This window comes from Melopsittacus undulatus, chromosome 4 (assembly GCF_012275295.1).
Source record: "Melopsittacus undulatus isolate bMelUnd1 chromosome 4, bMelUnd1.mat.Z, whole genome shotgun sequence".
Classification (NCBI taxonomy): domain Eukaryota; kingdom Metazoa; phylum Chordata; class Aves; order Psittaciformes; family Psittaculidae; genus Melopsittacus; species Melopsittacus undulatus.
In genome coordinates, this window is record NC_047530.1 from 68,047,891 (window position 1) to 68,164,399 (window position 116,509).

Below are 116,509 nucleotides of genomic sequence, written 5' to 3' on the forward strand. Positions count from 1 at the left end.
TCATGGGACTGTTTTTAGAAGTATCCCTAGATGTCAGTGTTCTTTTTGATACCAAAGGGAGCAAACAGACCTGTTACTAACCCACTGTCACTCTCACAAAGTAGTCTTCTTCCCGTGTGCTTGCAAGAAAGCGTCTATTTGAGACAACCCCCAGTGAGCCATCTTTTCCAATTGGAAAACCTCTGCAACAAGCACTGAGGTCCCCAGACTTCCAGAAAAAAGTTGCTATTTGGAAAATATCCTAAATATTTATGTCTAAGTAATATTTTCCTCTCAAGTGTGTGAAAGGAAATCTTGTTTGTTCCTTCAACCCTGAAAAAAACCTCTTACGATAACTCATTTCAAGTCTTGCTAATCTTCACACACACCTTCACATAATGCCAGGAAACAGAGAGCTTGGTTTGTTTAATATCTCTAAAAGCATAGGTAGAAGGGAATACTGTATCTCACTATAAATACATGGGTGGTGGAGGAAGAGACACGAAGGAGAGAGAGAAGCCGTTTGAGTGAAAGGACAATAATGGCACAAGAACAAATGGATGCAGGTTGGCCCTGAACCCATTTAAGCTCAGAACTATAAGAGGGTTTGTAGCCGTGAGAACTGAGGTTCTGCAACAGCCTTTCCATTACAGTAATAACTTGAAAGCTTCAAAAGATAGAGCTACTTCCTTAAAGCATATTACAAAGGACAACAGCTTCTTCATATCTTTACATCAGAGTTAAGAACCTATCTTGAAACTGGGAGACTTACTCCACAGAGATTAGGTTTTCCATATTCATTTAAATGAAGGTTTCCATTTTCCTCTGGTCCATCACACATCCCAGGTAGAAACGGTTCTTGCCACTATTCAGAACAAAACCATGAAAGTAACTTATCTTCTCTTCACGGGTGGCAGGATTAGTGTGGCCATGCTAAAGCAGTTGCTCTCGCACAGAGAAAGGAGTCGCCCGAGATCCTGGCCCTGGTCTTCCATGTCTGTTGCTGCTGGCCCCCGAGAAGGGCTGGGAAGAGGATCCTGAGGCTGAGGAACAGGACAGCCAGGTCACTTGCATGGCCTGAGCTGGTCTCGTGCAGACTAAGGCCAAGAGCATAGGTTTGCTGGAGGACGGTCACCCTTAGCACTTGTAGCCTCCTAGGAATGCCAAGAGGACCTCTCCCACAGAGCTGCAGTCTGGACACTTCCATTCTGCCAACCAAGGTGCCTGCCAGCATTGCCCAGACTAAAACAGAGCTCTCATACCCTTCTTTAAATGCTGCCTTGGAAAAGGGGCTGGAGAGAGTTAAAAACCAACCTCAAATGAGTCCTTGTTTTCCAATGCCAGCAGGGCTGTTAGCATTATATTTTGTGGGGGTATTACAGGTTACATATTTATAAGGGATGTCATTGAGACCAATCCAGCAGCACCAATCAGTTCAAGGGCTGATGCAAAAGTCAAGTCTGAAAGCAGCTGAGTATGAAGAAAAATTAGTGCTTTTTCTTCCTTCCACAAAGTAATGTGAAGAGGGGATTATAGTGACTTTCTAAATGGGAAAAAAACCCTCTTTTTTCCCCTCAGCCACAGCTTTGCCTGCTCACTCCTTCAAGCCAGCAGCAATCAGTTGGCTGGGAGGGACAGGACAAAAGAAGCTGCAAGCTTCTGAGAGGAGCAATCACCTCTCTGTTCAGCTGTCAGCAGCACCCTGTCTTTAACTTGCATTGATGAGACACCCACACAAGGCACAAGGAAAAGCACAGATTTAAATTTGCGTGATGATTTTAAAAGGACACTGCATTCTTGATGTAGTTTAAGGTAACAACAGCTCTACCTATTCAACCCCATTTTCCTTAGATCTGGCAATCTTAAAGAAAAAGTATGGGCTAACCTTTAAAAGATGGGGAGAAGTAATGGGATTTGATGTAGATTTAAGGTTCTTGATCTACCATCCAATCAGGTCTTCTTTTAGAGACTGAATTACTTATTCTATAGGACTTATGATCATTCATATTTGTCATTTACAAGCAGTTTAACTTTGCCACCTAAGCATATCACCAACACCACAGTAAGAAATAAATCAATAAGTAAGCCATTAGCAAGCCTCCAGCTGTAATTCTCAGCCATAAAGGAAAGTGCAATAAGCCTGTGCTCCAACAAGAAGTACTGCTCCCTACTTCAGCAACAACCAGGAATTACAATCTGTGCTCCAGCCAGCCATGTCTTGTAAGAGATGGAAATGAGAAACACATTGGCTTCCTAGAATAGATCACGATGTGCACATGGTGTCTCACCCCAGACTCATTTCCTTTCCATGCATGCCCTGCTGATTGACTGAAGACCACAATATGCAGTGCTAGGAAGCGGGTAGCAGCTGCCAGCCACACCAAGAGAACCAAGTAGCTGTCAAGTCAGCAGATCTGAACCTCCAAATGTTCCTCCACCCCACTGTACTGACTAAACCCTCTGTGCTTCACAGCCAGGAATCCAGAGCATGCAACTGAGAAAACCACACAGCCTAGGACCCAACCCTGCCGGAAAGGACTGTAAACAAGTTCACATGAGGATCTGAAGTTCACAGTTGCACAGCAGGAGCATGGAGCTGCTGTTTTGTTTGGTTTCAAGAGAACATGCCTCTGAAGCATAAAAGCAGTGTCAATAGAATTAGTCACCTGCTTATGTTATCTGAGGTTTAAATTGTGATATAGTCTACTGACCACTTTTTCCATTGCTTGTTTGGAGGACGTGAAAGACCCGGGAAGGAGATACCACCTGTACTGGTTTCCTCCATCCTTTCCCCCCTGCCTGATCAACAAAGAGGGCAGTATCACTTGGACTAGTTATGCACCACAAAAGTGTGCATAACTAGTACAGAGCACATGCAGTCTGTACTCATCAGCAATGCAGGTAATCTCACAACCCTGGTGATGTAGTGAATCAAATAATTAAGAATCTGGCCATTATTTAGGAGCCAAAAGTAGAAGCAGCAAAACTAAATAAATGTAGTGTTTCCCACAAGTGATTTGTGAGAATCAAGACCCATCCTTCTGTCAGAATGTTATCATTCACAATGTTAACATAGCCCAAATTACACTTCTCCTGTCATTTAGTTGGTTTTGTTAGTGTGGTTCTGTACAAGTCCAGGAAAGCAGAGGATAAGATAGATTTGATGGTAAAGAGGAAAATTTTCTCCCCATTTCCCTTCCACTATTCCATGGCTCACAACAGTCAAATGGCCACAGCATGCGCAAACCCTGATTGATCAGCCAAGTGGCTGCTGGGGCACAACCCGTCATATAAGATCCCAATTCATGTACTCATTGATCAGCTTTTGCAAACAAGAACTATCATTATTTTGCAAAGACTGAGTGGGATGTGCTGCAGCAAAGCATGCTCTGATCTGACTACCCACATCCATATTACATGGGACACTAACTCAACTGCAAGACATTGTTATAAGAACAGCCCAGATGTAGGTTGTTTACAACCCCAGACTGCCCCAGGGAAAACTGCATCAGTGCCCCTGTAATATTTGTTTGCCATGTTGCATGCAACGTCAATACACACATGGGTGCAATGTGTTGCAAAGGCTGAGCCTTACTGCTCCATGGAAATGTGGTTATTTAGACTTCCGTCAACAGGAGCTTCCTTCCCCCCTGAAGATATAGAGGCAAGTCTCGTCTTGAACAGACGCTCTAAGCCTTAACTCAAAGTACTGTACAAGCTTAATAAAATTTACAGTGCATAAAATTAAACACATGAATGCACCTTTGAGGGATGAGGACTGGAAGAAAACTCATACCAATCAGAGGAACAGACTTTTAAAAGGCAACATAAAAATAAATGAGCTCAAAGGACTCCCACAATGAAAGCATAACGTGGGTGTGCATAAAAAAGCATTATGTCTGGTTAACTTGGAATTTTCCAGTCTGTTTGATTTATAACTAAACAGATCAAGAACAGTAGCTATTTTCTACACTAACAAAGTTCTTTCCTGTTATCGTCACTGATGCAATTTTAAATTGTGCACATATGGGCTCAGTTCCTGAATCAACTGTACACTATTCCTATTTGGCAGGCAGCATTGGTTCCCATCTTCAGAAAATTACACTAAAATGTGGAATTAAAAGGAACCCTAGTTTTTTCTTGTTTCCAAGTTGTTCAGGACAGAAGCTACTCAAAATGCTGAAATAAGAGCTCTTGGGAAAATAATATTTATGTTATGCATTTTGTGTATGTATTAAGAAACACAAAGCTCTGGGTTTACATAAACTCTACAGAAGTTAAAGAACACAGAAACTTAGGAAATTAGTTTAGTGACTGCGCCACAAGATTGGGAAATAGCAACTCAGACAAAGAAGTGCAGTTTTCAAGAAATAAAAAAATAAAAAATAAAAGAACAAAACAACTGGATAAGGGGTTATTTCTCCCCCTTTCCTGTCCAGTTGTACAGCACCACCTGTAGGTCCCCAATAGAAATCTTTGTTGCCTTTCCAAAAAACAAACAAAACAAATCCTATCAAGTGCAGAGCCATAAGCATTAGACACCGCCTACCACAGGCTGAAAACAGAAAATATGCAACTCCTTGAATAACCCAAGAGCAGATTGCAACATACATTTTCTGGACAGCCTGAGGGTTTCTTGCAAGAGCTGACCCCAGCACTCCCAGCCCAGACACTTCCAACAATATTTATAGCAAGAGCATTTCAGGTTTTGCTTTCCAAAGGACAGTCCTGCTGGAAAGACACCTGCCCCAATTGGCACCCAAGGGTGACATGTTTGGGATCAGCTGGGAGGCAGCACCTCCTAGCAGCCCTCAAGGCACATCCTAGTGCCATCCTCCGCTGCTCTCCAGCCTGTCCCTCCCTTTACCATTATTGCTCTGGGACTCTGACCTTGTTCATGTTCTGATTTTATGTCTGCTTTTGCATCCCTCTGATCTCTATAGGTCTGACAGTTGCTCTGCTCAAGACACACACTTATTTCCAAAGGCACTGGATTTATTAAAGATCAGTGTCATAAAGGACAAAACAGACCAAACAACAAAAGCACTATCTTCTACTGCATTTGCATGCGATTTTACTATAAATCCCTTTCCTGCTGATCCAAGAAAGCCTCTAAACATGCACTGAGAGATACCAAAAAAATTAAAGTCTTTATTGCTGCTAGGAGGCAGGCCCATCAATTCTCAGATGCCCTTACGTATCACATAGTTGCTCTCCCTATTAAGGATGCTCTAGGTGCAAAAGCTGAAAGAGCTATCACCGAAAGCAGGAGGGTTGTTTTTCTGCGTAACTACTTTATTAGTGCCACACTTTCAAAGCAGCAACAGGACCTGAAACACCCACAGAACAAAAAATGGCATCTGGAAACGTTACCTAACAAATCCCTTCTCCTCTCTTGGCTCCCTGCTGGTCCTCAGGTCTCAGTGTGGAGCTGGTTAGAGGCACCCAGGAGCTGGCAGAGCTCAGGTTATGACCCTAGGCTTTCTTCCACAGCTGCAAGAGTTCAGAGGTCCGAGTTATTTGTGAGATGCTTCCCAGCACTATGTCCTTCAAACAGTTTGAGGAATCACTGTATCACATTCTGGTTCAATTGCCTAGTACAGGCTATATGCAAGACACATCAGACAAGGTTTGGGAGAGATCCTCATGCTCCCAGCTGCCTTAATAGTTGGTGCTTACACAAGCACTTTGACACTTCACGACCCTGAGCACCAGGCTCCAGCCCAGTTTGGAGCAATTCCACAAATAACCATACCCTGCTGTACACTGGCTTTGGTCAGCTATCCAAGCATTTGTAGTATCATCTCAGAAAATTTGGTTGGTTTTTTTCTTTTCAATAAAAGAGAGAGAGAGAGAACTGCAAAATAAACTTTAAAAGTAAACCAGACTTGTAAAATCAAGAAGATGACAATTCCCAGTGTAATGGCGACAGTGTTACCACCAGATTGAATTAGTCCAATAGATATTACAATATTTGGATACAAACACCTTCCCACTCATTGGCAGAGTAAGTTCAGTCCAGGCTGGAAAGCAATACAGGCTGTTACTGGACAATTAGACCACAATGAGGCAGCTTCTAACACTTTTCCAGCAGCAGCTGTTTGAATTTGGAGAAAACCCTGCTTGCCAAGGACTAGGCAGAGGCACTGCTTCCTGCCAGAGGCACCTTTCCAACCAGATTTGGATTACTGCAACAAGTACCTTGTGGTCCTGGCTTCATGGTGCTGCAACAAGTACCTTCACGGTGGCTGTAGTAACATTTGCGATTTCAGCTTGCTCTTTTTGTGCTGCAATTCTTTTTACCAATTTCTTCATAGCTTCTTGTTAACAAAACAAAGCAAAAAAAAAAATAAACCCACCACCCAACTTTCTAGCTTCACTGTGGAGGCAAGGGAGAAAGAAGCAATGACCTCTGCCATGAACACAGAAACCCCAGCATTTTGTAAGGCACGCAAACAGAAATTAAAAGCCATGCTTTTCCCAAACACAGCCAAAATTCTCTCACATCATGTATATGCCAGGATTTCCACATTTGTTACTCTGCTCTCACATGCTGACACCAAACATACTCAGTAACAGGGAAATAAAATGTTGACTGTTCCGTACTGCACAGAAAATTGAGCCTCAACATGGTGAAACCCCCACAAAACAGCATAGAGCAAGATGGGTACCTGGAAGTCAGCTACCAGCCCCATATTTATAACAGTGGGCCCTATTTTGGAAAACTGCATTCTATCACCTGCATGCACTTATGCATATTTTTTTATCTCCAAGTTTCATAGGGGACCCACTCCTATGCCTCAATCACTGCTGCAACCACTGTATTTGGTCCGTAAACATGTAATAGCACTTACAGTCCCCTTCCAAAGTCTAATGACAGCAAAATACTCTCACAGCCCCATGGTGGGAATTAGCCTGAGAAGACTGTACAATTGCTCCTTGCTATACCACAGCCTGGATTTATCCCGCTTCACTGAAGTGTCCGAATAGGAGCAGTATTATCTGCAGCTGATGGAGAAGATTCAGCAGTAGGATCTTCCCAATAATGAATAAGCTGTGCTGCTTTCCAAGGCATCACTTCCTCTCCTGCTCACAACAGAGCAGCTCAGAGGTGATCAAGCTCCTGAGTATTTTAATTCAAGCCTCCAAAACAATGAAGAAGTAACTGCTGCCCACATAATGATAAACAGTCCTGCTAAGAAGCATCCAAATCCATGCTTGCTCAGCAGCTGGGGATGTAAACCCAAAATCCTATCTCCATATCCCTCTGCAATTCTTTAAGGGGTCCGTTTAAGTCTGGTAAATCACAGCCTCATAACTGCAGCAAATCCACACAGGCTCCTGGGTGTACTTAAAGTTCCTCTGCATTAGCCTCATCCCACCTGCAGCAGCTCGTACTCAGGCTGCAGACAAGAGTGCCTAACATGGTTGAGTACCTCCATTTCTTGCCAGATTTTCAGTGCAATACAAAAGCATTTCATGATCTCTTGTCTTTTAAGGCAGAACACTGTTTCCATACCAGTCCTCATCGTTGTTCATTCATTTGCAAACACTTTTTGCACTCTAGTCACATCACAGCAGCTGTATTGGCCCAAGGGCAGGATTCAGTTCTGATCCCATAGAGCTGAGAGACTTGCCACCTTGACAGGGATTTAGACCACAATTTTAGGAAGAGACAAGACTTCAGCTACTGAACAGGGAACACTCAACTCGAGGAGCATTGTAAGGAAAGGCCTCACGAAGGAAGGTGTATCTCCCTCTTTTGACCGTAGAGGGAGCTGATTCTCCGAGTGTTAACCTCTTAACAAGAAAAGAGGAATCACTCGACCTCCAAGTCCCAGTATGCAGCCCAGAAAGTTTATTGGCCCCACTCTCCGCCACAATAGAGGAAGAAATGCGGATTAAATAACTAATGCTCCTGGATACTGTTTCCCCTCAAACTACAGGTGATTACAGAGAAAAAAAAAACACTTCCTTAAATATGATTGATTGCCCTTGCTGGCACAAGGGGAGAAATCAGACAGGAGTATTCTCCATCCTTCCACTGGGGCTTCATCAAACACAAATGCTCCTGCATTTCAATGAATGATAAATTGCTTTTAAGAAGCAACTTTCATGTCAGTGAGCATGTTATTATTGATTACCCTCATCTTACACTGGAAAACAGCCTTCATAGGCTACTGTTCTTTAAATCACTCAAAGAGTTTAGAGGTTGCTGTCTAACAAGCTCTTAAGTCGTATCTCCCTTGTCAATCTTATCAACCCCTTGTTTAATTCTAAGAATGTAAATAAAATGCAGCAAGCATTGGCCTAGTGCCTCATGGCTCACATCCCTCTTCCAGAGAGAGAAACAACAGAATTTTCAGCTGCATATGAGGCTTGTCAAGCACCATTTTAATTCTAAGCAAGTTCTGGCTTTCTCAGAGCAAACATCCAACACCAGAGCACAGCAGTGGTTTGATGGGTAACAAGATATACACAAGAGAGTCAGGAAAACCTCCATGATTTCTTTATGTCTGAGAAAAGTCAGTTTAAACACCAGTTAAAGAGCAAGACCCCCTGGGACCAACCATTACTTTCTTCACTATCCTCACTTATGCAAGACATGGATGCTCTTGGTAGCACTGGAAGATGACCCCAGCACTGGCTTTTCTAGCCACTTTGTCTTTGTTAGTGGAGCCTGCTCTTATCCAGCCAGCTTCAATTACCCTGGTAAGTAGAATACCTGGCTTTCGATATCAGGGTGCTCAAAGTAATCTGATACCAGCACAAAGAGGAGCCTGGTAGTTACATCTCAGCACATAAACAAAGACATTGTTGATGGTACCAGGTACATTGAAAAATTAATGGCCACATAGGACTTGAATACATAGTGACATGAAGCTTTTTTGCCCTCTGGATACTCCTACTTCTGCAAGCCCAACACCAGCATCTCCTTATCAGGTCACAGGGACTACATGTAATGAAGTGACCTCCAGCATTTGCAGAAAGGCATACACAGAGCAAAGGAGCTCCCAGCAGATCTCACTCCAGAGCAATCTGCTCCCCTCATGTCAAAGCAAGAAGTGACCACACCATTGTGCTGGAAAGGTACACAATGTTCTAAAGATTTTCAATAAAGCTATTGCTATGTCATCAAAAAAGCCTCAATTTCTCTCAAAGCAAGGCTTCTGACCTTCTGAAAGCTTGAGCCTTTCAAAGGACCTCAGTTCAGGAAACCATCTGATGACAAGGAAGAATAAAGAATGCAAACTAAGAAAACTGTTGAACAGGGGAAGCAGCAGCCAGATTGTCAGGTTTTTTCTACAGTGTTTATTCCAAAACACTGTGGTGAAAAGTTACATTGGATACATAGTTTTACTAGAAACAGGAACACTAAAATACCAATTACTGTGCCAGTGATGCTCCAATCTTTCTGTTCTCTTCTTTCACTTGAGGCACCTCTAAGATTTTTTTTCTCTTTTTACACTGAATTTAAGCAGAACCAGAAGTGATCTGGCTGCACCACCCAACCAGCAGTAAGGGAACTCATCCCCTCCATAGTCTGCAGCTGGATCCGAAAGAGCTGAACATCAGACACACCAGTGGGATTTCATGTGTACAGCACACCACCTTGTACAGCTTCTGCCTTTCCTCTACATTGCTGGGGTTAGCTCAAAACAATTATTTCTTGGGGGGAGTAGCCCTGCATTGATAAAAGGACATGTTTGCCATCCACATCAGGTGAACAGCATCTGTCCACAGTTCACTGGGTGGATCTATCCTAAATGGACCATTTTCCCAAATAATTCAAGTGCCTTAGTTTCACAGAATGCAAGTTACACAAAACAACTTTTAAAGAAACATAGCTTAATACACTACATTTATAAACAACTACTGAGCAGCACTTCTTCCCTCTCTGTAAATATTATTCTTTGACCCTTGGAGAAAAGCATTAAAGAAGCATAGCAAAGATCTTGTTAAGCAGCAGCTTACTAAATCAAGAACTCAAATCAATAACATAGGCATAGCGTGACTTAAAAACCTATTTTAAAACTAAATTAAAAAGCAGTTGCATTGCCGATTGACAAGATTAGAAAGGTTTCCCTAGCAATTGTTGAGATTGCAAACTAATGAACCATGCAGAAAGATGGAATACAAGGGGCCAGGAGGGGAAAATGTACGTGCCTTTGCACTGTTGGTTTTTAACAAATATGGTCATGACGCAAGGGCTTGTAGAAAGTATTATAACCTTAAAAAAGGAAAAGTTTCCTGGATATTTTTCATTTCAGCAGGTGCTTTGCACTAACCTAAGGAATCCCATCAGTGCCAAAGTCCAAAACCAGAGTTACAGAAGGAGACAAAAAAACCCTGCAAGGCCAGTTGCTTGAGCAAAAGGAGCAGGATGGGCTCCTCAAAGTCAGATCTTCATATACAGCTCTCAGAAATCAGAAAAGCAAGCATACACAAGAGACTTCACTGGGAAACAGGACCCTTGAGTTCAGTTGATTACTGAGGGTTATAGGAAAAGAGCAAGGTTCTGGAAAACAGGATCTGGGAGATGAGAAAGGAAGAAAATACGGTTGCAGCTGAGGTATCTTCAAATTTCTTTCAAATAAACAACTTTCCATACCAGCTAGGGTTAGAAGCAGTAGGGTAAAATTGCAGCAAAAGCAGACATCTCTATAGCAGTAAAGTACTGTGATAAATTCACTAAAGAAACGGAGAAATCTCTATCAACAGAAGCTCTTTACAAAAAGATCAGATGTTTGTTTGTCATGGTATAGTCAACCACAGGGAAATGGGCCAGGGACCTCTTGAAGTTGATGCCAGTCCTGTTTTCCCATAGCTGCACAAGATACCACTTTTGTGTATTAACACAGAAAAGTCTTTTCTTCAGCTGATCAGGCTTTGGCAGATCTCAGATTGAGATGTAAAAACAGCTCATACCCCTTTGCTATGCTGAGGTTCTCCCACCACTACTCCATCTATTGAGGTGTGTGTATCCATCCCACAACATAGCCATGGTAAGCAAGCAGCAACTTAAAAAGGCAAGCACAGGGGTTATTTCACAGCCAGTTTCAGGGAGCAAGAAGGAGAAACAAGGGACACAAAACCAGGCAGGCTTTGCTGCTGTGCTGAGAAATGCAGCCTAGCAACTGCCATATAATAAAGCACAAAGTGCACAGACAAGCACCATGCGAATGGGGGACTGGGTTGGTGGAGAGTAGGTTTTCTTTTCTGTCTCATAACAGACTCATCACTGGTGTTAACTGCTTTCCTCCACAAAAGCAGCACAATCTCAGTCTCTTCCTAAGAAGCAACTGGGAAAAAAACAGGCTGGGAAGAGAGCACTTCTGGCTGCCAGACCCAATCTGTGTGAACTGTTTTTAAAAGGGCTGGGCCAAGAGCAGAGGTATATAAGAAAGTAAGACAAATTCACAAAAAAAATAGCTTCAAACATTTCAAAGCCAAATATTTAGTGTTGCTACCTGAGCACGAGTTTTTCCACTTGATTTTGAGTCTTGTTTGCTTTTTAAACAGGTAAAACTAGATACTTTCCAGCCCTTCCTCACAGGACATGCAACAGGCTGCTCTGCAAGGATTTACATCACCTCCTGAACAGTTTGTCTTCTAAAAAAAAAAACAAAACCCCCAAAAAACCCCAAAACCTAAAAAACAAAACAACACCCCCCCCCCAGACTCATAATATCTCATTATCTCATTGCATTGAGATGATGAACTTGAGGAGTAGAGTGAGACTTCAGCTGGCCCAACAAAAAATTATTACACAACAAAGAGTCACAGGATACATCCCACCTACCTTAGAGACCTGTGAAAGGGGAAGCAGGAGGAAAAGGCAGACATTTTGGGAACAACAGCAACTTGTTGGAGAATACCTGGCCCATACAATGCAGGGGGATGCTCTAGGGTGACCCAGTACGTATAGTACCCTCACCAACAAGGTCTGTCTAGAAGCATCTGAGGCTAGGTCCTCACAAAAAGCTTCATCAGCACTCCCCAACACAGCAAGCACATGAAGCAGGTTCAGGTCCTGTCCAAAAGCAGCAAACACAGGACAAAGAACAAATGCCAACACCAACTCACAGTCTGAAAAACCTACCCCACCTGGAGGCTGAGTTTAAATATGCCCATGGGTGTGTGTGGAGGCACCAGGTGAGGCTCCTTAAAGCCATTAAGGCCCTCAGCTTTACATTGGACACACTTGGTTTTATGGGTGGATTCTCCTGACCAGTATGTCTCATATAATCCCAGAGTACGTGGGCCATACCTCCTTCTCCCCGTCTAATAGACACTACAGGAAAGGTTTGTTCTGCTTTGTATTAAAGCATGGCTTTTAGCAAGAAGAGAGTCCACACAGATTTATAAGCACTAGAATTAGAAAAGCACTAAGGAAAGCACCCATCAGGCACACCTGCATGACTACTTAGAAACAGCAATATGCATCTCTTTGTCATGTACAAACTTTTCATCTCTGAAGCCCTGAGAACCCTTTCCCTTTGGCATTGGAAACCTGCCTTCACTGCTCAAAGCCAATGCCTCTAGCAACAAAAATGGAGGGGCTTGAGCCAAACCAAGAACTGGTTTGATGCAGTCATTTCTGCCTTGAATCATGAGCCCAGCACACAGCAGCATCCAAAAGAACTCCAGAGAGTGGACCAGGAGTTATCAGCAGCTGCAGATGAAAGGCAAGGAGGACCACAGAGCATGGGAAAGCTGACATAGAGTAAGAGTGAATCAGAAGCTGGGAGACCTTTGAAAGCGAGGACCAAAGCATGACATGACATTTGGTGGAGGCCAAACTGTCCTCCCTTTCTAGCAGCAAGAGTGTGTGGTAAGGAAAAGAGACTGGAAGGGCTCAAAAAGAACTGGAGCTGAGGTGGCTGTGACAGGCAGGCAGACACCAGGATCTGCTTTCACAAGCTTCTGGTCCATAGTAGAAAAATGAACGGCACCAAATGGGGTGTGTAGTCATTACAGGTTATTCTAACATATCATCTGCTGTGTTTTAGCAGAGCTGAAGAATTTTGCCTAGTTGTTCTTGCATTGCTGAACATCTTCCAACAAAGCCATCCTTCTGGCTTTGAGGCTACAGAGAAATGGAGCATCCGATAGCTCCCTCTACAGTTTGCTCTCCGATGAATCATTCTCACTGCTAAGGAGTCCTGCTGTGGGATGTCTTGGTTAGCAGCCGCTGCGGTGTCCCTCAGGAGAATGACTCTTCCCCTGTGCTGGAAGTGCAGCCTGCATTCTCTTCTCTTTGCTCTTTTCTGCTGAGTCACCCTGTAAAGATTTGCCCCTGAGGCCTGTTGTGTACTCTTTGTTATCTCCTGCTTCCCCCTCTGGGCTATCTGCATATTTTATCAGTAGGTTGGTTTTTTTTTCCTACTTGCTTCCAGGTCCCTCCTAAAAACTCCTGAATAAGAGGCTGGAGTGGGTGTGCAACTAAAGATCACATGCAAAAAATGGGAAAGGAACAGAGCCCTTAGGAAGTCTTTCCTTCCACCTTCCCATCTGCCCCAGGATGATCAAGAGCTGGAAACTTTCCAGTTAGACAACAGCTGTGCTTGGGAAACCCTCAGATGGTAGAGTGGCCTCCCCAGTTCAGACCCCAGTACAGTCTGCAAGCCTGGAGACTGGCCACCTGTACGGGTATTCCCCTGGGTAAGGACTGTTTGGGTCTCATTATTTCCACTAGACATTTTTTATGAGAATCTACACCTGAAAGTCCCCTGGAAACAGGCATAGGTTGAGGCTTTGATGCAAGATGTAGCAGTCCTCATTGGCTCCATCCCACTTTCATCTAAGCGAGTGCAGCCTCTGTGCAAGCTGACTACCTTTTGCCAAAGTCCATCCTGATATCACATCTTGGTGGCAAGGTCTCCCCATGTGTCTCTGACCCTGGGGCACAGTGACCTGGTTACAATGGGTGTACCTGCTCTGCAATGGGTTTTGGAGCTGCAACATCAGGTCCTGCAGCCAGCCTCCCCATGGTAATTTAGCAGACAGCTACTGACAGACATGAGGTTTGAGGACCTGCATGGGGGGATCATCATCTCACTTCTATCTGTAGGGCTTATCACCATGTCATTTCCAAGGGAATTAGCAGCACAGTGTCCAAACAAGAAACTGAAATGAAGAAGTAATATCCTTGACCATACTACATTAATTTAGTTTATCAGAAGAGAATCTGCACTGGCAGGTTGCATCTGGATTGAAATAGATCATGTTTCCCTTGGGTGATATGCAAGGGGCTGGAGAAGCACTCAAGATATCAGTAACTCTCTTTTTAAGACCATACACCTCACCATAGGTTTGCAAAGTTTCATAAGGCATCTTTGCAAGAGCATGACAGCCCCAGATGTGAAGAACTGTTAGCAAGTTGGGGGTCTTATAAGAATTGGTTAAATTTGAAGTGAGTGGAAAGTAAAAGTGAAGGTTCAGAAAAGAGGATCAGCTGTGACACTATCAAAGCTTCTAATGCAACAGTGAAAACACACTCACTTCTGCTTACTCTGCCCTCCTCTTAGTGAAAATAGCATCATTCTGGGGTTGCTGGAGACTGTAGGTGCCAACCTCCAGCCTGAGCCACAGGCAGTGGGGCAGAGACTGGGGAGCACAGGGGATCTGACCTCCAGGGGCTGGCACAGGAGCATTGACCAGCCCAGCAGGTACCTGCAGAGCAGGTTCAGGGAGCCAAGCAGAGGCCTATGGAGGCTGCTCCATGATCCCCATGCAGGGAGAAAGGACCAGAGTGTGAGAGGAGATGCATCAAAGAATGCTGATTTGTCTTGCACAAGTACGGATTCAAAGCTCACTGTCATTTGTCCCATCACTTGAGCAGTACATGAATGAAAGCACAGTGTATGGGTAGACATGCAGTAATGCTGGGAAACAGTGCCTTTGCCTAGACACATAGCCATGGTGTCCTATAGTCATAGAATGATAGAATCATAGAATAGTTAGGGTTGGAAAGGACCTTCAGATCATCCAGTTCCAACCCCCCTGCCATGGGCAGGGACACCTCACACTAAACCATGTCACCCAAGGCTTCATCCAGCCTGGCCTTGAACACTGCCAGGGATAGAGCATTCACAACCTCCCTGGGCAACCCATTCCAGTACCTCACCACCCTAACAGTAAAGAATTTCTTCTGTATGTCCAATCTAAACTTCCCCTGTTTAAGTTTCAACCCATTACCCCTTGTCCTATCACTACAGTCCCTAATGAAAAGTCCCTCCCCAGCATCCTTGTAGGCCCCCTTCAGATACTGGAAGGCTGCTATGAGGTCTCCACGCAGCCTTCTCTTCTCTAGGCTGAACAGCCCCAACTTTCTCATCATGTCTTCATACAGGAGGTGCTCCAGGCCCCTGATCAATCCTCGTGGCCTCCTCTGGACTTGTTCTAACAGTTCCATGTCCTTTTTAAGTTGAGGGCACCAGAACTGCACACAATGCTCCAGGTGAGGTCTCATGAGAGCAGAGTAGAGGGGCAGGATCACCTCCTTTGACCTGCTGGTCACGCTTCTTTTGATGCAGCCCAGAATACTAGTCATTATGGAGTGGACAAATGCGGCAACACTGAGCAATAGGGAAAGCTATCTGCCCTTCATTTTCTTGACAAGCACCAGGAATTTAAAACATCTGATTTCTTCTGTTTTACAATTTCACATATTCTCCCAGAGGCAGAAGCAAGAACTGGGTCTGGAGGAAGAGAAACCAGGTGAAAACTGGCACTGAAACTCCCCGTTCATCCCAGCCTCCCCTCCCTCTCTGACAAACCTGGGGAGTTTTCTCTCCAGGCAGAGAAACTGACACAGTGACTGGCAAAGCTGCACATCAGAAGGCAGGATTCATTTCAAAGTCACACATCAAAGTCTGAGCTAGGTATTAAATTTCCTACATAATTGATGGAGTTAAATAAATACCATCAGAGGGAGATTAATGTCACAGTAAGGCAGTGTCCAAGATAAGCAGCACATGGTATCCTCCGAAGACACCTCTTTCTTTCCTCTGCCTATGGAAGGCATCTGGAATGGCTGGTTCAGCCTAGAGACCAGATTTAGGAACCTAGAGATAAAACCCATCCCTTGTGACTGTTCAGCTGTATGACTACTTTCTCTGCCCATTGCTATCTTGTCATGAGGATGAGATTATAACCAGAGATCACAAAATGACAGCAAGACACTTCCCATGCAGTTTTCAAGGGGGAGCTCAGCACCTCATCACCAGTAGTACAGGCAGGGGATAAACTCTCTTCTTTGGAACTGCTAGAAAAGCTCTGCTGAGTGACTATCACATGGTTTTGCCTCTCCAACTTCCCAGCAGGTAGCAGTCGGCAGTCCGGAGCTGCCTATGAGAAAGCAGGTTGCAGCTTGTCCCCTTCCCTGGTCCTGGAAGGACTCAGCACCCCCAAGTTTAAATTAACAAACCTGCTGAAGTCCAGTTCCTGTTTGAGGCCCCCTTTTCAGCAGGGTCTTTTCCACAAGCTATCTCTGTTTCCTTTCCTCTTCAGGTAGCGTGTTTAGGTTACAACCACTCTGCAACCTTATTTTCAGGACTTAAACGCTCAACAGCCACTTTGTTCTTTGAAATATTTCATTTTTCCCCACCCTGGCTAAAGGGCTGAGCTTTCTGTGGTCAGCAGGACTCCCATCATCCCCAGTGTGCTTTGCTCTCTCAGTGCATCCCAGGAAGTGAAGCTGATGCAGGCAGACCCTCACAAATAATGGTCTCATAGCCTGTGGATACATCTTGAACAGCCGGCTCAAGGATAGCCCTGATGGTCATCACTCAAAAGGAAACTTGAATGAAAAGCTGACAGACCAGCAAGAAAGACAGTAATAAAGAGAAGAAAATGCTTCAATCTAAATATGAGATATTTATCCATAAAGACCTTCAGAGGACCAAGTAGAGACACCATGTTTGGGAAACCTATAGGTGCACTGTCCCCAGGTAGCTCACATCTGGATCCGTCCCGCTTTTCAGATCACATTAGTGGCCCAAAACTCCAGTAGTGATGCAGAGCTGGAGGACTGCCCTAAAAAATTATGTAACACCAAACCCATAGGGTTTTGGTCCTACTATACAATGCAGATTGCTTCCACAATGACAGTACTACCTCTCAGATCCACGTACAAGGAGGATGCAACGTGCCCCACTCTCTCCCACATGCCCATTATTTTTGGTAAACAGAATTCACAGAACCCTAAGCCACCTCATATGGACTTTGGCCCTTTGCAGCCTGTAGTGTCTTTAGGAAACAAACTCAGCACTTGAAAAGTTCCTGCACAGAAAAAGCCCCACGGTTAGTGGGCAAAGGGGTTAGCAGGCTATGTGGAGCACAACGAGCAAAGCACCCACTTCCTAAGCCCTTTCCCACGCTGTTCTGGGGGGATTACAGGGATGGATAATGGTGTTCATAGTCCAGCCCATCAGCGGGATCTCCCCATCCCCCTCCAGCCTGTCCCTTTAAGTAATTTGAGCCTCCAGGCTGCAAATCCCAGTCTCTGACTAAAAGGATGGAAAAGCAGTTTTCCCCCTTCCCCTTCCAGGTCTTTTCTTTCAAAAGTAACCATTTCTTCCCCTTCCCCTTTTGGCAGGAAGAGATGGTTCACCGAGGAACGGAGCAGCTTTCTGAGCATCCCTGTCCTGTATCAAGGCAAATTGGCAATTTCTCCACCCTACAATGCTCCTGGCAGCTTTCCTCCCCACCCGCCAGCCTTTGGCAACCCTTAGCTGATTTCCAAACCCTTCGTGGCTGCTGGGGGTTGGTGAAAAGGTTTAATTATTTGCTTTTCTTTGGGTGCATAAGGCGTGGATAGGGAGAAGGTTGGGCCCCATCGCCTGACCGCTGCAGATTGTTCCCACTTTTGTTGTATAGTCCCTCTCCCACCCCCCTTCCTTCCCTGTCTCTCCTGCCCAGCTCCCAGAACCCACCATGAATCTGCAAGCAGGTTTGGGATACATTTGCCTGCTTTGCTTTTCCTTCGTGAGCACAGCAAAAGGTAAGAGACTTTGGGCTTCTTCGGGTCAGGGACACAACAGGGTATGGGTGCCCCGAGAGGCAGGACGCTTATCCCAGTGCACAAAAAGCCTCCCGGAGCTCGCCATAACGCAACAGTTCCCTAGTCTCCAGACAGGGAGGGAAGAGTTATTGCCAAAACTGCAAATGAACTGAGCATCTCCCAAGGCAACAGGATCTTCTGGGACTGTGGAAGTCCTCTGTGGGGAGTGAGGAAATTTGTAGAGCTGGAGCTTTTTAAACTGTGCATAGCACAGAAATATAGAAACTCTTCAGCCTGAGTCACAGGGCAAAGCCCCAGGGAGCCGGCTGGACTTCCATCAGTTCCTTTCATTTGGTATTACAGCAAAAGTAGTAGAACTATAAAACATTTCAGAAGCCCAGCAAGATTTGCAGGAGAATTTCTAGTGACTTAAGAAAATAGATTAGACTGGTTATATCATGGCAAAGGCAGTCCTCCTCCCTACAGTTATATTTGCATAGGAACAAGAGAAGGCGCTCCGAATAATTCTAGACAGATGAGATTAAGGCAAGGAGTTTGATCTAAAGCTGCCGCACCAAATTCATTTTGCCCTATCACAAAGTCAGTGGTTTAATTAAGAATTAGCAGGTCTGTTGGGAAACACAAAATATGAAGAATATGGCCTCTCTTCTGCTCTTAATAAAAATGTCAACATTGCCCCAGTTAATGTACAATGCTGAAAATGCTCTTTGAGATATCCCTCCTGTCTGGATAAGTTTCCTGCTCAGGATACTTTACTTCAGGATCAAAGTTCATTCCCAGGCACTTTCAAAAAGTCCTGAAATCCCCAAGCAGAGCCAACAATCTGTACAGCATTTTAAGGAGGGACTGGAAACACAAGCAGGAATCAGCTGCCATCCCAAGAACACACAAATATCCAAATTGCAGGCACAAATAATTTCCCATTAAAACCTCCCTATGTTCTCCCTCAAACATGTCAGTTATACCTACTACTTGGCGTAAAAATGACACTTCCAGGAGGCAAAGTGATACAGGTTGTAAGCATCTGTGCAAGTCCAGGTTCTTGCTACAAGGGAGGATGCTGGCTGCAGCATGTGGAAGGACTGACATCTGCAACCTCATACTTTCAGCATTTGCATCTTTCCTCAGGGGATTTGCAGCTGCTTTCTTTCCAGCCCAAGGCCCTATATCAGTACAACTATACCCTGGATGTCCAGCTGGATCACACATCCACACCGTCACTGCGGGGAGCCTGGTTGCGGGCTGAGGCGTTGGTCCAGCTGTGCAGGCTCTGGAGGGACCAAGACAGGGAAGAGCTGCTCCAGGTGCAGGTCTGTGAGTTGGCAAAGCCATTGTGGATGAGTACTCCTCCTGGGACTAGTGATGCTGTCTTTAGCTCCTTCCCTCTCTAGACCAAGCCACCTGAAAAATTACCTCTCTGATCAAGAGGCCATCACCTGCAGGTAAAACACATAACAATTTTAGGACAGATGTCCTTGGTCACTGTTTTCTGCCATCTTATGCCATCATAGGTCCGTGACCTGAAAGCCCAGCATGAGCCAGAAGAGGAGAGCCAGGACGGCACTAGAGGTCCCCCTGCAGAGATTACACTGAGCCAGGAATCACAGGCAGAGCTCCAGCAGCCAGTGTTCATCTCCTGGAGCAGTGGGAAGGTCAGCTGGATACCTCCTGGGCTTGCTCATGTGCTTGCAGAGCACTCCTACCCACATCCCAGATTTTCCCAGCTATGAAGCCCATACAAACATCTGCTTCACCTCCGATTTCCTATCAGAACACAAGGGACCAGAGTGGCAAATGTAGGAATATACAGTCTCCCACAGGGTCCAGCAAGACCATAGGTGGAGCCTCATCCTCCAAATGGCCTGCAGGCTCAGCTGGAGATGCAACTTCCCATGTTAAAAGGGCTTCAGTCCTAACCGTGGGATACATATTCCTTTCTGACCTTCTCCTCTAAGTCTTTGGAAAAAACAGGGCAGTGGGATTTCATAGGCATGCACCCACAAAGATCATGCTATTGAGGGATACAGTCCTCCTTGAGAAAAATCTTCAGATATCTAGAGGGTGTTACTTCGGCTACAGGGAGATGCCTTTCAGCAGAGAAGGCAGCAGAGAGCCTGCAGAGCCTCCAGAGCTGTTCCTGCAGTCAGCACCTCTTTGTCCCCTTCCAGGTCAAAGCTGCCTATGGGAATGAAGCAGAAAGCATCCTGATCTCAAACCTGAAGCGGGGCATCATCAGTCTGCTCCAGCTCCAGCCTCATGCTGGCACTGCAGTGGAGGTAGGTGCAAAGCTGGGGCCGAATCCTGCCCGAAAGCCAGGGACCATGCCACAGCAGGAGAGCCAGCCCCAAAGCACAGCCAGCATAGGTGCTTCAGTAAAGGAGGAAAAATTCAGCATAAACATCATGGACTTTGCTGTTCCACCAAAATAAGTAGGTGATTTTCAGGATGGGCACACTTACAAAATCATCATTTTTCCCTGGACCATAGAAATAGCAGAGAAAAAACTCCATTGGAATTCCTACCAAGCAAGATGTGTTTTGCCTAACCTAGCCTAGCCAGCAAAAAGCAAGGAAATCTCTTCCTCCAGAGCTCAGCTGGAGTGGCCTGTGAACAACATGAAATAACTTCAAAACCCAAAATAGAGGCACAAAGATGCTGGTGGTGGTGTTAGCCTGAATTTTCAAAAGCAGATTTCCCACCCAGATGGACTTGGAGCTATCCACCATCCTCAGTTAAGGCCCATTTTCTAGGTTTTTGATGATTTTTCTATAAATTAATTTGTCCTCTGTGTGTGTTCTCTACATAGATCATTTTATTCAGGGTCAATCAAAGCCAATGGTCACTTACATTTATGTTTCAGGAGGATGTCTCTGGGAGCTGCCAAGTCACATACACTGTGTCCAACCATTCCATCACAAAGACAAAAGATCTCCTCAGCTGTGTAAAGCCGAACTCCGGATTCGCCTCCATAAACAAAGCAAGTCCATTTCTCTTGTGGTGGTGGGCTCAACTTATATCAAGTACGACAGGGCTGGCCCCAAAATCTTCCTGTAGGTGGTCTTTGAGTCCCAGTCACAGCTGGCTTCAGTCTTTTGTACCAGTCTGAGATGGGACTCTAGCTCTTAGACCCATACCCAGAGTGGGATGTACCAACACACCTCAGGAGAAGCATATGTTTTGAATCATTCCACCCTTGTTATCACTTCTCACCAGTCAACTAATCCTGCTTGGGAAGGTGGAGTTACAGAAATGCTTTCTGGAACTCAGACTCACTGGATTGGGGATTAGGTTGACAGGAGACAGGGGCAAAGACCACTGCTTGTTTCATTTAAAGCAGAAGCCTGTGTTTAGCCCTGACTTAAACAGATGAAACTCTGCGGATCTTAATGCCATTATACCTGCTGTGATTAAAATCAGTGGGTGTTTTAAAATACATAAATTCTACTGAATTCAATGTAAAAATGGACATCACCACACAGACAGGTTTTGGCAGGGGTCTCAACACCTGGCAGTCAGACTCTGAGTGTTCATATAATTAAAGTTTCTGGGGTATGCATCATGGCAAATTTACCCCAAAAAATAGCCAACCCTGCATAGCACATTTTTGGCATGTAGGTTTTCCTACAGACCTGCCGTCTGGATTGAGGCAACTCTCTGGACCTTGCCTGTAGCTGTGACAGCAAAACAATGATACTGCCCACTTCTGTAAAAGGGAAAGCCTGTGGATAAAAAAAGCTCTGTTAGAATACAGATGCTATTACTACTAATGCCATTTGCTATCAAAACTCACTCTTGCACATGGTTCAGCTCTTCCTTTCCCTAAGGCCTGCAATGTGCAAGCCCAGCTGCTCTGATAACACCCTCCAGCGTGTCCCCCGCTCCCCTCACCACAGCTGGTTGATGAAGCAGAGGTGAAGTCCAGCAAGTCTGTAATTTGTTTTGGAAAGAAAACACCCAGAGAGCTTCCCAAAGGCCACCACACAGCATAGTGAGGGAGCTGAGAGGTTTTGGCATGAGCTCCATGGAAATCACTGTTGCTTAGCTTCCACTTTCACTTGGAGAATGTCTTTGCTGATGCTCATCAGGATGAGGCAGGTTTTAGCACTGGGGGCCATACAGATGTGTTGGGGTAGCTATAGAGCACAGGCAAATAGACCTGAAGCATGGGCAATGCTTTTGGAGGCATTTATTTCCAGTTCTCAGTTTCTATGCATCACCCAAGCCAGGCAGGAGCATACCCTGCTCGCTCTACAGCCCTTTCCTGTGCCTGAGCCATGGTGACACCACCTTGTAATGAAAAAGGAAGTCCGTGTGGTGTCACCAGTCTGATCTCCCACCAGCTGTAGGCAAAGTATCCCCTTCGCTGTGGTCCTTACCTGGTGCTGCCTTCTCCCACATCTAGGAAGAGGTCAGACTCTTCTGGATTTCCCTTTCCTACATTTTGCAAGCAAAGCAGGTGACTTTGTGGACTGGAAAACTCTTTTGCTGCTAACAGAGAGGAAAGAAGTCTCATGGGGAAGAGAGAAAAAGTTGCATTTTTTGCCTTTGCCTTTCTTTTTTCAAGATTTTTGGACTGAAGTGGCAGCCCACAAGCAGAAGCCAGTACATGGTAAAAGATAACCTCCTCCACTCAGTGCTGGCAGAGGAAAGCCACATGGTGTCTCTAGCCCTGAAGTCCACCACTGGCATCAAAATCAGTTCAAGGTGAGTGACGTCCCTGTGCCACTACCCTAATTGGGCAGCCTGGCATGGGATGAAGGTGTACTTGTTGGATGTGTCCAATGCTCTCCTGCCAGCTCAAGTGGCACAGCCTGGTGCAGGTAACGATGAGGATAGAGTGCAGCAGCTGGGCATGGCACAGGGGGAACACCAGGCACCTTTCAACAGCTTTGCCCCACATCTCCTCCTTCTCCAAGTCTGCATGAACCCAAACAGCCTTTGAGCCATGGAGGCTGTAAATGATGAAGCACTTCCCAATGGCTTCTCGTCCCTCCACAGGCAGCAGCTCCAGCTAGCATCTCCTCCAATACCCGGCCCAGCAGAGGTGGCTGCACAAAGCCTTAAGGATGCACTGGCTGGCATGAAGGGACAGCACCAGCCCCTGAACATGGCCAGCCTGCCCTTCAGGAGGGTCTGCACCCACTGCCTGTCGGTCAGTGATTCTACCCAACCCCAAAACTCACCACATGCTTTCCCCCAAGCTGAGCACCTAGGCAGGCAGCAGAAGGCTGTAGGATTTGGGGTTATGCCCCAGTGGTGCATTTGGACAGGTAGGTTACTGCTGTCAAGGCAGGGTGTGGCCCCAGAAGTGCTGTAGAGCAACAGCCTGACCTGTTACCTGTCCTAATGTGTAATGTTGCTATCTGTGGTGGAAGGATTCCCTGACATAGCTGCATTTCTGTGATGGGGAAAGAAACCTGGTGCACAGCTGTCATATACAGCTGGGTTAAACTCATCACAGGTCTGAGGTCAGGAAATATTTCCACTGCATGTTAGGCTGACAAGGACAAACAAGGGTTTGGGGTTTTTTTTGTGTCCTCAAGTCCTTCATGCTTTTCACCTGGGAAATCTGGAATTGCAACTTGAAGGCACCAGGGCTGCTCCCAGTTTCTCCTGACCTTTTCCTGACACATACCACAGACTGGGGAATTGGGCTTCAGCACAAGTCCTCATCAGTGGGGGTGGGAGGCTGCAGTTGAGGCCTGGAGGCAACTGAATGACCCCAATGGACCCTCTCCACTCCTAAATATTTCCCAAGTATAAACTTTATCCCACGATAATGAGGATAAAAATCCCACCTAGCAAACCTCATCTTTGCAGCTGAGAGCCTACCTGAAGGCTTTTGACAGCCAGAAAGTCAAAATGGACACCTCGAAGGCAGCGACAGCCTGGCAGTTCCAGAGGTTCATCCAGATGCTGCGCAGTGCCAAGAAGAGAGATGTTCTGCAGCTGCTGAGGACAGCACACGAGGAGATGCTGTAAGAATCCCAGGAGCTATCTTACCAAAACTGATCTCTGTGCATGCAGAGCCCAGGCATGTAGGATCATTCCTGGCCCTGGCAACTAGGGTCATTTGGTGCTGGTCCCTACACCCCACCTGGTCCCAGCAGCCATCCTGCATAGTGTGAATGTCTCTGTTTTTTCTTAATGCCCGTTCCGTACAAACACTGCATGGCTTTATTTTTTTCTGACTTTGGAGCAGAGTGAATACTCCAGCAAGGCTTTCTGCAAATACCATTGGAGGTCTGTTATTTACACACCACCCACCTATGGCCATAGCACCCATTCCTTGCAGTGTGGGCACTGAGGCCAGTGAAATACTTCAACATGTGCAAGTTCAGAGCCAGAGCCAGCCTTCTAGGCTTTTTTAACTAATGAACTGAAGCTCCTGAGAGTTAAATTAAGAGGAAAGCATGGAGAAGAGAAAGGGGGATGAGGAGCTGCACAGGGTACCTTCTTTGTTCTCCAGCTGCTTGGTGGGTTGTGCCACTGATGACTTCCCTTTTCTTGCTCCAGCCCCTTCATTGTGGAGGCAGCAGTGGCTGCACAGTCAGTGGCATCTTTGGCAGCTCTCTCCGACTTCCTGGATTTCAGCAAGAAGCCCAGTTCCCTGCTGGAAAAGTTTCTCTGTGCAGCAGCTTTCTCCCCCCGGCCTTCAGGACAACTTCTCCGCCTGGTGTTAGTAAGTATGGACATTTCTCTCCCTGCCTGTGGGTCCTGAGTCCCAGGTGGATCCTCACCCCGTTTCAGGCAGGAGGGAACAGCAAGCATGTTTGCAGGAAAAAGGAAAATATTTTATTTAGAAATACATCTTCCTGCATATTGGATTATTTTATGTGCTTTTAATGGGATATTGGCAATGGGAGTAGATGCTCCTTGGAGGAAAAGCGTTCAGCAGAAAGTGCTTAATATCAATGCATTACAGATAGAAAAAGCTTAATTCAAACCCACTATGAAATAATCAGTATTTTATCCAATTAAACCATGCATTGCCTCCTTCAAGGCAGGTAAGAATTAGTTTTTCCTTTTTTTGGCAAAAGCTTTTTGGTAAGAGATAAAACATACTCCTTCTCTCTCTTTTTACCCATTCTTTCTTTTTTTTCCTGCTTATGATACCCTTTTCTGGATACCCAGGACAAGCTGGATGGGAAGCAGCTGGCCCCTGAGGTCCAGGAGACAGGGATACTTGCCGTGGGCTCTCTGGTCGGCAAGCTGTGCCTCCAGAAACTGTGTGGGCTGCAGGTGAGTCATCCCATGCTTGGCTTTCTCAGATGTTCCCCCCCTCCTCTGGAGGTGCCCAGAATATCTCCTGTCCCTCACTTCACCCTCCTTCTTTTCTGTCCTACTGAAAACCCTGAGCAGGAGGTGGAGCGTGGGGTGGAAACCATCCTCAGGGGGCTAAGAGGTGCTGAGGAGGAGTCCAAGATGGTCATTTACCTGCTGGCCTTGGGGAATGCAGCACTGCCCGAAACCATCCCTATCCTCCTGGACCACGCTGAGGAGGGTCCCACCATGGTTGCCATTGCAGCCATCTCTGCCCTGCGGCGATTCCCCGCTCAGCACATCTCCAGCAAGGTACAAAACAAAGCTGCCAAAGCTTGGTGTTCCAAGCCATCAGGAGTGCAAAATGGAGCTACCATTTGCACATTACCACCCTACCACCACCATTTTAATTGCCCTCTCTCATCAGGTGAAACAAGCAATGAGAAGGATTTTCCACAAGAAGAGGAAGAGCTATGAAAAAACATGTCGCCTGGGTGCTGCAGATATCCTCCTGAATAAGGAGCCCTTGCCCATGGATGTCATCAACCTCCTGCTGGCTGCCAATGAGATGGAGACAGAGATGGCAACATTTCTGCTGCTGAAGGTCCAGAGCAGCCTGTATGCTCACCACCACTATCCAGCAAGGTGGGTCAGGAGAGGAAGGCTGCATTTTTTCCCCTAGCTCTACCTCACTGTTTTTTTCTCTTCCTCCACACTCCAGCTGTGGCTTTTTGAGCCAGCTAGCCTTTGAAGCATGTGAGCATCACTTCTTAGAGCTGGCGTTGATGCTGTCTGGAAATTCCCAGCTGCTATAGGAAGAAAAGAGGAGGACTGCTAGTGCAGACTCCACTCAGCCAGCCGAAACACACTGTCCCTCCTTGTCCTGCCCCATAGCAGAGGGACCCAAGCATGTGGTTTCAGCAGAGTCCTTGAAGGCCAGAACTGTCTTGCAGGGCAGTGCACAATGTGTAACTGTATACATCTTCCTATCTGCACAAAACGAACTGAGCACCAATGTTCTTCAGAGCTAAGCAGAAGCTGTACAAAAATATCTGACTGGTTTATCCTAATAAGCTGTAGAAGAGGGAAGTTTCAGGGGAACCTGTGTCTGCTCATTTCTATTTTTTGCTCACACTTCCCTGGGCAGTCAGCAACCAACAGAAATACTTCAGAGATTTGTATTTCCTTCTTTGTATGGCTATCTGTAACAAACACTAACATTTTCCCTTCCTTCCCTCCCAGTGCTGACATACCCTTTCCCTCTTGCTTCCAGGAAGATAATGAAAGACATCATGGGAGACCCACGGATAAATAATTACAACTTCTTCTCAAAAGCTGGCATCTCCTCTTCTTTCTCAGGACCTCTGGCAGGTGACACCACAGAGGACAATGACCCCATTGTCCCCTCAAATGGCTGAAGTAAGGGTTGGTAGGGAAAGGCAGCTTTCAGAAGAGGCCTCAGCTTTACAGAAATGCCCCAAAATCTCGGTGTGAGGCTTCTGATCATGTTCTCCAGCAGTAGCTGAGGCTGGCTGGCTGCCATCACCTGAGATATATATATACACCTTCCACTGATACCCCTACAGCAGGAAGGCTGGGCTGTGCCACATGCTTTTCCCAAATCCTGGTAATTTGAGAGAGGTACTTCAGCTGGAGGTGAAGCAAATGGCAGATTGTGGGTGGGAGTTTCTGTGCTTTTCCTGATAAGTCAAGATACTCAGTTCCATTCCTCAGCTCTGCAGGTATTTTTAATAAGCTCTTCAAAGAGGAGAATCCTTGTACTGAGATAAAAATCTTCAACCTTCGGAGAGACTGCAGCAATCAATGCTTGCTAAATATCTGCTTAAATCTTCACCCCTCAGCTCTCATTTCCTTCCCTCTTCAAATTAGTTCAGCCTAGCCTTGTAGGGGGTATGTGGGGGCAAAATAGCCAAGAACTGGAAGAAAATATTGCAATGCTAAAGCCTTTGATTGTTGCAAGAATGGAAAGAGATGGTGCTGAGAAGCTTTCCTCTCTGAATCATTTAGCTTTATCAGCTATTTAACAGCTAACATGAGAGATCTGTGCAGGTCAGCCACCCTGACCAACCCATACAATCTATTGAGGAGGCTTACAAATTACCAAGGAGCTCTCGGGATCCTGATTCTAGAGGTACCCAGTGACCTCCCAGTTCCTGCAATCAATCTTGGCAAGCTCTTTTAAGATACAGTCCTGTCCTGCTGAGCACTGACTGGCACTGGGCACAACAGCCGCACTTGCCAGGATCACAGCCTTCCACATCCCACCAACAGGATCTGTATGTTTTCTTGTCATCCTTCAACCCTGCTGCTGCTGTCAGAGCTTTTATGGTTCACCACCATCAATGACTCATTCACAGAGAGAGATGTGACAGGCACTGCACATAAACACAGGGGTGCTTATAGATATCCCTCTGCCTTTCAGACACCCAAGACCTGCTTTCCACCTTTGGCCTGGATCTGCTGTTTTTGGAGGGTGGATTCCTGAGGAAGAGTGTCTCTGACTTCTCACTGCTCAGCCATGGACAGCAGCTTCATGCAGCTCAGGTGCGCTGCACAGAGAGTGGCTGGAGGCCACATACGTGGAAGGGGATAACAGCACCAATCCAGTGATGTCACTACTCCACTTGTGTCCCCTCATAACCTCCTTATGGTGCTTGACCTCATCTCTGCACTCAGTGTGCTCCACATCAGAAATACATACATTTGTATGTGAAACCAGACCTGCTCTGGAGAAGGATACTCCCCCAAAACACAGTGGGTATGACACCACTGCTTCACAGTGCTCAGGGATAGTTTGGGTGCCCCATCCAATCCACCCCATCACTGTTCTCCTGCTTCAAGGGGTGCCAACACTAGGGCTGGACAAATACAGAAACTCAAATAGAACTGCAGAGCAAAAAATAGGCTCTCCAGCCTTGCTCTGTACAGCTCTCACATCTCTGCTTCTGTGGTTTAGGTCACTATTGAAGCACAAGGGATGGACTCGATGCTGGGAGAAAACACCTTGGAAGGGGAAGAGGAGCCAGAGCTCATGGCCAGGATGTCTGCCATCTTCTTTGATGTTCAGTTGCGTCCAATCACCTTCTTCCAGGGATATACAGACTTAATGGCCAAGGTCCTGTTAAGCAGTGGAGAACCCACAAGTGTGGTCAAAGGGAACCTTCTGCTGATGGACCATCACCAGGTACCCGATGGGGGAAGGAGGAGGGGTGTGTGACCTGTCTTCACACTAAATCCTAGTGAATTCCACGGCACAAGCCAGTGGATTTCATTTTATGTTACTGCAGACACAGGTCTAAGAGCGAGGTGGCACTACCAGATGTCTCTTGGGACTGGTAAAACAGCAGGATGACTGCTTCTGCCATGGAGCATACACGGCTTCAGTTCCTTCCTGTGGGGTTGGGATTAGCAGTCCCAGCAGTCACAAGCTGTTGTCATTATCAGCTGCTCAGCCAAGAGCAGTGCCTGGTCACAGCAAGGTTTGTCTTCTCCATCTTCCAGGTCATTCCTCTGCAGCCTGGCTTCCAAGTGGCCATCAGACTCCAGGGCGGGCTGGGGCTTGACATTTCAGCTGACATGGATGTGAGCATTTGGGAGCAGGAACTGAAAACCAGCATCAATGCAAGGTCAGCGGGCAGGAAACTGCTTGGCTCTGGGGATGCAGGGTACCCAGTGGGCCCAGCACAACGAATGTTCCACCTTAGGCTGGCTTTCCACAGCCTCTTGCTCTTTTGGTTGGTCTAGGCTTTCCTGGCGGACATGTTAGGTAGGGGTGTGGTGGGTGCTGGTTACACACTCCTTTTCCATGGCCAGACCTAAGATGCTTATGGGGTCATTTGGAGCAATTGCTCAGTGACCAGACCCATGTGCTTCTCTCTCACAGGGGAAGCCTCACCATTGATTTCCAGGCAGAACTAGATACCCCTTTCCTCCAAGCCACCCTGAGAAGCCAGACAGAGGCAGAGACCTCAATCCAGTTTGACACCATGCTGAGGTTTTCCAGCAGCCCCGTGCTCATGTGCCTGCAGCTGAAAGAGGAGCAAGTCCCATACAGGTAGTCTCTGGATATGGCCAGATACTGCAGAAACACTGTGATGTGCTTGAGATAAGGGAGGACTTCTTGGGGAGAGGAGGGAATTAATGGTTGTACACTTACTGAGCAGGGTGGGTCAAAACCAGTCGGGATGGGGGAAGGACACCATAAGTTCATGCTGACATCAGTAGAAGCACCATGCCTAGACCACTCGCCTAGGAGATGATGAATATGCAGGTCTAGGAGGAGGATGAGGTCCACCACAACCTCCTGACCATCTTGCTGTCACCTTGTCCCACAGGGAAATCTTCACAGTTTCCAAGTCTGCTGGGAGCCAGAGCAGCACCACTCAAAAAGGCAGGCAGGGCACCATGCCTGGGAAAGAGTTTGCCTTACACCAAGCCAACTCCAAGGTCTGCAACCTCCTTCTGGCAGCAGAAGAATAGCAGGGTTGGAGCAGTTTGGGACTGGATAACTGCCCCTCTGCTGTCACACACCCCACTTCTCTGTGACCCCAAGAAGAGCTGCTGAGGGCTCTGCCCAACTCCTCCACAATGATTTCTTTAATAAGAAAAATGCTGCACTAAGGGCATCATAAGGCACCACAAGAGGAACTGGAACTGCTCCAGGACAGCCAGAGGCAGTCCTTGCTTGGGGCAGGAGGAGCTAAACCTGCCTCCCCAGCCCAAAGGCTAAGATTTCCCTTGCCTGAACTATTCCTCTTGATGGGGAAAGTCTTGCTTGAAGCGAGACTGGTCCTTGTGATAAACAGCCTTCTTTTGCTAATGAATTACTTCCTCAGAGCCCAAGAAACCCTTCTACAAGCCTATACCCCAAAATGCCATGTTTTCTCCCCATTTATCAAAGCGGGCAGGAGGGAGCACATCTGCAGCCAGCAACAAGAAGGTTCCCCACAAAGGGAGTGAATGACCCTCCTTTACTGCAGTTTTGCAGCTGCCAAATTGCTCAGGAACATGGAAAAATATTTCTGGAAAAGCTGTGGGGTTTTAATCTCTTTTTTTTTTTTAATACTGCCCCAGAATAATCTTGATGGAGAAAGGCAGAGAAGCAAGACAAAGTGCTTCATAGCCTAGTGCTAACTATTCCGTGTTCTTTCTGGATTAATTGAAGGTGTTAGCATTTATTTTCATATGAAGGCAGCTCAGCCACCCTCACAGGTTGGGGCTATCTTCTCATTCCTGAGGGGAATTTGCACTCTGTTGCCAGGGATGGGGCTGATGCCACATCAGGCAGCAAAGGTGATGCTAGAAGAAAGTAGCTTGTGTTTTAGTGAGGGTCAGATTTACACTCAGAGCAAAAAAGGAGCAAGGCAAAGGAATGCAGCCCAAAGAGCTTTCCCAAAAATGGGGGAAATGAAGGCAAAGTTAAAAGAGAGCAGGAGAGAGCATAGCAAATTGCAAGAGGCCCTTCTAAAGAGCATGGACCAGCTTTCTCAATCCTCATCTTGAAACAGGGAGAATTGTCTTGAAGATGGAGCTTATAAAGGTGGAAAAAATGCTGGAGACCCACAGACTGTTGTGGAAGGAGATAGGAGGACTCAAGCAGCATCTGGCTGAAGGAAAAAGGGAAGAGACATTGGTATCTCCAAGGCGTTAATGCATCTCACTGTAGCTCTGCATACACGCTTGGATGCAGATCCTCAGTGACTGCTTCCTGATCTAGTGTCAACACTTGAATTCTTCCACATTTTTTCCCCTCTAAGACAGGCAGGGCATAAACCATAGCATAAGCTGGCAAGGTGTTTGCCAAGTTCTCTGTCCTTTCAGTATTATTTTTTTAATGAGCTATGAGTGACTCAGTCCATCCTGCAGGGCAAATACAGATGTTGCTTGCCATGAAGGGCAAGAGATGAAGTTTGACTGACATGATCCTTTCTGGATTTGAGAATCTGTCACAAAGAGCTTGGACAAACATTATAAAGACATTATTTCAGGTAAACATCCTTTAAGGATAGACATTATTCAACCCAAACAGGAAAAGTTTAGTGGGGTCATGCCTCCATCCCATCCCTTCCTCCCCTTTATAGGAGCCAGGACATACTAGATGTGCCTTTTGCTAGTGCATGCAAATTCAAAACCCATCTATTGAGAGGTGGCTTCTGTCTGGAGCCCCTCATTTTCCTTTTTGATCCAAAATTTACATATTAATGGAAGCCTCTGGTCTCTCTTATCGCCTGAACAGCAGTTCCCCTTCTGTTTTAATCGAGGCCAGAGATGGAGATAGGATTGCTTTAACCCTACACTCAGGAAGGCAGTGTTCCTGCAACAGACACAGCAGCTTCCCTTTTCTGATGATATTTGGGCTCTTTTGGTGACCATTTGTGAAAATTACAATTAGCTTCAAGTAAATATTGTTCTTCTGTTTTGCATTCTTCTCTCAAGTTGGATTGCTATCAGCTACAACCACTGAACAGCACTGGAGCAAGGCTCACAAGGAAAAAGCAGTATTCCTTCATGCCTTCCCAATAAGAATATGCCTTTTAAATATTTTTAGCCCTTTTTTAGTTATTAAATGTACATTTTAGGAAAGAAAAAAAAGGCATTGAGGTTTTTCTTTATTGTCATGAGCCTGACAACATAGCACTTAATCTTCTGGTTTGGGGAGGGGAAAGTTTTGTCTGGTTTTCCATCTGAAGACACTAATTACAAGTGCTTTGGTTATGTACAGAAATAAATGGCATGCATTTTTATATTTCCTCTGTTTGACACTTAGCTTTTCTGGACACACAATTGGAAAGAAAGGAGAGGCAGAGAGCAGCTCCTGTAGCACAGGCACTTCAGCAAGAACAGCATGGACAAAGCTTCCCAGGGATCTGCTTTCTAGGTCCATATTTAGGCTGCCCCAGGGATGCATAGCTGAACACCCCATCAGGGCTAAAAGATGGTGACATGAGGGCTACCTCTGCTCCTAGAAACCCCCAGAGCACTGTTAGGGATGCTCTGCAAGAGGGTTCCCATGGGAACCCAAAGATGATGCCTTTATCCTCTGTGCCAACTTCTGCAAAGGTACTGGAGGCCACCCCAGACTTTTCTTAAAATCGAGGCTTCCCCTGCATCAAGGCTCTGCTGATTACAGAGCAGTCTCACTCGGAGCAGGCCCCAAGGACACGGAGAGTAACTGCACTATGGTCTGAACAGGAGGATCCCTGTGTGACCATGGGAGAAAGGAGCTGTATTACCCTTCTTGCATTACTCAGCTTTGCCAAGCTGCTCATAGCAGCTCTGAGCCCCTCTTGGCTCCCCATCTTTACCCTTTCACCAGGAGCATCCCTTTATTTCTCTCTTGTCTCACAGTCAGGATTTGGGCTGATGCAGACTACGTTTTACACCCACATGAGTTGCTGTAACCTCTGCTGGCATACACCACCCCACCCCTGTGACCACCTGTGAACCTGCATAAACCTTAATTCCCATCCAAAACCACACTGCTCTACCAGGTGTCTGGGGGGATTATCTCAATGCAAAACCTCTCAGCCTCAGCATTTGCCTTTCAGCCAAAGCCAGGAGGCACCCACTTGCCATTTAGGACCTTTTCCATTGCTCTTTTCTGTAACTTAACTACAGGTTATTTGACAAGAACAATGAGGGAAGAATCAGCTGCTCAAATTCTACCTTTGCATGGGTTACAGGCTTTGCATTTGGCAGTGCTGTTTGCTTTGGAGCCAGCATGCTTCCCAGGAGGTCCTACACTGAGCTGCTCAACTGGAAATGATGGGTCCCCAAAGGGTCCTTGCATCTAAGAGCAAAGGACACAGAGTAATTGGCGAGGGCTGGGATGCCAGATCTTACTGCTAGTGGGTGTAAGACGTCCCACATGATAAGCACCCAGCTCCCAGGGATTTTGCAGGGGGTTAGAGGCAGAGCAGCTCAAAGCCAGCACCTGGGAGCAGGGCTCCGACCTGCCTCTCCAAAAGTGGATTTGAATGTGGAGCTGCAGATCGGCAGTGACCTCCAGTGGCTGCAGCCAAACCTGATGGAGGTGTCAGGCCAAAGCCATTCTGCTGCAGCAATGCAGGTGCTGGCCACACAGCACCCTGTATCCAAGGGTGTCCCCACAACCTGCACCCAAGGTCGTGGGACCTTTTCATCAGCAGGTGATGGACCAGGGCTGACCCATGGCAGCCCCTCACTGCTCTCAGCTGGGGTCCTGTGTGGCAATGCCATCCTCCCCCAGCCTCCAGGCTTACCATCACACACAATTTTCAATACTTTCTTTTCCCCTGTAAACCATTCTATTCCCAGGACATCTTGTAGAGCCCTCAGGAGAGTATATGTACACCACTCACCAAATAGGTGATAAAACATCTGCTTGTCTGTCACAGCTTTCTGCAGAGACAAAATTAACTTGAGAAACCATGCACAAAAGTGAGCGTAATGTATGCGAGAGCATAGGCCACTGGCAGGGATTGGCTTTCCCTGTGAGCTAGTGGAGGTGCAGCTTTAAAGCACTGGGGCAGATCCCTTGTCAGCCCCTGCTTTTTCCTTTCTAGGCAGCCTACAAAACCCATATTGTATTTCCTAGCTGCTGGGCCCCAGTGACTCCCCAGGCCCCACGAAACAGAAACAAAACAGAAAAAGTGATTTACAGCTCACCAAAGCATTGTAAATCACAGCACCAGAGAGCTCTGGCAATAGCAAATCTCCCATAGAGCTGCAGTTGTGCTGCTGTGTACCTCCCATGCTCCTGCTGCAAAGCTTGCAGCTGCTTTGGTCCAAGTATATCACATAGGCATACCTGCAGTGCTTTCCGGCAAGCACAGGACATGCACAGAGACAGTTATCTGAGTGCCACCGCGTATGAAGTGACCGTGAAGCAGACTGCAAATGAGCAGCAGAGCATCCAAGGAGCAGCACTTCTAAGGGGTTGCTCTTATAACCTGCCCAGCAATCAGAAACGGAAGGAGAAAGCTGTGAAGGGGCAATAGGACACAGCTGTGTAAGCAACAGTGGCTGTGCCATAAGGTTATTTCTGCAGGAAAAGCTGAGGGAAAAGCTCAGGGTTGGGGCTGGTCAGTAAGGCCTGGGAACTGGCTGAGCTGAGCCAATAAGTCTGCAGGGCTGGGATAAAACCTTCTGGCACAGCAGAAAAAAAACCCATGGGGAAAAAAAACTGAATGTTTTCTAGGAAACTGTTCCACCACCTCCATCTCTGCTGACAGTGGGAGTATTGAAGGAATATGATGCTTGCTATGGGAAATAAGGTATTAGCAGCACAGAACATGTTTGGTGAGACAGTCATAGTCACCATCTTCCATGTGGGACAAGGCTGTGAAGGGTGACACAAGGACAAGCCCCTGCTCTGGCCCACCTCCCTGCACCAGCAGGAGCTGCTGCCTTCCTCAGCTGCTGGGGTGCCTGGTGGGCTATAAGGTTCACTCCATCAGTGACTGGCTGCTCCTGGAAGTGAGCACTCACCTGATCAGACCCAGCACCAGGGCTCAGAAAGAACAAATTATATTTAATTCTATTAGCTTTGTGTGAAAATAGTTGTTTCCTGCACTGCTTTTCCTATGTACTCAATTACTCTTCACCACAGTGAAGAGTAATTCACCACCACTTCTTATTCTGCCATGCTCAAAAGCCTTACACAGGCATCTCTCTTGCTAACTGCTCCTAATAATACACTTATTAGACCAACATGCAGTACTGTATAGACTCACCAAACTGTGCCCATCCCCACTGTGACAGCCCCAGAGCTGCCAGGGAACAGGGGGTTGCAGCTGTCCCCTGCAGGGGGCAAATAAAAGGGAGTAAAGTAGAAAATGGAAAAATAAGGTATTACTTGAGGAGTTAAATTAGCAATGATTACCACCATAACTTCTATGAAGTTTCCATAGAAAGTTGCATCATTTTCCACAAGCATGGCTTTAACAGCAGCTTCCACACTCTCTGAGAGCAAAGCCACATTGTTCTTATATCCCACCCCATCCTTTCCTCCATGCAAGTGTCACCAGTTGCCTTTGCCAGCTTGGGTTTGCTACCACAGCCCTTGATAAAGTGGCACTGGGGACCACTAAAGTGTCCCATTTCAGCTGTGCCTTGCAGATGCATTCATCCATATCTGCCTGCAAAGGGAAAATAAAAAAGCAGGGACTGCTTATTCAGAAAGAAGTGTTCCCTTTCCCTCCTGCCCCTCCTCTCGCTTGCCTTGTCCTTGAGTACTTCTTATTCCGAGCTGTTATCTGGAAGCATGGTCCTATCATAAGGTGCCGTCCTTCAGGCCGGCTATAAAGATGCACTGGGATGCAGCATTCTCCCAGAAGCAGCCCTGCTCCTGCATCATGCTGCAGGCCACCATCAAGCTGTGCTGTGGCATTGCCCATGACCATCTCCGCCACCTGCCTGGTAAGCACTGCTTGGCTTCCCTCCAACCTCACGAAAGGCAGAAAACAGATTCCTAAAAGAGATACTAATTCTGCATCTGATGGGCATTCCCTTGGGACAGGCCTCCTGGGATGTGGTCACATCTATGCATCCAGTTTTTCTTCCACATTGTATCATGCATAGGGTAGTCTTGGTCTTAGCTCCAAACAAGCTTTCAGCAGAGACAGAGCACCACAGCAACTTCCTCGCGTGCTCCATGCTCACCAAAGCCCACATATCTCTCCCTAGGGTTGAAGACAACAGCCATTGCAGCAATACAGAAGGACACAACAGGACTGATGGTAAGAGGGTCCCATCACCTGTCTTCCAAAATTCCTTCTTATATTCAGAGGCTGATGGGGAAGGAGACAGGTAAGCTCAGCCCAGGTGCTTGGGTAAATTTCCTAGCCCTGCTCACAACATCCTTGCAACACATGATGGAGAGATGTGTACTAAAATGCACCCTTCTCCATCTGAATTGAACCATATCTGGGGGGACAGAGTTAATTGTCTTCTCACTGCTGGGCTGGTATCCAGTTCTCCGGTGCCTTAAAAACATTTCCTGTACTGATGGCAAACTGGGTTAGTGGGGAAACCCTGAGATTCTGGGAAGGTAAATTGCACTGGCTCCCCGCACAGCAGCCAAAGCATTTAGCAGAGGTTGCAGTCACTTTTCAGTGTTTTGTTGCATGTCTGCTGTGTCTCCAGTTCCGCCACTTACCTTAAGACTTCAAAACTGGCGAGTTCATCTGGATTATTTTGAAGTGTAGCTTGGTCCAAAGGCTGCCTATGCAATGTTAATAATACTCCAGCAATGTGCAATTTACACCCTTTCCAAGCAGTCAGCACAGACACCACAAATGAATGTCAGGGATAGTCCTGAGAGCAAGGTTTCTGCACCAAGTCATAGTCCAGCCCAATAGGGGACCAGTTGCATGGTAAGAGCTGAGACTTTGGGTCTCAAAACCCTCTGCTCCAGCTCCATTTGCACATGTCCAGGGAAAGCTGGTGGGGAAGGGGGGGCTTTTCACATTGCTTTGCCTTGTTCCTGCAGCCTGCCCTGAGCTGGCTGGAAACACCAGCACCAGCCAGTTGTCCAGTGTGGACCTCTCCTACATCACCCAGGGAGAAGCAGCCCTGCAGCAAGCGCTGAGCATCCTGCAGCAGCACACCAGCTGGCAGGCAGAAATGATGCTGGTAAAGTACAGCCGCCATCTGCCTTTGCTGCTTCATGCCAGAAAAGCTCTCGGGAGGAGAAATGAGTCTGGGGAGGGGAGATTTGCTTCTCTTAGTCCTCCTGCTTGAAGGGAAACTGTGGGTGCAGGAGACATACTGTGCAAAAGCATGCATGGCAAAGAGGGTTTCCAAGCAAGCCTTTGTTACAAATGTTCACAAGCAAATCTGCAAAGTAAATAGACAGCAAGAAAAAGCTTGAAAGAGAAGCTCAGATATTAATGTTCCCAGGGAAAGCCAGGAGCATTTCTGCAGAAAATCCCAACAGATTGCACCTTTGCTATTATTTACAGTGTTTGTTCATTAAGGTGTTTGCTGAATTATTTAATTTGGCTAGAAGGGAGCTTAAAAAAAAAAGGCAATCATAGTGGCATGATTTAGATATAACAACTTTCTCCTGTAAACCAAGGGGTGATTAAAAACAGGACTGAGATGATTTATTGGTGAGGCATTTCAGCACATAGACAGTGCCTCCCTGGACACTGGGGTTAACGCAGGCTCTCTGCTCTCCCAGGAAAATGGGGCTACCATGTCCAGCACTGCCCTCCCTGGGCTGGGAAAGGTGTTTCGGGCTGAAGTGGTCCTGCCTATGCCAGTGGCACGGCTGCACCAGGAGCTGTTTGAGAGGATTGAGCAAATGCCCCAGTGGAACCCAGCCATCAGCACAGTGAAGGTAAAGTGGGGAGGGATGCACCACAGGCAGAGCGATACCATCATGGGCAGACATCAGACACTTTGCATCACCAGGGTTGCTAGCATAAGAAAAAAATCATATTTATTGAGGGGTTTAAGATTGCTGAAGGATTAGAGATAATCCTGCATCCTGCAAGAGCAGGATATGGCCCAGGGAGACAAGACATGTGTTACTGGCATGGCACTGAGAAACGTGTTGTTTCCAAGCTTTTTTCCACCCAGTGCCTGGTCACAGAGGTTTTTCCACTCTGGGAGACTCTGATTGTTGCTCAGACTTTAATGTGAGGGAAGAAGCTGTTCAGGTGAATCAGCTCAAAAAATGAGGCAAAACCAAATACATGACACTGTGGGGACACCCCCAGGAAGCTTATGTGTTGTCTTGGGCTTCTTTTGAGTATTTGCCTTATTACTCAGCTGCCAAATCACAGCATCACTAAGCAAGCTGCCGGACTCAGAAAGCCTCCCCTAGCTTACCTGGGCTGACTCAGATGCTACCCAGCCTCTGCTTGTTTATTACTGCCACTTCCCTGTCCCTTCGAAAAAAGAAATAGCAGAGTCCCAGCCCAGATGAAAAAAGCTGCAAAAAATAAATCACCCACTTTCCCTCTTAATAACGCACAAGGGACTGGGATTTAATTATCACCAGATGCCAGCCCTAAACCACCACCTTGCTGCTGTTTCTGCTCATGCTGCCACCCCATGATGCTGTCCCAGAGGTGGTTTAAACATCCTCTGGGAACAGTAAGAGGGTGCCAGGGATGTCCCAAAAGGAGTAGCCACAAGAAGCCTAATCCCTGGGGCACTCCTTGCTCTGGTAGGTGCTGCAGCGCATTGGGAGGGACACACTGGTGACACATGAAGTCACTGCTCCCAGCCCAGGCAACCTGGTGGGCCAGCGGGATTTTGTCAGCGTGCGGCACCGCGGGAGGAAGGAGACAGCCATCTACCTGGTGGGCACTGCCACGCACATCGAGAAGCTGCCCCTACAGAAAGGATGCATCAGGTAAAGCCTCCCCAAAAATGACCATCACAGGGTATGTGCAGGGAGGAGACCACTGCTGCGGCCATGAACGTTTGCACCAGGCACAGCAAGAGAGGCATGCCGAGAGCTACCTCCCTGTTGCATTTGCTCTGGATCTCCTTGCCCTGTTTCGTCCCCCCTGGGGTACATCTTAACTGCCTGCTCCCTTGCCCACCGCAGGGCCGAGTCCCAGCTGAGCTGCATAGTTCTGCAGCCACTGGCAGGGGACCCCAGCCATACCCGCTTCACCTGGCTCCTGAGCATGGACCTGAAGGCAAGTGCTAACATGTTGCTTGGAATGTGACAGCAAGGGATACGAATCCCAGTGTGCAAATGTGCCTTCCTCCCTGGGATGGGTGCTCCACCTCTTTGACCCAGTGGGACCAAATTTGGGGTGTTTTCTCTCCCAAAGGGCTGGATCCCCACATCTGTCATTAACCGTGTCCTGCCCCAGTCCCAAGCAGACTTCATCAAGCACCTTGGCTGGCACCTCTCTACTACTGCATGCCCTTGAGTTGCAGAAGGATGCACTCTGTCCAACCACAAGGAACACAGCCTGAGCCGGAGAACCATTCTTGTCCTGCTCATTGCTGCCGCAATCAAGGATCCACAGCTACCAGCAATGGGGTGAGAGTGCACCCACCTGTGGGTGACGGGACAGAAATAGTTAATGAAATGGATACAGGTGTTATCGCCCTGGTCCGGTTTAAGCCTTGGGAACAGTAAAGAAAATACCAGGTGCTGTTGCCCTGGTCCGGCTTAAGCCTTGGGAACCGTGAAGAAAACACCAGGTGTTAATGACCAGCTCGGGCCTAAGCTTTGAGAACAGTAAAGAGAACAATGAAGGTAAAGAAAACAAAGCAGGTGGTTTGCAAGATAAAGCAGGATGTGCATCTCAAAGACAGACCAAACAGTGTGAATATTTGTAACCCTTACTAGTTTTGCTAAATCGGAATGATAAGGGAGTAAAAGAGTAGAAAATTACTGCTTAGAACTTAGTAGACTATAAAAGGGATGTGAGACATGAAATAAAGGTCTTCAGATTTCACCAGAACTGGAGTCTGTCTTTGATACACCACACTCACCGAGCAATCCCAAGCATGGAGGACATCCTTCACTCAGCATCATGCTTCTGCTTCAGGGGTGGAGCAGACCATCTGCGAACTGGGGGCAACTGAGGCAACACTGAGCCTTGCATTAGAGGTTACCTAAAAGCCCTTGCCCAAACCTTTCCCACGAGCAGATGCAGTAGCTGGTGTTCGGCAGCGGTCCTCCCTGCCATACACAGGAGAAAGGGGATGCTACCAAAACATTTTCATGGTTCCTTATTAGCTGACCATAGCGTGAGTTGTCAGTGCAAGCTCAGGGGCTCTTCTTGGCCTAAACCAGTAACACATCTTTATAATTTTTGCAGTGGCTAAGCTATATATTTATGTGTGTGTATACGTATATACATGTTTTTCTCCTGCGATACCAACAGGCACAGACAGAGCAGGCATATGACACTAAAGCCATGTCCCACGGTTTCAGAAATGTACTTTCCATCATTGGAAATTGACTTAGTGTAGTGCAACATGAGAGGCGGTGGCACAGCACATCAGAAAGCAGCTAACTGAACAGGCAGCAGCAGGGTCAGACTTGGCCCCATGACCCTGTAACACAGCATCATGCTCTCCAGGACCACGAAGTTAAGGGAGCTTGTCACTGCAGACCTGCAGCGTGATAAACCCCCTGCTGGGTTTTATCCTAGCAGGATCCCCAGATCACCAGCCATCCCACATCCACAGGCCTTTGCAGCAGCAGGGATGGCTGGTCCAGTGTTCCTGACATTATTCTGCACTCTGGGAACAAGCACACTGTACCATGAAGCCACTACCAACCACAGCTAGAAACAAACCCTGCAAGAGTGAAACCGAGCAGCTGCATATCTCAGCATGTTATTAAAGCCACTGCAGGGTGCTTGTAATTCATACATCTGTGTGTTTTGCTGAGTCTTTGTCTTATTTAAGGTGGGGGGAAATCATCTGAAAATAGCTATGTGAAACTCTGGCTGGTAAGGAGAGGCAGCTGGGTTGAAATAAAATAAAAAGGCTATGGCTTGTGTGAAAACTATTTCAACCACCACAGCAGGTCACACTCGTATTTCCATGCCTCTCACATGCCCATCCCCCAAATAAATCAACAGAAAGAGATTCTGATGTGGATTTATTTTTTTTACATTATGTTAGAGTTCAAAAAAAAAAAACAACAAAAAGAACCCAACAAAATTAATAAATATTAAAAGTTAAAAAGCTCTGAATCTCGTATGTACAAAACTTTATACATCATTGTAACACTGGACAAGGTTACATCACAGGAATGACTTGGAGCACCTGCCAAGCCCAGGATGCAGGGGACCAGACGCACCCTCTCCTCCCAATGACAGCACCAAATCCCTGCTGGCAGCTGGGCCATCGCAGCACTACACTGCCATGCCACAGCTTTCCATGCACTGTGACATCTGCAAGGCAAGAAGCAACCCAACCTTAGCCTGCCCTAAGCGCTTCTTGCGCTCTCCTGGAACGAGCACACAGGGCTAGGTCCCAGCCCTGCAGCATCACTCCCAGAGCACTCGGTGTGCCAGAGGGGGTGGTTATCACACCCTGGTTTAAATCTCACCCACCTCTCTCAGCTAGAGGTGGGGTTTAGCACCTGCAGCACAGCCCCATGCCCCGAAGGCCCTCCGAGGGGCCCTGGCTGTGGGTTGCAAGGGACTGGGCCAGCCCTGAGCCACAGCTCTCCTCCGAGGTATAGCAAGGAACCACCGCAAATATTCCTAACACAGTCAAGCACTAATGTCCAGGACAGCACTGAAGGGAGGGGTGCAGTGGAGAATCTGGGAGGAAGGAGTGAGTATGCATGCATGCATGCACACACATGTACTGCACCCTGGAGACATTACAGCCCTTTTTTGACAGGGGAAGGTTTTGTTTTTATTCAATGGCTCAAAGACCAGAGATCAGGGGGCTGAATGCTTGAGAAAAGCCTTACTTTGGGCAGTGAAAGGCAAAGTAAGTTCAGTCCTTCCCCGAGCCAGCCCAGGGCTGTTCCAGCAGCAGGATAGGGTGTGGGACAGCTTGCATGGGCCCCAGCCCCTGCCACCAGGGAGAGATGCTCCTTGAAGAGTAAACGAAGCATTATCTTTGGCACAATCAATAAATGCTGACCCCCACGGAGGATGGTGCTGGTAGATAGGCTGGCACAGCGTACGGCAGCGGTGTCAGTGGTCTGAGGGATGAATCCCATCCTCGTACATCCACAGTATCTTGTTGATCCAATAGGTACTAATACCTGTACGCCTTGGACTTGGTCACCCCACCGCTGTGTTTCATTTGCATCCCTCCATCTGTCCACTCCCATGAGGTGTGCTGGTTATTGGCTCAGACAGATGTGTGGCTTCATTCCATCTTTTGTGAAGCCCACTTAATGCCAAAGGGCAGCACTCAAGAGGCAGGGAACTTGTGTCTCAGGTGCTTGTAAGAGTAGTTAGATAAATGCTCATCCAGCCTTGTTTCGGAGACAATCCAGGGACAGAAGAGTGCACAAGCTGCAGCCTTAACATCTCTTCAGCCCTTTTTGTACTGTTGGATAGCTCCAGGGGAGCTTTGCAGAAGGAGTCCAAAGCTTAAAACATCAGGAATGCACAGGGGTATCCATTCATTTCAACTAAAGCATGTACCTCTACCTCTCCCCGCCACAACCTACATCAAACCAGCAAAGGTATGCACGCTGACATGAGCTCCTCTGAGATGCCCCAACCTCAAGTTTCTTGCAGCCATATGAGTGTTATTAATGCGGTGCTTTGACTGCACTGACAGCACCAACAGCACTGAAAACACCAGCATGCCCTAAACCCACAGGCTCTCAGTACATGCCAAGCACCCCGGGCCACCTCACCAGCAAGCCCCAGACACCTGAAGAACTTGCCCAACACAGCACACAGAGATGCCCTGTCCTGCTCCTCAGATGACAAAAGCAGCACCACCAGGGCCAGCAGATGGACCCACAACCATGCACATACTCCCAAGAGATCCATCCCACTTTGCAATACCAAACTGGTCAATCTGCCAAGCCTTGCCCTCCTGCATCCCTCTGACCCCAAAACCTCCTCCCTATCAGCACTCATTGCCCACAGAAGCCCACCTTCCCCTGCAACTGCACCTGGAGGCACTGGATACCCTCAGCTGGGAGGATGCACACCCCTAAGCACCAAAACCATGGCATGCCTGTGTCCTCAGGGACACAGCAGATCGCCTGACCCTGCTCTGGGGAGGTTTTGAGGACTGTAACTTCTCCAGGCAGACCCTGTGCCTGGAGCCATCCTGACACCAAGCAAGGTGTGTGTGGCTCTAGGTTCCTAAAGTGCTGTGCATACATTTTGTACTTGGCACAGTTAATTTGTGTTCCATGGAAGGGAGTGAAATGGGAGGATTAATGCCATTAAAAAAGACGTAGATGAATCTTGTTTGCTTTGTAACTGCCCCTAAAATCCACTCCCGGCTTCCCAGTCATCCCTGTTTCCCTCCGAAAGGTGTTGATGCCCCACAGGCACTGGGTACCAGAGTGCAGGGATCAGGCTGGTGGTCCTGGGGAGGCCAGGCATTTGTATCAGCTCAAGGCTGGCCAATTACATTATTGGCTAAAAAGTCACCACAAGGTGACAGGCGCTTTTTACATGTATTTTTGGTCTTTCACCTTATTCTTATTGCTCGTGTTAATGTTGCCTGGACCATCTCCTGCCTATCCTGCAATGAAAGACATAAGCTGGTCTATGTTTATGCTCCATCTTCCCCCAGACATGTTTCCCAAACTCTTTACCCCAACAGGGACAGCCCAGGGCAGTAGTCTGGGCACTTCCTCACATTCCCACCCACCACACCTTACCACCTACCTCTGGTTGCCATTGCCCCCCCCTCATATTCCCAGCATCCTCCAGGACCCTTCTGTCCAGCACACCTGGTGTTGCTGCTTGGGGCAGGGGGAAGGAAAAAGCAACATTAAAGCCCACACCCCCCCAGGTCCTTTTAGCACCTTGGGAGGAAGCAGCCTGTCTACCCACAGCCAAGCTGCTGATGCTTTCTTTGCTCCTTTTTTTCTGTGGCGCTATCACCAGTAGAAAACCATGCCACAGCTGGGAAGGCAAGGGGGACCTTGGGAAAGAAGTGGTTTTCCTGGTAATTTCCAGGTGACTGAGTCATTTCCAAACCCAGCAGTGCCATCCACAAAAACCACCACTGGAAGGTGGGGGAAAAGAGGAAAAAGAGGGGGAGGAGAAGAGTGAGGGAGGGAGGCAAAGGTCTCCCGTGCCCCATGAGGAGGTGTCCTGAGGGGTTACCTGGCTGCCTGGCCCTTGTCCGGCTCGCTTGGTGCTGGCAGCCCCCCGGGTAAAGCACCACTGCTGGGCATCCCTCCACTGGTGGCTGGCCTGGCCTGAGGCACCGGTGTGGGGCCCCCCCGGGGTCCCCTCTGGGCAGAGGCAGTGGGGCCAGGGGAGAGCAGGGGAGCAGGGCTGGGAGCAGCAGTTCCCGGGAGAGCGCTGGGGCCAGCGGCGGGGGGTGAGCTGGTGGAGGATGCCTTCTTGCTGCAGGATTCACAGCAGAGCTTGTTGTAGCCAGGGATGGAGCAGTAGCGAGCCAGAACCTCCATCTGGCAGAAGATGGACTTGTCCCCAAGGCAGGGCTCCCCTGGAGAAGGACAGAGCAGAGTCAGGCAGAATGAAAGACAATGGCATTGCTCCCATCACTGCACTCTTCCGATCACAGGATCAGCTTGGTTGGAGAACACCTTTAAGGTCATCAAGTCCAACCATTACCCCAGCACTGCCAAGTCCACCGCTAAACCATGTCACTAAGGGCCTCATCCGCATGTTTTCTGAGCACCTCCAGGCACTTTCTCCCACTTTGCAGGGTGCTGTCAAACCTACTATTGTTCTCTGCCCCAGGCAGCAATTCTGGCAATGCTTGTACAGGAAAGGGGAGTGAGGGAGTTGGAAAACAAAGCAGTGCTCAAGGTTTCTGTGCACAGGAGAAAAGAACGGAGAATAAGCGATGCTGCAAACCAGCATCTTAAACTAGATAGTGACGCATCTCACCCCACCTATGAAGTGCTCCAAGGCAAACCCTTGCTTGGAGCAAAGGGCAAAAACCAGAAGCTATTTCCTTACTGATGCAGGCTGAAAAAAAGTTCAAGGTAAAAAGGCCATAAAATGCAGGAGGCAAAAGGAAGTGCAACACAGTGCCCAGCCAAAGGCAGTGGAAACTGCAAGATCCCAGACTCCACAAGATGGCAACCGAGCAGCAGGCTTTGCAAGCAGAGGCATCAGGGATGCAGCAGCAGAGGGCAGAGCTCCCCAGAACCACTGCTGGATTTGTGTTCTCTCCAAGTCACCTCTGTATTCATGGAGAGGTGCAGAAGCCCTTGGGAGCATCACCCTCATCCGAGGAGGGACACTTACTGGAGGAGATCTTGCTAACAGGTTTTTTGTCTCCATCCTGAGGCACCCGCTGTCCTTTGGACGTGCCATGGTCACTGGCATCAGCACTGGTGGTGATGCCAGAGAGCTTCTCTGTGGAGAAAGCATCACAATATCCAGTTGGCACAGGAGGCTGGAGGCACCCGAAACAGCTGAGCAGGGTGTTTTGGTGGGAAGTTTTTTGTTTTAAGGGATATCCTTAAAATGAGCTGCCAGTTGGCCCAGCACTTAAGCCACCCAAACCCCCCCAAGGTGAACTCCAGGGTGCCCATCCCCATTGTATCCTTCAGCTTATCACATCCTTAAGCTGCCAGAAAACCCAACACCACCGACAGTGAATATCACAGCCCAGAACAGCAAAGTAACAATGTTTAGGCTGTCCTTCAACCCCTCCTCTGCCAGCAGCATCAGGGATGTCCAACCCACCCCCCCTGTGCTGGCATCCCCCGGAAGCTGAGTGGGCTGCAGGAAAGCATGAAGGTTGGTCCCTGCCAGCACATGCCCCCCGCAAGCACCACCCCCTCCTGCTCCTCCTCTCACCCGGGCACACAGCCACGTGGCAGCCCTGCACGGCCTCCGGCTTGTCCCCCTCGCAGCGCCCACCGCTCTCGCTGCCTTTGCACACCACCTGCCGCTGCTGGACGCCTTCCCCGCAGCTGGCCGAGCACTGTGCACACACACACAGACAGTGATGGGGTGAGGAAACCAGCGTGCCCCGACAGCCACCCGAGGGCAAGTATTCACAAGTACCGGCACATACAGCTCCTCAGGTGGATGGTGCTTTCTAATAAGGACTTTCCCTCTCCTTTTATAGCAAGCCCTCCCTGCGCTCCACTGGGGTGCATAGCGATGCTATCTCCTGTCTGAGTTTCCCCACAAACCTAAGTGAAAACATCACTGTCTCTTTTACCTTTATCACCACCCCCCCAAGAGCAGCCTGCTCCATCAGCACCTGACCTTCACACCCAGCTCCTGTACCCTCCTCCAGACCCTGCTGTTCACTGGAGGGCTTCCCCTCCGTTCCCATCTCACCTCGGACCACGCGCCCGTCCTCCACTGTGCAGGGCAGGGCAGGCGGCTGCAGGGCCGGCGCGTCTCGGGGCGCTGCCCAGGGCAGTACTTGGTGTGCACGGTGCGGTTGGTGCCATCCTGCAGGCGCTGCACGCACTGCACCACCCGTGCCTGCACCCCCAGCTTGCCACAGGACCTGCTGCAGGCACCCCACTCCTCGGCCACCCAGCTGCCAGCAGGGAGAAGATGGACAGGGCAAAGGTGTTAGAGGAGATGCCCACACTGGTACACTCCCAGCACGGCCCACAATACCCCCACAGAGGTGATGGAAACACCTCAGGCCAGCCAGGGGCTACTCACATTGGCTGGGAGCACTCCTGGAGGTTACAGCGCCGCCGGATTGGCTTCGGCTTCTTGCCATTGTCACAAAAGTTTCTATGCACCATCCGGTTGTCGCTTTTCCGCCGGCAGCCATACTTGGTGTACTGGATGCCTGGCAGGGGAGGGCACTGGTGGTGAGGCAATGGGTGCAGGGCTCTCACCATCTCCCCACCCAGTCCCTCTCCTGCATCCCCGTAGGATGTGCTCTCAGATGTCACCACTCGGGTGGGATCCAAGCAGCACTTCACCAGGCTTAAGGAGCGGTCATCTGCAACATTCCTTGGCTCAAATCCACTTAAAAACAGCCGAGGAATTAAAAAAAATCATAGCAGGTACATGGATAGACAGACACAGTGTTGTGGTTTAAAACCCAACCACAGCTACCAAGCTACCAGCTACCAAGAAGGAGAAAAAATGTCTGCTATTGCTAAACCCAGGACACACTGGTATGCAAACATGATCACATAAGCCTGTTTTCATAAGTCATCTGTCCAAAGGAGAACGAGATGATCTTAAGGTCCTTTCCAATTCTAACTATTCTATGATTCTGTGATAAAATGCTCATCTAAACTGCTCTGCAATAATGGTTTTATATTCCTGTGTGGTAGATCCCCCAAATTACAGAGGTGCAAAGAGCATGGGTATGGGTGTGGAGAAGAAAGCCAGGCCTCCAAGCAGTACCAAGTCTAGGTCTACAGCCTTGCAACATGCAATCTTGTTGAGAACACACTTTAAAACAGCATCTGCATGTTTCCAAGCCAGAGATGTTCCACAGGGCTCATGCTCTGCCTAACATAAAAAAGCATCCTCCCAAGCACACGCTGTAGGCTGCTATGAAGAGAAAGCTACCTCCTCCACACGCCTTGGAGCACTGAGACCAGCTCTTGAGGGCCCACTCATAGGAATCCATCTCCTCCAGCAGCACATTGTTGTTTCCAATCATGGGCAGCAGGTCCTCATGGATGATGTACCGGTACATCAGGCTGCTCCTTGCCTCTTCCTCCTGAGGGATGACCTGTGGGCAGAGAGCACAATTGAAGACAGGGAAGGAGAAGGAGGAGAAATGCCATGGGAGAGAGAAGGGAAGAGGAGGCCATCAAAACAAAAAGAAGTGAACAATGGTACAGTACACACAAAAGTAGGAGAAACAAACCCCATTACTACCTCAAACGTGATTAGTTGGGCTCTGAATGCAGAATTTACCCTTTGAGAACACACCTCTCCAGCTGTGGAGTAAAACACTGCCCAAACTGCCCAACTCTCCAGCCTTGGATCATGTGTCCCTGGCCTCTCCTCTGACCTGCAGATTCACAGTCTATGCCCAAAGCCAGCACCAGCCAAGGGGAATGGAAGGGAGTGCAGACCTATCCTTCCCCAGGCACACAAGAAACCCAATACATACCTAAAATACCAGTATAACTGAGATATGGAGTTATAAGCAATTGCTGCCCAGAGAGAAATATGGTTAGCCTCAAAGGCAATCACCCAAGTGATGTATCCTTATGCCATTTCTGCACACAGCTCACTGCCCCTTGCTTTTGGTTAGCTCATTCACCCAGTTTTAATGACATGCCCTACATCCCTTCTCTACCAAAGTCCTTCCATCACTTCCCAGATCCCATAACAGACCACCTTCCCTCTCTATACCACTGGGTAATGGTCACCCCACACCCACAGAGCATGTGTAAACCAGACTTACCAAAACACTGATGGCCTCATGCAGAGGACCACTGGTTTTCAGACTCTCCTTGCCATGTTCAACAGTGTATTCCCATTCCAGTCCCATCTCAATGAACACATGGCTTTTGGCTTCTTTGCCCTTAGCATTAAGGACAAAGTTACCTGTGGCTTGATTCTTAACAGCTGGAGGAAAAAAGGAGGTATTTCATCATCATTTCCTTTGGTCACTGCCTTTGAAGGACTGGAATGACCCAAGTAAGACGCTTTGGGTGGGAATTGTCAGAACAGGGCTAAGAAAAAGGTAGTGGGTGAAGGCAGAGGTGAACTACAGCATACTGACCGATGCTATGGGATGCTGGCTCCATCTCTTCTATCTGAAGGTGCCTAGCTCCAGCTGGAATCTCAAACATCTTCAAAACACTTGCTGAAAGAAAAGAAGGAAGGATGGAGGAAAAGGCAGGTGTTCTCCAATCAGACACACACACACTCACATCCACATGTGAATCCAGCTGACCCTGACCAAATCCACTCCCAAATCCATCCATCCTGCTCACCTGGCTGCTTCGGGGTCTTGGCCAGCGTGCCCTTCACAGTCCGGCAGTGGGAGTTGTCCCCTCCACAGACCCCACACTTGTCGTCCTGCTTCAGGGAGCCGACCTCCTTGTCACAGCCAACATGCTGTCACCCATGGGGAAGAGAAGACAAGCAGAGTTACATGCCTGCAGCCCTTCCCATTGCTCCACCATCCCCATAGCCCTTTGCTGCCCTTAGGGTCAGTCCCCAGGCTAAAACATGAATCCCCAAGGGGTAGTGAGTGGGTCAAGGGGATGCACAAGCTTTCTCCTGGACAGGCAAAGGACAGAGACAGTCATGCAGCAGATGTCAGCTCCTCACCACGCACTCGCCACGGACACAGATGCTGTAGGGGTCTCGGTAGCTGCACCGGGTACCATCATGAACGACCTGATTCATGAACACCACATCCCCTGTTCCCTCGGACTGGCAGATCAGCTCACACTTCTGAGCATCTGAGGCAAAATAAAAAGGGGAAAAAGGAGGAAAAAAAAAAAGGGGTTGTGGAAATACATGGGGGTGACTGAAGACAGAAACCCATCTCAGCCTGTAACCCTGAGGACAGACAGATTTCCAAAGCCCAGCCTGTTCATAAGCCTTATTTTGCTGCATCTTTTTGCTGCTCAAGAGTCTGCACTTTTGCCCAACACAGAAAATTAAGAGAAGGCGGCTGGACGGGACATGATATGAGATACAACAATGCAAGACACTTGGCTGTGTGCATGAGGAATACCAAGCCAGGCAGACAGACCTGGCTCCCATCCCAGCCTGGAGCGGCACGCTCCCCCACTGTGGCTCCAGGAGGGAGCAGGCAGGGCCATCACCCCACCGTCTCCAAGGAAAACAAGTCCTCTGTGTGCCAAAGCACACAGAAAGCAGAGATAAAACTTTTAAAGTAGCACAGAGTTATCTCTGGCTACCATTACATGGGGCTCTCATTTTCCTAGCACAGGACGAGCAGGGAGAGATTTGAACCTGGGCTGATCCCAGCCCAACTCTGCTGCACTTTGAGACAGAAGGAACCAGAGTACGTCTAGGTTCCCTATGGGTCACCTGAGGGCAAGCATAAGAGATTGATTTTAAAGACCTGGCTGCTTGATGCTGGTTTACTGCACTCTAGTTTCCACCTCAGGAGCTTTCCACAACCCAACATCTGTGCAGCTGGCATAGTCTCCATTCCATGGTGATGGCCACCAGTGCAGCCTAGTCCAGGGGAGAAGGCAATTTGGCTACCGCTCCTTTGCTAGGACCTGCTGCCGCTCACCGTCGTGATGCTCATAGGGAAGCCAGGAGTGCTTGCTGTTCTGGTGGGTGTAGTAGGAGTTGCGCTTGGAGCACTGCTGGGCACGAAAATCCTGGTAGGGCCCCGGACACTCCTCAGCATTGCACACTTGGTACTCATAGGTGGATCCCGGACAGTGCCGCCCCCCATATGCTGGGCTGGAAAATAAAGCAGGTGGGTCAAAAGAGTGTCGGGGTTGGGGGGGCAGGGAATGCTGTTCAAATACAACACAGCTGCATGGCACAGGACACACAGGAGCAGACGTCCCCATCCCTGCCAAGCGAGCACACAAGGGGAAGAGCAAGGAACCTCTGGCTCTCAGCCACTTTGCATTATCCCCACTAAAAGAGACAGAGGCAGAGACCAAACGTACGGTGGGTTGTCACAGCTCCGGCTGCGAGTGCGCACGCCTCCACCACAGGTCCTGGAGCACGAGCCAAACTTGGACCAGGAGCTCCAGCTGCCGTCCTGGCTATAAGGCTGCTCCGACGTCTTCCAGATGCAGTGACCTTTGAAGCACCACTAGAAGGGAAGAGAGAGACGGGTGGCTTTGCTCCAAGAGCCCAGCACAGCTCTACAGCTGGGACTCACAGCAGAAAACGCAGCAGAGGAACAGGAATAAGCAGGGCAGGTTCCCAACACATCTGTGCTTGAATCTGATATAGAAAAGCCTGCACAGTGGTGGTTTACATCAGCTGGGAGCTGGCAGCTGGGTTATACTGTCGTGTTTTTCTCTGGGGTTTACTTGTTCACAAGTATTTTGGTTTTTCAAACGACAGCTGGAAAAGTGGGCAATGGAGGAGGTTTGATTTGCTCCAGACATGATACGCGAGCCGTGCAGCTGCACAGATGGAGGACAGACCTGTGCAAAAGGCTGCTAAAGGCACAAGCCTGGCAGAGATCCCTCTGCAAAACAAATCCCTTTGGATTTCTTTTTGTAACAACGTGTTTTTGAGCTTTTGGACTGGTTTTCTGTCTGAAATCGAACTCCTCTTTCTACTGATGCTGATCCTTGGACAGGCAGTGAATTACACCTGCGTCCAGGACTGGACCAGCCCTGGGGCTGTCTCCCTGCTGGCACAGGGTATGAACCCAGACTTTAGCATGGAGGACAGCAGCAAGCTGGTTTGTTTTCGGTAAGCAGAATAAAGAGTTCTACACTTCTTCCCAGGCATGTAACTATGCCTGGCACGAAGCTGAAGCATCACCCCATGGGCACCCAGACCCAGGGTTTAACTCCAGCCCTGACAAAAAGGCAGCAGTGCCTTCAGTGGGCACTGTGACAGATGCAGGTAAGGTCCCTGAAGAGGTAGAACACTAACCAGCCCATGGACCTCCTGGTGTAGATGCTGCAGTCACCTGGAGCCACATGCCAGCACAACATGTAAAACATCTGTACACATTTCAAAAAGCCTCATTTTGGAACCTTTTAGCAAAGCATCATTGACACACTCAAGAAGACTGCATTCTCAGCGACACTGCTAGAATTTATACAGATACTCATCATAAGCTGGTGGATACTTTGCATCCAGCCATTCTCTGGCAAAGAACCACCCAAAACCTACAGGGGCCAGCAGCTTTTCCAACGTATCTACACTTCCATACTGTGCTAACAGGCATGCTAAGAGATCCTAAAGTAAAAGCTGATGCCATCATGACAGTGTATGTACAATGATGGAATTGCTCTTCTGCCAGGTGACAAAACAGCCCTGCTTCTCTGCAGAAGCAGGCAGATCAGAAGAAAAGTAAAGTCCTCATCCAAGCATAGACTGGGGAAAATAAGGAGTAATGCCAGCCAAGAACTGGCACCAGCTAAGAATAGGCACCCACTGACTGCTGCCCTCAAGGGTGTCATTGTCCCCTCCCAAGAAGGAGATATGAAGGACCAGCCCCTACCTTGCCTGGAGAGCACTCAGTCCCATCCAAGGGTGGCCCCTTCTTGGTCTTGCAGAAGTAGGGGTTGTCTGGGTGGCTGCACCACAGCTGCTTGCAGGGGTCAAAGGTGCGGAACTGGGGAGCACAGAGGAGCTGGGCTGGGACGGCAGCGGCATGTCCCAGCAGGCGCACAGCACCCTTCCTTGCCCCGCAGCACCTGGCTGGGGGTCCTGGGGGGTGGTGATGTGGCCATGCAGCCCCTACTCACCGCAGTGCACGTTTTGTAGCCCACTCCGAAGTCAAAGCGGCACTGCTCATCCATGGAGTAGTTAATGCCTGGTAGCTCAGGTAGTGTGGGCCACTGGTGCTCAAAGGGGTCATCCAGGAGGCAGTCATAAGAGCTGCAGAGATGCAGGCAAAACAGTTGGACATGGAAGGTTTCCTTTCTTCACACCCTCCTTCACCTCCAGCTCTCTCTCCAATTCAGATATTAAGAAATCTCATTTATATTGGCACTGATGCCAGTCACTGGGAAACACGTGTCCAGCAAAGACCAACTGAGCAGAGTCCCCTAAAGACAAGCACCTCTCCACTGACTGCAGTGGCCTAGGGAAAAGAGTGCCTTGGTGCCAGTGGGTACTACCCCTGCCACCTGCTTTCCTGCTGCTCTTGGCCCCGACACACAGAAATCTCATGGTCCGTTTCTACACCTTATTATGCAGCACAGAATGTTTTATATCCTAAAGGGGAAACCACACAGGCTGCCCAAAGCAAATGGCAAAATATCTGAGACCTGGATGTGGTCTCCACCAGCACAGAGATTCAAACTACTGCTCTGTTGACAACTCCAGCTTTCATCAGGCTCCTATTTGCCTCCAGCCTCCACAATCCAAAACAAATTCAGACTCGAGCAAGGAATCTAAGCTGTTAGTAGGAGAAAAAGGGAAAATAACTTCCCAAGGACCCATTTTTACTATTCTGGCCAAAACAAGCAGTCCCAATGGGGACTTGTCCACTGCTTGCTTCATGCAGGAGCTGCTGGGTACAGAATGCAGGCAATCTCCCCATCTGAAGGGAGAACAGCCCCTCCTGGTTAAAACTGACTTACTGAATGTAGCGGTTGAGCTCCTGCTTGCTGCAGCGGGACCAGTGGTAGCGATGGAAGGCAGCCTGGACCAGTGGTGCCATGATGCTCCCCATGCTGGTCTCATCAGCACAGCGATTGCCCTGGCCATCATGCTCCATGCCTAACCTGATGAGAAAAGCTGGTGTCAAGTCAGGTTCCTGGGGGATTTACATCAGCCCATTAGGTGCCACAGTGGTACACACATCTGCACTAGCAGAAAGTCTCTTTTGGAAAGGAAGGGGTACCACTATGCTTTTCCCCAAGGAAGGGGACAGACAACTCTGCTCCTGTGACTTACACGTGGCCAGTCTCATGGGCGACAACGAATGCTGAGGAGAAGCCATCCTCATGGTTGAGGGTGCAGCTGCGGAGTGGGTGGCACATCCCAGTCACTGGTGCATAGCCTGGAGCAAGAGAGAGGAGAAAGATGGAGGATGAGAGGAGAGAGAAAACCTTTGAGAGGGGGGCAAAAAAATAAAACATTAAAAAATCCAAACCAAACCCAAAGCAAACCCTGCAGCCTGGCTTCGCTGCAACAGGAGGAGAAAACCAACAGGAAGGTGCTGAAGAGAAGCTGTCCAGGTCACTTAGACAGTAGCCCAAGGACCTCCTCACCAGTATGACCATACAGGCTGCCAGTGCCAAAAGCAGGCTGTGGTTATGCTGAGGCTCACTGATAACTTTCTGCCTTCATGCCAAAATACCTGGGCCAGCAAGAGGGCAGCAAAGGGACCCATGGGTGCTTTATTGGTGCTGGTGACCACTGCCTTCCAGCCCAGAAATAGCATTCCCCACATTCAGCTTTATTAAAAAAACATAAAGAGGAAAGAAAAGAAAAGAAAAGAAAAGAAAAGAAAAGAAAAGAAAAGAAAAGAAAAGAAAAGAAAAGAAAAGAAAAGAAAAGAAAAGAAAAGAAAAGAAAAGAAAAGAAAAGAAAAGAAAAGAAAAGAAAAGAAAAGAAAAGAAAAGAAAAGAAAAGAAAAGAAAAGAAAAGAAAAGAAAAGAAAAGAAAAGAAAAGAAAAGAAAAGAAAAGAAAAGAAAAGAAAAGAAAAGAAAAGAAAAGAAAAGAAAAGAAAAGAAAAGAAAAGAAAAGAAGGAAGGAAGGAAGGAAGGAAGGAAGGAAGGAAGAAAGAAAGGAAAGAAAGAAAGAAAGGAAGAAAGGAAAGAAAGGAAAGAAAGGAAAGAAAGGAAAGAAAGGAAAGAAAGGAAAGAAAGGAAAGAAAGGAAAGAAAGGAAAGAAAGGAAAGAAAGGAAAGAAAGGAAAGAAAGGAAAGAAAGGAAAGAAAGGAAAGAAAGGAAAGAAAGGAAAGAAAGGAAAGAAAGGAAAGAAAGGAAAGAAAGGAAAGAAAGAAAGAAAGAAAGAAAGAAAGAAAGAAAGAAAGAAAGAAAGAAAGAAAGAAAGAAAGAAAGAAAGAAAGAAAGAAAGAAAGAAAGAAAGGAAAGAAAGAAAGAAAGAAAGAAAGAAAGGCACAAGATGTCCCCCACAACCCCACCAAAAATACAGCCTTGCTCACTGCAGGCTATGGGGGACCCCTGTGATGCACCCGCACATGCACCCAAACCAGCCCCACGCAAGGGGGCACCCCCCTGCCAAACAGAGCTGGGGAGGACCATGCACCTCCCGAGCCCCCAGCCCTCGATCAAGTGCAGTGCAGTGGGGCAGCTGCAGGCAGAGAAGCCTTCCCCCCACCATTCAGCAACACATCATCTCAATTTTGGATTATTTTCCTTCCCACGTTATTTCTGCCCAATTCAATTAATCCCTTGGCACCTTCTAGAATTAACTTCCCAATTTTTTTTCTTTTTTTTTTTTTAAGACTGACCGTTTTTGGCATCAAGGGATATGAAGTTAGTGAAGGAAGGACTTACAGGTCCAAGTAGCAAAAGCAGAAGAGGACCATGCTGGAGAACTCTGCTCTGCGGATAGGGATGCTTGAAGAGGAAAGCTCAGTGAGCCAAGAGGGATGCAGAGCTGCAGTAGGAGAGGGGTACCAATGAGCTGAGGGGGGTGCACACCCGTATGCCTGCCCTCCTGCACACACCCTGGCCAAAAGATGGGATCCACAGAACCCATGTGCCACCATCCTTGTGGGCCACACCAAGCCAGTGATTCATGACTAATTGCCCTGGAAGAGGGTGAAGAGGAAAGGATGTAATTGCTCTCAGCTTAATTCCCAAGCTGAACAAGCGGGTGGGTCCCAGCACCACACAGCTGGCAAAGGACAATAGATAAAAGCAAAACAAAAAAGGCTTCCTACAGCTCTTCCCTAAAGTCAACAGTAGTTGACTTTGTGGGTACACTGAGTGGATCAGATGCCTGATGGGACAAGTGATGGGTTGCTGCTGCACTACTGAACACCCAGAAGTTACCACCACCCCAGGCATAAAGCAAAACCAAGGGGGTTTGGAGCAAGTGTTTCCTTCAATATTTCTATTTACCAGCTGAGCAGAGAACTTCCAGGGTGATCACTGGAACTTCCAAAGGAAACTTCTCTCATCATCATCATTTTAATGTTTCAAAACAAACCCAGACACCCAAACCCAAGCCTTTGAAGGGTTCACTCACACAGTATTTTGTGGGAAGCAATGGATGCATTTTTGCCTAAGCTCCAAGCGAAGAAGTCAGGTGAACCCATACTACCAAGCAAAAAGGCCAAGATTAAATAAACACCCAATTCTCATTATGTGCAGAGTGAATTTGCTTGCGCATGCAAAATACCATGTAACCTCAGGGAAACTCCACAACAGCAAGGATCTCCTCAAAGCAGCCTGCTTCAATAAATACACTTGTGGTTTTATTTAATGAGGGAAGCATTTGTTTTCCATCTTCCTCCCCACATTCAAGTGGACAATGAGACTTACTTCAATGACCAAATAAACTAAAACATCTTAAGAAAGAAAGTGAAAAAATTACATGTTCAGTGGATAATGCAGTCAAAAGGAAAGCAAAAGGTAACAGGCCAAACTAAGACCTTGAGAGAGAATCAGATAATTGGGTTTAACCATACAGTAATGAGTCAAATCCTGGATAGATCATTTTAAAAGATTCCCCCATGAAACTTTCCACAAAAAAAGAGTTAAGATGTGGAAAGTCTTCTGTACAAGAGGAGAGCAAATGTAGTTTGTCTAGGATGAAAACGGGACAAATTCCCAACCAAAGAGGCTCTGTATGTCTGGATGCAAGATGGGACAAAAGAATATGAAAAGATGTATGCTCGGGAAGGCAGACACTACCTTCTCATAAAGAAGACCCCAGTGAGAACTGGAAGTATAAAGGCTTCTCCACAGAATGATGGCAAGAAGTAACTACCTATAAAACACTCAATTAGTAAAAACTAGAATAGCCTGCAAACACTTAGCAGAAACACATCTTCACCATACTGACAAGACACCAACCAGTCTCTTGCTTCCTCCAAACGTACTTTATCCTTCTTTATGGCCATTTCCTACCTGCTTTCAGACTCTCTAACCACCATGGACTACCAGTGCGCTCAAAGGCCAACTGTAGGTGATTACAGGGAAACTAATCTAAGCAAAAGCATGCTTCAACCTGGACCAGAAATTTACAACCTATCTGTCGCTACCAAGAAGCATTTATCTTTTGAGGGCAGGAGTTTATTTGCAACCCACATGCAAGGGCAGCACAGCTCAGCTGTCCCTCTCAGCCCTTCCCCTTCACACCTTCCAGCTTCCCTTGATTGCCAAAGCAACAATGGCATCAGCTTCTCAGAATTTCTCCGCATTGACCACAATTGCTCCCATCCCCATCAAGAGATGCCATGAGCAGAGCTGCTGCTAGCACTAAGAAGTTTTTGTAGACCTCCTAAGGGCTCAGCTTGGACCTGCAACAAAGAGCTACACCACAAGACAGCAACACTTTGCAAGGGTTGGCAGCCAGTGTTGCACTAGACCAGACACTGGTCTAGTTCACTAGCCAAGGGGAGGTGACATGACACAGGGAGAGGTACAAACCATGTGTGGTGGGGATGTGACGATGGAGCATGGCTGACTTGCTGGTATGGAAATAGCCTGGGCTAAGAGGACCACGCAGGTTAACCAGTCAGATTCAGCCCTGTCTCCATTGCTTATTGGTGTAAGGAATTGCTTACAAGTGTAAGAAATTATGAGGCATTAAGCTAAGCACAGGCTTGCCATTTAGACTCCATTCCCAGGTCCCTGTGACTCAGGAGACTTCATACTCAGTGGCTTCCTTTTTCCTGGCTTGCTGATTTGGGTTGTAGGGTCTTTGGGGTGGGACCACCTCTGCCTTCAGCTCAGCTTCAGGACACGTATGAGCACGGCAGATGCTTCCTAACCAGCACACACCCATACAGCATTGGCTAAAGAAGCCAGCAGATTTGTCATCACCTCAGCAAGCCACATAAGATACCATCAGTGAACATGCATCATAAGCAAGTATTGGAGATGCCACAGTCTGGTCCTTCACTGCATGTAGCCCTGAGCTGAAAAGAAGCAATAGGGATCTAAAAGGGCTTTGTTTTAAGAGGCAACAGTGAGCAAAGTGTTACTATTCCATCAGCCCAATGAGAGGGCAGTTCCTTCACCTTGTGTCATGCAACGTGGCCAGGCAAGGACACAGCAGCCATGGGGACTTCTACAGAAAGCAATCCTCCATCCCAGAGATGTGTGAAAAGCAGGGAGCCAGATCCGCAGGGAAAACAGGAAGGAGCTGGAACAAGCACACCTACAGCAGGGCTACTCCATCGATCTCATGACTCCTTCCCACCAGGGGGGAGTCTAGTGAGCCTCCCCCTTCTGCCAACATGCCAAAAAAGGTCCTCTCACCAACTCCTTTGGACACAGTCACTTTGCCAGCAAGGGTCTAGAAAAATGAAACAAAATCTGGTATTTCACCAGACAAGGAGCCCAAGGCAGGTCAACAGCTCACCAGGGAGGTTGTTGGCACAACCCAAGCTTGGCTCTTTGAAGACCAACAGCATGTCAAGAGGGCTTCCAGCTGGGTATCTCCAGTGGTTCATCCCCTGCTGCAGGGAGACTCTTTTCAGGGAGGTAATCAAGGGGAGGACAGGACTTCTCCATCTCTCCTTCCTCCCATGCACACCAGAAGGACTTGCATTATAAATCAGTGTGATATTACCAGGATGTTCATGGTACCAAATGGAGCCTCCTGATGGGAAAGTCATCTTTCCACCAGCGTGGCTTTTCTAATGGACCTGTGAAACACCAGCAGCTTTTCCTTAAGGTTTTTTGATTTCTTTGCCTAGATCTTTAAGTTCTCAGACCATGTCAGCATAGCTCCTGCACCAGAAGGGTGAGAGGACTATTGCCATTGCCCCTGCAGAATGCAGCAAGACCGCCTCTTTGGGCCAAGGTTTACTCAATGCTCCCAGGCCCAAGTTCTAATAGGACCAAGAAACCAGATTGTGAAGGTTCCTCCAGAGGATAGAAAGGACTGACTGGCCCTGTGAAGCTCTCCATTGCATTCCATCTTTTTAATGTTATTTTTAAACGTTTTTAAGGCACTTTGGGACAAGTGGAGGTTTGGTACACGAAGCCACAATAAGGGCAGAGTTAATAAAGATGATTTTGTTATATGTTCAGGTTGATGCTCTGCATTAGCTCTTTCTTCTACTTCACATTAAAAAATACCAATTTTTATAACCTTTTTCTGGACCCTGCTGGCCAAGAATCAGACTGTGTTTGCAAGAAATCCTCTCCCCTTGCTGGCTTTCCCCCAGCAAACTGCACATACCTGATCGAGATAAATACAGTACCTTGCATACCTGCGGGACCAAAATCTTGCCTGGTGAGAAATACAGCATGGTCATGGTACTCGGCATGCTTCGGGTCGGAGCGCTGCTGTGAGTGAGCCCAGCGGCAGACCTGCTCCAAGCTCCGAGATGGGTTCCCTCGCTCTATCAGGCTGACTGACTGGGTAAAGAATGAAAAACAGAAGAAAAAAAAGAGATGGGTAAGTTAGTGGAGGAGAAGGAACCTGCAGCAGAGTTTTGGGGTTGGAAAGACTACTAAGCAATGCTTCCATCATTAGAAGCACCAAAATTACACTTGGCATCTGCAAGGCATCTTACACTTCTTAAAATTTAAAAACACCAAAGAAATCACTCCCACAAATGGATGTGGTCTCATACAAGAAAGTATATGACCCTCTCTGATCACAGGAGTGCTTGGGGTAGCAGTATACAAAAGAAGACAGCAGCTGGGATCCAAAGAGGCCTAAGATTTCCAGCTCCTCATCAAGACTTCACAAGGTGTGAAGCAATAAGCAAAGCAATGCTTCCCCATAAAACCTGACCTACAGAGACCAAGACTCTGGTAGAAAGCAGGTGAAAGTGTCTAGGACTGTTTCATAGCTGTCACCTTGTCCATCATTTTTTGTTGTTCAAGGTAAGCATTTTGCAAAATTACACCCCATAAATTATGTTCTATAAAATAAATTATGCTCTCAGGCAGGTACCCACTGAACCACAGCAGTAGGAAGAAAGGTAAGAAATATTGCCATTCCTCTGGCCCTTGAGTGGAAGCCATTGAGGTTCAATCCCACCAAGCGCAAGGTGGAAGACAAGAAGCTGCAGGAGGCCTTGCTCAGGAAGCATCAGACCTAAGCAGTAGTGAGCTGAGACCTCTCCTGGATTCAACCATCTGCTCATTACTTCTCACATAATCCCCTGAACCCAAGCAGCAATGTCACAGACAAAGCAGCTGCCTCCAGCACAGGCTTTTAGGAGGATAAATCATGTAAACAGAGCCCTTCAGTTCTCCTCTCTTTGGTTACTGGCTGTAACACCACAGCTCTGAATCCCTTCCCCTCCATCTATCATCCTCCAGCCCATAGCACTAACACTGCTGGGAGGAGCTCTCACCGCTGGGAGGATGACTGGGTTTCTCACATGGAGATGATGGTCCCCCAGAAGCCTCCAAAGATGAGCCAGCCTCTGTCCTTGTCCCTGCCCCTTAGAACCATCCCCGAGTCTCTAGAATGCAGTGGGTTTCTTCCAGCCAAGCAGATTTCTGTAACAAGCAGGGTTTTTTCCAAGACCTCATGGGTCTTATTTGTGGACCACACACAGAGACTTTGCCGTGTTGAATCACTTGCAAAACTGCTTCAAGTAGGATGGGGGCTTGCCACAAAAAGTATCACAAATCAAGTTGTTTTAAAGAAAATCTTCAGCCTGCTCTGCTCAAGCAAGCCTTAAAAAATAAATGAGAAACCACAAGAAACCTTCCCACATTTTTTCTGTCCATGCCCAAGCCACCTGAGAGCTGCAGGACAGCCAGAGAAATCTTCCAGGACTGCCAAGCCAAGCCTGGGACACAGGAGATCCTGGCCTTGGCTTCTTCTCACTAATATCCACCTCCTACCACCTTGGGAAGCCACCTTAGTCTCATCATCTACTGCCATCCTCCAGCTTCTGAGGAAGCCCCTCACAGTTCTTCCCACACCCAGAACAAGCAGATAAAGGCTGACTACAGTCACCTGTCTTCTCCCCAATGAGCTCTCTTTGCCCTGGGGCTGGGCAGCTATAGGCTCTCCAGACCTTCAGGCTCCAGAAACCAGCCAGATGAGGGTTTGAATTCACCCCTGCTCAGCACAGTTGTCACTTGGGCTTCGACAGATGACCTGAACAGCCACATTCTTCCAAGCCAGTGCTTACCTAAGTGCTAAATATTACAGTGATGAGACTCTAAGCCATGGTGTCACTGCACACTTGCCAGCCTTGAGAGAAGCAGCACCTGCCTGCTGCGCCTACATTGCATTTCTGCAGCCCTCCTTTCCTCATGGGGCAGGGCTTGAGCCAACAAAGCAGCTAAAAAGCAGGGGCCAGCCTGAATAGCATCTTCTTCTCATCGTGTCCAAGCACTGTATTTACCTGGCGGTATCCCACCATGATCATCCTGACCAGCACAATGTTGATGTGAACACCCAGGGACTCGTCATGGTAAATTTCATCCACCTGAAGAAGGGAGGGAAATAAAACAGAAGTTAAGATGATCCCAGCTCTCAGATCCCTCCTGTCATTCATGCTCCCACATTCAGCATCCTATCCTGCTTTCCAAGACCACACAACACCAGGTGCAAAGATCTCATCTCCCCGGCTTTTTCTTTCTTTATTATTATTATTTTCCCCTGTATAAAACCCATACAGACAAAAAGCCAGGCTGCAATAAGCCAAATTTCCCCAGGATGGGTGGCTGAGATGGTCAATGACATCACCCATCAAGAGAGCAGGGAAGGGCTGTGTTTCCCACAGGGGCTGCCTGCACCACCAAGCATCCTGCAATGAGCTGTTGCCCCATTCAGAGTACAAATTCCTCAGATGGAAGGAAACACTTTGGGCTCCAGCATCCTTGTGTTTGGTGGAAAGAAAAAATGGCTTTTTGGGGAGAGGCGAGTGATCGTATGGAAGCAAGGGCATTACTCAGTTACACCAGTGAGTCAAATTTGACCTACTGCTTCAGAAACCCCAGGAGAAGACAACACAATGAAAAGAATAGGGATGGCTTGTGAGTCAATAAGATATCTATCAACATCGGCTATTAAAATGACTTTTCAAAGGAAATAATGAGCTATAACCTTTTCCTTATGAGTTTCTAGGATGAATAAACAATTCTAATCCTAAGTGCTACCAAGGGAAGAAGACTTCCAGATGAGAAAGGTCCCTGCGAGCTCAGCATAGTGACAGCCAGAGGCACTGAACTGGCAGCCATAAACCCATGCAAGCACAGGAGACCCTGCATCAGCCCTCACCCTCCTGCAAAGCACGTGTGAAAATACAGCCCGGGAAAGAGAAAGAGAAATTTTAGAGAATGGGACTTTCTTATTCCCCAAAAGTCTCCAAAATGAACACTGCCAAAAATGGGGGTTCATGGCAGAACTCAAGGAAGTGAAACTAAAACCATTTTAAATATTGACTAGAATTAATGTTTACATTAAAATGTACTTTTTCAGCTTTGTCCAAGAGAGAACTAATGTGCCTCAGCTCTATCACAGCTCTCCAGACTAGCTGAGTATTAGAAACCCAGATTTATGGAGCTTTTTCATTTTTGTCCTCCATTCCTTTTCATATTTTTGATTTTCTTAAGCTTGTATTTGAAGTGGAGGGTTGGGTGACAACTACCCCTTCACTGCTGCCCAAATCCAAGTCAGCCGCTTTCCAGACTGCACGAGTGCTTTATGAGGCCTCTGATTTATAGGCTGTGTATCTGTTTGAAATACCCACTTGGGTCATTTTTAAATCCAAAGACCCAGCATTAACGTTTCTCCATGACAACTAATACTCCCATGGAACAGCTCCAAGCTTTACAGAGAGGTAATGCAGGTGCTGAGCCCAACACATCTTGAATGCAGCAAAACTGATTTTAAAACAAAACAAAATTTAAAAAAAATCAATAAATAAATCACACTCTGTCCCCATTAATGTTTCCCTTTGGATGTACAGGCTGCAAGCCCTGCAGGGTAATTTCTGCATCAGCTTGGAAAGATAACACTGTGCAACCCATCCTCAGCTCACCCCTGCTTATGGCAGTCGGGATGCTCGCTCACGCTGCACCAGCACCTTTTAAAGGCATTTTGTAAGAAAAATGAGAATACAATGGATTTCTTCCAATGCTAATCCTTTTTGGGATATGCGCAGACAGGCGGAAGGTCGTGCAGTGCTGCAGCTGGGCTCCCACTTGCAAACATTACTCAGACCTACAGTCCCACCAAATTGTGAGGCATCCATCCCAGCAAGAAGCCACAGCATCCCAGGTGGTCACACTCAGCCCTGGGGTTTGGGATGTAGGAGGCTATGGCATCCAGAATTAAATGTTAGCAGATCTGAGAAGTTCCACATCAGGAGTTTGACCCTTTAGAGAATATTTCAGCCTGAATTCATGTCCTATAATAGGCAATAAAAAAGGGTGAGAAATGGGGAAGAGAGAGAGAAATGAAAAATACATTATGCCCCTGAAGAGCCAGACCTGGTGGATGGTTCAGGGAACAAGAAGGAAAAGGCAGCCATTTCCTTCACTTTCCAAAATCTTTATGCATTTTCCTTCACCTCCAGCACTTGTCAGGAGCTACAGCATCATTAAATCACTGCTTCAGTCAGCACCTCAGGAACAACCACTGGCATGCTGCTGCTTGCTCCCTGCTCCCAAACACCCCTCAATCCATTGGGATGAACCATGTTCCTCCCTTATGGACCTGTCTGCCAGGCAGAGCTCCCAGCCAAGCCACTGCCTGACCTCGCCGGGACTTGAAGCATCCAAGAGAACAGTGCAGACCTCCCCCTTCCTGGCTGCGCAGGGTATTTTGGCATGATGCTCAGCAGATCCCACAAGCAGCAGGAAAGGGTGCTCTGTGACAACCTGCTGCATGGCAGCCCCAGCCTGCAAAAGAAGCAGAGGGTCACATCCAAGGGAGGAAGGTACAAGAGCAGAGGTGCTGTTGGGACACGATCTTGATCTGTGCCAGCTGCCCTGCCATGCAGACCTCCACTCAGCAATACCTTTTCCTGCCAGTGGTGCCTACAAACAGTTCCCAGGTTTGGGAACAGCAATACTTTCCACAGACGTTGATAAACAAACTCATCAATACCCTCCCAGAACGGCCCATTCTTCCTCAGCCTTGTTAGAACTGGTTACAGACAGCAGCAGGACCATGAACAGCTTAGAAACAGCTCATTAAGGGACTAAGACACAAGAAGCTGTATTATTCTAAGATGGGATTTAATCCCCTAAATCTTCCTTTTAAAGCAGTGCTAAACCCCACTCTCCTCCAGATAGCAGCGAGTAGGCACCGCTCCAGACTCTGAACCGAAGGGTTAACCCTAAACGCCAGCCCCTGTTTTGTCTAGGGGAGAGCAGCATTTAGGCTGGGACCTGTAGCTAACAGATACCAGCTCAGCAGCGACCTTTACAGTTAATTCAGAAAGCAGATGTGGAACCAGACTGCCCAAGGCTACAGACTTCCCTTAAAACCCAGATAAAAATAATTGATCAAGAAAGAAATAAAACAAAAATCCAAAGGGCTTGGCGCTTGCTGCTGTGGTGGCTGTAACACCAAAGTCCCCAGGTTTCTAGGGGGGGAGCATCAGCAGGGGCAACAGTGCCACTATGCTTGTGCAAGCAGAAGTGGGGATAGAGCTAGGGGGGCCAAGCACCGCCTCCCTGCTCCCCATCAGCCCACCCTGGAGCTGGTTCAAGCCAGCAGAGGGGATGGAAATTGGCCAGAGAGCAGTTTGCAGGCTTGGCACCACTCCCCCTGCCCTCTGTGGATGCCATTATATGAGTCAATGTCTTCAGAGACACACACACCCCCCCCCAGAAAATACCTGTTCAGCAAAGGGCTTCAGTAAAGGGACCTGCCTTCCTGAAGACAGATGGGATAAAGGTCTTATCCCTCTCGCCCACATGGTTAGATGCCCAGCCTGTTTAATACTGTCACCTGGCAAGAAATGCTCTCCTATTTAACTTTAGATTTCTTTTTTCCACCTCAACCAGCACAGCCCTCAAAACTGGACGTGCATTAAGGGCAAAACAGCAAGAACAACCAGCCCACGGGGGACACACACACCACACCACCCTCCACAGGCAACTCCAAAGCCCCCAGCCAGCAATGTCAAGGGGGCAGCAATAATGCTTTACAAAGAATGACACAAACATGAAAACCCTGCGCATCCTCTCCAAAATGCTCGATGAATTTGCCAAGTGCATGGGACCCTCCCCCAGACCCTCGCTGGCTCAGGGAATGAGAAAGGCTGCCTACCTAAATCCCTGCAAGCCTCTGGCCAACCCTGAGTCTGCAGCCCCAGACGCAAGATCTCGACAGCAAACCGCACTGGAAATGTCTAGACCTCGCCGTTCTTCAGGGAAAGAAAACAAAGAGAGAGACACGAGAAGAATTTGCCAAACCAGCAGAATAGCTGACATTTCAAAACCCCAGATCGCTCACTCAGAACAGCCAAGTCATCTTGAAGCTCCTTTCTTTTATTCCCTCACTCAATTTTCATGCTGGTGGATTCATCCCAAGCCTGTGTTCTGGGACTAGGGGGCTAGGAACTGAGGGAAAAGTCCCTTGACCACATTATCGGGCTTGCTACATACACTTGCATCCCCTGTAGGGGTGCACACCCCATGAGCACCTTTGTAAGGGCTGATCCACTTCATCTGCATTTTCAATGCAGAAGAATGGAGGAAAGGAGAGGTTTGCCCTGCGGAGCAAAACTCTAGATTTTATCACAGCTCTCTACACAACAGGCTATGTTGTCCCAAAAACATAGCAACAAACACATAAGCCTATAGAGGGGGTGGGAAATAGTGTGTGCATGTGTAAGAGACATCAGAGGTATTTTTTTGTTACTATCAGTTAGCAAGATGGCACATGAAGCACCAAGAAAAAACGCATATACCAGGGCTGTAATTTGCCCATTATTTTCAACTGGCCTCCCTCCTGAAACAGCACCAAATCAGTGTCTCGAGGAATCCATGCTCTGGCCTGGCTTTTCGGATTATCCCAGGTTGAAACTAAAGCCAGAGGTTTGATTTTTTTTTCACTAACCCTCTGCTCCACAGTTTCAGTAGCTTTGTCACTCAGCCCTTGGGAACAATAATGCAGCCCATGTGCTGGAGGGGACAAGCAAGTTCCAGCATGGAAAGGGCTCTGACTCACAGGGTTTCCCTAGAAACCTGAAACAATGGGAAAACACCAAGTACTTTTGCATCCTTAACCAAATCATGGGCAGCATCCTACAAAAACCCCAACAAACCAGTTGACACCAGGGCAAGGCTTAAAATAGCCCACAGCTTGGTTTCCTATGTGTGGGACCATCCCCCAGCCTCAAGAGGGGTGAGCAGTGGGAAATCCAGAGGAGAAAACCAAGGATCCCAGCTGAATGACAAGAGGCCAAAAAGCGAAGTAGGACATAGAACATTTTCTCCCCAGTTCCCCTTATGGGGTGCTTGATCCCTCCTGGTTCCCAGCCCTTCTTCCACTCTTCAGTACTCTCACACTGCAGTCATGGTGGCTGGGGGATGCTAATTTTGCCTCAACAGCATCTCAATCCCTGCCATGGGCAGCAAGCAACACAGGGGAACAGCTTCCCCCAGTTGCCACATCACCAAATGTTCATCCCAAAAGTCCAGTGTCAGAGAGGGGGCCAGGTTTTGCTAGGGTGGACACAGTGATGCTCAGCTCAGAGTTGAGAGATATGCTCAGATGAACCTTCTCCAGCATACACAGCAAGCAATGGCCAAGGAGGTACTTCCCACTCACTTCAACCTGACCCAAAATCCTTTGGTAGTGCCCAAGCAAAGAAGAGAATGGCAGGCTGGGAATGTGGGCTGGGAGCTAGGGAGGAAGGCAGCCTGCAGAGAAGCTCTTAGGTGCACAAAAGCAGCAGTCATCCTGATGTCAGCTTCCCAGCACTGTTTAATGAAAAGCCTGGTATCCACATTTCTGGCAACAAAATAAGGCGGAAGTTATTAAAAAAAATTCTCCGTGATGAATCATTTATCACTGACCTTCAGCTCACTCCAAGTTCCTAATGAAAGGAGTTCTGTCTCAGGGACAGCCCTGGGACCCTACCTACAGCAGCATCATTTTAAGCTGAGCCAGGGCAGCACCAGGAAATGGCATGAGTCCCATCACCCACTTGGCACCCAATGAGAACCCCAGTGAAGGACAGTAAAGTTTATCATCAACTTCCAAGGTAGCTGCTCCCTTTTCTTGGGATGTATCTTGATAAGAAAACTCCTAGAAGCTTTTCCAGCTGGCTACCATGCAGCATCTCCCTGGTGTACTCCAGCCCAACCCACTAAGTCCTTTCCTTATTAAGAGAGCTGGCCAAGCCTCTCCTCCTTCCCCTTGCCTCCAACTAACGGGATTAGTGTTCAGCTGTGTGGTCCCAGCACACTCCTCCCCGCCAACCCCAGCACCCTTTTCTTTCTCTCCCTCTGCCATCCAGGCCAGAAAGCAGGGGTTTTTTTCTGCTGAATCGGGTATTTCAAGGCAATCTGAGCCGGTAAGGAAACAAGGCAGCGTCAAGAGGAGGAAGACGGAGGTCACAGCAAAGCTGGAAAGAAAACACACTAAACACAGAAAGAAAGAAGGGGAAGGGGGTGGGGGAAGAATATATAGAAGGAAATAATACTTGGGGGAAGTATTTGTTGCATGCATTATCCTGTTTCCCCCCCTTTTATTGATGCTGCTTTCCCCTCCCTTTATTTAATTCATTAAAGTCTCCAGTGCTGCCTTTACTTGAATAGCAGCAGTCCTCCCTTCTCCCAGCACAGCATCCCGTGCATTCACTCCCTGAAAAGTCCTGCCCGCGGGGTATAAACCATGAAATGCGCCTGAAAACCAACCTTTTGATTAGAGCTGACAATCCCCAGGCACTCAAATGTCCCCCCGAGATCGGAAAGGGAAAATGACATCATCTCCGACCCCCATAACGTGGGAAGAGCCTGGGGTCAGAACGGGCAACCCTGGGGCTTCTCCCTTGCAGAAGGATTTAATAAGTAAACCGCAGAAACTTTCATAGAGTTAACTGAAGTGATGCTGAGAGCATTCAACCACAGGCATTGCGATAATGCACTGGAGAGTAAAATGTTGCAATGAAGACATCTGCTTTTTAAAACCAACATCTTCCCTATTTGGGATCGTCCATATTACGCTTGGCCTCTAATCTTGCGAATCCTTACCCCTTATGCTGATAATCTCCCCTTCATTTCTGGGAATATGGCTCTGAGCTGGCCAACCATGGCAGAAAGAAAACCCAACCAAGCAACCAAAAAGCAAAAGCATCATTACAGCTTGGTTATTTCTCAGCTGGCTGTGCCTTTCAAACACTTTCCATCACCATGTAAAAGAGTACTTAAATAAAAATAAATAAATAGAACCAAGCATAAAGCATGGAAAACAAAACAAAAATGGGAAATCACACAAGAGAGATCTTTGAGAGCAGACTCTATTTGCAGACCTTCATGTGCTGGCAGAGCAAACCTTCCACAAGATGACTACCTGAATAAATATTGATCCTTCCACATCTCTCAGGACATGGGGAATATGTACATTTTTATCTTTAAAAAGAAAGAAAAGGTGTGTAGGGAATCAGCACAGGCTTCCCTGTGCCACTGGGTGAGGAGAGATGCAGAAGCAGGCCTGCTCTAAAGCTGCTATAAACTCCTTTTCAAGCACATCTGACTAGTCCTCAAGGTGCCCAGGTTTTCCAAGAAAAAGCTTCTGAAAATCTATAAAAATCTTTCCCCTATCCACAAATACTATTCAAAATAAACCTCATAAGTACAAAATAAAAAATCAACAACCATTCTTTTTCTATGCATTTGCTGAGATTTCAGTGACGAGGAGAAAATGGTTCTGGCCAGGAGATACAGAAGATGCTCTTGGGCTCAGGTAACAGGCAGTGACAGCAACCATGATGCCAGAGCCTGCCACTGGCCAGGGGAACGTGATGGAGAGGAACAGAAAAGGGATCTGCTTTCTACCACTTCAGTTGCCACAGCTATTAAATGCCAGAGATGGCTGTGTGAATGCACAGTCAGCCCTTCCTGCAGCACTTTTCCCTTCCCAATCCTCTTTTTTTTCAGGCTAACAGATTTTCAGCATGAGGAAAGCAGTAAACCAAGGGAGGGGTGGGAGCCATGGCCCCCTGTAGCCAAGCCTTACTATGTTCATGAGGGTGAGGACATAGTTCTGGACATGCTCCTTCCCATGGAAGCGTACAACCGAGTCATCCACCGCCAGCAAGACCTCGATGTTGTAGTCATCCTTCCTGGCATGGCGCCTCTTGCGCTCCGCATCCCCCAGCCGCTCCGTCATCAGCTCCAGGGAGTTGGGGAGATCGCCCACTCGCACATCGGACACTGAGCAAGGCATAGGGGGCAGAACAAGAAACAGCCATTGAGGTGACCTGACACCATGGCAACACCAAAAAAATACAAATTCATCATTGCTCTGCAGTGGGAAAATGGCTCTTTAATGGGGCCACCACCACTAAAAGACACATCTACGATATGATGGTCCTGCACTCTCTGTTGGATGGTGGTGGAGAGGTGCTGGATAGCTGGGAAGGATGCCTGTGAAGCTGAGAGCTGCTCCTTGAGAGCTCCATGCTTCACCCTTCATCACATCCTTCATCCCGTAACCTTGTAGTGCCTTTGAAACTCTCAGTTCCATGAGTGATGCTACAAAACCAACGAGCACATCCTACAAAACTTCTACACTTTATTAAAACTCAGGGAGCAGATTATGGTGCCACTGGAGGTGAATAAATGCTGGGAAGTTTAATGCCTCTGCGTAAATATAAATAGGTTTATAGAGTGCTTTTGTACAGCATTGACCCCACACTTGTAAACACTTCTGGGTGTGCCTGGTTTTGTGCGGGTGAGAGGGGAAGTCAGCAGGCGATTTATGTGCATAGAGAGCAGCACATGGGTAAGTGATGCCATAAAAAAGAAAAAGACACATTTTCTCCTTCAAGGCAAAGAAGGAAAAAGAAAAATGGACAAGGCACTAGAGAAGCAAAATGAATTGTGAACGTGGGGAAAAGGAAGGATTTCTATCAAGACTGCAGCACCTACATCTCCAAGCCATAGTCACAGCAAAGTCAGACCAAGTCTGCCTCCTCCTGACCTCTTCACTCACAAGTCCCAACTCTTCTTCCCATCCCAAGGCTGATGTGAGCATCCATGGGCCTGATCACACCCACCTGTGAAATTCTACCTCTTTGACGAAGAGAAAGAATAACTCATATATATAATTCATCCAATTTTAACCAAATTTGAAGAATTTCAAAGTTCCCAGCAAAAGCCCAGCATTTTCTTTCCTTTATTCTCACTGATGACCCAATTGGCAGGTAAAGCCAGCCTAAAGCCATAGGGCAAGATGTACAAGCCAGAGAGCAAGTAGAAGGGGAAGTCCTCCCCCCCAAGAAATAATTATGATCAATTCTGGTAAAGAATAGACTCCAGCAGCCCCTACCTTCAGGGTGGAGGTCCTGATGGGGCTCAGCACCATCCTGCCGGATGGCCGACCGGCGGTATACCACGTGGGCTCTCCCATGCTCCTCTGTCTCCTGCTGCCCCCTCTCCAGGGGCTCAATGAAGAACTCATTGCTGTCTGTCCGAATCAGGCCAGCCTGGACTCCACAAAGAAATAAAGGGGGAAAAAAAGATGTGTTTTTATATACACATACATGTACATATGCACTCAATACACTCAGTAAAGATTGATACAGAACATGCATGAATCCAAAGGGAAAAGGCATCCCAAATAAACTGTCTTGTTGCTATTCCATGACACTGGGATGGATCCATTACCATGTTCATGTATGATGACCCTTAATTTCCTCTGTAGATGGAAAAAAAAGGGGGGGAACAAGAAACAGAGAATGACACCAACCAACAAAAAAAATTAAATAATTCCAGTTATGTCTTTATATGGCTAGGGAACCCCATTCCTTCTCACCAGTGATGAGTTTTCCTGCCTAACCCTGTACATGAGGGGTACAGGCTGCAGGGGTTCCCACATCACCTCACCTCCCTACTCCATGCCCATGCCCCTGGTGACAGGGAGGAAACCTGCCATTTCATCAACAAGTCTGCAGTCACAGCAAGACGGAAGGAAAAAGAAACCATCATCTCTGACCTGTGGAGTTCTTGAGAATTAACACAGGGAAACCCCTTCAGAAGAGAAGCTGGAAAGCATTATGACTACACCTCCCTAACACAGGGAAGATGAATGAAAGGGCAAACATCGCTGGTAATGTTGTCCTGGTTACCAATCTGCTCCTAATTAACACCAAGCTCCCACCAAATCTCCCTTACATCAGCCTGCGCACTCACACCCCGCAGCGCCAGCCAGCTCAGACCTCAGGGAAGCAAAAGGATCACTGGGATTTGGCTTCCATCCTACGGGCAGCTCCCCCCAGCCCAGCATTTTTCACAGCTCCCTCCATCGCACACACACGCTCTCCTTCCTCTGGCACTGCCCGCTGCTGCCTGCTGTTGAATAGCTGGAAAGCACAAGCTGGAAAGTACGGATCTCTTCCACAGCAAAGCCTTCAACAGAATGTACCTACCGGAGTCCTCATCAGGGAGGGGGTATTAGAACTGTTTTCATCAAATAAAATAGAAGATTTCTATATATACTGCACAGAGCAGTGCAAAGACATAAGCTGGGCTCTGTAAACAGCCAGGCAAAGCTGGGGCTCTTCCAAGCCCACCTGAGTCATTGGATCTCCCTCGCATTCACGTACTGATGCATTCATCCTGGCATCAGCCAACCTGGCTCTGTTAGACTTCATCAAATTTCCTGCTCCACTTGGGTTTTATTAGCTGCTTAACTCCTCTGGAAAGGAGGTCTTTGGCTGGTTTCATTTTACCTCCTTCCCGAGGAATCCAAGTACAGGCAGTTGTGCTAGGATCAACTTGCCTGACACACGTATCTCCGGTCATGCCCACAGGCGACATTCAGGTCACCAGGACAGGACTTCTCCATCCACACCCAGCCAAGGAGACGAAAATCACTGCCAAATTTAACCAGAAGTCTGGAGCACCATGCAAAGCGGTGGTGATAAGGCAGAGATCAAGGCAGAGTCAACCCACAGGTCAGGTGCAGTGATGGCTGGGCAAGTACATGGCGATGGGGCAGGTCTAAGCCTCTGCTCTTTATGTAAGGTGGGCATCCACTGCTTAAAAACCAAAAATGAGTAGCTACGAAGGGCAGAGCTCTGAGCATCTGATACAGGCATCACAAACATGCTTGGATTGTATACATACAAATTACACTAAGGATTTCCCACCACATTTCCAGCTTGCACATCACCACAAATTTGGGCTGGAGCGGCACTCCTACTACCTGAATGCACCTGGCACGGTACCCCGGCCAGCATCCTATTTCAGCCCGGCTGCACAATAACCACCCCTGTCCCAGGAGAAGGTCTTCTGGGACACCACTACCACCTCACAGCCCTGCCATGAAACATTTCACCCAGGACAAGGCACCCAAAGCCAATTTATGGGTTTATGGCAAAAGGCAGGACTTGCTGAATCAGGCGGCTGGAGAAAAGCTGTGCTGCCTTGCTGGGACAAGGCTGGATTAAAATATGAAAGAGCCTGGTCCAGACCCATGGCCCACTTGGGTTTGCTCTGCTCTATAGCTCATGACTAATTATATATGTCTCAAGAAATAAAGCAGCCCAGACTTTCCCACCTGTGCTTTCTCCCAAAGGCAGGATGTAACACGCTGCTGACTCCAGCAGTGACCAGCAGACAAAGTAGATAACACAAGGACTTGTATGCACATCTGATCAGAGCAGCCTCACAAATGAAACAGACACCACAGCAGTCACCTTGGCATTTACAAAAATAAAACAATAAAACAAACCAGCCCAAAACCAGGACTGCAAGAGGCATGCATGAACCTGCCCAGCCTTAAAAAGGAGTAGCTCAGGCTGTACTTCAGCATTTTGTGAAGGTTATAACCGTAGGGAAGCAGCAAGAGAGGCCAGCCACCCAAAAAGCCACAGTAAGCTTTCCTTGGGCTCTTGCCAAGAGATCAATCCCATCTTCAATGATCAATTTGCCATGTGCTTCCTGCCCCCAATTTTATTTGGTTTAATAACATCAAATCAAATGAAATCTGGCCAGGTGGGACTATCATTACTAATATTTCTAACACAAGATGCTGTCTGCAGCTCTTGGGAAAGGTAATTTCCAATCTAGAAAATGGCCTTTTATATACTTTTTTTTTCCTTTTAAGGAAAACACTAAACTCATTTCTGCCAGCTCACAGTAGGTGAAGTCTTTCTCAGTTCTCCTGTGTCTCCCCAGGCTATGGGAGATGAACTGGCCCCACTGGCCTGGCACCAGCCTCGCTAAGGGGAACCCCCCAGCACTCTGGGTAGAAAACTCCTCCACTACCGCTGGGTAAAAAGCTTCAACTCCCACAGGAATTCAGGAAATTCTGACACTTCAACACAGCTGAAATGTGGAAAAATTCATAAAACTGCTCCACTCAGCCAGAGAGGCAAACAGCGCCGAGGAGGGGGAATCCAGCTGCGTGCATACTATGTATTTTTCCTACACGATTCACACTTAATTTGGACAAAAAGTCCCAGAAAGCCAGGCTGTGTGAATGCAGGCACCGTCCTTGCCACTGCTCCCGTTTCTCCAGAGACTGCCCAGTGAAGGCATCGGGGAGGGATCAGTAGAGGGATGCATCTGCCCTGCACTGAGCTGGACCACACCTTGCAGTAGTACTCACAGCATGTTCTCCATCACTATTTTGGTACCTCTCTGCGCAGCACAGGCTTTGCAACCCATTTAACACAACGCTTTGCACTCCTTGACTGCTTTTCCCTGCTCTTCGAGCCAAGGCAAGAGATTTTTGGGATGTTTACAGACAGAGAGCTGCTCCATCTGGGCTTTGCCAGGTCTCTCAAGCCAGGATTCAGATACAGTTCCTGATGGGGTGAGGGCATGAAGACATGCTCACTGCTAACTAACTAATTAGGTTTTCAGCGCAAACAGAGAGTGCTTTTTATCTCACTGCCAAAAATTAGGATTTTCACATAGGAGAAAAGTTCTCATTTCCAAGTAAAAAAAAGGAGCTGAGGACAGTGGGATCTATGTAACCAAAGGGACATCTCGCCCTCTGGGCATTTAAACCAGCACTTTCTTTCTTCACAAAATTAACTCCATAGCTCAGGAGCTGCAAGGAAAATCCTGGAAGACAAAGCCACACTTTTTGCACTGGGCATCATTATGGGGACTCTTTCTCCCTTCATTTCCTACTAATTGCTGTTCTGAAGGCCTTTGTGCTCTGCTTATCTGTTGCCATCCCTCCAAACCAAGCCAAGCTGACAGGGATGGAAAATGCTGGCTCTACAGTTTGCAGGACATTGGTGTTTGCTGCAAATAACCCTGAAGAGCAGCAGGGAAAAGCCAGCCACAAAAAGCAAATGTGATGCCTACAGATGATAATTCTTCATTCACCTCTACCAACAAGATTGACCACACGCTACTAAAGCTGGCATGGAAAGATGGAGTACCTTCACTGCAGTGAGATGTGTCTGATGGGGCAGATTTCTGCTTAACACTACCAGTTAGGAATTTGGTGGCTTACATCAGCTTTGAAATTACATTATGGACAACAGCATCTTCCCACTCCGGTATGAGACACCCTTGCAAAGAAAAGACTGGATTTTCATGTGTGGATGCCTGCAGCAAATAACAGCTGGGGAAGGTGCCATTGGTTTGGCATCTCTGAAAAAAACTCAGCTCACTTACATGGCTAAATATGGATTTAGGAAAGACTTAATGTATACTCTCTTTTTCAAGAACTGTTTCTTTTTTCCCCTCATTATTTATAATCTCAGTCTCCATTTATACACAGCGTAATCTCTTTGTGTACACAGCCTTCATCCACAGCATCCTAGAGCATTTCCTCTGACCAGAAAAGAGCAGCCATGTGCAGTCCTGTGCCTCCCACACACACTATACTGGGATGCAAAAGCTGCAATCCCCTTTTGAAGCTCATGGATAACTTCCAGCAAAAGTCCACAGCAATTTCAGGGTACATACGTATCAAAGAGCAACAAAGCTACCTACAGCCAGTGCTCCCCACCTTAAATTAGTCCCCATCTAGCATGATGCTATCAACAGTCCTGACCCCTTACATCTCTCCCGGATGTTCTGCTGCTTCTCTGCTGGGTCATGCTGGAGGTACAGCATGGTCACAAATACTATCCTCCCATCCCATCCATACCTATCACCACATTTTGGTTGTTTCTTGCTTCATTTGCTAAATCAAGCTCTTTTCACTGCTTTTTTTGGGGTCCTGTTGGTCTCACAACTCCCAGCAAATATAAGCTGCAGACTAACTTAAGCCAGAGGACCGTACAGCAATCTACACCAGCCAAAAAATCCATGAAAGACAGAAACCAACTGCTACGTTGAAAGTATTACAAAATCCTCTTTGCTGGAGGAGAAGCAGAACCCCTGCTCAGGCTCTGTCCTTCTGACCTCTTCCCCCAGCCTGCAATCGCCACATGTGCTTTGCTGGATGATGGGAAATTGCTGCTTGAGGCCAGGGCATTTATTTGTTGGCCACAGAGCAATAGATGCACTGCAGGAAGGAAAAAAAAATACGATTTTTTCTCTTTCCTGATGCTGCCGGAGCTCTACATGAAGAAACAGAACATCTGCAAGACAATACATCAGTAACCATGATACTAACACTGTGTCCCAGGGTAGCTTCGGAAATTGGGGTGCACCAAAACCACCCTGCAGAAGCCCTTAGCACCTGCAGACAACCAAAGCCCCGTACACCAGCACAACGTGGCTCAGCTAATCTCACCCTGTAGAGCAGCACCAAAGCTCCCACAGGGCTGGCTGCACCGGGGTTAATAAAGGTAAAGAAGCAAGCACCCTGAGCTGCTGATCCTGGGAGAAGAGCCACTTCTTTCCATGAGCTTAAGAGAGTGGGCTTGGGGGTACCATGGATGGCAAGACAGGAACTGCTGCATAAATCTTTGGGTAAGAGAAACCCCCTAACACCACCCTCACAGCTTCTGAGCTGTGTCAGGACATGGACTCAGCTGCCAACCGCTTCCAGCATCACTTTGCTCATGATGCCAACAGAAATGATATCTGCAATGCAACCTGCACACTTAAAAAGCAGTTTTTCATTCCAGACACAGCACTACTAGTCGCTTGCTGGAGCTATAGGAAATACCTTTCAAGCTTTCAAGCCTGCCCAAATTCACTAGCCCCAGGACCATCCATGTCATGGAGAAATTTCTGCGAATTCACAGCTTCAGACAATTCTAAAACAGCTGTTTCAGAAGGTGTGGATTGCGTGCTAAAATTGTTGGGGAAAAAAAACCAACCTACTAAATGTAGGCGAAATACGTATTTCTAGCTGTGCGCTCTGTCATTTCTGCTTGTATAGTAACACCAGGCGCTGCATAAAAAGAAAGGAATGCCAAAATGTTTGTGCTAGCTGCCAAAACTGGCTTAAGCAAGTCCCAGAATAAAGCAACCAAAAAAGAGGTATATTAAAAAAAAAGGGCAAAGCAAATAAGACATTTATTCCAACCCAGGAGTAATGTAAGGGATACCAGGAGAAAACAGCAGACCCTGGCATCTAAACCAAGAATTAAATTGGCTCAAAGGAAGTTTGAAGAGCAATGGGCCAAAGGCATGAAAAAAAAAGAGCTGATTCTTCAACCATATCAAAAGTAGGAAACCCACAGGCAGAGCAGACGCCAGGGCTAAGGAGGTAACAGAGCCATTTAAAGTAATTAAAGCGCTGTGGCAGCAAGTGACCAATGCTGAGCTGGGAGCCAAAGACCTCTGAGCATGGAACAATTAGAAAAAAAGAATGGAAGAAAAAAAAGAGATCCTCCAAAAAAAAGATGCTTTGCAACTTCTTAGCCAGACTGCATGCTAGCAGGGATTTTGGGAGATGGAGCTCACTCAGTCTCATTTAAGAGGAGGGAAACAGAGAAAAAGTTCCTGAAGCAGTCCCAAAGTAAAACATGGATGAGTGAGGCTGAAGCAGCACCACCATCAGTGTGGGTAACCGTCCCAGAGGCAGAGCCCATGGGCATAACAGCACCTGACACAGCCCATCTCTGGGCAGGAGGCAGTTCAGGCATGGGGCAGGCAATATTTTCAACACCTTCAAACAAATACAGCTGCACATACTCGCACATGTAGTACCCTGCCCTGCTTACACCACAAGCCACGTGGGGAAAAAGAACCCACAGCAGCCAGTCAGTAAAGGGCAATGCATGGTGCAGACACTTAAAGCATCACCAAAAAATCAGGTTTCAGGGCACGACGATCCACCTTTTAGGAGAAAACCACACCGAAACACAGGCAACATGCACAAACTGCCCCGCCGGCCTCCTGAACTTACCAGTCCATCGCAATTGCTGATGGCGACAGCGGCTCCGGGCATGCCGGAGATGTCGCCGGTGAAAAGGCACCGCTGCTGGAGGGGTTCCCGGAAAAGCACCTCAAAATCCTCCTGCCATTCGGCCACTGCTCCCTGCGGCACCAGCCGCCGGTTGGGCCTCAGCCGGAGGTGCAGCTCCTTCCCAAAGACCGTGACGTTGAAGTAGAGCAGGCGGCCGCCAGCCCCGCGGCGCTGGGGGGGCTCATCCAGCGGGCTGCGAGGCACACGGCGGCGGGACGGGCGCTGGGCTGGCGGACAGGCGGCTCCGCCGATCCCCGCGGCCGCATCGCCGGACACCACGTGCGAGAGGAAGCGGCCGCGGCAGTCCGCGCTGAATGGGACGATCACTCCATACTCGCTGAGTTTGCCGGACAGGAGCAGCTCTACGGAGGCAAGACGGAGGGAGAGGGCTCAGCCACGGGCACGGAGCATCCCGCTCACGCGTCACCAACCCAACTCGGGGAGCCTTTGGCGAGCCCCACTAGAGCTCGATAAACCCAACAACTGCTTTTCCCTCCCAGCTCAGCTCCGCCGTGTAGTTTTAGCCAGGCGCGTCAAACGTAGCAGAATAAACTCGGGCTGACGTGCCCCTCACGCCAGGCACGCCAACTATTTCTCGCCCAGCCTCCATCTCCCCAATTTCCCATTGAAACCAACCCCCCCGCCAGCAGCAGCCCTCTCCTTTCCCCCTATCCTCCGGGGTGCGAGCCACCTGTCAAAACAGCCCGCACCCCTGGGGACCCGGCTCCCCCCGGGAAGGGGCCGTACCTGGGGCGCTGCCGGCGGCCAGGCAGCCGTGCAGGGGGACGAGGCAGGACAGCACCAGCCGCAGATAATCCATTTGGGGCCGGCGGCGCGGCGGGATGCGGGGCCGGCGGGATGCGGGGCGGGCGGCGCCGGGCACCCGCCTCCCCCCGCCGCCGCCGCCGGGGTCCCTGGCGCTCCCGCCGCCGCTGCCGCCTCCGGGGGGGCCGGGCGGCGCCGCGCTGCGCGCCCGCGGCCCCCGTGCGCGGCGTGGGGCGGGCCGGGGGCAGGGTCTGCGCGAAGGGGTGGGAGTTAGGGGTGTTAGCAGTTACTGGGGGTTTTCTTCCTTTTATTTCTTTTTAATTTACTTTTTGTTATTGGAGAAAAAATAATTAAAATAACCAGTTCTCGTGTTTGGATGGTTCTTTTTTGGGGGGTTAAGGGAAAAAAAAAGCCTTTTCGGGCAACCGGCTCCGGCCTTCCAGCCGTCCCTCCCTACCAGCCTCCCTCCGTCCCTCCCCGCCCCGCGGCCCCCGCTGCAGCCGTGCCCGAACAAAGGCGAGAAGCGCCGGTAGGCGCGGGGGGAGCTGGAGCCCCCATCCATCCGCGCTGCCCGTTTTCCTGCCTGGGGCTCTCCCCAGATCCCCCTCCCCTAAGAGGACCCCGCGCAGAGGAGCTCCATAGGGAGAGTCAGATCGTCTCCCAGCACTTGAACTGGTGCGGCCTCATGAGGTGCATAGGTAAACATCCTGCTTAGACAAATCTGGGATGATGGTTTATTTACTCTTCCTTCTGTTTTTAGGAAGAGATACGATGGCAAAAGGCGCCTGTGCGAGAGCAGCGGCTGGTTTCTGGATGCTGTGTTGCTGGCTCTCTAAGGAGGGTTGCCTCCTACAAGGGGCATCACTAAAACTCTGCAGCTGGAGCCGCTGCACTTCATCAGGCTCCTTACTACCGCCTTACAAGGGGCAAATAAAACAGGTAGTCCCCTAAAAAAATAACAGAATTTCAACACATCCAGCACCACATTAAAGGTGCTTCCTTCATCACTTACTTTGGTTCCAGAAGACACCAACTACGCGAATGCCTAAAGCACCACTGGAACCCTCGAGAGCAGGGCCTCTCGTCATCTCTTGCTCAAACCTCACCTCCATCAACACAGAGGACACATTTTGGGACTCTTTGCATTTGGTGGCTCTAGCTGGTTTTTCTCTCTTTTGAATCTTAATTCTGGACAGGATTTAAGGTCGGCTCCAGGGAATGGGGTGTGCTGCAGCACCAGTAATACCAGTTGTGCTAGTTGTGCATGGGTTATACTTACCTGGGGCCTCAGGAGCAGTTCAGGTTACGCTGGGCAACCCAAAGCCTGTCCTAAGAGGTAATCCCTGTCTTGAAGACTTTGTTGTCTGAACTGCCACAGGAGGCAGATTGCAGTGGGAAAGGCAAGCAGGGAAAATGTGCCAGGCTGCAAACTTCACATCAGCTCTATTGTTAGGATTATTATTTTGGATCTCCTTGGTAGGACCTCTATTGGAGCTTTCATCCCAGCCCAGCAGCACAGCGAGGCTGGGAGTGGCAGGAGAGGACCCACAGGTTGGGGAAAGCCACCTTTGGAAAGCCCTGCTTACCTCCACTGTGGATATGAGTGGATGATAGTGCTGCTGGCTGCCAGAAGAAGGACCCACAAGTGAGGGCAGGGAACCCCTCGGAGATGGTCCTGCTGCATCCACTTCTGCTGAAGTGCTGAGGGAATTGGTACTTTGGCTCTCTTCAGTCATGTTACACAGAATGGGTGCTGCCAAAGCATCACTCTAGAGCTGGACATGAGGATGAAGAGCCTTGCTTTCTAGCTGGGGGGGGGGGGGGGGGGGGTGATTTGGTTTGGTTTTTGGGGAGGGGAGGGGAGACTGAGGTCTCAGTGATCGAAATCCAGCCCCAAAACCCCTCTAGTAAAGCCATAAGATGTCTCCAGAGAAAGAAGAATAAGCTTACTTCAGCTAGAGAAAGAGAATTTCAAGTTGAAAAAACAGGTTTTATTTCCCATTGTAAGGCTTTGCATGCTTCTGTTGCTTAGTGCAATATGTAATTGAGTACAAGAAGTGATGTGTAAGAGAATCTTTGCGTGAAAGATAGAAAAAGAATTTGTGCTTCAAGCATTTTCGGTGATTTAGGCAGATATGGACCCATTAGAGCATTAAAGCTGGAACAAGCCCTTATTATAACTAAATAGATTTATGATGAAACATGTAATAAAGAGCATACTTTAGTTGTGAAGAACAGCTCCACAAAACATCATTTAATTACTTTTTTTCAGAGACACAAACTATCCACAAGATCCATGAACTCATCCAGTCCCTCTAGACCATTAACGCTTCCCTGATGTTACCAAACCATTTGCTTTGGCAGTGTAAATTTGGCTGAATGATGATGGCCATAAACCGACATGTAACTCCCCCCATATGTGCACCTTCTAAAGGTAATAAAGAAATGGGTTTGGGTACTGATCTTGTAACTTGCTTGTAACTTGTGCACGGTGAGAAGACGATCCCTATGGGGATCTCTTGAGCTCCCAGACCCTGAGATGTTCATTCGTCACCCTCACAGTGGCATCAGCGCTGCACAGCCATCGATCGTACTTGCATGAAATATTAAAATAATCAAGCACTGCAAGTGGATTTTTGTGTTATCTCTACCAATACATCATCATTTAAAAAGAAAAAGCTGTTGTTCTTTCCAGTGTATTCCCCAATTCCGAGCATAAAAAGAGGAAGACTGAAAAAGCAAGGCAACTATAGGATATTTCTTGCTAGGAAAGCTAAATCAAGATCTGCAACAATTCAATTTTGTCATTAATAACAGAGAGCATAATAATAAAGCAAGCATATTGTAGCATCACCCCAAGTGGAACAGAAGCCACACAGGGGTGACCCTGGGTGTCCCTCACACCCCAGAGGAGACTTGGCCAAGACAGCAGGGCAGGTACCTGGACATCCCAGCTTCTGTTCCTCAAGGCATTCACCCTTGCCCCCCAAAAACCCTGCAACACCCCATTTCATCTGCAACCGAGAACAACCCCTGCAGTGACCCCCAGCCTTTCTGCCTCCTGTTTTGTCCTTTCCCTCCTGTCCTTCCCTGTTGCTTTGGCTCCTCTATTCTCCTCTTCATCTCCTAGCTTTGCCTTTCCCCTCCTGGCCTCTAACTCTACCAAACCCTTCTCCTTGACTTTAGGTTTAATCTTTTCCTTCTGTTTTTGAGTTCAAATGGGGACTTTTCCTGTTTTCCCCTCCTCAAGTGCTATTTTATCTCAAGACTTCACTTCCTCCATTGATAACACACTTTGTAATTCTCCTTTCTGATTCAACAGGCACTTCTCAGCCCTGAGACTTGCCAGTGACATCTTTTGGGTGACCTACCCATGTATTAGATGACTTCTAAGTCCAGGGAGGAGCAGCTTTTCTTTCCAACTCCTGGAGAAGAAAGCTGACAACAGTTCCTCCTTTTAAAACCCCAAATCAGACTTCTTTCCATCTGGGAGACTCCAACTTGTATTCCTAAAGCCTGCTTTTTACCTGGTGGTACCAAGCTCTGCCCATCCTGGAGAAATGTGGTGTGACCAAGCCCTGCCCATCCCAGCCAGGTACACCTCAGAGCCAGAGCCCAGGCAAAGTGCCCCAAATCTCAGTGCAGAGTGGTGGCCCCCCACCAGCCATAGATGCAGCTATTGGCCCCTAAGTGCAATTAATCCTCAATTTGAGGGATGAGGAAATCTTCACACCAGACTGGAAGGGTTTCTTACAAATACATAAATAAACAAATAAAATAAAAATACTTCATTTGGTCTGGTTTTTATGTCTTTACGAGTGCTGATCGTTTTGCTGAGCCATGCAAGACTCCTGGAGGGGAGGGCATTAGGTCTAATAAAATCACAGCAATCTCCAGCAATTACCTAAACTGGCCTTTCCAACCTTAGTATCATGAATTTAGAAGCCAGGAGCTCAGGATCTACCAGAGCAAGGAATGAGGGCTGTATTTCCATCAGTCACCACATTTCTTCTTCACAGACATTTAAAGCTTCTGTTGTTAATCCAAAAGGCTATGAAACAGCCATCCCTGCACTCAGATTGCATAATCACCAGCCTCATCCTCACAATGGGCTGATTTCTGGCAAGAAGTGGTAAAAATGGCAGAAGAAAAATAAAAGAAAGAAGAAGGAAAATAGCATTTCTCCAGCCAGTGGGTTTAATTTGTGTTTTTGAAAGCAGCTACAAGAAGAAAGCAAAAGACCTGGGAGAACTGGACTAGCACTCAGGGCACAGGTAAGACAGGCAAGGGAGCATGGCCAGGGATTCTACCTGCCTCTCCCCATCCCAGGTGCAGCACACATCCATGCACAGAGAACAGCAAAGGTCTGAGGCAGTGGTTGGTGGTCAGGGAGACATCCAAAACCCCACTGTGCAGGGACCCAGGGAATGCAATCCCACCCACCTCCCTCCACTCCCCAAACTAGAGGGATGGAAGCAAAAGCGGCAGCAGGCTGTGGGTGAGCGAGCATGACCTCATCCCTCAGACATGCAGAGCTGCCATGAGATTAAACCAGAAAACAGTCACTGCTGCGGTGCCGGTGGCAGAAGGGGAGCCTCACTCTTGGGAGAAAAAAGCCCCCTGAACGTCTTCCCCTCCCTCTCTAAAGCCATTTCCAGCTGAAGCAGGGAAAGACATCTGTTTTCCAGTATTGCATCTCTTTTGGGGGGTATTTTTGGGAGCGCTGCTGGAAGGCCCCGAAGGAAGTTCACAAAGATGCCATGCTCATCCAGGAGAAAAGGAGAAGCACAACCCCTGCTTTTGGAGGCAGAGAGCTGACAGGCACATCATCTGGTCTTCTGCTGCCCGGAGGCAGGATCATTCCTGACAGCTCTCTCCCTAATCCATGCTTTAAGACCTCCAAAGATGGAGGGAGCCTCCACAAGCCTCCAGGACATTTTTTCTTTTCTGTGTCTTGCTTTTCTTATCTTAGACAGTTTTTCCTCCCATTTAATCTCAATATTTCTTGCAGCTACTTACACCAAGGAATTTTTGTGCATTTGCTTGGGTTTTCTTGCCTTTCCTACTATTCCTTCCCTTCACAAAGATAGCTGTCGTGCTCCTCCACAGCCTTCTCTGATCGCCTCTGACCTCTCCCTATTCAGGCCAGTGCTTTCTCTAGCTGAATTGCCGAGCTCATGGTGCACCCTGAATAAAATCCAATTAGCTGTCCTAATCCTCCACAAAGGTCTGGGGATACGACTTAAAGGCTTCTGGGCTTTTCCTTCAGAAGCGCAAAAGCAAAGCCATGCCCATCTGCCATGCACACCCTTGGGTCCCTTGCACACAAGCACCCACAACACCCATGCACAAACTCAGAGCCACAGGCTTTGCTCAGGAAAATTACTAATGCAAATACACAGCTGCCACCAAACTCCTCCTGCTAACATCCCGAAGATGCTGGATGCTATTACAAAGCCAAGCAACAATGGCAGCGATTGGTGAAGTTTTCCTATGAGGCCCCAGACATGTTTGGCACCATCACAATTTTGCAAGTTGAGACTTCACTGCAAACTGGAAAACCGAGTTCTTTGTGTGGATTTAGCACCTTGGAACCAAGTAGCACATGATTCTGTGGATTTCTGGGAGGAATCAGGCCCTCAATGTCCTTTTCCAAGACCCACATGGGGGTTTCCAGAGTGGCTGGACAACTGGAGTGGGAAACCACAGTAAAGTCCTGCATGCAAGGTCACACTCTCTTCCCATCACTGGCTGCCCAGCAGCCCATGTCTGCAACCTCTTTCCTTTCTCAGTGAGGTCAGCATCCCATGAACACATGATGTGAGGCCATTCCCCTGCAGTCAATGAACCCTGGAAGCAGCTGGCCAGCAAATGACATCAAATTATCACAGGAAGATGGGGATAATGCATGAAGAATGACAGCAAGAACCCTCTGTGGAGCAACAAGTTCCCATACAGAAAGACACCCTGCACGAAGATGGGTACGGAGCCCAAATTCTACTGCATCACATGTCCTCCTCATGGCAACCGGGCAGTATTTGCTGAGATGAGAGACTGCACCCAGTCCAATCTGAGGGGAAGCATTTTTCCCTCATCCCACCTAACCACATTGTGCTGCGCCTCTGAGCATCACTTCTCCCTCAAGCTAGGTAGGACCAGGCTCATCCCTAAAGCACATCTCCTACCAAAGCACTCAGTTACAGCTGCATCTCCAAATTCCTGCAAGATATTTGCCTTGGCAACCTCTCTGTGAGGTTTTTAGGGGCTGGGAGTCTCCCCCCTTAGTGCTCTGGCCACCCAGGGATTAACAGGCAAGCTTGGGAAATGAAACCATAAAGCTGAAAAGGAATAAATGAGCCAGAAAGTGGAAGTCGACGCCGGGCCTGGCTGATGGGAGATGCTGAACTGCAAGTTAAGGGATGGTGAAACAAGGTCAGTGAGATTTATACTGACAGCCTTGGACAGCTTCCAGCCCCTACTGTCAGCGGTGAAGGCTTGGAAAAGAGGAGGGAAAAAGTTGCTCTCCTTCTAGGAACCACACTGCAAGGTTTGTGGGGAAAGCTCCGCCGGCGTGGCTGGGTCACGACAATAGGAAAGCAAAAAATAACCCCCAAAAAAACCCTGTTTTCCAATTCGGCAGATGTTGAACTCCAGGTCAGCAGGACCACAGAGGAGTTCAGGCGTTCAGCACCACCTCAGTTTAAATAAGCCAGCTGCCCAGCCAGACCAGATGCCTGGGTGAGGGGCTCCCCACTGTGACAGGCGGAAACCTATTTAACCACTCCTTCCCAAAACCACTGTGCCTACATAGAGGCTTAAAGCCGCCTGATCACTGCGGCATCCAAGAGAAACACATATACCATAGCCTTGGACCTAGACGACTGTTAAAGCCACTCATGCTGGCCACGGCTTGGACCACCTACTGCCTCCGGGACATGATGCTGATGGCAGTATCACCCTCATCCCACCAGCATTGCTTTGTCTCTTGGGCTCAGTGCAGGAGACAAGCTGCCCCTGCCAAAATACGCACCCATACCATGGGGCTGGCTGGTGGGAGACATCCAGCCCTGCCTGCTATCTTGACATCCCCAACCCTTTCCTTTATTTACAGCAGGATTTTTCCCATTGAGGCCCAACATAAACTAGGTTAACCTTACCCAGCATCCCTCCAGATGCAGCTTCCCCTCTCTACACATTGACCATCTTATTAATCTTTAATCATCCTTCTGCTAAAATTAAGCTTACTGGCATGTAAACCCCAAATATTTCTTCTTTTTTCTTGCCTCTTCAAGCTAGCTGCTGAGCATTTCCCTGTCCCCCTGGGCCTCACTCATTCACATGGCCAACAGTTTTCATTCCAGCATGACCCCTGCCAGCCAGTGAGTGCTTTTGAGTGAGTCTCATTGAGCCCTATTCCCTCTTTTAGCGCTTTCAGCTTGAGCTGGGGAAAATTAATTTTTCAGTGGCATGGGGCCAGCAGCACCCTGGGGTGGTGGACAGCCAGGAAACAGGTTTGGTTTATGCTTGTTTTCCTGCAATATTCATGGGTCAAGTGTGAGAAAGAGAGGAGGAAAGTCAGTTCATGTCTGGGGACCATGGTTTGTACACACTCTGCTGCAGGGAAAGAGCTAATTCTAATGTTTTGCAGGATGCTTCCAATCCTTCATCCACAGGGATGATTTTCCCTCTGTGCAGGATAGAGTTTGCATTGCTCCTTTGGATTTAGCCAAAAATCTGCCTTTTCCAGACCATCACCTTTCAACCTGTGATTCATTCCAGTCACCACAGCACACCCCATACCTACCGCTCCACTCCCCAAAGTGATGGAGCTTGGCCCTGGAGCGAGCAGTGCTCGGGGGTCTGATGAGACTGGGCGGGCAAGAATGGAGGGAAAGGAAAGTTTATGGTGCTCAGAGGTCTAGTATTGTGCCTATATGGATTTTATTTTTAGTTTCCCAAGCCCTGGCTCTGCAAAAGCATCTTAATTACTATTCTTCAACTATGAAATGAAACACAGATGCACTCTCTTTGCAGAGGTCCAACGGTTTCATCGGGGGGGTTCTGCTAGAGGTACATCATAGAAAGAAAAACATGGAAAATATTATTATTATTATTATTAAGAGCCATTATGTCAGAGCCATTCACAATGGCCCCGTGCCAGCACATGCCCCCCCAGCACCGCTTTCAGCCCAGCCTGCTGACAGCAACCCTGAGCTCAGCCTCTTCCTATGCACCCTCCCTGCTTCCGTAAATAGAGAATTTATCACCCCAGGCCCCCAAATACACTTTATTTTCACTGATGGTTAAGGAATACTCCAAAGTCGGTACTTGAAAAGCTGATGTCTGTGGGACTTGGGTACGTTTGCTATTTCGTATTAGGCAGAACTGCCATAGCTGGGTGCAGAAAATAGGGAAAACGTGGTTGTTTGTTGGGGTTTTTTTTAAACACAGCCCCAAAGCCCCTGATACCTGCATTGATTTAGCTGGGGCTGTGGCAGGTTTCCCCTTGCAGTCCCACGTGCCAGCGGAATATTGGCTCCTTGGTGTATTTTCCCTTTTCAATGTATGAAAAAACATAAAGACACGTGAATTTAAGCTTCCAAGGATTTCTGCTCAACCATAAGTGGGGGGGAAAGCCCTGGCTAAGGTATGAAGAGCCCTGTTCCTTTTACCTCTGTTAAGCCCAAAGAGGGGTCCCTTTGCAGGGCCCTCATCTGATGCAAAGATGCAGAAAGGGAGAATCTGGCTAGGAGCAGCTGTAGTTTTGAGCATTTCTGAGTAAAAGTTCCAGTGATAATCTTAACAGAATAAAACAGTTTCCACAGGCTAACTTACTCAGGGAGAGTTTCAAGGGGGAACAGCAAAGCTAAGATGTGGTCTTTTGCCACCTTTTCACACCCATGCAGTGGATTTAAGTACTTATTTATTGCACATGTTTACTGTATGTATTATTCTGCCAGAAAATAGATTCTGGCAGAAAGCTTTGCTTTCTCTGGAGGGAGGCAGCTGATCTAAGGGTACACATGGATGAACATGGTGTAATTCTCCACTGAAGTATTGCTCACAACAAACAAGCTTCATTCAAACACAAAGGCTGAGCAGTGAGGAAGCACATTCATACCCACTGTATAGCAGCAATGCCCTTGTATCTGCAAGGAATTAGGGTGTACCTCCACTTACAAGAAAGCATTTGACCCTGCACTTCCCACAGATCAAGTCATGGGATTTTTATTCAGTTCAAGGCCAGATTGGATGAAGCCTTGGGTGACATGGTTTAGTGTGAGGTGTCCCTGCCCATGGCAGGGGGGTTGGAACTAGATGATCTTAAGGTCCTTTCCAACCCTAACTATTCTATGATTCTAGGAGTCAAAAAAGGTTTTCCTGTATTTTTTAATAAATGTTTTATATTCAATATGTTTTAACAGTGATTCAAAAGACAACTTTTATCCCTGCATATAGTGAATACCATTTAGCACTACCAATGGATACAGGTTAATCATGTCATTATATATGGGGGGGGGTTAACTATACTCGTATACGTATGACCTCTGTGATGAGAAAAGAGCACACATGCAGCACATCTACTGCATAGAAAAACCTGGAAAGGGCATATCAGCATCCACCAAACCCTTAGGGACAGGAAGGGAAATAAAAGCATTAACTACAAGCTTATCCATTTTAAAAATAATCTCATTAGCCAGTAGCAGAGCACGGCAACAAAAGTCACCGTTGCCACGTTACCCACACACTGCAGCCAGGAGGGGAAAAGAAGCAATAAAATCACTCACTGCTTTTACAACAACGGAACTGAATTCCCAAACTGGCCAAAAAAAAAACTTTTTGATGACAATCCAGGGTATTTTAGTGTGCAGGAGCAAGCGTCCCTCCTTCACTCTGTGCTCAAGGCTTCCTGAGCAGCATGGGGAGAAATACAAACCTCACTGCTCTGCAAATAGAACTGGAGGGACTTCTGGTGCCTCCAGCTTTGGGTTACAGCTCCTAGGGAGGGGTGTAAGACAGGTCCCACCTGAAGACAATTTGCCCTTTCTCAGCACAAATGCCCCTAAAGCTGCAGGTCCCAGCCCTGTGGGGAGGGAGGCACTGATAGGAATGCAGTACCCTGATTTCTCTGGCCCAGGCTAGTGCACTTGGGCAAGGCTCTGCTAGCATGGCAGCCTTTAAATTCACTCCTCCAGTAATATATATATATATATATATATAAATATATGTATTTTCTCTAGCACAGGTAAAAGGCCCACTAGCACTATTTCTTAAGGCAGCTGTGGACCCCTGTTCAAAATACTCCAGCCCCACATCTTTCTAGCTGCATCAGGGTTCTTGCCACAAAGAACATTTTCAAAGTCATGAATAACTTTTTCCATAGGCAGAGTAAGGGGTGAGTTTGTTATTTTACATGACGTGGAGAGTTTCCATGACCCACCCCAGCCTGTGTGTACAAACATATGTGCAACAGTGGGATGCCAGGTGATTTCTCCCCTTGCCCTGCAGTAACTTGGAGCCCATGGAGCCCAGCTCTGCACCCTTAGGCAGCCTGGACATTGCATCCCTAAAGTGCTGGCTCTTGTGGCTGCAGAGCCAGATCCTTCCCTTTTTCCCAGGATTGTGCAGGCTTTGGGGAAAAGGGCTTGTAAACAAAGCAAAGTTCCAAAAATGGTTGATGATACCCAGAGCTGTAGGGATGCCCTGTGTCCCCCAATGGAAACAAGATGCAGACTCATGGTGAACACTGAAATGTCATACTATCTGCTATATGGATGGATACTATACCATTAGGCCAGTATAGCGGAAAAGCAGCCAGGAATCCATGTTTCTTGCTCTGAAATCAGTCCTTTAGGACTGTGGGCTGGAATTTAAGTATTCACTTATCTGCCTTAAAATAACTTCAGGCCCCCTAGGCTGTATTCCTGCACTTAAAGCCCTGAACAAGAAGGTGAGAAGAAGAGAGCAGAAAAACCAACCAACCAAACAGAAAAGATTATAATGCAGTTAATCGAGAAGAAAAACTGCAGAAACAAAGAAACCTGCAGAAAACTGGTTTTCCTGAAAATCAGTCAACGAGCACTTCTTCCATGGGCTTTCCCCAGCCGAGCAAAGCTGGCTCTGAAAAACCAAGGTAAACAGCAGTCAGTAGTAATAAAGAGGTGAAAAAAATGAAGGTTTGTTTCACTCCTTGAACCTAACGCTAAGCGATTTCCAGTGAAAAGGTCAGCTAACAGATCCAGCCAAAGGAAAACAGCATTTTTGCTTTAAACACAAAAACACCCTTTGAGTTTCTTTTTTGTAAGCAGTTTTGTCCACAGACCCCCCGGCCAATGCCTCCCTGGGTCAAATCACGCCTCCTGGCAGGGAATATACCCCACTGAGGCTGGAGATCAGCTCATTAACCCCATCTTATTAATAGCTGGTTTTTAAATATATCTTTATATTATATACATTATATAGAATACATGTGTGCTGTATTCAATATAAATACATTCTATAGAATTATAGAATATTTTATATTGTATAATTATGTCAGATAATATACACAATCTATATAATATATACACAATATATGCTATACAATGTGTAGCATATAATACATATAGTATATATAATTATTATACTATTACTCTATCTGTGTAATAAATGGAGTAATACCTATTATTAGATAGTTATTACTATCTAATCACCCACCTGTGAGTGGCAAAACCATAGCTCAGAGCAGAGGTGCTGAGCCTACAGAGGATGCTGAGGGTAGGAAAGTCCTGCAGTTCAGGATGGATATGCATGGCCAAGTATGTCAGCAGAGCTCAATGCTGCAACCGTGGCTGGCCAAGAATGATGGGAAAAACTGAAACTGTGACCCAAATTTGCAAAAATACAATTTACAGCAGGATCCAGGATAGAAGAATTGATGTAGACCAGGTCACCCCGCACAACTTTGAGGATGCTGTGCCCCATCTTCCCACCATTCCCCCCTCATTGGGACCCCCCATGGCTTCCTCCAGCCTTGCACTGATTGCTCCAGCTGGAGCAAACCCCTCTGAAACCCATTCAGAGCCAGGTTTGACTTATCATCTGGGAAAGGGAGCTAGGTTTCTGCCTCCCAGCCTGGGGAAAAGAAGAAATAAATAAGGCATGGTTGATTTTTTCACGTTCAAACACATTCACATTTCCAAGGCATTTTTTTCCAGGCAATTGCTTTTACCCCATGTTGGAAACCACTTGTTAGGATGGTGGGAAAGTGGAAAGCAGCTTTTGAGCCCCCAGGTCCAGGTGACGCAAAGCTTCAGCCTTCATTACCAAGATTAAAGGGGCTGGGATTTCCTAAGCAATTAAAACCCCTGCCTAATTAAGTCAGGGCTATTAGACAGGACTTCCAAGGGTTGTGGCTGGGGGCAAGAGAAGGGGATGAGTCTACAGCCTGGCTGATAGCAAAGGAGCATGCAGGTAATTTCTTAAGTAAAGTAGAATAAACGGAGATGTACTGTGGCTCTGTAAAGGTAGAAAGCACGTTCTCCATTAAAAAGAAAAAGAGGATAAAAAAAACATGATCACACCTCTTGCAGATTGCTAAGTCAACTGTCCTACCACATCAGCAGCAATTTATCCAAGCACTGAAATACCTGGTGGGGGCAAAATATTCAGGCAGGTATTTCTGCATTGAACAAAACCAAACCAACAAACATGCAGTTAAGTCAAAAAAACAAGGGACCCCTTGGGCACTGGGGCTCCCACAGCCACAGCAGGAACCACACCAAGGGTTAGGAAAAAGGATCGCTGCGATTTAAAAATGTTATTTTTCTTTCCAACCTCCACCTTTGAATTTCTGCTGCCCGCACCTCCCACCACTGGCAGCAGATGAAAGCAGCTGCTAAGAGAGATGGAGCGTGTGCTACTGCTTTTGTGCTTCCCATCCTATTTTATCATCACTCCATCCAGGCTCCTGCCTGTATCAGCAACTTCCCCATCTCCCCCTTGGCTGTGAGGCTCCTCTCCCCCTGCTGCGAGGGAAGGGGGGAACTGGGGCCCTCATTTGCATTATTTTGATTAGCTTTATTTTTCACTCCTCCCTTCCTCCTTTCCTTAAAAATAATTAAATACAAATCTCATTAATTATACTTTTAAGTCTACTCTTTGCTGAACAGCTAAACCTCCCCAGCATCACCTTGGCACTGAAAAAGGCAGGTCTTGGGGGGCAGCAGGGACCCCCAAACCTTGTGCCATGCCTGCCTTTCCGCCAGCCACATCTACAACTAAAACAGTTGGGAAGAACCAACAAAGATGCTCAAATCTTCAAAATACCCAGGTCTGCAGTGACAGGGATCTCTGGGAGTTCTAATCCAGGCTACAAGTGTTACGGCTCCAGATAATACACATATATGCATACAGAGGCCTAAATTTATAACTCTGTGTGTGTGTATATTTATATATAAGCATATATACATGTGTATGTATATTTGTGTATCTGTGCATATATATATTCACATCTATTTACGGGTGCATATAAATATATATGTATGCGTGCACATGCTGCACTGGTTTAGGGAGAAAGTGAGGACAGTCTTGAAGAATGTGGCATGATTCCATGCATCCATCACATTCAGACAATGGCATCCCAGCCTTCCAGGGTTGTTTTTCAACTTACATCCCGCTCGCAATCAAGCATCTGTCCAAAAGGGTTGATTTTTAATTTACAGTATTTTTATTGCGTCCAAAAGAACCCCAGAAATTCTCCCATTCTAAGGCAGTTTTGGGGCTTGCCCCTCCCTCCCCACACCCCCAGGTTTTGGGAAAACAGTCTTTTTCCTCTGCCCCAACAGGAGAAAGCAGTGGGGGACACCCCTGCACCCCAACCTACACAAATTCCCCATGGAAAGGGCGGGAGGTGCTCCCCTGCGCCTGCCAGCGGCCCCGCAGTGTGCACAGGGGCTTGCCCTCCAGGCTCTCCAGCTCAGGGAAGCCCAGCTGGTTCAGGATCTCGTAGACCCCAGCCACTGCCGCCACCTGAAAGCAGAGGGAGAAGAGAGATTTAACTCCCCTGGCATCCTTGGAATACTTTTGCTGCCTCCTGGGTGAAGATGCATGGGGAAAGTCCCCAGCATCTTCCCACATCCAGGTACCCCCCTCTACCCTCCCAACCCCAGCTTTCCTTCATGGAATCGCTTATACATTTTATAAGCGTCTTCCTTGCTGCTGGGGTCAGCCATCACAGGGTTTGTTGGCTTTGGCACCCTTCTGGCAAAAAGCTACAATGGCGCCTTGTTTTTGCTAAAAACGCAGGGATTATGCAGTGGGGAAGGGTGCTTTTGGGGTCAAAGGCTCCTTGTGTATCTGCAACTTGGGTGTATATCCTCCCCTCCAGCAAATAAGGGGGACAGAGGGCTGTTGTGGTTTAAGCCCAGTCAGTAACTCAGCACCACCCAGCCATTCCCTCATAACCCCCCTTCCCTCCTCCGGGTGGGATGGGGGTAAGAATCAAAAGAATGTAAATGCCAGTGGTTGAATTATGAACAGTCCAGTAACTGAAGTATAATAGAAAACTGCTACTACTACCAATAATAATAGAAATAACTAGGGGAGAGAGTATAAAACTAAAAGGGGAAAAGAAAAACAACCAATGAACACAAGTGATGCAGAATACAATTGCTCATCACCTGCTGACACAGCCCAACCCAAACAGCAGTTTCCTATGCAAGTCCCTTAACCTTACTCTGGTTTAGGGCAAAACCAGCCTTCAGCAGGATTTGGATTATTTTCTTTCCTTTCTTAAAGACTTCTTCCACTCTATCACTCCACACAATAATGTCATCAATGTATAGTAGGTGTTCTGGAGCTTGCCCCTGTTCCAGTGCAGTCTGGATCAGTCCATGGCAGATGGTAGGGCTGTGTTCCCATCCCTGGGGCCGTCAGTTCCAAGTGAACTGGACACCTCTCTAAGTAAAGTGAACCATGGTCTGCACTCTGCTGCCAAAGGAATTGAGAAAAATGCATTGGCAATATCAATCATGGCATACCACTTGGCTGCCTTTGATTCCAGCTCATACTGAAGTTCTAGCATGTCTGGTACGGCAGCACTCAATGGTGGTGTGACTTCATTCAGGCCACGATAGTCTACTGTTAGTCTCCACTCTACATTAGACTTTTGCACTGGCCATATGGGGTTATTAAAGGGTGAGCAGGTCCTACTGATCACTCCCTGACTCTCCAGTCTACAGATCAGTTTATGGATGGGAATCAGAGTCTTGGTTGGTGCGATATTGCCGCTGGTGTACTGTTCTGGTTGCTACTGTATTGTGCATCATATATGTTTATTGGGTTTTTTTCCTTTCCCCTTTTAGTTTTGTATTTTCTCCTTTTGTTATTTCCCCTATTATTATTAGTAGTAGCAGTTTTATATTATACTTTAGTTATTGGACTGTTCTTATCTCAACCCATGGGGTTTAAATTCTTTTGATTCTCCTCCCCATCCCACCCAGAGAGGGGAAGGAGGAAGGTGAGCAAACGACTGCATGGTACTGAGTTACCAGCTGGGCTTAAACCATGACTGGGCAGATGTAAACCATGCATTAAAGATGCTGCTTTAAAGATGCATTTAAACCCATGCATCCAACAGCAAGCATCACACATCTCCACTAAAAGATGGTCCAGCCCCAGCCACCACCTCCTTTCGGGCAATATAAACACCAGCATAACCGAGATGCCGGGGAGGGCACTGGCCATCCCCTCCTCCTTAATTTGGCCCCTTCAAGCAAGATGGGGCAGGGGGGGATGGTGAGCAGAGCTTGCAGCCACCGCTTTCATCTCCAGCCCAGCGGATCAAACATGCCAATATGAATTAGTGGTGCTGGCAGAGGCAAGCGAAGGGATGAGGTTTTTCCCACAAAGGCAGGCACTGCCTGCTTAGCACCGTGCAAACCCAGGGACAGAAAAACTAATCTCTGCATCATAATAGAAACAACTAATAAAAATAATAAATAAAATAATAAAATTTAAATAATGAAAAATAATAAAATAGTGATAAACATCAAATAAAACATAAAACATACTAACATAATTCAAATTACTGTGTCCCCAGCTTTCCCTTCTCCCCTTTAAATCTCTTTTGCAGAATAACCCTCCAGGGAGCAGCATACATACTCCCTATGCCCCCCATCATTTGTGCCACCTCCAAAGTCCCTTTATGTTTTCTGCTGCAAACATATACCCCCCCTCCATGACTGAGTACAAAGCAATGTGCCCCAAATAAATCCAGAGCCCACATCCCTCTGAGCAGGAAATACGGATTATTTAGGGTCTTTCACCAACCCCCCCCTTCCATTTTCTCAGCTGGTTCCTAGTTCCCTCAGATGCTCAGTGCCCTCCATCCCCTGTGCCACCTGCCCCAGTTGGACAAGGCAGAGCAGGGCTGCTTTTAGTTATTCTTCCATTTCACTCCCTGACCTGTTTGGCCAGGATACCGTACTTTTAATGTGCTGCAAAGAAACCAGAGGTGGGCTTGGGTGCAAGAAGAGCCAGCCAAGTTAACCAAGCCAGGCAGAAGGGTCTGGGGCAGGGTTGATTGGTGGTCTCCCAGCCCCAGATGCTACAATCACAACTGACAGATCGCAATAAACGCTGGGAAGCTCAAAAGAGGAAAATGCAAATTTGAGATGGAAGAGCACCCCATCCATGTGGTAGGATATCTGCAGTCACCAGCCTGGCTTTCCATGAGAGCCACCAACCTGGTGATATGGGAGTTAATCAAGAACAAAGGGACACACAAAAATCCCCAACAACCATATGGAAATCATATACGAAATAAGGACAGGGCTCTACTTCCCAAATGAGCAAGGACTTGGTGGCAGCTTAGGTGGGGAAAGGCTCACCTCGCGCATCCAGAGGCTGAAGGGCCGCTGCCAGGAGTCCTTCTTGTCAAGATGCAGGTAGGCATTGAAGAGGATCAGGTATATGTAGCGCTCCAGGTACTGCAGGCTCCTCAGCTGCAGCATCCGCGTCTCCTTCTCATCCTTGCCTGACTTCCCCTGGAAGGAGCAAGAAACTGGCTGAGATGCCTGTGACACCCACTTTAGAAATGCACCTGAGAGGCAGCTCCTGCACCCAGTCTTCATCCATAGTCCTGCCCTCCAATCCCACACAAGAGGTTTGGTGGTGAAGGACCCACGAGGACCTCTTATGCTAGCGAAAAGCCATATATACTGTCACACACTGGCCCTCCAACACTATTATCTGCGAGGGAGCTCAGCCCAGGGTGCAGCCCCTACCTCACCTCCAGCTGCTGAGAAAAGACCACTCTGGGCACAAAAATAAGTGTATCCTTCCAGCCCCCTCCCACTGTGGCCTGGCAATTCAGGTGCTCATTACCTTGTGGTTTCCAGCACAGAAAAACTTCCCCTTCACCATGCAGACCTCAAAAATAGATGAGGGATTACTGACTGTGTGGGGTGGGTGCCCAGGAGCCAGGAAAAGATGTCCAGGTGCAAACTGTACCCAAAACCATGAGCTCTTGGACTGCAAAGCATTTTCCCAGGGAAAACTTCAGTCAGATTCAGCCTCCACCACTGAAGACAGGCCACAGCAGCCACCTAGAGCCCCACTCTGAGGCTGGTGACCATTACACCTCTTAGTAGTAGTGTATGTACATATAATTATGCTATTATTATAGCTATTATTTTAAGAACAGATAATCCCTGCAGTGATGCCCCTTCTGGGAATTAATAAATAATAAATGAGGAATAAACAGCCAGCATAAGAGCCCTGATCCCACAGTGAACCCTGCAGACCATCACCAAAGAGTAGCAAGTCCTTTCTTCAGTGTCAGCACCAACCCACTCTCAGCAACAAGCCTACTTTCTCTAGGTCCTTCCCCAGCCACTTGTTGCTAGGGCATGCAAACATTTCCACCATGGACTTTTTAAACCACAATTTGTTCAACCAACTTCTACCCCTGTTTGTGACAGCAACAAGAAAGTGGTTCTGACCTTGAAAAAGGTGTCTTCTCTGTATTTGCACAGCAGATCCTGTTATTATTATACTATTACTTACCATGTGTTTATATTATTCTGTTTAGTTTTCACTCTATGATCCTATTATTTATTATTTTATTATTATCTACTATTTAATTTTATTCTATTACCTTATTTATAATTGTATTATCCTATCATCTTCTTATATTCTCCTATTCTTTTTTCCTCCCAGCTTGGGGTGGGAAGGGGTAGGAACAAATCAAATCAAGTACCAGAGCACCATGTCTTTCCCTCCTGCTTGCCCTCACCCTGCAAAGCAGCTCTGGGCAGGCTCCCACAACTGCAAAACAGCATCAGCCTCACGCACACAGCAACCATGCCATGACACTACTGGCTCACCCAAACCCCATGCTTCTCCAAACACTACCCACAGCTTAATTAGAAGTCCACTAGGGCAATGCCTAGAATATACAATTCCTGTAATTCTCTTCAAGCTGCCCATCACTGGGGAAAAAAAATACAATAACAAAAAGTGAAAGCATTTGCACATGCCTCCCCTGGCCCAGCCAAATCCAATGGAATGGATGGAAAAGCCAAGAGGAAACACCAAATGCAATGACAAAAGTCTCCTCTTAGGACAGAGGGTGCAGGAGGAGCAGATTACTCCCTCCTTATCTCACTTTCCCACTGAGCTGCCAGGGTGAGTTGGATACAGCCAGCCCGGAAACAGGATACAGCCCAGGAACACCCATATGCTGGTCCTGACCATCAAGAGCCAGGAAGAGGGGCAAGGAGGTCGCGGGAATTGTCTTCTGACAAAAACCCACACCAGGAGCAGCCTGGCAAGACTGCTCTGCTGAGCTCTTCCTCCTGGGACCCCCAGGGCTGAGTAGGGGCAGGAGGCAGAAACAAGGCAGGGATCATTCTGGGTCACTGGAGAACATAATTAAATCCATAAGCAGACAGCCACTAGTTTAGCATGGGAGTTTTTAGCTCTGCAGCAGCAAAGGATGCAATAAAGTAGGTGAGACTTCCCACTGACTACACAGCCACCTCCCCATAATACATAAAAAGGGGGAAATAAGATTACTTATCCCAAATAATTTCATAGTGGCTATTGCTTTAAATAGTCAGGTCCCCAGTGGTTTGTCCCATAGAGCTCAGGTTTTCTCTCCCAGCCCCCCAGAAAAGCAGAGGATCCCATAAACCAGGAGGCAAAAGCCCAGGGAGCCGTGGATGTTACTGGGTGATTAACTGCTTTTGTTTTCCTTCCCCTGGTCAATCATTCACAGCTGTTAATTGAAAACACGGGTCAATGGCAGCTGTGGGTAAGAGCTACAGCAAGGCAACAGTGGAAGGGACATGGAGCAAACCACTCTGGGCAGGGACAATGCTGACCCCTGAGCTCAGACTTTCTAAGGTCCCATGAAGGAATGGCACATCTCAAAAAAGGAAAAAAAAACAATTATCCTCTCTCCCCTTCGTCAGCTCCACAGAAGCTCCCACATAAAACCGAGCTGCAGCCCACAGGCTCAGCAGGCCACAGGATGCTTCCTGAATGGGCAAGGATTCCCCATTCCGAGCTCGGAGGAGCCTCCGGAGCCTCTGGGGCTGGGAGCGGAGAGGAAAGGATCAGCCCTGCCCTCTGCCGGCTGCGGGATGCGGGACAGCGCCGGGAGGGAGGGATGCTGGATGGCATATGGGAGGGTGTGGGATGTGGGACAGCGGGATGCTGAATCGATGCAGGACAGTGCTAAATGGCCAGGCTGCTGAGTGGGATGTGGATGGCACCGGCCAAGCTGTATGCAAGGTGGGATGCAGGATGGCACCAGACAGGCAGGACAGGATGCTGGCTAAGATACGTGATGGCACCAGACAGGTGGGATGCAGGATGGCACAGGACGGAAAGACAGTACTGGGTGACTATGACCAAGAGTCCAGGCTCATCTCTGGTGACATGCTAGAAAGCTTCAGCCCAAGAAACCATCCAGCTTCAGCAGGGCTGGTCCCAGAGCCTGGCAGCACCCTCTGGAATTGGGTGCAGCAGGCCAGGGCAGACCTGTGCCCACAGGGAGGAGGGCATGCTCACCTGCCGGTAAGTGCAGATGATGATTTCTCGGAGGTGATAGTGCATGGGTGTCATCGTCTCACTGACTGTGTCCAGAGCCATATCCACCTCTTTCTTTATCCGGTGACCATCGGGCAGGAGCTGGACCACCTTCATCACCACCTGGAGCATGGGAAGAAGCAGCAGGGGGTTTACCAGGTGCCTCCTCCCTGTGACCCTACTGCTCCATCCCTACCTGTGAGAGGATACAGCCCCTCCGAACAAGCAGCCATGGCTAAGGTACCAAGGAACAGGCTCGGAGGGCAGACCCTTAAAACAGAGTCAGGCCTAAGGACTCACCTCAAACTCCCCTTTGGTGTACTTGGCATCAGGCACGCTCACAATTTCCTCCTCGCCCATCTCAGGGATGCCCTGGGACAGAGGGACAAGCTGTTAGGGGCTGCTCACCCTACACCATTCATGCTGCCCAACAGCTTAGCAGAAATGCAGACCCTGAACCCAACTCGCCAGGACCTCAGGCATCCCCCACCTCCCATCTGCCTGGGCAGAGAAGACCAAAATTTACCCTCAGCACCCACTCTGCAAGGAGGGAGCCAAATCTCTCCTGCCTTTAACCTTTCATCCTGGAGTGGGAGCTCTCAGTCAGGTAAAGGCTCACCAGGGAGGTACCCTCACTTCTCCTGAAGCAAACTAGAGGCTAGGCACAGCAAGATGCAGTCACCCCCTTGCAGCCCTGGCCTCACCCCTGCCCTCCCCACTCTCCTTTTAACCCTCCCACTGTGCAATGACTGTACCAAGCTTCCCCAGCAGTCACCACCCCAGCCTGAGCCCAGGGAGAGCTGCAGTCCCAGTACGCACATTGAAGTGCCAGAGGGTGAGGACACCAACAACCATGGCTGTGGTGGTCCTGCCCCGGCCACTGGAGCAGTTGAACACGAAGGCTGCCCGCGAGTCCTCGGCCAGAGCGCTCTTCATCACCTCCAGCAGCCGGTCAAAGTCCTGCCAGGGGTGAAGACAGGGGGGTTTTATCAGTGCAGACCATCACATGTTGGCACAGGCTGCCCCCCTGCCCTCCCCACCAGGGCATCCCACTTATCCTACAGCCACCAGACTAAAATCCTTAACTTCTTGCTGCTGGATCCAAACCAGCAACCTCCCCTCCATCTCTGGCAGGCTGCAGGCACTTCCCAGGCACCCTTCCCTGCCTCAGCAAGAACCCTGCGCCAAGCCTGGGCCCACCACCATAGTCCCTGGCCCAGGGGGCACCAAGCACCCAAGTGACGTTCACCCTGCAACAGCAGGAATGGCTTGGGAAGGAGGCAGCACCATCCCATCCCCAGGGTACCTGCTCCTTAGGAGCACAGAAGTCAGGGATGGGGATGCGGCGGTAGGTCAGCCCCTGGCAGGCATTCTTCTGCTGGGTAAATATCTCCTGCATGGTCAAGCAGCTCTTGAACATCTTCATCTGCTTCTCTGCCTCCAGGTACACCTCCAGCCACTTCTGGCACTTCAGCAGGTCACCCTTCAGGGTAGCCTCTAGTTTCTGCAGAGGATGGAGAAACCCTCACCATGAGACCTGCTCCTGTTATTTTTATTGGGGGTGGGTGGATTTTAAGTATTTTTTTAGATGCAGGCTGAAATCCCTCTCAAACACCCACCAAACTCAAAACCCCCAACCAGGTCCTGGACACCACTCCTGCCCAGCATCTCTGTCCCCACCATGCGTGATGGGAGCCTCAGGAGCCTCATCTTCCACCACCCCAGAGCAGCTCCTCCGCACGATCACGCTGCTGCTGGCAGCCAAGCTCCTCACTGCTTATCTCCTCTGAACACCGAGCTGGGATCATCTGCTATCCCCTTTGCCCGGGTGCCTTTTACCCTCACTTTTAAGCCACAAAATAAATTCTTTGGGGGAGGATCTCCGCTTTGCTCTGTTTTTGCAAACTCTCACACAGTGACAACAAAGTCAGGACTCCCTATTTTTGCAGTATGATAAAGAGCAGGTCAACCACCCGGGTTTGCATCAGTGGGGCTGTCCCCAGCCTCCATCAGACATGGAGGGCACAAGCTAAGCATGGCATCCAATATGACCATTGCTCCTCATTGCCAGATCTAAAAGAACCCAAACCCAGAAGAAGCAGCTCCAGAGGCTAGGAGACTATCAAAGCCTATGGACATGGCACATGAGGGCATTATGAGATGGGGATATCTGCCCTTCCTGGATGGCCAGGAACTCCCATGCACAAAGCATCTCCCCAGTGGGCAAGAGCTCACCTCCAGCTGCTGGGGCAATGCGGTGGGCACAGGGATCAGCTCCTCCAGGTGCCCGGGCTCCCGCAGTGTATAGATCTGCTCATTCCCCTCCAGGACCACTTCTTCCCGGAGGTTGATCCAGACGATGTGGGCGTGCTTTCTCTTGGCATCTGTCAGATATCTCAGGACGCTCCCCAGGGTCTAGGCGAAGGCCCAGGCAAGGATGATGGGAGGGCAGGGAGCCCATTACAAGGTTAGAGATAGGATTAGCGTGCCTCTCACCTTGGAGCTGGGCTGCGCAGTTCCATAGATAGGCATCTTGGGCACCCGTCGGAAGTTGGCCACGCTCATCTCCTTGGCAGTGCTCAGCACATCTGGGCAGAAGCGCTCATCTGCCACCTGCAGCAGAGCAAAGCCTGGGCAAGGGGTGCACCCCCCAGCACTGTACCTGCCCCTTTCCCACTCATCGGTTTGCAGAAATGTTCCCAGCACAACACAGCCTCTCACCCATAGTCCTGCTCAGAAGCCGCCAAACTCTTCCAGCATCAGCAACCCAGGGCTCAAAGCCACACGGCTGCATTTCAAAGGTGGAAGATGCTCTTCTTGAAGCAAGACCATGTCAAAGCAGCAGCAAGCCACCAACAGTTCTGGCCAGAGCCAAGCACCACTAAAACATTAAGCTGCAGCTAAGCTAGCAACTTAGGCTTGCATCATGGGGTGCTCCAGCATCATGGTACCCTGGGTGTGAGTGGCCAGACACATCTGTGTGCACAGGGGGTCTCTGGCCATATGTCCACCCTTGCCAAGGATGCCAGCAGGACATGGACCTGAGACCCCAGCAGAGACCTGGAGACCCCAAGACTCAGCACCTGACCTACAACAGGGAAGCCCCTTTGCTTCTCCCACCCCACCAAACCTCTTTGAGGACAAGCATCCCAGGAAAGTGCCATTCAGGGGACAGTGAGGAGCGGCCATCCCCACCCCTACATCCACGGGAGGTACTCACCAGTACTCGTGTCCCCTTGGTGATGAGATCCCCAGTGATGGTGAGCTCCGACGAGTTCATCTCCGCCTGCAGCCGGTAGAGCTCGGGGTGCCGGCACATCCACCTGCTGAAGCTGAGGGCAAAGCCCAGGGGGTACTGCCGGCGGGGGGCCGGGGAGGGACGCGCTGTCAGCCTGGGCTTGTACCCCCTGCCCAGATGCAACCCACAAACCCACCAAGAAAACCCACATTTGCTTGAGAAACTCAGAGGTGGAGAGCTCTTCCCTCCCACTGCACATGGAAGCCAGGACAAAGAGCAAAGGAGGGGTTGTGGGGGTGGTGGATTTTTGTCTTTACCTGCTCATGAATGTAGTAGTTGAAAGCAATCAAGTAGAAATAGCGTTCAAGGCTCTGCAAAGTCCTCTGGAGAAAATACTCTTTGGTGCTGTTCCCCTGAAAGCAAAGGCAGGTGGGATTTGTGGTACTCAACACCAAACAGTCCTGAGCCCCAGGCAGACCAGAAGGCTGGGGAAAAAGCCCTACACACACTTATTTGCAGCTGACTTAGAAGAGAGACAAGCAGGCAGCAAACAGGACTGAGGCATGTTTTCTATGGAGCAGGTTTTCTGGAGGGAAGAGGAGAAAGACGGGCAGAAATGCCACTTAAGCTGCTCAGAAGGGTTTTTGCATATTCATGCTAACTTCACCAAGCTGTTTGTTTGGAAAGAAACTACTTCCAAATGAGAAGGGGCTGGGAGGGGGAACATACAAAACCCAATCTGGAATGCAGTGTGGGTTTTGGTTTGGAGGTTGGTTTTGTTTTATGAAACATTTCAAGTTTTCCATATTAAATGATGCTTAAAGTCATAAATTTGCATTTCAGCTCGAACAAAATCTTCCCTTTAGGCCAAGGACAAACCGGGAGCAGTTCCAACCAGACCCAAGGGGCGTTGCTGTCCCAGGGAGATACACTGTCCAGCTGCTAGCCAGAGACTCAGACCCAAAGGGAAGGGGGTAGTTAACTCAAGGTCCTGCCCTAACCCTAACCCTAACCCTCATCCCAGCCACCTCCAAAGCCTTCAGCAGAGATGCTTGGGTAGAAACATCCCTTACTAGCAATGCCATGGGTAGAGACAGGGGAAGCTGGCTGGAGACATCACCTCCCAGCCCCTTGCATCAGTTAATACAAGGAATGGTTAAGGACCTCTCAAGGACCCCATCTCTGCCTTCTGAGCCCAGCAGAACCCACCAGGACTCACTCCAGAGTCAGCATCTCATGGAGGATGCAGACCCCTAAATGATGGGTGACACTACACAATCAAGAGCAAGATGAGCTTATTAAATAGAAACATAAGCTACACACCCTGTAACAACCTCCATATCCAAAAACCTTCTTTTTCCTTCAAGCCCAGAAGCATCCTAATGCTTATGTAGCTGGCTTCAAGCAAGCACCCTTCTTCATCTTCACCATCACCTTCCCAAAGCAGGCGTGTGCCCCAGCACAACTATCTCCTCCCAGGGATGCAAGCTCACACCCTCAGGATTTTCCACAATTTAGAAACCACATCTACACTGCCTCAGGGCAGGGGTTTGTACATCTGAGCATCCTATCCAATAAACTAACCTGCAATGCTGGCACTAGCAAAGGTGCACCCAGCACAGGACCCACAAGCATCCTTGGAAAGCCTGTCAGGAGCCTGCTTCCCTCAGAGTACAATAGAAAATCCTTTAAGATGGGCTGTATACATATGGGGATTGGCCTGGCAAGCAGGGTTTGTCCACTTCTGACACTACGTGGCTGACACATGAACATTTACTTGTTCTTGGCAAGAGAAATCCAGCCCACTGTCATTTATCAAGAGGCACAGCAGAGGCCTTTGCTCTGGAAACTCAAAACAAAGCCTGCAAGGATGGAGCCATGCCGGGTTTGTGGACAGCACCGGTGGCAGAGCAGCGCTTCTCCCCAGGAGCTTAGGTTCCTGTAGTCTCACCCAAGTTAAATCTCTTAATATTCCCACTTAAACAGGCTTTTGATGAAAAGGGGGATGATCAGCTCATGTGTCAGCCATGGAGAGCTGAGTACCACAGGGATCTGGCTGCAGCTCAGCAGCCCAAGCCAGGATACACCTGCCCCTGCAACACCATCACTTTAGGCCTTAAATCTCTGCTTTTGTCCCCAGCGCAGGGCAGAAAACCACACTCCAGCATGACATCATTCCTCAGTGCCCAGAAAAGCCTTACCTTTCCCCAGAATCAAGTGGGGCTCTGGCAGCTCAGCTGGCAAAGCCCCTGGATATCACCTGCAGCCCCTCCAGCCCTACCAAGCCCAGGCTGTTTCTTCAATGGCCAAGCATCAGCCTCTCTCCCCTCCTCATCCTCTTTCCTCCAGCACATTTTCCTGGCCCTCTGCCATTGTTTAAACCTGCTCTTGCTCCATGTAGACTTCAAATAAACACTCCTCATAGGTAATTTACAGCAGTCCCCCAGCTGTTTGTTTCCCCAGCATCCAGGATGACATAGAGCAGCCTTTCCCAGCAGGGAAAAGCCAGGGAAAGGCTTCGAGGCAGGAGGAAAATCCTGTGCCCAAGCTTCCCCAGCTATACACGAGACTGCCTGCTATCACATGAGCGGCACCAAACATACCCAAATTCACCCTAAAAGGGGGCAGGGGTGTGGACAAGTGTGGGGTTTGCCACCAAACGCCAACAAAGTGGAAGGAAATGCTTTCTTTTCCCATTGCTTAATCCTTTTTCATGGTGTTTTTGTGCTCCAGCCTCTTTGCTTTGGATGCACTGCACCTGTTTTCAGATTGCCCTTTACAACCAGTCCCAGCACTTCCACTCCACATTCAGCAATAAATGGGAAAATTAATCTCCAAAGAGGCTGAGACAGGGGTAACACTTCCATTTAGAACATCCTTCCTCTCTCCATCTGGTGCCTGGTGAGGACCCCCTGAGTCAGACGGGGGAGACTATGGCTTCCCAGCATGGAAAACCACCCTGATGACTTTTCAAAACAAAGGAAATCTGCAGATAGAAAAGCATGACCTTTAGTGATTACATTTGCAGGAAAACCTCTCAGCAACAATCCCTCCCAGCTCCTGAGGACTTCTACCAGCCAGGCTGGTATCAGTTTTTCCCTTTCAGACCTGGTGAAACCAGGGCATGGGACATTATTTGCCTCCAAGGTCATCTACCACAAGCAGGAGCAAAGCCCAGAACAGCCAGTTTTCCCTTCGATCCCAGCCTGCTCCATGTCAGGGCTCTAAAACAACTTAGGGGGAGGGGAGGAGGGGGAAGTGGAAAAAAAAGAAGGGGGGGGGGGAAGAGAAGCTCCACAACCTTCCAGGTTTGACATCGCTGGGAAGTTTCCAGCTCACAGGAAGCTTTGGATTTCCAGAATTTACATTCTTCTCATCCCCACGCAAAAGCAGCTCAATAAATTACCCTGTGCAGGCAGCTTGCCTCCGGGCAAGCCTCTAGTTAACATACCTGGATCTGATAGTCCTCCCCAATCCCTTCCAGCTTCTTCTTGTATTCATAGATGGCTTCCTTCATGTCATGCATCTCTGAGCAGCAGGTGATGGCACCATCCACCTTGCGAGGAGCAAGCAGAAAGCTGCTCAGCAAACCCCAGATTAGGGGGAGAGACCAACTACCCCCCTCTCATCCACTGTGAGCAGGATTTTGCTGGCACCCCCTTACCTCCTCTACTATCTGCTGGCCTTTGGGCACCATCTCAATGAAGGTCTGGATGACCCGAAGCCTGTCCCTGGGGGATGCTTTAGGTGGGTGGGGGAGACTGAGGTGGAGAAGAAAGAGATGAAACCAGCCCCAGGAACAGGCATTCCCCCAGCCCCGGCCCCAGGCACTGCGCCACTTACTCCGGCTTCTGGGCAGCTCCTCGGTGCTGGTGGAGGATGAGCATGCCCATGGCCATGGCCAGGTTGGTCCTGCCCACGCCAGTCTGGCAGCTGAAGAGCAGCGCTGGTGGGGGTCTGCCAGGGTCCCGCAGCAGCAGACTGGGGCTCTCCTAGGAGAGGGGACAGAGGGATGGAGATCACAGAGACATCCAGGAGAGACAGGTCTGCCACCACAACAGCTAGTGTGGAGATGACAGCTCTGCCCAGGCACAGAGGGGTCAGCAACATCTACCCTTTGCTCAGGGAATGGTGTGTACGGCCCAGGAGAGCACAATGGGCAGTCAATCCACTGCATCCCCCTGCCCCATGCCCTCTCCAGCCATGGCAGACATTGGCCTGTCCACCCCACCGGAGATGTTCCCATCACCAGGTCCCAAGCCACTGAGATTTCATCTCCCAGGCTAAAAAAAAAAAAAGATAAGAGAAGCCCTGCCACTGAAAGCCTTTGCCCCAAACCCAGATCACTTATCCCACACCCATGAAGGGAAGAGCCACCTGCACAGGGATGATAGGAGGTGGCAAGGGATGGTCATCTCCAGCCAGAGGTAGGGATAAGCACCTGGACAACACAAGTTTCTCCAGCAGGGTCTACAGCAATGGGAACGGAATGCAACCGCAGGCACAAGCATCCCCTAACAGGCAGCGTAAAACCAAAACCAGAAGATGCTGCTCCCACGCTCCCTGATTAGTGCACTTGCTCAGGCAGAAGAGAAAAACCCAACCCAAGGTGGCCCCATGGACCAGGCACTTTCCTTAAGCTCACCCTGAGGAACTGGATGAAAGTGTCAAACTGCTCCTCCAAAGGGGCTCCCTCGGCAGGAAGGGGCAGGCGGTGGTACCTGGGAGCACAGGGACAGCCCTTGTTAGGAGGAGAGGGACATGGCTGAGGCTTTGTCCCCACCACCATGAAGGACACATGGCTTAAAAGATTATCACAAGCTCAGCTTGCAAAAGCAAAGCCAGGAGGAGGAAGAGGGGAAGCACCTGTAGGAGGGCAGGAGGAAGATGGGTCTACGATAAACCTCCTCTGTCACCTGGATGTCCTCCTCGCACTGCACCCGCACAGTGTGGGGCTCATCCCGCAAGCGCTCAATGTCATTGTAGACATAGTAGATGCTCTCGCTCAGCTGCGCAAAGTCATGGATCTGGAGGAGATGCAGAGCCCCATTAAGATCCATGGGGTGCCCACCACCTCCAACAGCCCACCCCACCCACCTCCCATGGGGTGATGACCCCCTCCCATCCCACCTCACCTCCTTGCGGATGGCCAGCTCCAGGCTCTCTGCCCGCAGCCCCTGCTGTGGGCGCTGGAGGTTCTCGTGCAAGTTCTCCTTGCCCCGAGGGGTGTAGGACACGAAGTCCCCCTCCAACCGCAGGAATACCACAGGCTCCTCACGGACACAGAAGAAGACGCACTCCTGTGAAGATGGGGAGAGGCTGCCCAAAAGCTCTCTTACCTTTTCCCACTCCAGTTTCCACCCTCCCACCAACCTTGTGGCCCTCTCTCTGCAGCTTCTGCAGCACGAGCTTGAAGCCGTTGAGGCTGGGTTGTCCCATGCCGAACACAGCATAACCTCCTTTGGCTTGTCGGAAATTGGGAGCGCCACAGCTGCCAGTAGTGTTCAAGACGTCTAATTTGCCATATACGTCCCTGACCATGAAATATTTCCCCTGCAAAAGAAGATGGCAGAGAGAAGATGGGGAATAAGTGGATTTGAGCAAGCAATTTGAACACAGCTGGGAATTAAAGTGGCTTTTTCTTGGTTAACTCCAAAATCAGCCCCAAAAACCCCTAGGGTCACCAAACCTCAGACTGAAACGAGTTTGGCATGGGGTGGTGATGATGCTCACCTGCACAAGGTAGTGTTCCAGAGTGGTGTCAGAAATGCGTCCCACTGTATAGTTGGCCTTCAGCAGGTCATCATGGATCTGAAACTCCTCCCTGCAGTTGTACCTGCAGAAGCCACATGTGGGTGGATAGAGTTAAAAAATAATGGCATAGGTAAAGAGTAAAAAAGCAGTATATAAGGGAAGAAGGTGCAGAAAAACAGAGGTCTGGAGCTGCAAGAGGCTGCCAAGGACTTACGTGATGACCACAGGTGCCACTTTGTTAGTGATGATGGACTTGGCCTTGCTGTTATGGAACCCCAAGGTCTGGAAGGAGTGGATGCTGAGGGAGCGCTGGTCCTCCATGCTGCCGTCGCCTGGCACCCTACTCTCCAGGGGGGATGCTGAGACTGCCTGCTGTGCTGCGCTGGCGGTCGTACCCATAATCTGTGGGCAGCTGCACTGGGACAAGGAGGCAGCAGGGAAAACAAGAAGGGAAGGAAGGAGAGGAACTTTGTTTTCAGCTCCTCTTGGTTTAGAAAGGCAAAATGCTGGGCGGGCGCAGGGCAACCCCCTGCTGACAGCCGGCAAGGAGAGGCCCTTTGGGAAGAAATGCTAAGCAGCCTTTTCCCTCCCACTCCTGCAAATGGCTTTCTTCCTCCCTCCCTGCCTGCCATGTGGCTCCCTCCATCAGGGAGGGTCCAGACCCAGAGCAGCTGAAAGTGGGGCTGAGGAAGGTGGGAGGAAGGAGAAACATTAGATCTGGCCCATAAAATCTGCTGAGTCAGCAGATGGCACTGCAGGGGACACAGGGGCACAGCCCCGAGCCTTACCTTCTACTTCCCCAGCACCTGTAAACCGCTCCAGGGTCCCTGCCTGCATGGAAGATGCTTGAACAGTGAGTAAAGACTGCTAAATATTTAGTAATTTAGGAGCTGGCCAGCACGCCTGGAGCAGCAAACGAGGCTCCAGGAGGTTGCTCCCCAAACCAAGCTGTGCACACATATGAGTGCACACATGCATTTTGGTACACGCACAGGCAGAGGAAGAGCTGGGGAGCAGGGTGTGAAGTGCTCCCACATGATTTTGCAGCCTCAGAAATTGTGGGCAGCAGCAAGGAGGAAAGGTGTCCCCTGCACAGAAATAACTCTGCAGTGCTGAGAAACCCCTTTGATTTTACCGGAGGCATTGAGAGCCTGGAAGCAGTGGGAAGCAGCTGGTTATTCCCATACTGGAGGAGCACCCGCTCTCCCAGGGCAGGTAGAGGACCCTGAAAGCAGCCCCCCCTCCTCAGGGAGCTCATCCCTAAACAAGGATGAAAACAAAAAGGCCAGCATGGGGGGGTGAGGGGGAGCTGGCTGCAGCCAGGAGCATCCTGCCACACTCAACCGGTCCAGGACAATGAGCCGACTGTCTGCATCAGCCAGGGCTGGATCCTGGTGACCAAATAAAGTGAGAGATGGCAAAGGGGTAGTCTGGAAAAAAAACCCCAACAAAACAACTCTGCCCACCCTTACTGAAATGGTCCCCAATAAAATCCCCTTTGTACTGATGCTGCATGTGGAATAACCTTGGCAGCATCCAAAGGGCGATGCTACCCGCTTGGTGGCAATGCATAATGCTGAAAAACCCACAGTAACTTTAACCCAGCTCCACAAACACTTTTGCAGCTGCTTCTGCTGCCTTGCAAGCAGCACAGGATCAATCCCTTACTGCAATCCCAGGGAATGTGATGCCCCCAGCAGCTGCAAATGCTTGAAGGGGGGGAAAGCCTCCGGAAAATGTGCTATTTCAAGACAGCCATGCACTGGCAACAGATTTTCCCCTCCTCCCCATCTTCTTTCCCCGCTCCACAGAAAACTTGTTGCTCTACCATGAATTTTCTGCACCATTAGGCAGTCTGGTTTCTTTAATACACAAGAGAAAGGAGGGCAAAAAACCCAGCTGCTTCAGGCCAGTGCCATTTCTCTGCATCCCCTTATGCATTTCTTTCACATGAACACTGTCAGGGCAAAAATAAAGAAAAAAAAATATAACATAGGGAGATTTCAAGTGTTTCAGAGCAGGCACTCGTGGCTTTGGAGACCTCAGCCAGCAAGCAGGACGGGGGCATTCAGCCAGGATGCTTTTTTCTTTACTTTGCTCAGAATTGGTGCATCTTTTCAAAAGCAGTCGGCGCAGCCCACAAGTCGTACCGATCCTTCTGGGTCTGCTCCAGCATCCCAATGCCAGGGGACGAAGACTCACCCCTGCAACTTGCAGGCAGGCACAGGCAGTTTCTGTATTTCCTCCATCCTTCTCCCTTCCATTGCAGTCACTCGCTTTCACCATAAATGCCCCAGGGATATTTTTTTTTGCCTGACAAACCACACCAGCAAATAACAGACATAAAAGACGTTGGGCAGATTTGGAAATGGTCTTTCAAACCACAAAATGAATGGAGAGAGGAAATCACATTTCAGCTTCTTTCCCCCTCTCAGCTGGGCAGGCAAAAGCAAGCATCTGTTAGAAAAGTACCGAAATTACCCAAAACGGGTGCTCTGGGCAACCACGGGAACTGCTCTAAAAAGCCACGGGAAGAGGGAAGTGCTGGTGTTATCCGTACAGGAGCAACTATTTACTGGTACTGCTGCTTCCAGAAGGAGTAAACGGACTTACACACTCCTAGTGCCCAACCTGCAAGCTGAGACACAAAATGGGGTAGGTGGGGAAAAAGAACTCTATCCCAGAAAACCAGATACAATGATCCTGCCTGAAAACTCTTTTAAATATCACCGGTAGCTGTGACAAGAGATGCAATGGAGCCACCATCACAGGCCAGCCAAGGGGGCAGGAGTCCAGCCTGGGAGGGACCAGTCCAACAAAGGGCTCTGGATTAGCTCAAGTATCGACAGTTGAATCCAGTTAGCAAACCCTAAACAAGTGCTTAGGCAGGCAACTTACCCTTAAAAAAAAGAAAAAAATAGTTTTATTATTTTATCTGTAATTTAAAGAACCCCAGTGCATCCAACAGCTCAGCCTGGAGTACTAAGATCTGAATTATTCCCCAGAATCAGACACCTTGGTGAGGCTTTGCTGTTTTCATGCCACTGAAAGAAATTAGGGTGCTCAGAAGCAATTTGCATGGCTTTTATGATGATGTTAGACATCAGCCAGGTCAAGGCAGTTTTGAGCATTTCTTTACAAAGCAAAATGCTGTATTTAGGATGCTCTTTTCTAGGAGAGAGAGGATGCAGAGACAAAATGTCCTGCACAGCAGCCTTTCCTCCTGTCTGTAATCTTATCCCCAGAGTGAGAGGTGCAGGGACGAACTCCAGAAATCCTCACCCAGCCAGTTCATCCCTGCCAGCACTCACAGCCCTAATCTCAGAGACACTGTGGCCATGGCTCATTAACAAAGAGCCCATTTTCTCCCCAGCCACAAAAAAAGATGGACAGCCTGCAAGAGGCTGTCCTGCCAGAACAAACCAGCACTGTTCTTCTCCAGGTGTTTTGCCTACATTCAAAGCTCCAGCAGCCGCCAGTTAATTATGCCTAACGAGAAAGCAGAGCCTCCAGGTGGGCAATGTATGCTTCCCATCCCCTGCAGACCAGCCTCACTGAGCATGGGGTGGATAGGGCACGCCAGAGGAGCTGCAGACAGCACCAGGATGCTGCTTGAGCATCCTAAGGGATGACAGGCAGGCTCTCTGGCCTCTCCCACACATCTGCCATGTAGGTCTTGATGCTGTACAGTGCTCAGCCCCCCAACTCTCAGAGCTGCTCCTCTGCCCACCACCCAGCACAGGAGTTATTCCCACATCCAGGGACCTGGCGAGGACTCAAAGCCAGAACAAACAATGGACTAAATATAGTGGGGGGCGGTGGGGCTACAGCTGCAGGATGCATCTGCCCTGGCCCCACTATGAGGAGGAAGCGTGCACTTGCCTGGCCACCTCATTGTCAGCAGGAAATAAATCAAATAAATCTCCTTCCGTGCATCCTCAGGTTATTTTATAGGTTTGGTTTTTTTTTTTTTTTACATAAAGTGCAAAGCCCTTTGGGAAGCAGCACCAATTGCAGCATCCTCCTAACGCATCCATCCCTCCCCTAGGTGTGGGGCAGCCCTAGCAGCTTTTCGGCACTGGAACGGCAAGGATGCATCCACAAGGAACCAATCAAGGGGCACCTGGCACTGCTGACCCAAGCAGAGAAGCAGGAAGCACTGCAGCGGGTGGAAGGAAGCCCCAGCACTGCCAGAGAGGCATCACTGAACCCTGAAGGAAGTGCTGGAGCCGAGCCCCAAGCGTGCTCCTTAACCCTCTTTTGCAGAAAACAGTGAAAATAAGAGAACACATAAACAGACATTTGCCGGGGGAGCCCGTGTGTGTTGGGAGATAACCCAGAGCAGAGGCTGCGTGGGAACCGGGCTCCTGTTGTTCCAGGTGATGCCAGAAGGAAGCAGCTTGGCTTATTAAAAAACACAATAAAACAGAAAAGAAAGGTGAGAAATAACATATTAAGCCATGGTTTAGCTGAAACATGCCGTTCGCTTGCTGAGCAGCAAGGGTGAAATAAGGCAAGGAAGCAACACGACCCAAAACACTTTAAACCTACCCAAAAGCACTTTGCAATGGGAAAGGAAAAGGCTCTGGAAAGCCAGCTTTGCAACAGACAGCTCTGATTTTACAAGCCTTGATTGTTTTACTATTATTTTTAAATACGCAAAAGCAACCGCCCTCCATTCTCACGGACTCTGGGCTCCTCAGAGAGCCAGCGCCGACAGCCAAAAATATAACCAAATAATCAGCATTTCCTAGAAAGTACAAAGGTATTTCTCAATCAGGCCGAGATCGGTGCTGCTAATCCCCTGCATGCCCTGTGCTCTACCACTGGCATCTGCCAAGGAGGAGGGGAAAGTACCAGTGGGATACCTTCCCCCAGATTCAAGCAGGAGCACCAAAATAACAAGGACCCAGCATTTCACACCCCCCTCCCTGACATACTCCTGCCTTTTGGCAGAAAACTGAGCACCACATCCCCGTCCTGCATGTGACCAACCCACCTTTAGCTAACTTCATTTAAAAGTCTTTACCCTGAGGTCAGGGAAAGCTGTTTGAGACAGGAAGGAGGGGATAAAAAAGAGGCAACGAGGCATGTCACCTCAGAAACGTGGGTGTGATTCTGCACCCCACCATGGAGGCAGCCACCAATGGGGAGGATGCTGGGACCCACTGGGAGTTACTGGGAATGGTACCCAGGCTGCAACCCTTGCTCCCAAACATGGTTTACAGTGAATCATTAATCAGCAGTGTCAAACCTCCTTGCTAAGCAAAACTCCAGGCAACACATGGGAGGAATTCAGATATAAACATGTCTCAGCAGCAGGACATGGCTTTTTTGGCCGAGTCACCACAGCTTCGCTCAAAGCTCACCTGTAACAGCTAACACAGCCCAGGTGCAGGATGCCCTTTGGATAAGCAGCTATCACATGCACCCTCTCCCCTGCAATAGGCATCTTTATTGTGTTTTTCAAAGGGGATCCTCAGCAGGTCCCCTCAGACATTACACTAGTCCCCAGGGTGCTGCTTTGCATGCCAAGACACAAGAGAGAGTTCACTGCACAGCACACAGGAGATGCTCAGGCTCCCTGCTATGGAAGCGAGGGGGTTTGTCAATGGAAAGAAGAACAAAGCCCTAATTTGCAAGTGCCAGAGCTGCCAGTTGTGTCGTCAGCTCACTGCCGGTGGTTTCAAGGTCTGTGAGCATGCTTACTGAAGTTTCCTTTCAATAGTGCAGAGAAAAAAAGCCATCAAGGATGGAGACAAAGGCCAGGGGCATCTCCAAAGAGACAACCACCCTGCGGCCAAGCTTTCCTCCAACACAAAGTACTCCCCAGCTCACCAGGAAGCACCCACGCCCAAACCCGCTCAGCCAAACCTTTCAGCCAGTGCTATTTCCACTCCTTCCCACTGGAAGTTTAGCTGCGTGACCCTGTACAGGCTGGTGGCCGGGGGGGTCCTCACAAGGGTGGGGACCCTGGGGTGGCACCCACGGCGCAGCACCCTGCTCCCAACCCTGGGAAGCTCAGCGCCACAAGCCTGGCTAGGGCTCTTCGGGTAGGCGAGGGCTATGATTTTGTGCTATTCCTAGCTAACCACCGGCTCCCCTCCCGACGGGAAGGCTGGCGGAGCAATGGGAAGGCTCCATTTACACGGGGCCGCTTTTCAAAGCCGGGCTGCTGCAGACCACACCTTTCGCAAGACAAGCAGCACCTTATGCGAGCCAGCCCCCGCCGTCGCACACGCCTTTGCACGCTCGGTGGTTCTGCATGCGGTAGCGCACGGAGCTCCTGCTCCTGGGCTCTCCCCCACCCCACTCTCCTTAATAAAGAGAAATCAAGCAAATCCCAGGGGGATGTGCTCACAACAGGGACCTGACAGTTATTTTTAGGCCCCGTGTCATTTGTGCAGACATAATCACTTCCTGCCTTCCAGGAAGGAAATGTCCCACCACTGCTGCCTGCATGCCTGCCCCTGCCTGCCTGCTCCCTCCTCAGGCAATGCCTGCTCACTCCCAGCCCAGCCACCCCAAAACTTACTGCCTTCTCCCCCCACTCCCCATCCAGAGGTAATAACAATCAAGACACACGTTGGGATGTATCAAGTGCTGCAGTCCAGAGCGCTGCAGGAAGATGGTGTTCATACACCCCACCCCCCCAGTGCTTAGAGGAGTGATGCACTGGGGAAAGCATAGAGGAAGAGGTCCGGAAAAGTCCGGCAGCCATAGGAAACACAGCCTGGATGTAGTTTCTGGAAGCTTTCAGCCCCAATAGCTACAGATCCTGGGCAGGAGCTTAGTGAGAGTAGGCAGCCTTTCCTTCTAGGATATACTCCGCATCCCAGCTCTGCCTGGGAGACACTGCAGTGAGGGTGACCCCAGTCCTACATGGGGCAGAAGCCCACCAGTCTCTGCGACATACCATGCATGAACATACCAGAGGGAAACTGACTGCTGAGTGATTCCAGCTTTCCTGCTTCTCCTATGCTCCCCAAATGGGATGCTGCAGAGCCAAACTCCAGACTGGGATGCTCCCAAGCAGGAAAGGAACTGTGGTTACATCTGCTCCTTTTCCTTCTCTATCCTAATTCTCCAGTGGAGAGCCATCCCACAAATCCCCATATCAAAGCTGGCTTCCCAGATGGCCTTTGGGGGTGTAAGGAAGGCAAACCAATGGATGCAAACACCAAAACTCACTTTGGGGCACTCCAGCCACAACAGGCACGGCTAGCACCAGCAGACAGCCGCACTGGGCTTCCCGCCTGGGTCAGCCTCCTGCAGGGCTGGCTTCCAGGCAGCAAGAGGGAGAGAAAAAACCCTTTTAAATAGGAAACAGGACTGCAAAGGCACATGAGCTGGGAAGACACCACAGAGCGGATGCTGGGCCTCAAAACTACTTATCCATCTATTTTCTAGAGGTTTCAAGCACAGCACTGGCTGCAGATAAAACCTCCTCGCCCGCGCTGGGGCACCTCATGCAGACACCGTGGGGTTTGTTTTCCTGGGGCAAACTAAAGCTTCCTCCCATCATCCCCCGCCTCGGCTCCGAGGTGAAGGGACCCCTGCCCAGCAACACCCCGGGCCCCGCAGGAGGAAGGCTGCCGAGCAGCGGCACCCACCCCCCTCTCCCGATGGGGGCTGGCAGCAACCTTCCCCCTCCCTGGGGAGCGCATGAGGGCACGCCAGGGTCCCGACCGGCTCCAAGCCGGTACCCACCCTCCCTCCATCCTCTTCCCCATGCACCCGGCTGCGAAATGACCCCCACCCGGCCCGAGAAGGGGAAGAGCGGAGGAGCCCATCCGGGGGGGAAGGGATGCGGTACCTAGCGGCAGCTCCAGGTTCAGCTCCCGCGCCGGGCTGGCCGCGCCGTCGGGCGCCCCATGGGGGCAGCGGGACCGGGGTGGCGGGAGCGGAGCCCCGCGGCCGCCCCGACCGCCGGAGCCTCGGCGGGGGAAGGAGGCGGAACCGGAGGAGGGGCAGCGCTGCCGCTTGGCCCCAGCCGGCTGCCCAGCGCCGCCCCCCGCCCAGGGACACCCCCCCACACACAGGCCCGCCCCACCGCCGCGCCCAGCACGTTGTTCCCCCTCAGGGACCCCCTGGCATGCAGCATCCATCACCCCGGAGACCTTCGGCATGCAGCATCCCCCAGTCCACAGCACCCATCCCTTCAGGGACACTCTGGCACGAAGCACGCTTATTCTCAGGGGCCCCGTGGCACATCACATTCCCCAGCCACAGCAGCCATCCTTGAGGGGATCTTCCACTACACAGCACCCCTTAGCCACAGCATCCGTCCCCTCAGGGACCCACAGCACACTGCATCCTCCAGACAACAGCCATCCATCACCTGGGGGACCCTCTGGCACAAAGCACCCATCCCCCTCAGGGACATCCAGGCATGCAGCATCCCCCAGCCACCACACCTATGCCCTCAGGGACCCCCAGCACATAGTATCCCCCAGCCACATTAATCCTTCACATCCCCTCCTGTGTCAATCCCCTCGGATGGACAGGGGACTGGCAAATGCCTCAGAGAGATTCAGAAGGACACCACAAGTTTTGGGAGCATCAAGGCACTGTCTGCATCTCTCAAAGCCAAAATGCTCTCTTCCTTCCCAGAAATGGAAGAGGAGAGAGCAGATGTGCGTGATGGGGACTGGATCCAGGCTGGAAGTGATATGAAGTGGCCTGCAGTGAGCCCTTACCTCCTTGCTTTATCATGCCAAGGTGGATCGCGCCCCAGAGCTCACACAGGGAGAGTACAACACTCACTTGTGCAAGCACTCAGCACAACTTTCAAAGCAGCCTGAGAGCTGAAGCTTACAGAGGAACCTGCACTTTCTGCTAATTTTAAGCCCCCTTGCAGCCTGCTGGAGATAGAACCTCCCTGTCCAGCCCCAGAAGATCTCCTCTCCCATGTGCTGGTTCCAGGGCTCTTAACCACAGCTAGGGTGGGAAGCAGCATCCCAAAGTGAAGCTAGGTATGTAGCACTGCTTTCACAGACCCAAACACAGCAGCTTGGCCTAAAAGTAAGCCACTCACCAAGCCTCCATGCTTGGCTTTCCCACCTTGTGGGAGGCCTTCAGGGCATGGTAGGGAGGTGTTAGACCTGGAGGCATCCTCTGAAACACGAGGGTAGCTCCAGCGCCCCAAGTCTCAGAACAATCCCACCTTGCTTGGGCCACTCAAGTGCCTGGGGAAATAAGCTGCTGCCCACCCAGCTGTTCCCTAACACATACAAGCACCATGGTGGGTTCCTGCGATGACTCTGCCAGTACCAGCAGGGCCAGCAACAGGGTCTATTCATCTGCTGTTAGTTTCCATCACAGCACAGAGTAAAGCCATGAGATGACTTCAGGTTTCCCCCATTGCCAACAGGCACTGCACTTACTCTGCTGCCATGGAAAGATGCTATTTTAGCTAATCCATAAACCCCCAAGTCCTCCAGCCCCCAGCTGCCTTCCCCCATTTCATTTGTGTTGACCCCTGAGCCCTCAGAGGGCCACATGAAGGAGGACCCCAGCCCCACCTTCCTCAGAGACCCCCAATGCCCAGGCACTACAGCCTTGCTCAGATGCAGCACCATTCATAACTGCTG

At 48.9% G+C, this 116,509-nt stretch overlaps 4 protein-coding genes across 7 annotated transcripts; 2 read left to right on the top strand and 2 right to left on the bottom strand.

The window, feature by feature from the left end:
* Positions 1–17,778: 17,778 nt before the first annotated feature.
* Positions 17,779–32,039, top strand: LOC101872149 (microsomal triglyceride transfer protein-like). Its single transcript, XM_005154003.3, has 18 exons — positions 17,779–17,986; positions 19,136–19,317; positions 19,519–19,659; positions 20,176–20,283; positions 20,868–20,984; positions 22,572–22,711; positions 23,006–23,159; positions 23,828–23,985; positions 24,524–24,689; positions 25,142–25,249; positions 25,370–25,582; positions 25,698–25,915; positions 26,544–26,641; positions 27,714–27,835; positions 28,248–28,475; positions 28,793–28,917; positions 29,175–29,345; positions 29,626–32,039. Exons 1-18 carry the CDS (start codon positions 17,920–17,922, stop codon positions 29,768–29,770), a joined length of 2,661 nt encoding a protein of 886 aa, XP_005154060.1. The 5' UTR covers positions 17,779–17,919; the 3' UTR covers positions 29,771–32,039.
* Positions 32,040–35,577: 3,538 nt separating this feature from the next.
* On the top strand, positions 35,578–39,168 carry LOC101872316 (steroidogenic acute regulatory protein, mitochondrial-like). Its single transcript, XM_031053346.2, is given in 6 exon segments — positions 35,578–35,689; positions 35,957–36,079; positions 36,762–36,904; positions 37,455–37,613; positions 38,452–38,636; positions 38,835–39,168. Coding segments are annotated over 6 exon segments (1,056 nt in total).
* Positions 39,169–40,907: 1,739 nt separating this feature from the next.
* Positions 40,908–77,933, bottom strand: ADAMTS14 (ADAM metallopeptidase with thrombospondin type 1 motif 14). 3 transcript variants are annotated; one of them, XM_034061835.1, is made up of 22 exons: positions 77,831–77,933; positions 77,024–77,445; positions 70,079–70,235; positions 68,765–68,961; positions 60,966–61,049; positions 58,860–59,007; positions 53,392–53,497; positions 53,076–53,219; positions 52,236–52,368; positions 51,989–52,102; positions 50,466–50,614; positions 50,075–50,250; positions 49,132–49,265; positions 48,792–48,915; positions 48,578–48,661; positions 48,257–48,420; positions 47,407–47,572; positions 46,537–46,669; positions 46,198–46,405; positions 45,706–45,832; positions 45,148–45,258; positions 40,908–44,377 (listed from the first exon to the last, which is right to left on the bottom strand). In XM_034061835.1, the coding sequence occupies exons 1-22, from the start codon at positions 77,901–77,903 to the stop codon at positions 44,025–44,027; spliced, it is 3,507 nt and encodes a 1,168-aa protein (XP_033917726.1). In that variant the 5' UTR covers positions 77,904–77,933; the 3' UTR covers positions 40,908–44,024. The 3 variants fall into 3 exon arrangements, with proteins under 3 accessions (XP_033917726.1, XP_033917725.1, XP_033917727.1); XM_034061834.1 differs by having other exon boundaries at positions 58,851–59,007; XM_034061836.1 differs by lacking the exon at positions 45,148–45,258 and having other exon boundaries at positions 58,851–59,007.
* A 13,775-nt stretch (positions 77,934–91,708) lies between these two features.
* On the bottom strand, positions 91,709–114,860 carry PALD1 (phosphatase domain containing paladin 1). Of its 2 annotated transcripts, none has more exons than XM_034062217.1 (20): positions 114,733–114,860; positions 107,131–107,328; positions 106,896–106,998; positions 106,536–106,715; positions 106,298–106,462; positions 106,029–106,189; positions 105,808–105,883; positions 105,006–105,154; positions 104,827–104,923; positions 104,614–104,718; positions 101,480–101,575; positions 101,145–101,279; positions 100,421–100,537; positions 100,160–100,339; positions 99,231–99,428; positions 98,744–98,884; positions 98,225–98,296; positions 97,907–98,047; positions 94,720–94,875; positions 91,709–91,858 (listed from the first exon to the last, which is right to left on the bottom strand). In XM_034062217.1, exons 2-20 carry the CDS (start codon positions 107,313–107,315, stop codon positions 91,709–91,711), a joined length of 2,607 nt encoding a protein of 868 aa, XP_033918108.1. In that variant the 5' UTR covers positions 107,316–107,328; positions 114,733–114,860. The 2 variants fall into 2 exon arrangements, with proteins under 2 accessions (XP_033918108.1, XP_033918109.1); XM_034062218.1 differs by having other exon boundaries at positions 107,131–107,333; positions 114,733–114,847.
* Between the last annotated feature and the right edge of the window lie 1,649 nt (positions 114,861–116,509).

Bases quoted from the DNA above. Each gene is read 5' to 3' on its own strand.
- LOC101872149 (XM_005154003.3), top strand. From the start codon at position 17,920: ATGAATCTGCAAGCAGGTTTGGGATACATTTGCCTGCTTTGCTTTTCC. The intron at 20,284-20,867 runs GTAGGTGCAAAG...TTTATGTTTCAG, and splicing joins ATGCTGGCACTGCAGTGGAG to GAGGATGTCTCTGGGAGCTG. The intron at 23,986-24,523 runs GTAAGAATCCCA...TTCTTGCTCCAG, and splicing joins ACAGCACACGAGGAGATGCT to CCCCTTCATTGTGGAGGCAG.
- ADAMTS14 (XM_034061834.1), bottom strand. From the start codon at position 77,903: ATGGATTATCTGCGGCTGGTGCTGTCCTGCCTCGTCCCCCTGCACGGC. The intron at 48,421-48,577 runs GTCAGTATGCTG...TTTTTCCTCCAG, and splicing joins GCCAGCATCCCATAGCATCG to CTGTTAAGAATCAAGCCACA. The intron at 46,406-46,536 runs GTGAGTAGCCCC...CCCTGCTGGCAG, and splicing joins CAGGAGTGCTCCCAGCCAAT to CTGGGTGGCCGAGGAGTGGG.
- PALD1 (XM_034062217.1), bottom strand. From the start codon at position 107,315: ATGGGTACGACCGCCAGCGCAGCACAGCAGGCAGTCTCAGCATCCCCC. The intron at 106,999-107,130 runs GTAAGTCCTTGG...TGGCTTCTGCAG, and splicing joins GTGGCACCTGTGGTCATCAC to GTACAACTGCAGGGAGGAGT. The intron at 106,463-106,535 runs GTTGGTGGGAGG...CCATCTTCACAG, and splicing joins TGCAGAGAGAGGGCCACAAG to GAGTGCGTCTTCTTCTGTGT.